Source organism: Ictalurus punctatus, chromosome 23, assembly GCF_001660625.3.
Source record: "Ictalurus punctatus breed USDA103 chromosome 23, Coco_2.0, whole genome shotgun sequence".
NCBI lineage: Eukaryota > Metazoa > Chordata > Actinopteri > Siluriformes > Ictaluridae > Ictalurus > Ictalurus punctatus.
The window spans coordinates 11,466,443-11,610,621 of record NC_030438.2 but is presented as its reverse complement, the minus strand read 5'-3'; the positions used below and the strand labels follow the sequence as shown (position 1 = coordinate 11,610,621).

Sequence of the window (144,179 nt, the reverse complement as noted above, 5' to 3'; positions counted from 1 at the left end):
ACTTCTGTGGATTGCCATCAGTCAGAACAGAGAATTTGTGGCCATAATGGTGGTCCTATAATTTCTTGGTAACAGCCCTCTTCAGAGTCTTGAACTTTAAGTTCAGTTTCAGGTGGACTCAGACTCCGACTTGCATAGACAATCATTCATTCAAAACAATCTTGAGTTTGGGCAAGGACAGCATCAGGACCCTCCCTGGACACATTAATTTGCAACATAAAAGGAATGCTGTAGTTGGGGTAGCCAAATATTCGAGCACTTATGAGGCTCTCTTTCAGGGTTTCAAATGTTGTCTCACATTCATCTAACTACACAAATGGTTTTGCAGGACCAGATGTTCCTTTTACTCCAATTTTTTTCCCCTAGTATCTCCAGAGGTTGGTCTGTACAGGGGTGCAGCCAATGTTGCATATCCTTCAAGGAATCATCAGTAGTACCAAAAGAAACCAAGAAACTTTAGCACCTTTGCATTTCATGGCCGTTTCCAGCCTTTGACTTTGCTTTTATTTTATCTGGATTGGTCTGGGTCTGTATACCCTCTGACAATACCACAGGGCCCAGGTATTGCAATTATTTTCTCAGTAGACTGCACTTTTGATGTTTTAGCTTCAAGTCATGTTGACGGAGTTGATCGAACACCAATTGCAGCTGCTCAAGGTGCTCATCAAAGGTCTCATAGAAGATAATTATGTCATCAAGGTAGATCAGGAGTGTCTCAAATTCAGGTCACCAAACCAACAGGTCATCAATCTTTGGCAGGTTGAGGGGGCATTTGTCAACTCAAAGGGCATCCTATTAGCCTCATATAGCTCCATTGGAGAGATGAAAGCAGTTTTATGCTTGTCTTGTTCAGCCATCTCAAATTCTATGGTCAAGTATCTTACTGTAAGGGAGGTGGATAGATCTAGGGCAGGGGTGGGCAGTCTTATCTGGAAAGGGCCAGTGTGGGTGCAGGTTCTCATTCCAACCAAGCAGAAGCCACACCTGAATCATAAAAAAAAAAAAAAAAAATTGCACTTACACCTCTACTCTGTGCACTTTGCTTCTCCTGGAACTCAGTTAATGGATCTTGTATGGTAGCACTACTTGTATTGTTCCCTGCTTGATATATCGCTTTGCTTGTATTTTTCTCATTTGTAAGTTGCTTTGGATAAAAGCGTCTGCTAAGTGAATAAATGTAATGTAATGTAAATGTAAACTATTGAAAGCCAAGATCAACTGATTAAACAGGTGGAATCAGGTGTGCCTTGGTTGGAATGAAAACCTGCACCCACACCAGCCCTTTCCGGATAATATTGCCCATCCTGATCTAGGGTATACCAGAGGTATCTCATGTAGCACAATGGTGGTATGTCCATAGTCCAGGGAGTACTGGAAGAAGATGTCAGCATTTCTCCTTATTAAATCCTTGAGTAGTGAAAGCTTCTCCTCACATTCCACTGTTGCAGCACTGTGATCCACTCCACATGTTATATCACTTTAAGCTGAAATGCTAGTAACATGTTAACTTTGGCATGATCCAGACACTGTGCTTTCTCCAAACTCCAAACACTGGGCAATTGGCATTCACCTCTCTTTATAACAACACTCTAGATTAGAAAAACATCAGTAAGGTAGGTTCTTGGCTTGACAACAACCTATTTTTCAGAGGAATTCAACAGATAAACAGGAAGACACCCCTTTTTCACATTAGCTAGCAACCACAAGGTCCTCTGGAATCCTTTTGAGGAATTGGATCTCCACAAGTACTGTACAAAGTGTTGGCTTTGGGCCTGCAGGTAGCATCCAGCTCTTTACCAGCTGGTACTCTTCTTCTTTGGCTAGCATATTGTACACGACCCACTTTGCCTGCAACCCCAACAGGTTCATTTTTGCTTATTTCCAGCAGAGCAAAGTTGCACTCTGGATTAGTCAGCTTAATTGTGGCAAGATATTGGAGGTGGTTTTTCAATGAACAGTGGAATACTGGAATAATACTCTTATAGGTACAATAAAGGCAGCAACATTTGTATACACCCCTCCCAAAAACTTGAGGTTGGTATAGAGCACACCAACTTGAGATACAGTTTGGCCAGTGCTACCTTCAATGGGCATGTCAGAAGGCTGTGGTTTCTGGGAGCATAGGACAGGGTCTCTGTGCCAGAAATCATCAGTAATTGTGGTTACATTAGTGTCAGAATCAAAGATGGCCTTACACACATCTCCATTTACTTTGAGCACACCTTCATTACAAGGACCTACCCGGGGTGTATCAGCTGGTTTGGACTTGTTTGTTTTGTGTTGCTGGGGATCCTGTTGTATGGGGCAACCACATGTCTCAAGCATTTAAAGATGGCCCTGTCTCTCCTCTACTTTCAGCGTTCGCAGCATCATCTGCCTGAACCCTGTCCTGCAGAGATGAGCAATATGCCCAGGCTTACCAAAGCAATAGCACACTACACCTCGGACAGCATTTTAAAAACATCAGTAGTTTGCTATCTCTGTCTGGAAAAGGTTTGCCTCCATACTGGGACTCTTCTTCTGAATGTAAAGTGGCTTCCAGAGCTATGTATATGAGCATGACTCACCAGGAGTCACTATGTTCACTATATTCAGATCACAGTTCCTCAAAAGCTCTTCCTGGATTCTGCTCATGAGAAGGTAGATAAATTCCCAGTTCTAATAATCTTTTCTCTCCCTCTCAACTTCTGCCGAGCCACACACAATTTTGTGAAGATACTAGAGATCCTGATCCTTTCTGATCTCTGGACCTGTCTGATCCATTTCGTATGTCCTGCCTCTAGATGGAGCTCTAATCAACTCCAATTCCGACTGCTGGGACTACCGCTGCTTCTAAGGCCATACAGACTTCATATAAGTCAATAATGAACTTTTTCACAATATCCGTTGTTACCCAGATGAGGATAGGTTCCCTTCTGAATCTGGTTCCTCTCAAGGTTTCTTCCTCTTAAAACATCTTAGGGAGTATTTCCTTGCTACTGTCACCACTCAGTGGCTTGCTCAGTTGGGATAAATTCGCACCTTTAATATCTGTATACTGTGTTGATATTTCTGTAAAGCTGCTTTGTGACAATATCTATTGTAAAAAGCGCTATACAAATAAAATTGAATTGAATTGAAGTACCAGCTTTCTGGCTTTACCACTCAAGTGTTGCAATACTGTTGCAAAACACAGATTTGTGTTCTTCCCACTAGCATCCAGGAGATACTGCATATCCCTTATCCAGTCACCAATAAGTACCTTACAGTCTGGACCACTATTGAAGACTTGTACATTTCTTCCTTGATGTGTCTGTGTAAAGCTGGTTTTCGGCATGTTTGGCCAAACAGCTGCATGCGAAGGTACAGATTGAGGGTGTTGCACAGGTGGAGGCCTGTTCAGCATACATATGTGGACCAGGCAGTGTTGGGGAGTAGATAACTAAAAGTAGTGATGTTACTAACTTCAGTACATTTTTCAGTAGCATGACAGTAGCTCTGGTACATTAAAAATAGTGTAGCTTTTCCAGTACCAACTTATTTTTTTAAGTGAGTAGCAATGTAGCATGACCAATCGCTACTTTTTTTGTCCAGTTATAACTGTGCACTTTGTTGCATATCTGTGGTGCCCGCTTGCTTAACAGGAATTAAGAGCCTCATTGTAGCTCAAATAGACAGGAAGAGACTGTCTGATAGTCATGTAAAATGACCAGCCATAGTTTTTATGTGATGTATGGGGCAAGTAAATAATTATACCATAATAAATTAATACTGGCATTTATTCTCTGATACAGAGAATATTACTGGCACTTTGTTGTTAGTAGGCAACAACAAAGGCACAATGTCACAATGTTTACATTTATTTATAAATAAAATAAAATAAAATAATTCAATAAGTGTATTAGTACATGTGTCACGAAATGGAGGCTGAGATGGAAGCAAGTGCAGGTATGGCAGTTTAATCAAACAAAGTCCAAAGAGTAGGCAGAAATCAATAGTCAAAGACATGCAGAGGTCAGGCAATCAGGCAAACAAGCAAAACTAGGTAGGGAAGAAGATCGAAGTCAACAGAGTAAACAAAGGTCAAAGATCAGATAAGCAAACATGAAACAAGGCTTGGAAATACAACAGGGACTAGGCAGCTGAACGTAATACTTCACAAAGTCCTGGTGTTTGAACGGTCTTTTATATACTGTGGTTGTGCGTGTGTGAGATTGGATGCAGGTGTGTGTGATTAGAACTCCAGAGAAGGCGAACAGGTGTGTGTATGGGAAGTGTAGTCGTCTTCGGCCATGTTTGTAGTTCGGGGTGCTTCCTGGGAAATGGAGTTGCTGGTTTGCTGTTAAATGACAGCATGCCAAGGGATTTATTTTATTTTCTGACTACAACAGTCAGATTGTATTGCTCAGTATCTTGTTTAAGGAAGCAGCAAGAGAAAAAGTTCCTATCTTAACTAAGTTAATATTTATTATTATTTATATAATTAATTAATTAATTAGTGGTTAAAAAATAACAATAATGTATTGCTACATGTATTATTATTGGCCCATCGGCAGCATTGATTATTGAAGTTCGACCCTCTCCTTCTTATTATCCATGATGGAGCGAGAAATGGCGACTGATTCCATTAATGAGAAAACCAAATACCTGTGGCCTTATTTGTTGAAGTTCATGTGCCTTAAGAAATCAAACATAAAATCTTACACCTTTATATTTAATCTTTGCAAACCAATGATTAAAATACTGCCAACGTCCAATAGTTCAAGTATAAATTTAAGGATGCATAGAGGTGAGTGCAATTGTCATTTTAAATTTATAAGTAGCTTATAATTTGCAACTTATTTAAAATTAGTAGTCAATATTTCTGGATTTAATTATATTATGTTGTTATTATTGTTATTTCTAGTAGTATTATTAATATTATTCATATTATTATTGTCACGAATCGTGACGGAGCAGAGATAGGACGGATGCAAGTGCAGGATGAACAGTTGTTTATTTAAAAGACAGACAGGCAGACAGATCCAAAACGTAATCCATAAACATGCAAGAGGTCAGGCGATTGGCAAACAGGCATACACGGGGCAAGGCAGGAATCTAGGTCGTGGTCACGGAAAACAGGGTCGATAAACAAAACAAGAAACGAACTATGACGAGGGACTGGAAGCGGATAATCCAGCGCGAACTAACTCTAAACCGGGATTATGATTATGATTATGATTATGATTCGCGCTAAACTAACTCTAAATATTTAATCTTCCGCGTTGTGTGCTGGGAGGCGCGCGGTATATATGCGGACATAATCAGCGTCTAAACCGCTAGCAGCTGAGAGCAATTCAGACCCACGTGAAATCCCAGCCAATGACAGAACAGGGAGGAGACAGAAACATAAACAAAACACACGTGTCCAGATGTCATTACAGTCAACAACGGAAAAGCAGGTGCTCGCGCATTCGCGCTTAGAGCACGCTGCTTAAAGGGGGAATCGTGACAATTATTATTATTATTATTATTATTATTATTATTATTATTATTGTCATGTTATTCACATAATGGAGGTTAGGACAGATGCAAGTGCAGATAAGAGCTTTTATTAAAGAGAGGCAGGCAGACAAATCCAAATCATGGGACAATAGTGTGGTCAAAAAACAGGCAATGGGTCAGGCGAATGGCAAACAGGCACAAACTAGGCAAAACAGGAATTGGGAACGAGGGCGAAAACAATAACACATGAACCGAGAAACAAACGCTTGGTATACGGAAACTCACGTAATACTTCGCAAGGTGCAAAGAGACACGAGGGGTTTAAATGACAAATGTAATCAGGGGTGAAACACAAGACAGCTGAGAACAATGTGCCATACATACGGAAAGCAACCAATGAAAATACAGGGGAGGAGAAAGGACATAAACCATGACAAATGCATGGGTAGACAGTAAACAAAGTCAGTGTCACTGAAAACCCAAAAGCATGCGCTCACACTTTTAACTTACCCTTCGACCTCATGCTTCGAACTCGTGCGTCGGTTTTCTGAGCAGACTGCGTGCTACTGTGCTAGCTTGAGGGGAAATCGTGACAATTATTAATATACAGTTTGAGTATTAATTGTATCTTTGAATGGTCTATAAATAAAACAAGACCCTATAAATTCATAATTGTTCTATATTATCTTTTGTGACTTGTTTGTTTATTTGTTTGTTTATTTGTTATTCTTTTTCTGTATTATGTGTACTTGCAGTAGCAAATAGATACTATGTAAGGTCATGCCATGTACATTAGCACAGAATGTTTCTCGTCTCTCTTCTGAGGGACAAACATGTTTTGTCTTGAGTGTCTGCACATCAGCTAAGACCTTGAAACCACCAAACTGGTTCAAACCACCCAGAACTCCCTTTTCGAGACTCGCAGATGTCCAGCACTCTTTATCTTAATCTTATATAGTGCATGTGAGAGACAAGTGCTTCAGGGAGCTCTCATCTTCTATTCTGTATTCATTGCTCTGTAATAGCTGGTCCACTGTCTTTATTTGTTGATGTCTCTGTTCTAGAGACTCAAAGTAAGATGAGGAACCTTGGAGTAATTTTTGATACCAGCCTTACATTTCATTCTTTTGTTCAGAGCACTGTTAAAGCATCCCTTTTTCACCTTAGAAATATAGCAAGACTGCACCCTATGCTAAAAATTCTCTGTAGCTGAAAAGCTGATTAACTCATTTGTTTTCACTCGGCTAGATTACTGTAACGCCATTTTAGCCGGAGTGTCTAAATCCACAATCAGTAACCTGCAATATGTGCAAAACTCTGCTGCCAGGATCCTGACTGGGACCAGGAAATACAATCATATCACTCCTGTTCTGGAGTCCTTGCACTGGCTCCCGGTCAGGTTCCGTGTTGATTTTAAAATTATGATGCTGACATACAAACCATTACATGGGTTGGCTCCTCATTACATACTGTATCTGCTTTATTAATTCCTTACACCCCAAATCGCAGACTGCGCTCCTCACAGTGTAATCTGTTAAATGTTCCACAAACCCACTTTAAATCTATGGGTGACAGGGCTTTTTCTGTCTATGCTCCTTCCCTTTGGAACTCTCTTCCCCTTGAACTTAGGGAAGCTCAGACCTTTGGCATTTTTAAAGCGCAACTCAAGACATACTTTTTTAAACTTGTATTTGACTGTTGATGTCTACTTTTTATTATTATTATTATTATTATTATTATTATTATTATTATTATTATTATTATTATTGTCACTATTATTAACTTTTATTTTAAAAAAATCTGTGTACTGCTTAATTTGTGTACAGTGCTTTGAGAAGCTGCTTTTAAAGGCACTTTATAAAATAAAGTTTATTATTATTATTATTATTGTTATTATAAACCTTCTTCACCTGAGAGGACGAGTCTACGAGTGTTGTTTAATTTTCATGACAACTTGGCGTCCCTTGGGTCGGCCTCACGCGCCTTCTAGTTTCTTCTGATCATCAAAGCAAATTGGAGGATGCCCATAAATTTATTTCACCCCAAGCACACCACTCACTGGTGGGAATCATCAAGAAACAGCCTTAATGCAAATTAGAATTTTATAAAGTCATTGTTTATTTCTGTCTTTATGGAAGGGAATCAATGAAATAAGAAATGCGTGTATTCCATTGAGCGATTTCTTATAAGAAGTTCCAGGAACTTCACCCCCTGCGACGGTCGAGGTATTGGTGTTGCTTAGTTGTATAGATAATAACAGTAGAGATATTTGCTGGTGGTGAAAAAAAAGTCAGTTATGAGCAGCAAACACAGAAAGTCTTTGTTACAGAGCGCACGAGGAGCAGTATCTTTGCGATGTGTTTTTATCAGAGAAAGTGGCATGTCTCATTGACTCAATCCATCATATAAGCAGTACATGATAAATTTGCCAAATTTAATCTACAAGTAAAGTTTGCTAGATAAATTGAAAAAGGGAAGCAAAACTGTAAGTCCTACCAAATTGCTGTATGTGGACTTGGCCTCACAGGTAAATTCCTCTCACATTCTTAAGATTTATTCTCTTGATTTTATATTTTGTATGATTGAATGTCTGGAGTACCTGAATTTTACCCATTCACAACCAGAGTGTTTTATTTTAATAAAGTTTTTTTTAAATGGTCATCATTCTGTCAATCATTTTGGGGAACTGTGTATGTTTGAATACAGGTGAGGGTGTGTGCATGAGAGCACATATTCATTGGTTTTTCCTAGTGTATTAAATTGATTAAAATTCTAAAGTTATAGAAAGTGTAAAAATGGGTAAAGCAAGTAGCAAGGAACATCCTGTACTGCATGCTATGGTATGTATGGGTTGTTCATATGTTAGTCCAAATATCACGTTTATGGGAGTAAAAAAGAATGTTAAAGAATGTAATTTTCCAGAAAAAGGGAGTTTCAGCCTCAGACAGTTAGAACAATTAAAACGTAACCTGGAACCAAAGGAGAGAGAGATCCCTAAAACAAAGAAAGAAGCTAAATTTTTTAGCAGACTGGAAGGCATTTGGCGAATGGCAGGCTGAGGCACACAAAAGAGAGAAAAAATGTCAGGCAAGACAAGACAGTTGCCTTCTCCTCACCGGTGGCATCACGCATGAGGTCCCACATGAAGGTGCCACTAATACTGCAGCCAGAGAGGTTCAGCCCAACAAAGGCAGATGGAAAAGGAACAGTGCACGCTGTGATAAGTGCCCCAATAGAAGTGGCTGGTGAGGGAGACTCAATGCTAGTACACAGACCGTGGACATTGGAGGACATTTGCAGCAGCATGACACATCTGCCAACGCTTCGCAATGTAGGAAGATGACAATTTGTGGATGAACTTCTACTCTTTTGCAGAGAGTTCAGACCCACCACTCATGAACTGCGCTGCCTGCTCATGTCAAAATTAGGGGTAGACTGGCCCAAGATTTCATGTGGGTTCCCTGAAGGTGATGTCCGCCTGGTTAACCCGCAGTGGGATGATGCAGTTAATGTGGGATACAGAGCAAAGATCGCGGTGTTCTAGCAGAGGCTGATGGACACTTTCCTTGTGCATATGGACATGACAAAAATAGCGATGTGTAAACAACAAGACTCAGAGACTGTGTCACAGTATCTGTCCAGACTCACCGAGCTCCATGATGCAAACTCAGGCCTGGTAGATGGACAGGCAGCCATCACAGCATGGAAAGCACACCTCAGAAACAGCTTTATGACCAGCTTTATCACTTGGGACACTGGAAATCTCACATAAGTCGAGAGGTATGCGATTCATGCAGAGAAGCTCCTATGAGCCACAAAAGACAGAAAGGCCAAGAAAAGGGGAAAAGACCTCCACACAGCCACTCTCACCATGATGCAAGCTGTCAATATGCAGCCTCAGCAGACACAACAACCAGGAGGCAGAGGAACCCGAGTGGCCTGGAGAGGAAAACCGAAAGGCCGTGGGCAAGGAAGACCTGGCAGTCAGGGCTGTGGACTTGGTTTCATATACTACAACTGTCGAAACCCTGGACATTTTGCAAGAAACTGTCCAGAGCAGAGCCACGATGCAGAAGCCAACTGACAGGTGAAGGACAGGGAAGTAGAGGTGTTTGAGAGCAGAGGAGGTAACACATGATACCCAAAGTATCAGTTAGCTCACAGAGAACAGGCATTCATACATACATCTACATCCAACATTAGTCAGACTGACGATTTACAAATGCCTGAGCCAGTCATAACTCTTAACCTCTTAGAGTATAATGCCTCCTCTTTTAAACAGTTACCATGCATATCTCTTATAATTAATGGGCAAAGTGTTACATTTCTAGTAGACTCTGGAGCAACATATTTGGTGATAAAGCATGAAGAATTAAAAGAGTCCCCAAAAATGAGTTTACGTCACTGTGCTCCATGGGTGTAATAGGGCATTCAGTACTAGAGCGGTTCGCTGAACCGCTAGCTTGTGAAAGTGAAAATGGGAAAAATGTAACCCATCAATTTTTAATCTTGTCTTCATGCCCAGTCAATCTACTGGGGCGAGACTTAATGTGTGCCTTATACCTAAATTTGTTCTCCTCACCCCAAGGCATGATAGTGACTGATGAATTATAAGTGGGAACTACGTTTATTAAGAATGAAGAATTCTGTGATTACCAAAGGTCCATGTGCAATGAAGCTAGTATCTGTGTCCGGATGTTGATGTCAGCTCAGGATAAAATGATGAATACAACTGCTGATTTTATGCTATTCTCTGACCTCCATGGCAAGGTGCATGTGCATGAAGGAAGAGACTTTGATTTTGAGAAGGAATGATTTATAGATGTCCCAGAAGGTGAAGAGCTGTACCTAAAAGAATTATATTGGTGTGACAAATTCTGTACTCAGTTAAATTAAGTAATTTGCAGTTGCGTGCATTCTCTGTCCCAGAATCAGTGCTCCCTAGCTAAGCCAAAGAACAAAAATTGGGAAGATATAGGTCCGTGGGTCAGATCATTTGGCAGTGGAAAAATCAGAATTTGGAATCAGAAACCCAACTCTAACATATGGCCCAATGCTAGGAGTCTATAAACAATTCTTTCACGAAACATGCAAGGTTATCCAGGAGGTGATGTGTCATGACAAAGGAATATTTCTGGGCCTTGGGACAAGCCCCACACCTCTGGAGACACACCCAAGACAGAGGGAAGTACCTCAGCTGTGGGCCCGAGGGAAACACGATGTAGGCTTAATTAAAAGCATGCAACCAGTTGTGATCACACCATAATCTGACTTTAGGCCCAAACAATCTCAATATCCTCTCAAACCTGAAGCAATTAAGGTCATTAGACCAGTAATCAATTCATTACTGAAGTCTGGGGTTATTGTCCCCTGCCCTTGCGCACCCCAATATTTCCGGTAAAAACGGCAAGAAAGCCCACACATCCTGATGATTGGAGATTTGTACAAGATTTGCAAGCAGTTAATGCAGCAGTAAAGCAAAGAGCTACAGATGTGCCAAATCCTTACACTATATTAATTCAACCTCCAGCAAATAGTGAATGGTTTTCAGTAGTAGATCTAGCCAGTGCATTCTTCAGTATTCTTCTGGACAAAGATAGCCAGTTTTGGTTTGCATTCATGTTTGACGGTCATCCTTACACCTTCACCTGTCTATGTCAAGGGTATTGTGAGTCACCAATGATTTAAAATCAAGTGTTGAAGGATAGATTATTACCTTTAGTGCTGTGGTAATAAATTTAAGACACAGGAAAACACAAGGGTAACAGAGTATGTAGTTTATTCAGAATCACTATCATACACATCATACACTGGGGAGGGAACAGGAATTGTTGGAGAATAATCAGTAGGTGATGGGTAATAATATGGTGTGTTTGTAGCAAAGTTACTATCATCATCAGAGGAAAGAATAAACGGGCCCTCCACAGAGGTTATGGGAAACAGTTGAGCCTCAGTTTGAGTAGAAGCATGTGCATAGGTCACTGATGGAATAATATGATAAGCAGGAGGGTGAAGAAACCCTAGAGGTACAGATGAAGAGCAGAGACATTCCAGAAGAGGTGTAACATCCACTGCCAAATGTGCCAGCTGATGACGTATATATTCACCCAGGCCTGTGAGATTGAGAAGTTGCGAGAGAGAAGGACCAGTTGAAGGAGAGTGTTGCTCAGCTGGACAGAGATCAGGGAGAATGGACAAAAATGAGATAAAACAGTAGTGGTAATACTTAAAATATATCCACATATATACATGTACAAACACATGCAAAGAATGTAGTGAGAGGCACACAGCTTGGTTACTGGAAGTGGGTATGCCAGTGAGGGACTTGGAATTTTTTTTAAATACCAGAAAGAAAAACATGGCGATAAGGGGATATCCAGTGACTGAAAATGGGCTTTAAAGGGACCCCAAAGTGAGAAAAGTTGATTCTAATGGTATTTAAAAATGAGAAGAGTAGAGTTTAAGGGGAAATCAAAAAAGACATTAAAGCATATTGGGTTTTCAAAAGAATGAGATAATTGGGTGTAACCTAAAGATAAGACTGTATAAATAGGGCATTGAGTCTGTGCTTAAATTCAGATCACTTTCGGACGTCTCACTGATTGGACCTCGTTGTTTTTTGAACAACAAACTGGATTTTTGCTTCTCTCATCCAACGTGTTCTAGATGTTTACTTTCAATTGTGTTTTTATGATCAAGGCATGATCACTTATGGAAAAAGGTAATTAGCACCACTAGTCATTTTTGACATGACAGTGCTTTCGCCAGGTTATGGCTTGCTTCAGTACGTTGATGATCTGATGATTTGCACCCCACCCCCCCACCCCGCCCTCCAGGGCACAGTGTGAAACTGACTCCATTAAATTACTGCAAAAAAAAGGGACACAAAGATAGTCTCTCAAAATTACCATTTGTACAGCGAAAAGTGAGATTCTTGGGTCATGACATTTCCGCAAAAAGAAAGAAACTCTCAGCTGACAGAGTATCTGCAATTCAGAAGATTCCCAAGTTCTGACAAAGAAACAGCTTATATCTTTTTTAGGCATGTGCTCCTACTGTAGAACTTTTATTCCAAATTACTCCATTCTTGAGGCACCCATCAGAGTTATTGTACACGCATCGGGGTTGATGGCTCACTCACAGGTAAGCTGGATGCCAGAAGCAGAGATAGCCTTTGTAGAACTAAAACAGGCTCTGCAAACAACTCCAACCTTGGGGCTTCCGGACCCCACCAAACCTTTTGTGCAGACTGTGTATGAGAAATCTGGCTGTATAACCTCAGTCTTGTTATAGAAACATGGAGATAAAATTCCTCTCCTTGTGTGTGAGCAGTTGCAGCGGCCGAGAAAGCTGTATTTGCATCCAGAGACCTGGTAGGTTACTCAGAATTAACCCTTCTGGTTGCACATGAAGTGTCATTACTCCTGCTTGAAGACAAAACCTCACACCTGTCCACCCAGTGGGGGCTGCGCTATAACACTTTACTACTAGATATGCCAAATGTCATAATAAAACAATGTACTGTCCTTAACTCTGCTATTCTTCTTCCAACAGAGGGAGACGGGGAACCACATGACTGTGTTGTACTGACAAACGAACTTTGCTCTCCTAGAGTTCACCTGAACGATGTTCCATTGGAGCCACTGTAGGAAAGTGCCAGAGCCGAGCACTGAGCTGGAGAAGATGGGACTTCGACAGGAGGACTAGAAAGTGATTCTCTATGAAGAGGCCTCTAGGAGGACCAACACTCATGAGCGATGACCTGCATACACACATCCACACACGACACACTGCACTTGGGTACATATTATCACACAAGTCCCACGAGACTATACAACTGAAAGTATCAGTTGGTATTTGGTAGCCTGCACTATCACTAATTTAAGTGGACAGTTAACAGGCCTCCCACTACCGCAGTGGTGGAGGGATATAAGGGAGACTAGCACGGGTTATGAGTGGGTGGTGAGGGTGTTAGAAATAACCCAGGACACCTAGTTTTTACGGAGGATGTTTATGACGGCAACATATGGTGGTTAAATAGATCAAATTTTGTCAGTGCATATTTTCTAGCGATGTGGCCAGGAGAGAGGGGGGAACTTAGACGACGAGAGTTTGTTACTTCACATAGCCAACCTGAGAGCTCCCTTACTGACTGTTGTTGTAGATTATACACAAATCAATAAACCTTGGCACATGCCCAGATATTGGCTGCCTCTTAAATAATTCTGCGTTGCCTTTGGTCATGAGAATCTTTCACAATGGTGTTTTCCTAATAACATGATGCACCCAAAATTGAACAAACCCATAATGGTTATTCTACACTGTCTAACCATCCTCGCACTGTTTCAGGTGGGCACGGGAATTCACCTATATTCTCATAACACCTTTTGGCGGTAAGCTAACCTCACTGCCTGGCAGCATAATGTCTCGAGACACTGTTATGTATGCATTATTCTACCGTCCTCAGTAGAGAACCCCTTCTCCCTTGGGCCTCTCAAACACGTGATTAATACGACCCTCACTCAGAGGGCACGTGTCCTTCCTTCACCCCAGAAGGCTGGGGACATGATTTATGCCTGACTGGTATTGGATATGTGGGTCACAAGCCTATTTCTACATTCCTTCTAATTGGAACCCCTCACCGTGGTGCATGCCACACAGGTGACGTGAAGCAGGTGCTCGTTGAAATCTGAGGAAAGTTTCCCACCCCCAGAACATCAGCTAAAAGACAAATGGGCTAAGTTCTGGGATGCGTTCTTTCCTCAGTATGGCATCATTCAACTTTGGAATCAAATTGAAGTGACCCGCTATAGCCTGGCTACATTCGCCAATGCCACTACATTGGCCATCAGCGGCATCAAGCAAGAACTAACAGCCATTTGTCTCGCTACTGTACAGAACCATATGGCTCTAGATATACTTCTAGCTAAAGAAGGAGGTGTTTGCACTATGGTAGGAGATCAGTGTTGCACCTACGTTCCACAAATGATGATGCTTTTGGTAATTTCTCTATGGCTCTAGACCAAATGAAATAGGTTATCCATCAGCTATACACCAATGAGCTTAGAAGAGGGTCATGGGGTCCACTATATAACCTGCTGGCCTTGTATGCGACCATGGTGGTGCTAGTGATAGTAGTCTTATTACTTCTGTTCATGTGTTCTTTCTCTGCTCCAACACTATCTTGCCCGATCGGTAAGAGCAGTGACTCATAACTAAATGCTGATGCTTGTAAACCGCTATGGTGCTGAAAAGACAGCTCTGCTACAGCACCACCAATGTTTAGGACAGCTGGAGAGCAAGTGGCTCCATTGTCTAGCAGCCGCCAGGAGAGTATAAAAGAGCCATCCTCCGCTAACCAAGGGAGAGAGGGTTCCCGAGGTATGTGTAATCGTTGTGTGTTTCTTTCAGAAGATTTGGACACGATGGAGGATTTCGCCCCCTGGCTGCACCCACGGAGGTCCCTGACTGCGGAACGGGATCTCAGCCACTCTGGAAGCCCCCAGCATGCCCTCTGCAGTCCTGCAGATGACACCAACGCATGAGCAATTCATGCACTGCACCTCCTTTGCACCCTCACACTCACAGAACTAAAAAATAAACTCTCCACGTTTGCCATGTAAACGGCCTCTTGAGTGTCTGTGCTCAGCTCACAGTTGTCTAAGCTAGCTACAAACCATAAAATGATTCTGAACTTCTGATATTTATGCAGCATGATAATTTCTTTCCTTATTTTGTTATCATTTTAATATGATGAAAGAGGGGAAATGTGAGAGAATTTGTTATTCTTTCTCTGTATTATGTGTAGTTGCAGTGGCAGATATATATTATGTAAGGTCATGCCATGTAGATTAGCACAGAATGTTTCTCGTCTCTCTTCTGTGGGAGACAAACATGTTTTTGTCTTTGAGTGTCTGCACATCGGCTAAGACCTTGAAACCACCAAACCGGTTCAAACGACCTAGAACCACCTTTTTGAGACTTGCAGATGTCCAGCACTCCTCATCTTAATCTGACATAATTCATGTGAGAGACAAGTGCTTCAGAGTGCTCTCATCTTCTATTCTGTATTCATCTCTCTGTAATAAACCTTCTTCACCAATTTCCATGACACTTTAAATTGTGTTTATTTTCTTTACACACAATTATGCACAATTATTCATAAGCTGATTTAAAATCATGACATGTTGCCTATTTAAGTAGCTTCAATGTTGTTTGTAGTAGCTTGTAGTAGCTAACTACTTTTTTAAAAGGGTAGCTTGAATGTAGCTTAACTACTTCAAATTATAAATAGCTTGTAGCTTGAAAAGCTACAGTTTCAAAGTAGCTTCCCCAACTCTGGGACCAGGATACATTGCCATATAAGCATATGCAGAAGTTGATAAAGAAACATGGTTTGAATAGTTGGGTGTTGTCAATTATTAATTGAGACAGGTGGAGCTTGGATTTGGTTTTGAGGGGGTCTGTGAGCAATTTTGGTATCAGATGACACAGTGGATAATGGAGGCAGGTGTGTGCCAGGTACAGTGGTGCACTAGGATAGCATAGGAGGAGGAGCTTGAATGGCTGCTGGATGATTAGGTAGGCTGTTATGAGGTGAAACAGCAGAAGGGTGGGGAGTAGATTGAGATGCATTCATGGCAGTTGGTAAGCCATCAAAGAAGGTTAGTAGTGGGGCACGAATTTGGGCTGAATAAACAGGTAGGTAGCTTTTGCAAGATACAGTGGCTGCCGATGGTGGGTGTGAGTCAGCGGGAGTGGCGTACATGTCAGTTGGCAGTCCATTGACAAAGGCTGGCAAAAGGCTGAGATGAAACTGTCGATACATTAGGTGGGTGTCGCTCGGCAGAGAGGGGTGTATGACAGTTGGTAGCCTGTAGGGGGGATTTATTAATGCTTGTCCATGGGGTGAGGGCTGATGTTACATGGGAGGGGTGGGGGTGGTGTCCATTTAGTGGCAACTCACTACTGAGTGTGGCACAGACTGTGTATCTGCCATTAGCTGGATGAACTTTGGCCAACAGACTGTTGTAGAGGTAGCTTGTGATCGGGCTGGGTCACAGATTCTTTATTCAGGTCAGCAGTAATGCTGGCATTATGTTTGGCATGGTCTGATGGTAACCATGGAGTGGCCTGGAAAGGCTGCCTTAGAAGGGATGGGGCAGAGGAGAGTTGGTTGATGAGGAGTGTCTTTATGAGAGCACTGTATTTTTCCACTTCTTTTATTCTTCTTCTTGCCTGTGCAACATACAATATTTCAGTAGTGTACTTTGTAATGGCTATGGTTGCTAGCTTGATTTTTCTTTTGCTACTGCAAACTGCTAAGTGGTGCTATAGAATTTCTATAGGTGGGAGCTGAACGCATCAAAGCCTATTCTGTAAGTGGCAGTTTGATTTAAAGAGGTTGTCTTACCTAAACAATGTCAGAAAATGCTCTCTGTAAGCAAGTACTGAATGTTCCACTGAAGTTAATATACCTCTCATTATACAGCACAACATAGCCCGTAACAACCAATGAATTGGCAATTAACTTATTTATTGTACAATTAAATAACTAATAAATAAACTGGGTGTATGGTGTTTGAAAGGTATTTATATTTGTGCATGTATTATTTATCTTAGAAATTATGCATTTTAATATTTATTAATATGAAATTTGTGTATGCAAATTAACCTCCTCTTAATGAATTATGTACACAGGATAGATTTATGCCATCTTTTGTGGTTATCTACACTCCCAACAATAATTGTTTTAATGAATGAGTATAACAAAATGAATCCAACATGATTCCTCAACTTCAATGACCAGCAGAGCATAACAAATATGTAACATAATGTAGACCTTTAATCCAACAAGTTGGTTGGAGTCAAACACTGAAAGTTAATAATTGTATTACAAGCTTTTATATAGGACACTCAATTATTGAAGGTTTTGTGTGGCTTCCTTGTTCTTTTGCAGGTTTGTGGTCTGCCAATCGCACCTTTACATGACGAACTAAACCATCACTTTCCTTTATCACCTCAACTACTCATCCTAGCTGCCATTAATTTATTGGAAGAGTGTCTTCCTTGACTATGACTATGTAATCTATCTTGCGTTTGTGTCTAGGTTTGTGCCATTTTTGCCTAATTACAATGTTTAGGAGATCTTCCCTTTTCCAGCGATCCCAAAACTGTTCAATAAGGTACTTTTTGTACCATATATATCTTCCCTTATGAACCTTTCTAAAAGTGGGAGCACTACCTTAGATTTCATCAAGATATGATGGTTTGGGGTCAAGGCTTCTACTGTATTGGGTTACTGATTCGATCCACTGTTAGTGGTCTGCTATTAACATTGGCCATGTCTTCATAAAACAATGTACAAAGGGAAGTATCATCAAGCCGGCTAGGGAACTGGGCTAGTGTGGCATTCAGCACATTACAAATGGTACATATTTGATGTTCCTACACACAAACCAGCATGGCTTGCAGAAGGGGCATTGAAGAGGAATTCACACTGGTTTTCAGCTTGAAAGACTTTAAAGGACTTGACAACATTGCTTGAACTCATTTCTGGCTCCCATAAAGGTTGAACATTTGTTGTAGTATAGCTGGTGAACAGTTCCTCTGATGCTGATGAAGCACCTCAAAGCATTGATGAATGTATCGGTAGATAAGTCTTTAAGCATATCAATATGGTCAGCTCTTGGAGAAAAGGCAGATTAGTAGGAGACCATATCTTTTGTATTCTTTGCTACCTGTTTTGATTAGGAAGGGACCAAAACTATCCATACTGCAATATGAAAATGGTGGTGAAACCTCAAGGTGTTCTTTAGGGAATTCAGCCATTTATTGCCTTTCTGCTGGCCATCTTTTGCATTTCACATAGATATGACTTAATTTAGCAACAGATTTTCTTCCTCCAATTATCCAGAACTCATTTGCTCTCAGCTCCATTTGAGTTTAACATTGGACTTGGTGGTGAATCTTTGCATGGTAGTGGGAATTTTTTTTGGCAGAATGACAGGATGTTTCACTTCTTGACTGAGAAAGGAGTTTCTCAGACTTCCACCAACATGAAGAAGACCATTCTTCAAAATGGGGTTCAAGATGAAGAGAGTACTTCAATTTGGGAGACAGTTTAATCTCTTCAGAAAAGATTTGCTGCTGAATAAGTTTAATTACAAGTTCAGTAGCTCTTTGGTATTCAATGATGGTTTTTGACCCTAGCCTTAAGCCCAAAGTATACTTCATTTTATGCGCCCAGTTGTACACATTGCCTTTCAGAGTATATTCCATTTGACATGCATGTGCACACAGGCGGTCAACGCATGCGCATTACGACAACTTGCACTACCCCTCCTGGTCTACAGGAGTCAGTACAGGGCAATAAAGTAGGTCTTCTGGGGTGAAGGACAACAACAAAGAAGAAACACAACAACATGAACAATGGAGGAGAAAGACATGCTCCTTCACTTGTTACTAAAGGAAGACTAAGTTTTTTAAAAAAGAGAAAGAGAATATGGTGTGTGACCACTCAACCAGAAAAGAGTGAGGAATGGCAAATTCAGTCTTAATTCAGTCTCCTGTTTATTCTGTTTTTTTTCTTCAACTACCTTGAGAATCAAGGCCCTGGGTCACTGTTGCCACCTTGTGTAACAACTAAATAGTGCAAAAGAATTAAATGCACATGTGCAACCTGCGCATACGTAGTACTTGTGGTTACAAAAATCTGGCGGCGCATGTATAGTACACGCGTACTCTGCTGATGACAAAATTTGCATCCCACGTACTGTATGCTGTTCCTAGCATATGCGTAAAAAATGAAGTATAAGCTGGGCTTTAAGATTCTTGCTATTACTGTGATAAACACTCTCTAGGAGGAAAATCTTTTCAAGCGATCAAGGATATCTGCAGGTCCACTTGTTCTAATAGTGAATACCTGGGATGATTTAACTTCAGCATCACCAATGAGCAACTTTGTTGTAAGATTAGGAATGGGACAAACTTCCTGCTGCTACAGAAATTTGGGTACTTTTAGCCAATTGGAACAAAGGATGTCCATTGGATGAAGGCCTCTTGAGGCATAGTAAGTGGGCTTATCTGCAGTGTAAATATAATCTCCTAATTGTCATCACTGTTAATTAGTTAAAATTACCAAATCTAATAAGAATAACCCATGAACTTTTATACAAAATATTTCTTGGATTGAAAATTGCATGAAGGCAAGAGCAACTGTGTGTGTGTTAATGAATGACGGGGCACTGTGTTTGTGTGTGTCCCTGTCTGTGCCTCTGTCTATGTTTGTGCATGCCTGTGTTTGTTTTTATTACATTGTGGGGACCATAATACAGCATTACCTTACACTCATGCTGGGGACCACAGTTTTGGCCCCCACATTTGAATTTGCTAATTTTGGCTCAGGAGACTAAGGAGATGAGGCCGAGCAATCATGTCACAGCCCAGCCATTTCACCCCAGCAAATTTGTTGCCTGTGTGGCGATATCCCAATATGAAGGGAAAACATCTACCCTGCCGACCACACCAGAATGTGGCAATATTCCCAATTGGAGGGAGACATTTATCCCAAATTCAGTGAATCCAACTACACAACCCTGGGAGAGAACCAGGGAAGTACTCCCAAACAAAAGGCACACAGATAAGTTTCACCAATTGGGGCAAGGAACATGAGTACAAATATAAAAAATTATATTTTATTATGACACTTCAGCATCATTTAAAACTTAACATGAAAATATAAAATTGCTCTCCCATGAAGCACAATAAGGGTTTTAAAACTAAGGACTTCTCCAGGCCCAGGCTTGGCAGGAACAAAGCAGGCCAGCTACAACTCGGGAGGTCATCCAAAACCACTGCAAGTCACACCAAAAGTCACACTACCTGCACCATAAGGAAGTTGTCTTAGCAAACTGAGCACGCTGTGAAGCACACCACTGACTAAATGCAGCTAGCCTCCCCTGTCCCACCAAGACTCACTGGCTCCTGGAGAGAAAGAAGACACCAGTTAACCCAAAATTATACAAACACTAAACAACAAGACACAGAAAAACAACTATTACAAACACTGTGGTATGGTAGCTATAACACACAGGCCCACTGATACCATCACAAGAAATGGAGGTAGTTGACAACACCCAAGCAGAACCAGAATTATTGCAAACAGTACAAATGACAATTATGGCCACTATAGCATGGAGACAGTAAGGCTCAACATACACCCTCTCAGTAGTAAAGTGGTTAGATGGAATAAACCCGAAACAGGTTTGAGACTAGGAAACATTAATTTTACCACTCTCAGACTGCTCACTCTTACTATGTGGTTACAAAACAAACCAGACATACATCCCAAACTAAAGTAAAACAAGATACATAAAACCATGAAGCAAAAACAATACATAAAGCAAAACAATAAATCAAACGGAGAATATGACTGTTAAACAAAAACCAAGTAAAGCAAAAAATTGCTGAAGCAAAACAACCCACTAAGCAAAACAGTTATTGAAGCAATAAAGCAAAACAGCAGCGACGTCACATGTAGCGTCTTCGGCTAGGGGTTTGTCTTAGAGAAGACTTAGCTCAACTTCCCACTCTCACCTTAACACAAAGATCAGAGTATCAACCTGAATCTACCAAGCCCCAATGTGAAAAAGGGAGAGGTACGATTACCCTTAGATTATACAAACACCAGACACGAAGTTGTATAATTACTCACAGGCACCGCGGCTTGACATACATACTCATCATTCAGCCACCGGCTAAATGTTGCGATCACTTTACGCGATCTCTGGCCCCAATTCGCCACAATGCACGCACCACCAGCGCCACTCTAAAACTATAAAAACAAACAAATTAGCCTTGAGATATTCACCTCATTACACCGTGAACGTGCCTGAACGTGCCTGAACGTGCCTGAACGTGCCTGAACGTGCCTGAACGTGCCTGAACGTGCCTGAACGTGCCTGAACGTGCCTGAACGGAAGTAGGAACCAGAAATGCCATAGGGAGCAAAGGGCTCAGAATCACCAAGACACCTATCTGCTTACCAAAATAAGGGTCCTTAAATAATCGGGTAGCTCTCATCCTATTGGTCTGCCGAAACCATATCCCAAGCAGAACCAATAGGATAGCTAAATCACTTACCCTGCTACACCTGCATTCAGCACGCATGAACTGCTCGAAGCGCGACAGCTTGCATGTCCAGGTTGTCAGTGACACTGTTTACCTTTGACAGTTGTGTTTTGGTTTCTGTCCAGTCTCTGCCCTTGTTACTTTATTGGTTATTTCCTAAACATCTCAGCTGTTTTTGTTTCCCACTTTGATTTTGTTTAGTATTTATACTCCTCGTGTATCTTTGTTCAACATGAAGTATTGAATGTTTCTGTGTTTTGCGTCAGTACTCTACTGAGCTGTTTTTATTGTTGTGACTATGTTTTTGCCTTCCGATATTTTGAGAAGGATTTATTTGTCTCAGATGAAGGTGATTTGTGAGAACCGGCATTTGCATTATATATTATTTAGCATCTATTTGATGGCAGTTACTCAAATCCGCAGATGAGCATTGTGGACCATGCCAGTGTAAAATATGTTATTGAAGAATTGGGTACAGGTAACACTGTACAATCACGAGTTCTTACTTACAGTCTAAGGTACCTTAGGGGTTATATATATATCAGTCAGGGTTTATTCAGGTTTAGTCAGGGTGAATTTCAACTGACACTTTCTCTTAAAAAAGACCTAATGTCAGGTCTTACTCAAACACATCTCTTGTAATACTGTGGGGACCACGCCTGGGTAATACTAATTACTAAATTAATGGGTACAGGTAGCAATGTACGATCACCTGAAGTGTTGTATTAGTCAGAGTTCAAGCTGACCCTTTCTCTTAAAAAGGTCATAACATACCCTACTTATACACACGTGTATTGTAACATTGTGGGTACCACACATGGATAATAATACTTAATAAAGTGTGGACATGGGTAACTGTGTAGAATATCCAGTTCGTAACAACAGCCTAAGATACCTTAGGGGTCATACCAGTCAAGATTTAATCTGAATTTCAACTGATATTTGCACTTTAAAAAATAAAATAAATAAAATAAAAAATAAAACATTGACAGGTTCATTGTGGCTACCATGTTGGGTAATATTGTACATTATCTTATTGTACAGTAATCTATTTTAGTGGATTCAACTTCTCAGTAATAGTGAAATCAGACAAGGACACATAAAGGTTGGATAGTACCTTAATTGCCTAGTTGGGTTCTAGACAGAAGGCAGTGAAAAACAAAACAAAACCCCTTTGAGTCATTTGAGCATCACTGGACACATGACTCTATTTTCCCCTAGTGTTATTCACTGTGACTTTCATTAATAAAAATATTGTGATTAAAATCATAATAGAAAATTACAATTACATTTGTTAAAGGATATTATTAGAAAATATGAATACAAACAATTTTATATTTGGCTTATACAATACATTTTTGCTCAGGTAATCATGGCATAGACCTTGTATGATTACATTTAGTTGCTGCTATACTTTACTGTACAACATTTTGTCAACGTTTTGTGTTGGGTTTAATCTTTGTATGATGTGTCCCTCAGTGTATTTCCCTTTATCTGCAATCTTACATCATCACTCCCCATGTAGTTTGATCTCACTAAACCACAAAACAAATGCACATATGAGGGAATGAAGTATAGATTAGTTTGGCTAGACAATTGATAATGCACCCCACTTAATACACTATATGTCCAGTACTGAGATTATTCTCCCTCCTTCATATTAAAGTGCACTATATTACACAGGGTAAAGACTCCTTTGTGCTGCGTAGTGCACTACACCACACCTATTAAATCATATTTTCTACACCTGCGTATGGACTGTATATATCTAATGTAGAAAAATAAAATTAGAGATTAAAGTGTAGTGAAATTATGCACCCTATACCCTAATTAGTGCACTATAATCTGAGGTATATATCACACACTGTGTACTGCACTAGATGTCTAAAAAGGAGTGTGTGTGTGTGTGTGTGTGTGTGTGTGTGTGTGTGTGTGTGTGTGTGTGTGTGTGTGAATAAGGAAAAGTGTTTGAGCTGTCAGTATTTATGTTTATATTTACATTTCCTCGTGCTACCATAAAAGTGTTGGTTTAACATGTTTATTTCTTTTAGCATAGTTTTGTGTTTAAACTGCATTATGATCAAATGACTTAATGTATTAATAAGAAACTGAAAATACTGTAGAATATGAGCAGAGGTAAATGATGTTTGTAAGTAAAAAAGGTAAAACAACAAAAAAAATACAGTCTGGAAACCAACTAAACCTCATCAGAGTGTATTTATTACACTGTACACCCGCTTTTATATTTTAAATCAATAAATTGGTCGCTCCATACACAAGTGGTGGTGCCCATATGGCGGAGGTTTGGCCAAGCGGGACTGCATGTGTTCACCTCCGAGGAGACAACACACTTCCCGCTGTGGTTCGCCCTCATTCCTCCTGCACAGTTAGGGCTGGACGCCATGGTGCACATGTGGCCGAGGTCACATCTGTATGCTTTCCCCCGATCGCTCTGCTCCCATAAGTTCCAGCGAGAGTTTGCCAAGACAGTCTATGTCTGCTGCTAGTAGCACCTTATTGGCCAGCTCGAATATGGTTCTCAGAGATAATATCCCTGCTAGATGGCACTCCTTGGGAGATTCCCATCCGCAGGGATCTACTGTCTCAAGCCGGAGGGCTGATTTATCACCCTTGGCTGGAAATATGGAAACTGTGGGTCTGGCCGTTGAGGGGCACCAGCTCAAAGATTCTGGTCTCACAACTAAGGTTGTAGAGACCATGTTAACCCTAGAGCACCATCCACGAGGAAATTTTACACGCTCAAATGGCAGCTTTTTGTCTTGTGGTGTGAGGTATGCCAGCTAGACCCAGTGTACTGCGCAATAGCTACAGTCCTCGAGTTCTTACAAGGATGTTTCTCAGTGGGGTGGGCTCATTCTACAATCAGGGTTTACGTGGCCGCCAATTCGGCCAGCCACACTCCTGTTGATGGAGCCTCTGTGGGGCAACATCCTCTAACTTCGAGGTGTATGCGTGATGTCAGGTGGCTGAGGCCCATCTGCAGGTCGCACATACCTTTCTGAGACCTTTCTGAGGTCTTGAAAGGTCTGTCAGGTGCCTGAACCACTCTCTCAATATCCTGATCCATACCAGGCCACCACATGTATGATCGGGCATTCTTGACATCCAGAATGGGAATGATGTAACTTTTCAATACAGAAGCTAGACCTTGTGATGGTATGACGATTCTCACTCCCCAAGTCACACATCCATCTTTGACACTCTGTCCAGTTGTGGCTCTACTTTCTTAGGCCAACCCTTTAATATGTACTCATGTACCTTGGAGAGTGTTATGTCATGTGATGTCCACTTCCACATTTGTGCTGTAGTTACAGGTGAGTATATCCATTAACTCCATCATCAGCACTTGATCATTAGTGTAATCAGGTTCTCCCTCACCATGCACTGGGAGTCTACTCAGCACATTTTGATGGTATTTTCCTGGCTTGTACACAATGTTGTACTGATACACTTGTAACATCACAGCCCACCTTTGCACTCTGGGTGATCCCATTTGAAGAACTGCCTTAGTTTTACTGAACAAATTGATCAAGGGCTTATGATCAGTGCAAATTGTGAATGCATGACCATACAAGTACTTGTGAAATCTTTTGATGCGAAAAATCACAGCTAAGCCTTCTTTGTGCAACTGTGAATAACGCTTCTCTGAAGGCGTTAGAGTTCTTGACATGAACCCAAGGGGTTTCTCCACACTCTCTCCTTTTCTGTGCTGCAAAAGCCAGAACCGGTTGTGAATCTGATTAATAATGCACTAGCACATATGCTGATCTTAGTAAGGCTTTAGATTCCCTAAAAGATTCTTCTTGTGGCTTTTTCCAAATCCACTGAACATCTTTTCTCAGCTGCAGATGTAGGGGGTTAGTAGTATTGCCTGGTTAGGAAGGAACTTATTATAATAGTTTAGCAACCCCAGGTATGCTTTAAGCTCTGTGACAATCCTTGATTAAGGTGCTTCTCCAACGGCCTTCAATTTAATTCCCGTAGGATGTAAACCCTGTGCATCTTCTATGTGGCCTAAATATTCCACCTCTTCTGCCAGGAACATGTATTTTCCTCGTTTCAGCCGCAAACCAGCTTCTTTCAATTTTGATAACACATCATCAAGTGTCTTCAAGTGACTTTCCTGGTTTACTCCAGTCAGTAATATATCATCCAATTAAACAACTACTCCGGGCATACCTTGCAACGATCCCGCCTTTGTTCTCTGGAAGTTGGCAGGGGCTGAAGCAACTCCAAAGGGCAGACTGTATTCAACATCAAGTATTTCTTGGAGTTCTCATCCATGATTATTTGTTGGTATGCGTGTCCAGTTTTGTGAACTGCTTTCCTCCATCCAAAAGAGCAAAATGATCTTCCACTCTTGGTATCGGATTCTGTTCCAATGTTGACACTCTGTTGACTGAATTTGTAGTCACTACATAATGTGATACTGCCATCTGGTTTCAAGATAGGAATAACAGGAGCTCCACCTTTGTTTTCAGGGCATACAGTGCATCCAGAAAGTATTCACAGCGCTTCACTTTTTCCACATTTTGTTATGTTACAGCCTTATTCCAATATGGATTAAACTCATTATTTTCCTCAAAATTCTACAAACAATATCCCATCATGACAACATGAAAGAAGTTTGTTTGAAATCTTTGCAAATTTAGTAAAAATAAAAAACAAAAAAAAGCACATGTACATAAGTATTCACAGCCTTTGCCATGACACACAAAATTGAGCTCAGGTGCATCCAGTTTTCACTGATCATCCTTGAGATGTTTCTACAACTTGATTGGAGTCCACCTGTGGTAAATGCAGTTGATTGGACATGATTTGGAATGGCACACACCTGTCTATATAAGGTCCCACAGTTAACAATGCATGTCAGAGCACAAACCAAGCCATGAATTCCAAGGAACTGTCTGTAGACCTCCGAGACAGGATTGTATAGAGGCACAGATCTGGGGAAGGGTACATAAACATTTTTGCAGCATTGAAGGTCCCAATGAGCACAGTGGCCTCCATCATCCGTAAATGGAAGAAGTTTGGAACCACAAGTATTCCTCCTAGAGCTGGCTGCCCAGCCAAACTGAGTGATCGGGGAGAAGGGTCTGTGTCAGGGAGGTGACCAAAAACCCAATGGTCACTCTGACAGAGCTCCAGCATGTCTCTGTGGCGAGAGGAGAACCTTCCAGAAGAACAACCACCTCTGCAGCACTCCACCAATCAGGCCTGTATGGTTGAGTGGCCAGACGGAAGCCACTCCTCAGTAAAAGTCACATGACAGCCCGCCTGGAGGACTCTCAGACCATGAGAAACAAAATTCTCTGGTCTGATGAAACAAAGATTGAACTCTTTGGCCTGAATGGCAAGCATCATGTCTGGAGGAAGCCAGGCACCAGTCATCACCTGGCCAATACCATTCCTGCAGTGAAGCATGATGGTGGCAGCATCATGCTGTGGGGATGTTTTTCAGCGGCAGGAACTGGGAGACTAGTCAGGATCGAGGGAAAGATGAATGCAGCAATGTACAGAGACATCCTTGATGAAAACCTGCTCCAGAGCGCTCTGGACCTCAGACTGGGGCAAAGGTTCATCTTCCAACAGGACAAGGACCCTAAGCACACAGCCAAGATAACAAAGGAGTGGCTACAGGACAACTCTGTGAATGTCCTTGAGTGGCCCAGCCAGAGCCCAGACTTGAACCCGATTGAACATCTCTGGAGAGATCTGAAAATGGCTGTGCACCGACGCTCCCCATCAAACCTGATGGAGCTTGAGAGGTCCTGCAAAGAAGAATGGGAGAAACTGCCCAAAAATAGGTGTGCCAAGCTTGTACCATCATACTCAAAAAGACTTGAGGCTGTAATTGGTGCCAAAGTATTGAGCAAAGGCTATGAATACTTATGTACATGTGCTTTTTTTTGTTTTTTATTTTTAATAAATTTGCAAAGATTTCAAACAAACTTCTTTCATGTTGTCATTATGGGGTATTGTTTGTAGAATTTTAAGAAAAATAATGAACTTAATCTATTTTGGAATAAGGCTGTAACATAACAAAATGTGGAAAAAGTGAAGCGCTGTGAATACTTTCCAGATGCACTGTATGGCATGGATCTATGTCTGAAAAATCTCGGTGTGGCATCAGTCGGCACATGAAGAGTAGCAGAAGTGCCCCTTAATGTCCCAAGCTCCTCTTTGAACACTTCCTCATGGTTGGATAGCACCTGTTGCAACGTCATCATCTACAACTGTACAGCTTCATCTCACTCCATTTCAGTTGGATTTCTTCCAGTCAGGCTCTGCCTAGTAAGCATGGTCCTGTTCCTCTATGACAAGTGGCAATTACTTTTCCTGCGGCTGGTATTTTACATGAACATCTGCCACACCCACTATCTCTAATGGTTCTCCTGTACAAGTTCTCAACTTGATTTTCATGGGCCTCAGCTTGGGTGCTTCTGAATCTTTCCAGATGTCATCGAACATTCCCTCATTCATAAGGCTGACACTACATCTTGTACCAATTTCAAAGTTCTGTCTGTCATCAAGATGTAACTCAACAGTGAGGGGTTTTACTTTCTTCAATGCATCAGTTTTTACACATGCCAGATTCATCATTATCACTATTTTCACTTACATTGAACGCTCGATGCAGATGCACTCCTGTACCTCTTTTTCCAGTCACAGATTTTCAACTCTGTTTGCTTTTGTTGCAAAAGGCCCTGGTGATATGGCCTATTTTCCCACACAAATAACATTTGCCCTTCTTAAATCTGCAGACATTGACTTTGTGTTTTTTTCCACTGCATCTGTAACATTCTGTGGTTGCTTTTTGTTCACCTGTTTCTCCCTTGTTCCCATGATCAGGTTTCCTCGCTTTGAACATGAGGCGGATATATATGCCTGTACGCTGGATTTATGTTGCAAATCAAGCACATTTTTGCTTGCAGATTCAGCGGCTACCACGATTTTTAAAGCAGACTCAAATGTCAGGTTCACCGCCAAAAGCAAACCGATCATCATCTATGCCACAAACAAGTTGATCCCTCAGCATTTAGTCTAAAGTTGCTCCGTAATTATAGTCTTGCACTAAGCAATGCAACTCCGCCACATGCTCTGTCGACTATGTCGACTTATTCATTCTTGAATCAAATTGAAATCTCTGCACAATGTCACTTGACTGAGGAATGAAATGATTTTTGAGCAATGTTACCAGCTGCTGATAAGTCTTTTCACTTGGTTTTACAGGGCTGAGAAGATTTCGCATCACACTGTGGTCCCACAACACTTATGAGAATAGCTCTTTGCTTACCCTAATCTTCGATACCATTAGCTATGAAAAATTAATCAAGTATTTCAGAATACTTTTCCCATGTTTGAGCTTTTTCATCAAATGCTGCTAATGAGCCAATAGTTCCTGTAGCCATGTTTCCTCTTTTTCTCTCTATCTTTCAGATTCGTCTGTTTCCCTCACAGACAATGTTGTGCCCAATTTTCCAAAAAGTTAAACACTGCCAAGTTTTAAAGTGTAATACTTACATCAGCTTGTGGAAAAACACAAAGAACCACGAGTGAGAAAAGTAAGGGTCCAAGTTTATTGTTCACCAACACGAGATCCACACAGTGAGACGTCCCAAAGTGATCTGAATTCCTATTAGTCCAGGCTTCCTTTATATACAGTTTGCTATCCCTTGGGTCTGCCCCCTAATTTGCCCTTTCCCAATATGTATGAGTTTTGGTTTCTTCCATTCCCAGTATGTTTACAATTAAAGATTTTTTTCCAGCCCAATATGTTTTCATTTCAGCCTTTCCGAAGCCCTTTATGTTTATGTTCCCATTTTTGTTTTTTTCCCATTCCCTTAAGTTCGGCTGTTTTCAATTTCCCTTTTTAAAAAACCTCATCAGCTCCCAAGGGCATTATTATTTTGGCCATCAACGTTGAGGACCTTGACCTTTTTCTTCAATCTCCCGAAGCTTTTCACTATGGGTGAGTGCATACATTTTACTTGTTTTCTGCAATCATCGCTATTGTCTTCTTATCATTATCATTACATGTCTAGTATGTAAGTGAGTGTTAGTAACTTATTCTTCTATTCCTTATATTTAATCCTGTGTGTGTGTGTGTGTGTGTGTGTGTGTGTGTGTGTGTGTTGTAGCACTTCATGTAATGCCTAAGCCAGAGTGGCTTCCTCTATGTGTGGGAGAGTGTAACCCTACTCTTTTTGTTTACTTTCTCAGCTGGGCAGCATCCTTTTCTCCCCCCTTTCTTCCAGGACACAAGCCTGGACCTAAACACACGCTATCAATTAGCGCACCTTTCAGCAGATCTGTCTATGTTAGTTGAAGCCCTTGCTGCTGACCATGGTGTATCTGGTCCCCCCCTTACGGTACTGGACAACACCTGCCACAGTTTCTGTGGAAGTTTCTACTCAAACAGAGACACCCTCATTTTTTTTTGCCTGGGAATCCTTCTGATGAAGACATGGCTATCTCTGGGGTTGACCTTGGCTTTAGCCCTGCTTCGGGTTCTCTCAGTCCCACCCCATATTTCCAGTATCATAGTCCCAGCAGCTCAGAGTATTCTCATGCCTCTTCCCCACGCTCTCCGTATCCTTCATTCCTGTATCCTCCTACGAATTATTCTCCCACGAGCCCTGTGACCTGACCTATGTTACCCTCCATCTGTAATAAAAACCCCATATTTTCCCATGCTTGTCTCCCTTGTGTTTTATTTCTATCGTAATTTTCATCCAACAGTCCTCCCTTTGAGGCTTTCCAAGCCCCACCTCTCTAATTTTCGGGTACCCATGAATAAACTGATTTTGACGCACACTTACTCCATCGCTGGCCATTTGTCTAATTGTGTCATTCACGTAACCACATTGCATAAGGCCATGTTCATCTCTAAGTACTGGATGTTGCTATTGCATATTGGGTCTTCTGCCAGGACTACTTCTACAATACTACAGTTGGGGTGATTCCCACCTGCTTGAATAGCAGGTCCCTAACTCTAACCATCCATGGGTGGGTAAAAAAACCTCTTCGAGGAAAAATTCCCACCCTGACAGCACTTTGTGCTCGACAGTGCTTTTTCAACCCCTTTCTGCACCTGGCTGCCCGTCAATCCTACCACACTTCACAGGTATAACAACAGTTTATCACATGTCAATGTCCACTTTTTTGTCTGAAATAATCCTAATGGCGGTGTCTTCCTTGAGCTGGTTGTCTTTGGCCCAGACATTTTGCGTATTGTAGAGGGCCACCCTTGGGGAGAGGTTTCACAAGGACTTACACCCAGGGTATGGCTCATCACCTCTTCTTCACCTCTTTTGGCACGTTATAGAAAAAACATGGAACACAACATACAGCATGCATCAATCAGGTCTATCTTAATATTTCACTTTTCACTATATGCTACTGATTAGGCGCATAACACTTTAATTGCGTGATAACATGTATCCCAATATATATCTTTTAAGAGTAGTGTTAGTCTTTATGGTTATGATAGGTATTTTCTTTTACCCCAAAACTATTCCAAATTTCGTATATACATTCTACTAGCTTCACAAAGCCCCTGTAGAGGAAAGAAAAAGGAAGTTGTTGCTAAGCTTTGGCCATATTCCCAGGGATAACGCAAATAGCCCAAAGGGATAACACAGCATATTGTGAGGGCCAAGGATGCTGAAGAGCGCTACACTAAGACGGGTCAAGGTGGCGGCCCAGTCCCTAGAAAGCAGCCAGGAGGGAAGGTGTGAGGAAAAAAAAAGAGTTACGTAGGGTCTCTTCTCCTAGGTTAGGCAAGAGGATGCGAGCTACGCTGGAGTTAATGCCCGAGTAGTCAGTTGTCAAGTTACATGTTGAACGCGTGGTTACACTCAAACTGTCTACGTATAAGGAAGCGTTTTAATGTCTATCACCTGCCCTTGTTCCATTTCTTCCCACATCTCGGTGAATTCTTGGTCTTCTCCCCTTTTGTCATACTTTAGGGTGCAGTGCAGAGGGGTGTCAGTCTCATGGCAGTAGGGACATTTATTTTTGACATTTATGTATTTTAGCCATGTCTCCATTCCACATCTTTTCCCCACAATTCTGACTGGTGCAGGTCAGAGAGTTCCAACTAGTAAACCGTGTGTATGGCAGGGAGCTTAGCTTTAGGTTCATGCAGGAGAAGGTATTGCGTTGCTATGGGTTTAGGGAATGTTACCCACAGTCCTGTTGTTTCTCATTGTATTTGTGCCCATAGTTTGCATTCTATCGTAATATTCATCCAACACCAGTTATCAGCACATCACTACTTTACATATTCTCAGTCCGTTGTCATCCGTTGTCATGGAGTTTCTGCAACAACCTTATCACCAAAAATGTAGTATCTTCAATAACAACCAGACTACTACATAAAGTTGAAGTTGACACTTTACTTTCTGCTTGCAGCAATCACAGCAACAGACATCAGCACAACATGGCTCCTGAATGGGACATCATCTTCAACTAACTTCCCAGGTAAGAAAACAACTCTTGAAATCCAACAACGGCACCTAGTGGTTCCTCCAGGATAGTACATAGTCAAACAAAGAGAGAGAGAGAGAGAGAGAGAGAGAGAGAGAGAGAGAGAGAGAGAGAGAGAGAGAGAGAGAGAGAGAGACTGACTCTGAATGTAAAGAAAAATCTCAGAAATAATCCAATTTTCAATCCAATAATACAAATCTCAGAGTTACACAGAAAAATCCAGCTGCTGGGTGAGTAAATAACCCCTCTCTCCCTCTCTCTCTCGCTCTCTCTCTTTCTCTCTCTCTCTCTCTCTCTCTCTCTCACACACACACACACACACTCACACACACACACAGAGATCTGGAGTTAAAATTATACAAACATTACATTTCTACACAAATCTCACTATAGAAATCATGAGATTATAAACACTAACAGTCCAAATGCTGAATGTAGAAATGGAACAAAGATCGATAGAATTAGAGACACAGCTTAGTGTTTTGATATTAATATTTATAATGTATAATGTATATAAAATGTCACATGTAATATATTTGTATTAAAGTATAAATAGCTGTTTAAAGTCTGTTAGATATAAATTATGCACTATATCAGAATCAGAATGAGCTTTATTGCCAAGTATGCTTACACACACAAGGAATTTGTCTTGTCAACAGGAGCTTCCAGGGCAGAAAAAAATGGATTATCACACAATATAAATATCAATATCACACAGAACCCTGCAGAACACCAAACTTTGCATCAGAATGCATAGAGAAGTCACCATTTACATCTACAAATTGATAACGATCAATCAAATAAGACCTGAGCCAGGAGAGGGCCATTCCCCTAATGCCAACAACATTTTGTACTCTACCAAGGAGAATAGTATGATCAATTGTATGTTATTCCTATGTAGATATGAGCATAGCTGCTGTGCTATAACATTTTCTAAGATCTTAGAGATAAAGGGGAGATTTGATATTGGCCTATAGCTGGACAATTGATAGGGGTCGAGGTCAGGTAATCAGGGGTTTGATAACTGCTAGTTTAAATGATTTGGGTACATAGCCAGTGCTAAGGGAAGAATTGATTATTTTTATAAGGGGTTTGATTACTTCTGGAATAATCTGTTTAAAGAAACATGCAGGTAAGGGATCTAGTATACAAGTATACAAGAGATTAATGAAATTAGTTTGGTCTCTGTTGGAGTTAAACATTCTAATCGTTGATCTGATATTACTACATTATTATCTACAGGGTTAGTTATAAGACTAATAAGACTAGATTAATAGTCTGAATTTTTTGTCAAATATTTTACATTTTGCCAATGAAAATATTCATGAAATCATCACTGCTATGTAATGATTGTATGCAAGTTTCTGTGGTGGTTTAATTCCTGGTTAATTTTGCTACATAAGAATAGTAAATAACAGTAAGAATCTGAATAAGAAGCTGAGGATTATTTTTGTTATCTTCAGTTAGGGTGGAGAGATATCCTTAGCTTCAGACTGATCTAGCAGAAGTAAGAGATTTTCTTTAGTTGAGGAGGAAAACGACAGCAAAGTGAAACAATTAAAGCAAGACAAAAGTGCAATGGCTAAATGACACAGTGAAACAGACACAGTCTCGATATTGTGGAACCTAGGTGACGACTCAGTGCAGCTAGCTGATGGTCACTTTGGCCTGCTTGTCTGCTCCCTAGCCTTGGCTCTGGATGGTCACTGATTAACTAGGCCTGTTCTGAGATTATGTGCTATGCTGTAAGAAATGAATGCAGCACCTTCCCAAGTGGGTTGGATACTGTCCCACCCTAACAGGACAGCCTTGCCCTCAAAACTACTCGAATTATCTGTAAAGCCCACATTGTTTTTGGAGCACCACCTTGACATCCATCAGTTCATTGACCATAAACTGCTGTAAGCTACATCGCCATGCTGTATTGGGATGGGGCCAGAGCATACTACTGCATCAGACATCGCCTTCGCTAATTTACACACCTCTACAAAGTTTCTCTTACTAACCTCTTACGAAGGCATATATTGTTAGCTCTTACATGACTAACTATCTTTGAAAACCTGTGCTTGCCTAACACCCTAAGATTACCTGCTATGTACGGTGCCCTGGCTCCTGGTATCCACCTAACTAAAGCTGATGGAGCCCCTAAAGCCTAAAGGCCACATGCCTTAAGATAGAGTGTCGTATAACCAGAGCTCTTTCAGGTTTTCTTTTGGGTGCTTCACTGAGAAGAGCAAACCTGTTAGACATGTGAAGCGGAGAGGAGTCGTGCTCCCCTGGGTGAGCCTTAGCATTAGCTTCGGCTTTAGAATTATGTGGCTGAGTCATCATCCATTCCTGGCGCTGTGAGGGCTCTAATGCCGGAGTTGAGGGATTGCCATCTCAGCCTGAGTTATCCAGAATTTCCCCTATAGAAATGACACTGCTCTCACTCTCACTAACCCTCTCTAGAGTATGGATGTGTACCTGCAATATTCTCCATCAGAGAGCTAACTAATATACACTTAGCAGAAATAAAGTTATTATTAACGATGGAGGAAGAATAATTAAACATCCTGCACTCAACACACTGAAGAAGCTGAATGTTTGCCATATTAAGTGTTTAATGTACCTTAGTCAAAGATAAGTTTGTCACGTATCGGGAAACTCTGGACTCCACTTCCCATCAGCCACTGCACTGTTCTAGTTGTCACATGACCACCTGCACCTGATTCATGTTTTGGTTAATGAGCACTCATGTCTCACGTCCCTGAGCTCCAGGTCCAGCCTCCAGTCCCTGAGCTCCAGGTCCAGCCTCCAGTCCCTGAGCTCCAGGTCCAGCCCCCAGTCAGGAAGGTCCAAGCCAAGCCTCGCGTCCCTGAGGTCCAAGTCAAGTCTCGCATCCCTGAGCTCATGTTCAGGCCTACTGACCCAAATGACCACGTTCTGCTCACACCCGAGTTTACTGATACGGCCGACCAAGTTCCGCTCACGCCCCAGTCTGCCGACACGCCCAGCCAAGTTCCGCTCACGCCCCAGTCTGCCGACACGCCCAGCCAAGTTCCGCTTACGCCCCAGTCTGCCGACACGCCCAGCCAAGTTCCGCTCACGCCCAGCCAAGTTCCGCTCACGCCCAGCCAAGTTCCACTCACGCCCCAGTCTGCCGACACGCCCAGCCAAGTTCCGCTCACGCCCCAGTCTGCCGACACGCCCAGCCAAGTTCCGCTCACGCCCCAGTCTGCCGACACGCCCAGCCAAGCTCCGCTCACGCCCCAGTCTGCCGAAACGTCCAGCCAAGCTCCGCTCACGCCCCAGTCTGCCGAAACGCCCAGCCAAGCTCCGCTCACGCCCCAGTCTGCCGACACGCACAGCCAAGCTCCGCCCATGCCCAAGGTTCACCTGGTGACCTCAGAGCCTCAGCCTCCCCGTTCAGCTGTGGACGTCGCTCAGCCTTCCCGTTCAGCTGTGGACGTCGCTCAGCCTCCCCGTTCAGCTGTGGACGTCGCTCAGCCTCCCCGTTCAGCTGTGGATGTCGCTCAGCCTCCCCGTTCAGCTGAGGTCGTCGCTCAGCCTCCCCGTTCATCTCAGGTCGTCGCTCAGCCCGCCCGTTCAGCTGAGGGCTTCGCTCAGCCCGCCCGTTCAGCTGAGGGCGTCGCTCAGCCCGCCCGTTCAGCTGAGGGCGTCGCTCAGCCCGCCCGTTCAGCTGAGGGCGTCGCTCAGCCCCCCTGCTCCATGGCAACTAGTGTTCCCCCCTTCTGCTTCAAGGAGACCCACGCCCCTCTCCCTGGCTGCACGGAGACCCACGCTCCTCTCCCTGGCCGCATGGGGGACTTCGCTCTGCCTTCCAGTTCAGCTGGGGACGTCGCCCCGCTTTCATGCTCTGCCGAGGAAATATCTCAGCCTCCCTGTGCCATTGTAGAAGACGCCCGGCCTCCTGGTTTTGCGGGGGACATTTTCTCCAGGGGGCCAGGACCACCAGATGGAGGACGTATAATTTTGGGCGCTCCGGGAGTAGCGCCCTTGGGGGAGGGTTCTGTCACGTATCGGGAAACTCTGGACTCCACTTCCCATCAGCCACTGCACTGCTCTAGTTGTCACATAACCACCTGCACCTGATTCATGTTTTGGTTAATGAGCACTCGTGTATATATAGTCCTTGTCTGCACTATTTGCTTGTCTTTTGTTGTCTTAGACCCCTGCGTTCTATGTTTCGTGATTTTGTTAGTTTATGTTTAGTGTTGCCACAGTAGTATGCCAAGTAGTCCTAGATTCATGTTGTTTATGACTCAGTGTTTTGTTTCATGCAACAGTGTTTTTTCAAGTTGTCTTAGAGTCTTTGTTTCTTAGTACGTTGCTTCAATAAAAGTCATTATCTGCACCTGCTTCTGGCTCGACCACAACTTGTGACAAAGTTGATATCATTTTAGATGGATCCAACATGGATGGCCTCTGCTTGCTGTCTTTAGTTAAAGAAACAAACACATTCTTAAAATGAAAATACAGCAGAAAGGAAAATAAAACTTCAACAAATGAGAATGATACCTCAGAATTATTAATGAAAAAGAAAGGAACAGTATAATTTAAATGCAGACACAAGCAAGATGCTCCCGGTAATCTATTCAAAAACAGGAACTATGTCATAGGAAGTTGGGTGCTGGAACCTCTCCTGCCATGGTGCTGTTCATGATGGTGAGTGGGGGGAGTGCAGGGAGGTTCCTTCTGAAATCTACCGTCATCTACACTGTTTTGAGAATGTTCAGTTCAAGGTTGTTGTGACCGCACCAGGCAGCCACGGATCAGGCTAATGACTGTGGTATCATCTGCAAACTTCAGGAGTTTAAAAGTAGGGTCCTTAGAAGTGCAGTTATTTGTATACAGGAAGAAGACAACATCACTCACCTGTGACAGTGATGCCTCCCTTCCAGATACACTGAACAACTTCTATGCTTGGTTTGAGGCACAGAATGACATAGCGGTGTGGAAGACCACCCCTCCTCCCAATGACCAGGTGCTGTGTCTAACCACGGTTGATGTGAGAAAAACTCTATGCAGAGTCATCCCATGGAAGGCTGCTGGACCAGACAACATTCCTGGCAGAGTGCTCAGAGGATGTGTAGACCAGCTGGCAGATATTCTCACTGAAATCTTCAACATCTCCCTGAACAGAACCATCATTACAACGTGCTTCAAGGCCACCACCATTGTCCCTGTGCTGAAGAAATATTCAGTGTCCTGCCTCAATGACTACCATCCCATTGCATTCACACCCATTATCATGAAGTGCTTCAAGATGCTCGTCATGAGGCACATCAAGACGTTGCTGCCCCTGGTTTGATTAGTTGGGTCTAATCAAAAAGAACGATGAGTCAGCATACAGAGAGGAGGTGCAGCATCTAACTTACTGGTGCAGAGCCAACATCCTGTCTCTGAATGTGGACAAAACAAAAGAGGTGGTTGTTGACTTCAGGACAGCATGGAGCTCTCTACTGAACATCGATGGCTCCTCCTGGCAGATCGTCAAAAGAGCACCAAAATCCTTGGTGTTTACCTGACAGAGAAACTCACCTAGTCCGTCAACACCAGCTCCATAGCCAAGAAAGCCCAGCATTGCCTCTACTTTCTGAGAAGGCTGAAAAAATCTCCCACCTCCCATCCTCACAACATTCTACAGAGGAACCATTGAGAGCATCCTGAGCAGCTGCATCACTGCCTGGTTTGGAAATTGCACCGTATAGGATTGCAAGACCCTGCAGTGAGGGTCAGTGAGGACAGCTGAGAAGATCACTGAGAAGAGCAATCTTCCCTCCATCATAGACATTTACACAATACGCTGCATTCACAAATCCACCAGCATTGTGGATGACCCCACACACCAACTCTTCACCCTCCTGCTGTCTGGAAAAAGGTTCCAAAGCATTCAGGCCCTCATGGGCAGACTGTGTAACAGCTTCTTCCCCCAAGCCAACAGACTCCTCAATACTCAGAGACTGGACTGACACACACACACACACACACACACACACACACACTGAACTGAACACCATCCCACTTTCATTGCAATATTTGCACATTTCTGTATTGACTATATTGCATTTTTTGATGCTACTGTACTTAGGGTTAGGGTTAGGGTTAATTTCTTGTCACTATTATACACTTTACCTGGCTGCTACTGAATTAAATTCTGCTAAATGAATTAATTTCTTGTCACTATTATACACTTTACCTGGCTGCTACTGAAATAACTGATATGCGCATATTTGGTATAAGCTTATCTGTTGAATACTAAGTCATAGTATATTATGTTTACATTTACACCATTTTAAAATTATATTATTACTCTTTGGCACCTATTTGTTGCTCTAGCTACTTGTTTTATTGGACACTTCCACACTAAATCTGTGTGCTGGTCAGTGATACACTGTCACTTACTGTGCCTATTGTCCTGTTTTAGCAGTACTGTACTATCTTGTGTTGTTAGTACACGTTTACATGTGCACTTTATGTAGAATGTGTAGGTCTTATTTAATTCTGTGTCGTCTCATGTGGTTAGTGTGTTGTTTTATGTAGCACCATTCTCCTGGAGGAATGTTGTTTCATTTCACTGTGTACTGTACCTGCTGTATATGGTTGAAATGACAATAAAGCCACTTGACACTTGATAAGAGCAAAGGAGACAGAACATATCCCTGAGGAGCACCAGTGCTGACAGTGAGGGTCCCAGATGTGAGACTCACTCGCTGTTGTCTGTCTGTGAGGAAGCTGGTGATCCACTGACAGATAGGGTTGGACACAGAGAGTTGGGTAAGTTTGGTTGAGAGCAGTTCAGGCATGATGGTGTTGAAAGCTGAACTGAAGTCCACAAATAGGATCCTTGAAAAGGTATTGTCGAGGTCTGTCGAGGTCTTGCAGGATAATGCAGTCCCATGTTGACTGTATCATCCACAGACCTGTTTGCTCTGTAATCAAACTGAAAGGGGTCAAGTGATGTCCTTCAGGTGGGCCCATACCTGTCTTTCAAATGATTTCATGACCACAGACATGAGGGAGACAGGTCTGTAGTCATTCAGACCAGTGATTTTTTATTTTTTTTGGAGGGGGGACCAGAATGATAGTGGAGCATTTGAAGCAATTGGGAACTTCACACTGCTCCAGAGATCTGCTGAAGATCTCTGTGAAAATAGGGGCCAGCTGATCAACACAGACTTTCAAACAGGTAGGTGAAACACCATCTGGGCCTGATGCTTCCCTAGTATTCTGTTTTTAAAAACAGCCCACATCTTCCTCACAGACGAGAAGTGCAGGTTGAATAGCAGGAGGGGGGAGGAGATGGGGCTGCAGGAGATGTTGATGGCTGCATGAAGTACAGATCAGAGTGGGGGAGGGGTCTGAGACCTGGCTTTCCAAATCTGGTGTAAAACACATTCAGTTTGTCAGCCAAATGCTGATTCTCAACAGAGTGGGAGGATGGTGTCTTGTACTTGGTGATTTTTGTCAGGCCTCTACACAGATGCAGGGTCGTTGGCCAAAAACTGGTTTCCCAGCTTTTATGGTAGCTCCTTTTAGCCACTCTGATCTCCTTTGTTAGTGTTTTCCTTGTCTTGTTCTACAAGACTTTATCCCCACTTCTGTAAACATCCTCTTTCTGAGTTTAGCTGTAAACCATGGTTTATCATTATTGTAAGATAAGAATATTTTAGAAGGGATGCACATATCCTCACAGAAACTGATATTTGTTGTTACAGTATCTGTGAGCTCATCCAGGTCTGTGGCTGCAGGTTCAAAAACACTCCAATTAGTGCAGTTGAAGCAGGCTTGTAGATCCTGCTCTGCTTTGTTAGTCCATCTTTTTACAGTCCTTATTACAGGTTTAGCTGATTTCAGTTTCTGCTTGTAGTTGGATATAAGATGAACTAGACAATGATTAGAGACCCCAAAGCCGTGCGTGGGACAGAGTGATATGCATCAGTAGTTATATCATACACTTTCTGTCAAACTGTCAATCAAAGTAGGGTGTTTGATAATTTATGACCCTCTGTGCTTCCCTGACTGGCAGGTCTGTAGGGGTGGTGAGGGGGGTAACCCTATGGAGTGTATCAGCTGGTCAATCTGGCTCCTTTGTGTCTGGGGGTGTTGTGGAGAGGTGTGGTGGTGGTGGTTGTGTGTGTGTGTGTGTGGGGGGATAGCGCTGTGTAATTTTAGGTGACTCGTCGATTCTCGTTTTAACTCACCGCTAAAGCTTTATATTTTATTTTGGAGAATACTTCAAAGAGGAGCCGTCTATCGTAACAGTAAGTGTTTTGGTTTATTATTATTATTATTATTATTATTATTATTATTATTATTATTATTACACATTGTTAAGAATGTTTTTATTTATAAACGAATTTATGGGTTTATTGTGGTGGATAAAACAGGTATCTAACGCTACAGGTGATGCTGACATTGTATCCCGGACATCGTAGACGAAATAAATTTTCTGAACAAGGCAAGCGGTACGTACGTTGTTATTCTTTATAAGTATGCGATCCTATGTATGATGTATTGTGTATGTGTTTAATGATTTTACTTTATTTTACTCAAAGGGTCGAACACAGAAGTCCCGAGAGTCAGGTTGGAAAACCCTGTGTTGGGTAAGATCTGTAATAATGAGATATTTAGCTGTTATGTTTAAAAGCGGTTTAAGATGTTTTCTTATGTATTGTGTTCGTTTGTTTACTGTTCAAGGCTTGTCAAATCTTGTAAACAAGATCGCTGCACCCGAGTTCAAAAATAGTGCTGCGGTTTCTACTGAACGCTGTATACCAACGAGCTCTGGAAAGGCCAAGTGTAAAACAGTCGCTCAGGTCCACAGCGTGGGTGTCGCGACGTCTAAACGTAAATGATCAAGATCTCCCCCATGATCGACAGACGGTATGTAGCATGTATTTATTATTATTATTATTATTATTATTATTATTATTTATTTTATTTATTTATTTATTTTTTTAAAGAGTGTTTCATCATCCAAATTCGTGCCGGTATCCGAAGCAATGTTTTGTGGGTTTTTTTTCCCAATAGAGTCAGCTTTGAATGAACCGCGCGCTATAGACTCTTGTTTGAACTGGAATCAGGAGCTGTTTGATTCGTGGGACGCTTGTGTATTTACCCCGGTTCCTGGAGACGATCTGCCTTCAAACCAAGAAGCATTTGGTCGCGATGCTACTGTTGTTATAGACAATAACAGAGACTCTGTGGAGGTGATACGAACCGGGTTATCGAGGATCGTATTGCTGGATTTGAAAAGACTTTTGCTAGTGTCACCGAGCGTCTGGACATTATAGAGAAGAATCAGCGTCTTTATAATCAAAGTGTTGTGGAAACATTACAAAACCATACCATCACACATAAACAAATCATAGCAACCCAGAAGCTTCTTGCTGGGGAGATTCATCGCGTTGATCACAATCAACACCTGACGACAGAATTGTTAAAACAGTTTGTACAGCTGGTTAAAAACAAGAATCTCGGGTAAGATGTACAATAAGTATTTTATACCCCTGTGTGTGTGTGTGTGTGTGTGTGTGTGTGTGTGTGTGTGAGTGTGTGTGTGTGTGTGTTTATTTGCTGGTTCGTATCTGTTTTACTGTGTGTGATTTTATTATATTTTTTACTAGTTTTTGTTTCAATTTAAAAAAAAAAAAATCTGTAAAAATGTCAAAGCGGGGTGGTGAAAACTCGTGTAATCTGGGAGCAGCAATGAAATTTAGAAGATGCGATGACGATGGTCTGTGTACTTTTGAACAGCGTGGTAACACAGAGACATTACAGGGTTTAATTCGGACAATGTAGGATCTGAATAGACAGCAGTCTACCACTGATACTTTGTTGGACTTATTAAACAGTGTTAGATCAATGGCTGAGGTTCAAACAGAACCAATGCCTAATTCGTTGTTAGACATCGGTTCAAATTCACAGAAGGTGGGGTGGGGGTCAGACAGTTTAATCCTTCGGAGCCAAATTTTGGGTTAACCGAAGCCGCTATTAAGTCTATCGTAAGAGATGGTGGGTCTGTTGGTGCTTATACGGTGGTACCGAGACTCAGATTATTGGTTTGGAGATACGGCGTTGTATAAACATGCGTGTGATAACCGCTCCAGACCTGACAGCGTATGCTATATTTCTGGATGTTATCATGTCTGAAATAGTGTCGTTTTCCAGAATGTTGGCCAGCGATGGGGGCTTAATCATTAACCTTGAGATGCCCTAGTCTACCTTCTGATGTTAACGCTGTCTTGTCACCTGACAACGATTACGATTTGCACATATTCACACAACAACTTGAGAACCTTATGCAGAGTAATTCTGACGTATGGGCTGATGAATGTCTAGATCTGAATGTGTCTATAGCTCGCGGTAAACACGGTGGTGCTTATCGAAAGATACGTGATTTAGCTCATAACGAGGTGATTGCCAGAAACAGAATAAATCTGTTCTGCCCCAACAACATGTCTAACAATCTGTGTTTTGCGATCTGTCTGTCCCATTTTCTTCAACTGCATACGCCATGTAGTGAACTTGAGTCGTTAGCCGCGTCTCTACAGAAAACTGCAGGGTATTCGGTACAACAAAAGATAGGGTTTAATGACATCACACGGTTTGAACGGTTGTTACATGTTAAAATATTGGTATTCCATAGAACATGTTCTGGTCTGTTGGAACACTTTCCGAACAATGACGAGCCTCATAATAAGACCGTGTTCTTGTATCTACACAACGAACATTATTTCTTGATTAAGAACCTAAAAGCATTCATTGGTACACCATACGTGTGCGAATACTGCTATCATGGTTTTACTAGCCGTAGAGACCACATGTGTAAATATGTTTGCGATGTATGTAATGCGCTTGATTGTTATAAATACGTTGGCAAAACGAGGCAATGTCATGATTGTTTGCGGTACTGCAGAGCAGCCTACTGTTACAACACGCATAAACAAACGCAAACAGGACAACAGTACGCTCAGTGTGATGTCACTAAATACTGTCAGAAATTTAATAGGCGATATCACGTCAACGGAGCCGCACCAAAAAAACACGTGTGCCCTGCAGAACACTGTATCCTTTGTAAAGCTGAATTGGTTAATGACTGAGTACACCGATGTTTCATACAACTGATAAAAATGGAACCACCTAGCGACAAATACATTTATTATGATTTTGAGACACAACACACAGACGGTAAACACGTAGCAAATTTCGTATGCGCCATTACATTTAAAGGGGAAGAGTTCACAGCCGCTGGTACAGACTGTATAGATCAACTTGTTAAAAAGTTTAGACAGCCTCATTATCAGAATTACACATGAGTAGTTATATCATACACTTTCTGTCAAACTGTCAATCAAAGTGTTGTGTGTGATAATTTATGACCCTCTGTGCTTCCCAGACTGACAGGTCTGTAGGGGTGGTGAGGGGGGTAACCCTATGGAGTTTATCAGATGATCAATCTGGCTCCTTTGTGTCTGGGGGTGTTGTGGAGAGGTGTGTGAGGTGTTTTGGTGGGGTGAAATACGTCTGAAAATAAATAATGTTTTTAATATGGGGATGTGTTTGTGTTACTTTGTGGCGTTATTTCGTTTGTGTAAACACATTGTTAGAAAAGCATGATGTTTGAATGTGTACATATATGAGTGGAATATATCTGTTTTGTGAAATAAATTAAAACAATTGTTGATTATGTTTTTTAGGGATAACGGTTTACCTTTGAATAAAAAGTTTAGGAGTTAAAGAGTCTTTAAAAAAAAAAAAAAAAAAAGGATCTGTTTAAAATAATTGTTTGTATTACATACATTCTAAACACAAACCTTTAGGATGTAAAAATGATCAAAAGAGCTGTTTAAAAAGAATCCGTATTACTAGGTTTCCAAAAAAACACATAAAAACTTTAGGAGGTAAAAATGGTTAAAAGAGCTGTTTAAAAAGAATAGCGCATATTACATGACTTCTAAACAAAGATCCTTACGAGGTAAAAATGTTAAAGTGCTGGTTAAAAGATGTTTAAACTAAGAGATAAGTTTTTTCCAGAGATGTTTTCTAGTCGCTGTGTTAAGCAGTAATGAAGTTAAACTGAGACACCTCACTCTCGCTAAACCCCGCCCACACACACGTGTTTTCAGACACGCCTCTCTCTCTCTCTCCCTCTCTCCCTCTCTCGCTCTTCAATTCAATTTTCAATTCAATTTTATTTGTATAGCGCTTTTTACAATAGACATTGTCTCAAAGCAGCTTTACAGAAATATCAACATGGTATACAGATATTAAAGGTGCGAATTTATCCCAACTGAGCAAGCCACTGAGTGGCGACGGTGGCAAGGAAAAACTCCCTAAGATGTTTTAAGTGGAAGAAACCTTGAGAGGAACCAGACTCAGAAGGGAACCCATCCTCATCTGGGTAACAACAGTTAGTGTGAAAAAGTTCATTATGGATTTATATGAAGTCTGTATGGCGTTAGGAGAAGCCGTAGTCCCAGCAGTCTGGAATTAAATAAGATTTGAGCTCCATCCAGAGGCAGAAAGGATCTGGATCTCTAGTATCTCCATAAATTCGTGTGGGGCTCGGCGAAAGGAGAGAGGGAGAAAAAAGATAATTATGACTGCGAAGTAGTAGAACAGAATCTAGTCAGGGTAGGCTTGAGTAAACAAATACATTTTAAGCTTAGACTTAAACACTGAGACTGTGTCTGAGTCCCGAACACTAATAGGAAGACTATTCCATAACTGTGGGGCTCTATAAGAGAAAGCTCTTCCCCCTGCTGTAGCTTTCACTATTCGAGGTACCGTCAGATAGCCTGCATCTATTGATCTAAGTAGGCGTGGCGGATCATATAAAACCAAAAGGTCGCTTAGATATTGTGGCGCGAGACCATTTAGTGCTTTATAGGTTAATAAAAGTATTTTATAATTAATGCGAGATTTTACTGGGAGCCAATGCAGTATTGATAATATCGGTGTGATATGGTCGTATCTTCTAGTTCTAGTTAGGACTCTAGCAGCTGCATTCTGGACTAACTGGAGCTTATTTATATTCCTACTGGAACATCCAGACAGTATGGCATTACAGTAATCTAATCTAGAGGTGACAAATGCATGAACTAGTATTTCCGCATCATGTAGTGACAATATGTTTCTTATTTTAGAAATATTTCTGAGAAGAAAGAAGGCTATCCTAGTAATATTATCTACATGAGCATCAAATGATAGGCTGGAGTCAATAATCACTCCAAGGTCTTTAACTGCTGTACATGATGAAACAGAAAGACCATCCAGAGTAACCATGTGATCAGAAAGAATACTTCTAGCTACACGTGGGCCTAATAAAAGTATTTCTGTTTTATCAGAATTAAGTAGAAGTAAGTTAATTAACATCCAATGTCTAATGTCCTTTACACAATCCTCAACTTTACTAAGCTTCTGTCTGTCCTCTGGCTTCGCTGAAACATACAACTGTGTATCATCAGCATAACAGTGGAAGCTAATTCCATGTTTACGAATAATTTGACCTAGGGGTAGCATATATAAAGTAAAGAGCAGTGGGCCTAAAACAGAACCCTGTGGAACTCCAAAAGTAACCTCAGTACGCATGGAGAAATCACCATTTACATCTACGAACTGATAACGATTGGTCAGATAAGACCTGAGCCAGGAGAGGACTGTTCCCTTAATACCAACAACATTTTCTAATCTATCAAGTAGAATAGTGTGATCTATAGTATCAAAAGCTGCACTAAGGTCGAGTAACACAAGCAGCGAGACACAACCCTGATCGTAAGTCAGTAGAAGGTCATTTACTACTTTAACTAACGCTGTCTCTGTGCTATGATGAGGTCTAAATCCTGACTGATACATTTCATGAATGTTATTCCTATCTAAGTACGAGCATAACTGCTTTGCTACAACCTTTTCTAAAATCTTAGAGATGAAGGGGAGATTTGATATTGGTCTATAGTTGGACAATTGAGACGGGTCAAGATCAGGTTTTTTAATCAAGGGTTTAATAACTGCTAATTTAAGTGATTTAGGTACATAGCCAGTGCTTAGGGAAGAATTGATTATATTTAGAAGTGGTTCAATTACTCCTGGACAAATCTGTTTAAACAAACATGTAGGTACGGGATCTAGTATGCAAGTTGATGAATTGGCTGAAGAAATTAATGTAGCTAGTTCGGTCTCTCTAAGCGGAGCAAAACACTCTAAGCATTGATCTGATATTGCTACATTGTCATGTAATGGGTTTGTTACAGTACTGTCCAGTTTTAATTTAATGGCCTGTATTTCACGTCTAATATTTTCAACCTTATCAATGAAAAATTTCATGAAATCTTCACTGCTATGTAATGATTGAGTGTTTCTCTCTGTAGTGGTTTTATTCCTAGTTAATTTTGCTACTGTGTTGAAAAGGAATCTAGAATTGTTTTTGTTGTCTCCTATTAAGGTGGAAAAATAGATTTTTCTAGCATCGCCAAGAGATTTCCTATATTTCAGTAGGCCCTCCTTCCATGCTGTTTGAAATATCACCAGTTTGGTTTGACGCCATTTACGTTCTAATTGTCGAGTTGTCTGTTTTAAGGTTCGCGTTTGATGATCCTGCACAAGGATATGCCTTTGTAACTGTAAGTGATTAGTCAACTTAATCCTTCACATGGTATTCATAAGGTGCCATAGGTTTCTGCTACTCTATGGATCACACTGAAGTTTGAACAAAATGGTTTGACTTAATACCCGCAGCAGTAGTGTACAAGTCATTTCTTCCTAATTTGTTTATTAACTTTTATTGCATGCCTAAATGGAATAAATGTTGTTTGCCAGATTCAGATGCTCCTAAACAAATTGTTATAAAGTATGAGTTGGTAACTTATCAACAAAGGCTGTACTATCATTTCTAATATGATGCCTTTAAAATGGAAAAATATTTTCACCGATATATTTCAGAGAATTTCTTTACCCTAGTTTACACTAAATGTCTAATATTCTGTTCTGTTGGAAATATGCCTCAACTGTTAAAATATTTTGAAACCTTTACAAATAACTCTCCTGTTTCTATACCTTTGGCTTATAGTGTATATGACTGCTCACTGTCATAAACCCATACAAGGAAATAAACAGTAATCAGTTTGACTCCAGATCAGGAGTGGGTAAAGACATACTGGTGATCTGATCTATATTATATATACGTACTTTAGATAATGCCTCTCTGAGGGCCATGTTGGAATGTTCCCAAGTCAAAGTACTGTAGAACTCCTCAGCATTAGATCACCTCATTATATTCTTTCCATACCATCATGCTCTTTGCCTGACAAAGCAATTCACATTCTATGTCAAAACATATTTGACAGTTGGGGTCTAATTCTAAAATCACCAGATACCAAATGTACAACAGTTTTGTCTTTCTGCTATCACAAAATAAAAATGTTTAAACCTTAACCAATGTAGTCACGGGGGTGTGTACATTTTTCACAATACATTAATGGTGGGGATCCGTATAGACTGTGGAACAGAAATGTACTCAGTATGTCTCCACCGATTTATTTCACATTGCCGTACAACCATTTTTTCTTTTTTTACCATTATGGACGAAACACCCATTTCTTTTAAAACATCATCTTTAAATGTCTTTCTACCTCCTAAAAAAACCCTCTGCCTTAAGACACGATCTTTGGAGTTGTTGACGCCCTGCTCAGGGTTAAACAACGTCTTTACAATATCTTCATGAATAAATTGCCAAACTCATATCTTGTTTTTTTTTTTTTTTTTTTCTTGGAGCAGAAGTCAGGTCCTCTCTCATTTCAACAGATCCTCTTGTTGGTGAATACACAGCATTCCTCTAGGGGTATTAGGATTTCTCAGAGCAGACATTGTAACAGAAAGTTGCAGAGATTCTTCTGTGTTTTAACTACAACTTTTTAACCATTATTTAAGCACTGAGACGCACGACTCTCTACTTAATTAGTTAACATGTACACATTTGTAAGCATTCTGGTCAGCAAAACCCCCAGAAATCACATGTATCTCTCACACACAGACAGACAACTGCCAGGAAAGATCACACATTCAGATCAAACAGTGTTACAGAGGGCCTAAATGTACACGACTTGACTGTCAGCCAGTGGGGACATGGGATGTCAAAGCATAGACAAAATCATATGTATTTAACGGAAGTTCTGTGTAAGTATCCTCGTTGGCGAGCCATTTTCCAAAATCTTGTTTATAGTTGAAACAAAACGCACGATTCTTTTAAACAGCACTTTTAAACGTTTTACCTCCTAAAGGTTTATGTTTAGAATATATGTAAAAACATTTTTTACATTTCTTTGGCCACATCGATGGTTTATCTGTTTCAGGGGTTTTTATTTCAGTAAATGTTTATTCAAAGTCACGCCGTTCTCCCAAACACGTAATCAACAGTTGTTTTCATATATTTCACAAGCAAACATTCTGCTCATATATATTCACATTCAACCATCATGCTTTTCTAACAATGTGTTTACACAAACAAAATAACCCACACAGTAACAAAAACACATGCCCATATTAAACATTGATATTCTTTCAGAGATATTTCACCTAAACCATCCTTAAGCTTCAAAATAAAACAATACCACAAAGTAAGTTCAGAAACAAACATTCTCTTATACCACAAAAAGGTATACATTTGTGTGTGATTAATTCAGGGAGAAACACGTTTCACAACAGTGTCATTAACATAAACACATTTGTTGGGGGAGATCCCCCACAATACACAAAACACACACCCCCAGGAATGGAAGGACACAACCCAGACATACAGGTGCCAAAATGACCCACTGATACAGTGGATAGGGTTACCCCCACCACCACCACCACCCCTACCACCCCCGGCCATAAATTAGGTGTACCTACAGAAAAACACAAACCATAAATTAGCCCTCTAGTTCTACCGCCGTGATTGACATTTTGACAGAACGTACTGGCTACGATGAAAACACGTGTATGGGTGTGTTTAGAGAGAGAGGGAGAGAGAGAGGGAGAGAGGGAGAGAGAGAGAGAGGCGTGTCTGAAAACACGCGTGTGTGGGCGTCTCAATTTAACTTCATTACTGCTTAACACAGCGACTGGAAAACATCTCTGGAAAAAACTTATCTCTTAGTTTAAACATCTTTTAACCAGCACTTTAACATTTTTACCTCGTAAGGATCTTTGTTTAGAAGTCATGTAATATGCGCTATTCTTTTTAAACAGCTCTTTTAACCATTTTTACCTCCTAAAGTTTTTATGTGTTTTTTTGGAAACCTAGTAATACGGATTCTTTTTAAACAGATTTTTTTTTTTTTTTTTTTTTTTTTTTTAAAGACTCTAACCCTAACCCTTTAACTCCTAAACTTTTTATTCAAAGGTAAACCGGATCCCTAAAAAACATAATCAACAATTGTTTTCATTTATTTCACAAAACAGATATATTCCACTCATATATGTACACATTCAAACATCATGCTTTTCTAACAATGTGTTTACACAAACGAAATAACGCTACAAAGTAACACAAACACATCCCCATATTAAAAACATTATTTCTTTTCAGACGTATTTCACCCCACCAAAACACCTCACACACCTCTCCACAACACCCCCAGACACAAAGGAGCCAGATTGATCATCTGATAAACTCCATAGGGTTACCCCCCTCACCACCCCTACAGACCTGTCAGTCAGGGAAGCACAGAGGGTCATAAATTATCACACACAACACTTTGATTGACAGTTTGACAGAAAGTGTATGATATAACCTCTCACATGGGTTGCACACAACGCTTCAGGGTTTGACAATTTTATACTATTGGAATATTTTGCAAAACCAGGGCTAACACTCCAAATTACTATGCAAGGCTGTCGGATCATTTTAATGTATGACAAGGCATCCAAGCAACATTTCATTGATAGCTACTCTTTCATCCCTATGCGTCTGTCCATGACATCCACCGCATTAAATCTAACCTGTGCTGAGAAAGGTCATTTTCCACACCTGTTCAATAGAATAGAAAATGAAGACTACGTAGGCCCATACCCTGACAAGCATTTCTACGGCTATGAGACAATGTCTGACAAAGAGAGGGCTCTGTTTGATGAGTGGTATGTTACGGTGTGGGTAAGGTTTTTGATTTAAAAAAAGAGCTCGCCATGTATGGCAAGAACGATGTCGTTTTGCTCTGTGAGGCATGCATGAAGTATCATGACGAATTCATACAATGTACCAAACTCGACCCATTCAGATACACCACTTTAACAGCGTGCTGCATGGCCGTGTATAAAATCCACTACCTACCAAAAGACACACTAGCTCTGACCCATAACAATGCAGACACAAATCAGAAAAAGACATACTCAGCCGTTTCCATTGAATGGCTTGAATATGTCAAAACAACACGCGGCGTGAACATTCAGCATGCTTTAAATCATGGAGAGATGGTGATTGGAAAATATCATCTCGATGGTTATTATGAAAAGGATGGTGTCAAATATGGTTTCGAATTCAACGGATGCATGTTTCATGGGCATGAATGTCGTTATAACCCAAACCATTTACATCCGTTATCAAAAGTGCCCTACGGTTTGCTCAGAAGACAGTTTGATGATAAGGTCGAAATTTTGGAGAAGGCGTATGGTCTCGATGTTGAGGTGATGTGGGAATGTGATTGGAATAACGCTAAACAGAACGATGTCGCTGTAATGGCTTTTATGTCTATACTATTTGGTGGTCGTACTAACGCGTACAAATTGTATCACAAAGCCGACAATAGTGAAAAAATATGATATGTCGACTTTACAAGTTTGTACCCCTTTTGCCAGGCCAAAAAATGTTACCCCATAGGACATCCACAAATAATTTTCAAGAATTTTGAACCTCTTGAAAATTATTATGGGTTTGTCAAGGCTACAGTACTACCACCATGAAAACTGATTGACCCCGTCCTTCCCTATAGGACCAGTGGTAAGCTTATGTTTCCAATTTGTCGTACATGCGCCGAACATCAGAATCAGACAGACCCGTGTGGTCATACTGATGAGGAAAGAGCTATTTCAGGGTGTTGGGTCAGCATAGAGCTGTTGAAAGGTGTGGAAAAGGGTTATATTGTGACGAACTTGGACGAGGTGTGGCATTTTCCACAACTTTCAGAAACTTTGTTTTGTGATTATGTTAAAACATTTTACAATATAAACAAGAGGCCAGCGGTTTCCCCGCACACGTTATGATAGATGCAGACAAGGAATCCTACATCTCAGACTACTTTGAGAAAGAGGGGATTAAGATGGATACCAGTAAGATAAGTCGCAACCCAGCACGGCGTTCTATTAACAAACTTCTGCTGAACTCACTTTGGGGTCGTTTCTCCATGTGTGAAAACTTGCCATGTACAGAGTTAATTTCGGACCTGGAACAATTTACACAGCACATATTCAGTGACGGTTATGATGTTAAACACTTTCCCTTCATTTCAGACAGCGTGGCTCTAATTCAGTGGTGTTATGCGGATGGGAAAGGGGGGCAGACTCGCGACATCAACATCTTTCTTGGGGCTTTCACAACAGCTCATGCCCATCTAGAACTTTACGAATTAATGGACAAATTGGGTGGCAGGCTGTTTTACAGTGACACAGACAGTGTGACCTTTACATCTAGAGAGGGCGACTGGGAACCTCCGTTGGGCCCCTATCTCGGTAATTTAACTGACGAGGTTGGAACTGGTGATCATATTGTAGAATTTTGTTCAGGCGTACCAAAAACATACGGCTACCGCACTGCGAAGGGTAAGGTATGCATGAAAGCCAAAGGTGTCACGCTCAATGAAGTAAATTCAAAAGCCATTAGATTAGACACCCTGATTGGACTTGCCGATCACTACGTCGTGGGGGCGGATAATAGTCGTCATATACTGGCATACACAGATACCATTGTACGTAATAAAAAACAATTCACACTACACAACAGGTCAGTTGTTAAAAAGTTTAAGGTTGTGTACAACAAACGTGTACTGCTCCCAGATTTCACAACGATCCCATATGGCTTCTGACAATCTTTTTGGACATAGGGTTGTGCGAGACACAGAAGGGTTTGATTTCAGATTACATCACCCTTTTTCATGTGTGATAAGCGGACCATCAAACTCGGGGAAGTCATATTTTGTAAAAATGTTGTTGCAAAATGCTGTACATTTGATTTCTAAAAAAAATTTAAAATATTGTGTATATTTATGATTGTTGGCAACCGTTGTATGATAAATTGTTGAAAATGTACAAAATAAAATTTGTTGAAGGATCACCACAGAGTCTGAATGATGATGCTCTGTTTCTGGCCAACACGGTTAATTTGTTAATCCTCGATGATCTGATGAAAGAGGCCAGCAGGAGCAACGAGATGGAGAAGGTCTTTACCCAATATGTACATCGTAGAAATCTTAGCGCTATTTATATTGTACTCAATTTATTTTGCCAAGGGAAAGCCAGTAGAACCATCAGCTTAAACACAAATTATCTAATGTTGTTTAAAAATCCCCGAGATGCTAATCAAGTCAGTGTTCTAGGAAGACAAATGTATCCCGGCAACACAAAATTTTTTATGGAATGTTATCAAGACGCAACCAGCAAGCCTTTCTTATGGTATCTGCTGATTGATTATAAAACAAAAACTCTCGAACACTATCGGCTCAGAACACTTTTACTTGCGCCACACCCTGTGGTATATCTCCAGAAAAGGAGATAGCGAAATGTCTGCCAGACTTTGTAGAAACCTGCCGCTTTTAAAAATATTATTAAAAGTATCACCCAAACAAAGACGGATTATTTTACAAACTGCCACAGACAAGCTCATTGCAACATTGTGTGAAATAGCTCTTAATGTTCTCTATGGCAATATACCTCTCACATCTCAACAATACCAGAAACTCAGAAAAAGGAAAAGCGTAATCAAATTTGTAGCGGATAAGACTGTTGGTGTTAAAAGAAAGAGGTGTAATAAATCAACAGGGTGGCTTTCTTCTACCGCTCTTAAGTGTGGCTATTCCTTTCATCTCCAGCCTGATTGCATCTAGATAACATATAAATGGAGTATGCAGAGAAAATGTTTTTAGTCCCGCAGCACCAGTTGGACAAACTAAAGACCGGGACAGCACGCGAATCTATTCAGCAAATTGTGGAGAATGTTTTGGACATAGCTATAAGAAATATCTTGCACCGCTCTGACTTGGACAGTTATGAAAAAGCAAAGCTGTTCACAAACGTTTTACAGCACTTTTTAACAGTCGCTAAACAAGGGGACTGTGAAAACAGCACATTAACACTGACACCTATGCAGACTGAGCATCCTGAAAAAAGAAAAGCCGTCTGCGCCGCCCGGCGTAAACAACCACAACGGTATTCCGCAGAGGAGTGTAAAAAACGCTCGCTACATTTTAGATAAAATGTCTAAAATGAAAGATGTCACATCTTGGGACAATTCAGGAGAGTTTGTGTTTAATGGTAGAACTATTCCTGGTTCACATATGCTCGATTTAGTTAAAGGCATCACGGCGCCGCAAAAGATTTCTGATGCCCGAAGACCTGTCGGCTGGCTCGAATTTCTGGAAGCTTTTGCTACTTTAAACATACCATACTCAACGGTGCCAAACCTTTATGTCAGACACGCAATTAACTCTTTCAAAACCAAATCGACTTCGCCTATAAACAACTCGTCTAAGAAGTGTAAAAAACAGAAAATACTTCCGAGCACACCATCAGCACAATCAAATTATTCAGATGGCCCTGTATTCAAATCACCCACTCTTGACACGAGTCAGTGGCTACGAGTTTTCTATTGTTTATGATCTTGTTATTATCTGTATTGCTGTATGTGGTGTATGTATAACAATAATAATATTAATGTTAATAATAATAAAGAGTCAAAAGAAGAAGAAATCTCTTTGTTTTTATTGAAAAAATCTAGTGTTAGACATAAACATTTCACCTGTCTGAACACAACGAATACATTTGAAAACATTTTCATTGCAAAGACCTTTTTTTAGTTTTAGTTTTTTCATAAATGCTGACACCATCTTGTCATTTTTAATAAAATCGCTGGTATACATCTTCAACACAAGGTCATAATCATGCTCCTTTACCATGTGAAAAAACACACAATGCTCCCCGCAGGTCTCTGCCGAAATATCTTGGACTTGCACTGCTGAATGTTGAATCACTCTAGAATTGCGGTTTAGAAAGTTTTTAATATTCTGTGGAAAATGATTGTCATCTGGTTTATTACCAAAGCTGTCAAAAAAACAACCCACGCCAACCTCGTTTATGTAGGTGGCTAGCCAGTGTTCACCCGGGAGTCCTGAAGGATGCGTGTTGATTATCACCACTGATGGTAATTTTCTTAAGGGGGCTTTTGGTAGGTAGTCACACAGTAGTACGCGGAGAAAATGGGTATTAAACGAGATCTTATCCATTATAGCCATAAGCTGGATGGTGTCCATTTTGCCTATTAATAGTAATCAACCAGGATCTGTCTGCGATTTGACACTTCGATGATGCTGTCAAATATGGCATAAACAATTAAGTTGATCGTTCGGGGTAGAGGTTGTCTAAAACGTGCTTCTAGCCTAATGTTCCTAGACTTGATAAGCGACATGTGTTGACTGAAGTCTTCGTCCGGCGTGAGATTAAACGCATAAAGGGTATACCCATGCAGAAAATCCTCCCTATCAAAAGCTAGAGGTTGATTTTTAAGATGCTTTCCAGAAGCCAGCGCTAACTGGTAAAATTCGCATACTGCAGAGCCACTTCCATATTCAGGCTGCAGAGGTTTAGCGGGGTGCTGTTGGCCGACCAGATAAACTGCCAAAAATTCTAGGTCATAGTTTTTAAACGGATTTTTATTATACGAGCCAGTAAACGTGTCATTATCAACCATAGCCAGAACAACAGATTTTGGTAGAGTTCCTAAGAAAAAGTTTTCTTGATTACAAACACGTGAGCCTACAGGGATTGAGAAGTTTTTCACACATACCCTGTCGATGAGGTATTTGGCTGGCGTCGAAAGCAATGCTTGTGCGTGCCCCAGTCTCACACCTGGTGATACCGACACTTTTTTCACAAACAGTGAAGCTGACATGATGTTTAGTTTATAGGTCACAGCGTCACTCCTCATCAAACAGAATTCGTCTTTTGCCCTCGTCATGCGAATTTTAATGTCCACATCGTTAAGCATTAGTTTTTCTTGAAAGAAAATGTCACTGTGAATGGGGACCAGTAATTCAACAACGTTGCTGGCGTTGGTAAATGCAGCTCGTTTGGTCAAACCTCTATTACCGCCAGGGGGTCCGTTACGTCCATGTGACCGGCAGTGTCTTTGTAAAAGAGCCCCGCTGAGAACAGCATTTCAAGCGCGTCTTTACCATATTTGGTGAGAGACACTATTATGCATCGATAAGGATATGTGTTGGAACTTTGTGATATGAGACGGTTTCCAAGCGACACGTCCACTTGTGAAAATATTGTAGATCCGGCATTGTTAATAAGTCCCATGGGGGCTCCGTCTGCTATGTCTGTGCCGTCTGCATTAGTGATTTTGAGATGCAAAAAAACAATGGTGTTGTTTAGGTCCACATAATCCTCTCCAGTCCCCGCTATAAAAAACTCCAGAGGTGATGTTTCTGATATTGCTGACAACGGTGGTACTTCTATATATGTATTTTTTTTCAATAACGGTTTGTGTTAATGGTACTGTGAATAGGTCCAGTTCGGTTTTTAAGCATTCTTCTGACATATTGTGTAGTAAAGACATGGTCTAAAATATTGTTTTAACACAGTTCTTTGGTCTTTTTGCTTTAGAGCTGGTTGGTGTCTTCTTGTGCTTGCGTTTTACAACTGACGATTTCTTGGTGTTATGTTTTCTTTTCTTCATCGTTTGGCCACTCCTCCGAGCCCCTGGCGGTTTAGATGCTCTTCTGCGAGCCATCACCATTAGTCCGGATCCATCTTGAGTGTTATCATTGTTGTTATTATTAAACGTATGCGATAATGTATTGCTAACAACATCGCTTAGTATGTTTTTTGCTGCTGATTTAAGATGTGGTTTGGCTATGCTAAAAGCAAAGGAATGGCCATTCTGAAAGAGACCTTTAAACACACCCCCTAACCCGGCTCCATACATAACTCCGCCCCCTGCATAACCAGGAAACCCATTCCCCGCTTGATTCTGGTAATATTGGACATAACGCAGAGGGTCTGTGTGGTGATTGTTGAAATATGACATTATTATTATTATTTTTTTAAACAAATTGTTTCACAGGCCTAAAATGCAGCTTGGCACACACCTTCCTGTAACTGAAGCGCACGTCTCGATTTTGATTGTCTGTCACCTGTATGGTTATCTCACTGACGGACGATTTATTAACCGATACGTAGTGTGGGGTGTCGTATCTAACTAACATTCTTGTGGTTCTCCCCCTCTATATGTACACATCTCAGTAGCGGCACGTAGAAATCCCCCACGGTCTGGTATTCTATGATATCGGTATAAATATACATACTGTAAAACCCCGCATTAATGTCAGCCTGAAAAGGCGCATAAGTCATGTCAGATCTTTCAAGAGCATAGTCCGTACTTTCAATAGCAACCCCCGGTTTTAATCCTAAAATATTGGCCACCTTTCCATAAAATGTCAGCGATGTCTTCTGAGGGCCTTTGAGAATTTTTTTCTTTTTAACATGGTCATAGCCGAGACTCGCACGTTGTGTCAGGGACGCGTTGATCTCCCTGATCAAAAAAACGACGTCGTCATAATATCCAGTCTTTAACCTGTAAGATGCGTTTGATATACTGCCTTCAATATTTTATTCGGTGACCCGATTCTCAGTCTTCGTTGTTTCACCATAGTTGAAAATGAACGTAGCATCTTCCTCATTAAATGTGTACCACGACAGCGGATATTCAAATTCGATTAACCCGACTTGCCATTCTCCTTTTAGATTGATAGTTTTCGATAATCGAGTTGTATAACACGAGATACTATTTTCCGGATAAACAGTCCTTGAGGCATTACAGGGAAGCGTTACATAAAAACCACCCGCAGTCATGGTTGGTTTTTTACATGAATGTGTGCCATCTACGAGGTTTCGTCTGTTTTTATGGGGTTCTGTACATCGACCAATTCTTTCTGGTCGATCCACGATACGAATTTTGAGGGCCGTCCGAGCCATCTAACCAAAACCATTGTTTTTCGACCTTGTTTCTTCTTGTCTAAAATTTTTTCCACTTTAAATGCTTTGTTTTTGTTCACAAATATTTTTTGTAATTCCTCTTCATAAAAAACACCATCGATAACATCGCCGTCCTAATCACACAATCTATAGAAGGGACGTTCGCGTGATATGCATTCTGTTATAGTGAAAAACTCGTGCGTATAGTTTTCTTTATAACCTTTTCTGAATGGACCTCTTTAGAAATTCTAACAATGTCGCCAGCTTTATATTTAAATTTAGGAGTTACGCCGGGGCCGTCTTTAGATCCATACAGGTTTTTATACACGGCAGATTCATTGTCTTTGGACACATCAATAGGTCTCATCTTAATGCTCCTGTCATAGCTGGCATTGTATCCATCCGTGATGTCTTGTAGAATATCGATATAGTGTTTGGAGTTTGTAGCAGTTAAATATCTCCACATCCGCCCTTTTAAGGTTCCATTAAACCGCTCGACGATGCATGCTTTTAAATCGATGGCTGTTGCAAAATGTTGTATGTTGTACTTTTTTGTCATGCTTTGAAAATGTTTATGAAAAAATTCTTTCCCATTATCTGTCTGTAGTTTACGGGGCACCCTGCCCTCATCCAGTATAGATTGGAACGCCTTCGACACCTCGACGCCGGATTTATTTTTTAAAAACCGAGTCCATGCGTATTTCCTAAACATGTCTATGCACGTCAACAGAAAATGAATGTTGTCGTTTTCCTTGGCGTATGCAGACATATTGACCAGATCTGCCTGAAACTGCATAGCAATACCATAAACAAAAACACGATTTCTTTTGTATTTTAACGGAGCAGTTCTGTGTAGCGTGTAAGCATCCTCACCGGCGAGCCAATCCGAAACTTGTTTATCTGTTAAACAAACCCCTGTTTCTTTTAAACGCCGTCTTTTAAACGGGTTTTTACCAACAAAAGACCCCGCATTTGAAGGTGTGTAATAGACTTTTTTCAGGTCTGCTGTCATGTCTCCTGACATGTCGACACTTTAACAATCACAAAAGAATAACACAGATGGTCTTAAACGTCTTGGTATTTATTTCAGTAAAAGATCATAAACATGATCATACATCATCATTGAGGGAGTGTAGGAATTTTATACACATCACAGTGTTTTTGTCAACCACATACGCTATAAATGCGTCGATTATTTCACAGACATCTGTCTGGTCATTTCTCGACAGCAGAATTTCACACACATCATACACATATGTACACATACATAAAATGTCTGCAATTCTAATACGTCTGCCACATCTAGTATTTTTGTGATAGAAACCAAAATCGGTTCGCATGCGTTAATACACATATGTACCAAAGCAGTCCAATCACACACTGTACCTCGCACAAGACACATCTGATTCACGAGATTTGTTAGACATCTCGGGTCAACATCATATCCATTTACAGCTACGGATACACCAACACAGTCCGTAAGGCATTTGTACAACAGGCTGGACATCTCGCACCTAATACGGCGTTTAAGCAGACTCTTAGCTAATCCTGTAGCGCTACACATATTCCCCAACTCAAACGGCTGGTGTGATCCCCTTCCAGCTGTCCACGGCGTCATAGACGATCTGCTCGCTGCTGACATCCACAAGTTTCTCTCTGACCTCGTTAAGCCTTTGCACGATGTACACTTCGTCCCGCAGCTCGTGTAGAACGGCATCCACCGATCCTTGAATTCTCTGAAGGTTAACCCTCAATCCAAACTGACTCAAGGTTTGAGCGATGAAATGTTTAAGCCCAGGTTTCAGCAGATCATGCGATAGCTCCTCAAAGTATTTGTTAAAGAAATACGCGACAGGTTCGAACAGACAGGAGTGTCTAAACTGACTCGGATGATCCACTTTGCAACCCAGAGATCTTTCAGTTTTTTATTGATAACATGCTCCAGAAGGACCACGACTGTCGCTTTTATAATCTTGAACGCATCAGATCGAATACAGCCGTCTGTGTCATCAACACCGATGTAGGCAGAGGCGCCAGTTAAAGAACCGCTGATTCTGTACGGAGCTGTGAGGATACTTAGGTTGTGATATCCTAATTCCTCGCAGAAATTATCCAACCACTCGTTGTCGTATGTTTGCAGCGGGGATTCTAGCTTTGTCGCGTCGTCGTCAGGCAGAGCCGGCGCTGTCTCCGGAGTGTTGCTGTAGCAGGCGTATACAGAATCTTGAGACATATTCATAATATGTGTTTCACTGTAACACAGGCCACCCTGTTTTTAAATCATCACAGCAGGAGGGCGGTCTTAAGAGAGGATCTCCGGAGTTGGTAACGCCCTGTTCGGGGTTAAACAACAGCTCCTTTACAAGCTCATCCCCCACACGAAGAATTTTTGACAAACTTATTCATTGTTGTTTTTTTCTTGGAGCAAAAGTTAACTCCTCAATCTTTTCATCAGAGCCTCTTATAGCCGTGATGCATAATCGTCTTCTAGAGATATTAGGAGTTCTCGGTGTAGCCATTGTAGCAGTTAGTTGCAGACTGTCTTCTGTGTTTAACCATAATGTTTTAACAAGCTATTTAGACTTCTGCGTAACTGACCCTACTTTTAAACATAAAGCATACCTATTGTAGGGTGTGTCGTAAAGCCATTAACACCCCCACAGACACTCATTATCATAAACAATCTGTAGGATCACACCATGACCCCCCTGGTCATAAAAACTCTTGGTCAGGAAGAAACAAAGGGTCATAAATTAAGCACTCCTAAAGAAACGCAGGCCTGACAAGGACGAGGCCATAAATTAGCCCTCTAATTCTACTGCCATGATTGACATTTTGACAGAACGTACTGGCTACGATGAAAACACGTGTATGGGTGTGTTTAGAGAAAGAGAGAGAGAGAGAGAGAGGCGTGTCTGAAAACATGTATGTGTGGGCGGGGTTTAGCGAGAGAGAGGTGCTTCAGTTTAACTTCATTAATGCTTAAGACAGCAAATGGAAAACATCACTGGAAAAAAACTTATCTCCTAGTTTAAACATTACGGAGATTCTTTTAACCAGCACTTTAACATTTTTACCTCATAAGGATATTTGTTTAGAAGTCATGAAATAGGCGTTATTCTTTTTAAACAGCTCTTTTAACCATTTTTACCTCCTAAAGTTTTTATGTGTTTTTTGGAAGCCTAGTAATACGGATTCTTTTTAAACAGCTCTTTTAATCATTTTACATCCTAAACGTTTGTGTTTATAATGTATGTAATACAAACGATTCTTTTAAACAGATAATTTTTTTTAAAAGACGCCTTGCCTCCTAAACTTTTTATTCAAAGGTAAACCGGGATCCCTAAAAACATAATCAACAACTGTTTTCATTTATTTCACAAAACAAATATTCTACTCATATATGTACACATTCAAACATCATGCTTTTCTAACAATGTGTTTACACAAACGAAATAACGCCACACAGTAACACAAACATATCCCCATATTAAAAACATTATTTCTTTTCAGACGTATTTCACCCCACCAAAAACCAAACTCATTAACATAAATTCCCCCCACACACACCTCTCCACAACACCCCCAGACACAAAGGAGCCAGAATGACCAGCTGATACACTCCATAGGGTTGCCAGTCAGGGAAGCACAGAGGGTCATAAATTATCAAACACACTACTTTGATTGACAGTTTGACAGAAAGTGTATGATATAACTACTTGCATCCTTTACTGTGGTGTAGCAGTCATCCAGTATATTTGTTACGATTCCTTGGCGGAGACAAACGCGGACTGGAAATCTGGAGTACGTGGGGCAGACGACAGACGGAACACGGAAGGAAATCAAGATCAAAGTAATCGGGCAATCGAGTAATACGGGGCGTAGGCAGAAGTGTAATCAAAAGACAAGCGGATATCGAAACCAGGTAAACGGATATGAAATTAAGGCTTGGTGCATGAACAGAGATGAGGCTGCTGAGCCCCCCTCCAAAGGGCTCACTCTGGGAGCCAAATCCCTCAGAGGCCTCCCTCTCCTCCAGGGACCTGATTTGTCTGGATGAGCCGCATGGAAGTCTCTACACAGATTTGTGTCCAGAATGTCTTGGGCTGGGACCCAGCACTGCTCCTCTGGTCCATACCCCTCCCAGTCTACCGGATACTCTAGTCTTCCTCTCCTACATATGGAGTTCAGAATGTCATGGACGCGGTAGGCTGGGCGGCCTTCAATCTCCAACGGTTCCGGTGGAGAGTCTTCCGGCACTGCTGTGGTATAGGGGCCCGGTATCACAGGTTTGAGGAGCGAGACATGGAAAGATGGGGTGATGTGACTGTGTTTTGGTAGGTCCAAGTGATACGTGACCTTGTTAATCTGTCTCAGGACTTGGAAGGGCCTGATATATTTAGGTTGAAGCTTTTTGCCTGGGCCGGGTGACCTTAAATCTCTTGTGGAGAGCCACACCCTGTCCCCGGGTCGATAATTGGGGTGATCCCTCCGACGCCAGTCGGCCTTTCGTTTGGTGGTGTGGGATGCCTGCACCAGCTGTTGATGGGCGGGTTCCCAGACCTGTTCGCTCCAGTGGAACCACTCATCTACTGCTGGTGAGTCAATGTGGGAGGCGTTCCAGGGGAACAATGGTGGCTGGTAACCCAAGACACACTGAAATGGGGTGAGCTGGTTGGCGGAATGCCGTAGTGAGTTCTGAGCATATTCTGCCCACAGTAGGAAGTGGCTCCAGTCCCCTGGGTTGGTGGAACAGAAGGTCTGAAGGAACCATATGACCTCTTGGTTGGCCCATTCTGCCTGTCCATTGGCCTGGGGGTGGTACCCGGAAGTGAGGTTAACGGTCACCCATCTTCTCCATGAAGTTGGCCCAAACACAAGAACTGTGAACTGTGGACCCCTGTCAGTCACAATCTCCTCGGGGATGGCGAAGTACTGAAACACATGTTGGAAAAGGAGTTCCGCCGTGGTAAAGGTGGATGGGATGGCCGGTAGAGGAATTAGGTGCAGAGATTTCGAAAACCGATCGACGACCACCAATATCACGGTATTTCCCTGCGACCTCGGCAAGTCCGTTATGAAATCTAGGGCCAGGTGGGACCATGGGCGTTCAGGTATGGGTAGAGGCACCAACCTCCCGGCAGGTAGAGCACGTGGTCCCTTCGACTGAGCGCAAGTGGAAAAGGATACGATGCGCTGAACCTCCCTAGGCATGTTGGGCCACCAGTATTTTTCGGCCAGCAGTTGGTACATAGGGCAGGCTCCAGAGTGACCCGTTGCCAATGTCGTGTGGGCCCAGGTGATGAGTTCTAGACGATACCGTTTCGGTACAAACTGTTTACCGGGAGGACAGTCTGCCTGGATTCGTGACCTGGGGATATGGACTAAGGTTTGGTCTAGGGTCCACTCCAAGGCACCCACTATGCAGGAGGGAGGCACGATATAACTTTCTTGGTCCGCCCGACCCTCTGGGAAGTGGATACGAGACAGTGCATCGGCTTTTGTGTTCTTTGAGTGGGGCCTATAGAACAGGGTGAATTGGAACCTGGAAAAGAATAGGGACTAGCGAGCCTGGCGAGGCTTGAGGCATTTGGCGGTTCTCAGATACTTCAAGTTCTTGTGGTCCGTGTAAATAACAAATGGGTGTGCGGCTCCTTCCAGCCAGTGGTCAAGACAAGACAAGCGAATATCGAAACCAGGTAAACGGATATGAAATTAAACCTTGGTGCATGAACAGAGATGAGGCTGCTGAGCGTAACAATATTACTGTCTCAAGTGGGACATGTAACATGCTGTCTGTATTTTGACAGCTCACAGGAGAGATTTGCTTCATTAAAATCTAAAATAATAATTATAACAGAATCCAGGTGTTGTTGCTCTGTGTCTGTGATCTGATCAACCAGCTGTTGCAGCATCATGTTCACACATGCATTGTAAACATTCACTAAAATGAATGGGGAAAACTCCCATGGCGAGTAGAAAGGCATACAGTTTATGAAGAGCACCTCTAAATTATGACAGCACATCTTCTTCAGGGTTGTTATTTCTGTACACCACCTTTTGTTTATGTAAAAGCATAATCCACCACCTTTCGTTTACCCCGTTAACTCTGTTATGGAGTCCGCTGTGAACAGCTGACAGCCTGGCAGATGTAATGCATTGGCTGGAATAGTTTCACTTAGCCAGGTTTCAGTGAAACACAATGCAGCAGAGTTTAAAAAGTCCTTGTTTGTGCAGGTGAGGAGAGGAAGTGTATCCATTTTGTTAGGAAGGTATCAGAGATTCGATAATGGAGATTTGCTAGATTTATACGATTTACCCTCTGTCCCAAATGGCACACTTCATGTGGACTTGCGGTCTTCTGAGCTCTTGCGAGTGCCCCCTATGCGCCCTCGCTGCAGTCTTCATCGAATCCTGCACTGCTGCAGGCTCACGACAGTCTGATACCCAACAGTCCTTCCGACAGACCAATCAGAAATCAGAGGAGGAGTTTCGATTGCAGGTTTTAGCCAACATGACAGAGAAAAGGATTTTTAAGTGTACATTTTTGTTTATATAAATAATGTGAACTCAGAGGATGGCCATTTGGAACAGGGGGTTTGAAGCCGGGCTCATTTAGCTTAACCAGTGTACCGGCTTCCCTCATTTGCGTCTGAGTGCGTATTTGAACAGCACCGCTGCTCCTCTGACTAGAATGTCTAACATTTTCAGAGTAGTCAAAATCGAAAAAATGTTGTCTGGTGTGTGTTCAGAAGTTCGTCTCTAGTAAAACACATAGGGAAAGAATTACTAAACACAGAACAACAAACAAAAACAGTAAAAGAATTGGAGTGCTACATACCAAGGCGGCCATCCCACAGCACCATCTTGTTTCTTATATACAACCTATATATAAGTATATATATAAGTATATAAGGTGTAAAATAAACTTCTGTGTATATTACACTGTAGGTCCATTAATGCTCACTACATCCCTCATAGTGCACTTTATCTCCATCCGCATCTGCATTCAAATAAGATAAAACTTTTATTAATCTCTCATGTGGAAAGCAGTGAGAATATAAGATGTGAAATGGTAGATAAATATAAATATAAAAATAAATAGCGTCAATGTGACAAGAATATATACTGTAGTGCAGTAAACAGCTCTAACACAACAGTGTACAAAATACCGAAGCATCGAAGAAGTGTATCACAGCAACACAATTACATAAAAACAGATCTGTGTGTGGGTGTGTGAGTGTGAGTGTGTGTGTGTGTGTAAGGTGCTGAAGCACCTTTTGTTCTGTTGAGAGAACAACACACACACACACACACACACACACACACACACACACACACACACACACACACACACATACGATGGTAATGTGTTCAGTAATGATGCTCCTCGTCCACAGAATGAAGGTCACTCATTTTGCCCTGCCCCCTGTCAATCATCACACCCCTTCATGCCCCGCCCCTATGTACTGTCATTATCTTGTCAGTAAAAATGCATTTGCTTGTTGGTGTGTATTTTTGGGGTGAATGTGGTATGTGTGTGTGTGTGTGTGTGTGTGTGTGTGTGTGTGTGTGTGTGTGTATGTGTGTGTGTGTGTGTGTGTGTGTGTGTGTTTGTGTGTTGAGCAGAACCTGTGTGTGTTGGAGAACCGGTTAGAAAAAGCACAAGTTAGATGAGTTAGAGAGTGAGATTATTTGACAGAAACAGGAGCTCAGAGATCTGCAGCTAAGGTACACACACACACACACACACACACACACACACACACACACACAAACACACACAGTGTATGTACTCTGCTGTTTTCAGGAATGTTGGTGTATAATGGGTGATTTAAACAGTGCCTCTTCCTAGTCATGGCTTATTGTGTGTGTGTGTGTGTGTGTGTGTGTGTGTGTGTGTGTGTGTTTGTGTGTGTGTGTGTGTGTGTGTGTGTGTGTGTGTGTGGGTGGGTGGGTGGGTGGGTGGAGCTACAGCATCAAGATTTGATTGTGTACAGTGAGAGGAGCGAGACCTCACTTGCCCTGAACCGCTACAAAAAACACAGAGAAGAACAAAAAGCACAAACTGACTGGGGGAACACAGAGTGAGTCACAACTACACACAACAAAACACAACAATGCACAACTAAAATACATACCAAAACTACATATAGCTTAGAATAAACAGAACGATACTGTGCGTTTGTGTGGACACTAATATAGTTATTGCTATAGTTATCTTTATAATTATCATTCTTGGTGTGAACGGGCCTTTACAAAGGCAGTGTTATTCATAAATTACTTACAGCCAAAGCCTAGTGCAAGTCAAGGTGCAAAAGAACAAGAACCAGATCATAGAGGAAGAAATCCACTGTTTTTATCAATTTCTTCTCTGCTGTATGGCCTGCAAAATATCCATCAACTCTGAAATTTTGGGAAGAAAAATGTGCTCAAACAGGAGACTTTAAGGCTTTCCTGCAGATAATTGCTCCTCTTCATTAGCAGAGACAAATGGAAGTTGATAACCTTGAGAACATAAGAGTAAAATATATACTTTTTTTATCTTTCATTTTATTTATTCATATTCATGTGATTCATATTCATGTGATTCATTTTCATGTGATTCATTTACTTATTTGCTTCTCTTTAAATCCAGTTTTAGACTGTGATATTACAAAGGTCATTCCAGATTATTACTTGTCACACTGTATGAGATAACCCCAGTAAAATTGCCTGAATTCTATAATATAATTTGTTTACCATATTAGGTTTAAATCCTCTAAAAACAGATTTGCAATTGATTAACATCACTCCATTCCAGTTCACATCCTTCAAAGCATTGGTATGTTTTGTTTACTCTCACAATCCCCCAAACACACACAGAGTAAAATATATACTTGATACATAATATATCCATGACAGCCAATATTAGAGCTTTTTAAAATGATCAGATTAATTATAGAGTATTATAGATATAATCATAGATTACTTATACAAATATTTAAAAGAAATCAGAGATTATTTTGTCCAATTCAGCTGTTCACAGTACATCAACTTAATTTTTACTGTACAGTGCATCCGGAAAGTATTCACAGCGCTTAATTTTTTCCACATTTTGTTATGTTACAGCCTTATTCCAATATGGATTAAATTCATTATTTTCCTCAAAATTCTACAAACAATACCCCATAATGACAACACGAAAGAAGTTTGTTTGAAATCTTTGCAAATTTATTAAAAATAAAAAACAAAAAAAGCACATGTACATAAGTATTCACAGCCTTTGCCATTACACTCAAAATTGAGCTCAGGTGCATCCTGTTTCCACTGATCATCCTTGAGATGTTTCTACAACTTGATTGGAGTCCACCTGTGGTAAATTCATTTGATTGGACATGATTTGGAAAGGCACACACCTGTCTATATAAGGTCCCACAGTTAATAATGCATGTCAGAGCACAAACCAAGCCATGAAGTCCAAGGAATCGTCAGCAGACCTCTGAGACAGGATTGTATTGAGGCACAGATCTGGGGAAGGTTACAGAAACATTTTTGCAGCATTGAAGGTTCCAATGAGCACATTGGCCTCCATCATCCGTAAATGGAAGAAGTTTGGAACAACCAGGACTCTTCCTAGAGCTGGCCACACGGCCAAACTGAGCGATGGGGGGAGAAGGGCCTTAGTCAGGGAGGTGACCAAAAACCTGATGGTCACCCTGATAGAGCTCCAGCATGTCTCTGTGGAGAGAGGAGAACCTTCCAGAAGAACAACCATCTCTGCAGCACTCCACCAATCAGGCCTGTATGTAATGTAAAAAATTTTTTAATACAGATCTCAGCTAATTGAGTTGACACAATTCAACATTAAGGTCAACAAGCAGGCAAGGGTCAGAAACACTGAACTAAGCCAAAGGATACTCCAAAGATTAAATCAAAATGATATATGGTAAGGCACTCAGAAATAATCAAGGCTTGGAACTTCACAATAAATAAAATGAGCAGCTAAAACAGAAGTGCTAACCACTGCTATCAATAGAAGTGATGGCAGAGGTTGGCAGGGAGCAGAAATATAGCTTTAATGAACTTATTTACAATGCCAACACATAGCATGACATATTGTGTTTACTTAATACTGCTGGTTGCTTGAGCCCATATTTCACTATAAATATTTGCTTAAGCCTAAGGTTTGAATCATGCATAATTGAGACTCTGCATTTTCAAATCCTGCATCTCTCTGAGTCTAAATTCTGAAACTTAGAATCCTCAGATCATTTATTAAAGTCTGGATATTATATGGCCAATTTTAAGTCCCACAAATAATATAGAATATTTTAAATAATCCATTTAGATAATTTGCTTGCAATGCTAATAAGAAATCAGCCTATTTTTTTTAACTTTCTTTTATTGTTTTATTGTCCTAAATGATAACATTGACTTTTTCCTGTATGTTAGTGCCCTCATCTGCATGTTTAGCCTGATTAAATGTTTTTTTTATTTATTTTATTTTTTTTAAGATGGCAGAAATATTAAATCAAAGGGCATGTTATAAAATCTGAAGAATAAAATGGAGTGTGCATTATAACAGTACTGTATGATAACGTCTACATGATTTTAGATGGATTTAAATACATGGATTATTAAAAAAAAAAAAAAACTTTCAATAAAATAAGTGAAGGGCAAAATGGCTCAAATTAATCAGGAAGAAAAAAAAAAAGAAAGACATAAAAGGAAAATCTATGCACATTAATACTGATTAACCAAGGATAGAGTTTCAAATAAGGAAGTATAATATGGGGAGGGCAAAGGTTGAAAACCTTGGATATTCCCAGCAGCATTAAAAAGAGAAGTGCCATGAAAACAAGATATGATAAGTCATTGAGTCCTGGGCGGGAGAGAAAGGGTGTGTGCCCACAAAAAGAAACCAACAACAAGCTTGGAAGTAGTTTTCTATTAATCAAGCACAATAACTGTTGTGCTAAAATTGAAGCAGAAGGTGACTGTTAGACTGTAGTGTTTCAGCAGAGAGTCCCATTAAGCTTTCTGCACTGTTTGAGGTGGTTTCACCATGGGACGAATTATGGTGCTGCTGTCTCTGTGTCACTTGGTGGCTCTTGTGTGGGTAAGTCAGTCTTGGTTTGCACTGGACAGAGATATAAAAATGTATGATTACGCACAAAGAAATTTAGATAACATTTACATCTCATATACTAGAGTATATGTTTTCGTTGTACAGTTTAAGAGGAAAAACAACTTTCATATCCTCTCAAGAGTAATGCCAGTGAACTGTTAGACTCAGTTAATTTTTTTTTTTGCTTCATCATAATCATCAAGGAAATTACCCTGAACTATAGACCTTTTTATGGCATATATTGTAGAAAACCATAAACAGCAGCTTGGCTGTTTACATAGTTTCAAACAATATATATATATATATATATATATATATATATATATATATATATATATATATATATATATATATATATATATACACTTTACTTTATATATATATATATATATATATATATATATATATATATATAAAGTAAAGTGTATATATATATATATATATATATATATATATATATATATATATATATATATATATATATATATATATATGCGCATGCAGAAAATCTAATTCAAAATGATATAATTCCATCACAATTCCAAGTTCTGTAGTGAATTGTGAGAGTGGAGTTCAGCCATTGTTTGGTGTTACGGTTTGCTTAGGCTTTGTAAACTAATTTTTTTTTTTTAAGAATATTTTTGTTTCAATAATGCTGAAATATAAATGTTTGTAGTGTTTAGTAATAATACATTTATGGATATTATATTGTTTAGTTCCTGAGGTGACAGCCATTTAGAGTGATCCACACTGAAAATACTAATATACACTAAATTCAGACCTAGCATATTAAATTATTATATCACATTAACATGAATCATTATCTATGATCTGATCTATGCCTAAATCATTTGCATGTTTCAGCATGCAGAATATGTAAAACCCGACTGCAGCCCTGGGTTTAAAGCCTATGGATTCTGAATGATATCAGTAGTGCAAAGATAGCCTGATCAAATGTGATTAGATGTTAAAAATAAAATCCCACTTCGATTAACTACATATACACTTAAATGTCAGAGATAATATAACAACCATTCTGGTAATTTTAACCATATAGCTCTTTAAATGTGTTAAGCCACTTTTCCTATGCAAATAAAGAATCAACTGATTTTATTTTCCAGTATGAATCATGTATTTGTGTCGCTTATATCCCCGAGAGTGTACACAAGATGCAGATATATACAGTGAATCATGAAACTTGGCCTATACAATGCAGGCAGACTAATAAGGAAACAGCAATATAAAGTTGGATTACTGGAAGATAATAGTATAATTTTATATATTTGCCATAATAAAAAGACAACCATTCTCTGCCAAACTGCAATGCTTGGTGGTCATTGTGTTTGTTGATGTTAATGATGATGCATGCACGTGCTCGAAGTGCGCATGGACACTAAGACTGTTTCATACGGACACGTGCCTTTTGTTTTGGTATGGTTCTCTTCCAGTTCAGGTATTGGTTGATATTCGAGGATGTGTCATGATTGGTCCCAGCTGTCTGTATTCAGGGGTAATTGTGACTGGTTATTTAAACCCCTCGCGTTGCTGCGTATGTGGTGCAGTATTAGAGCAGAGACCAACACATTTACATTTACATTTATTCACTTAGCAGACGCTTTTATCCAAAGTGACTTACAAATGAGAAAAATACAAGCAAAATGATATATCAAGCAGAGAACAATACAAGTAGTGCTACCATACAAGATCCATTAATTGAGTTCCAGAAGAAGCAAAGTGCACAGAGTAGAGGTGTAAGTGCAATTTTTTATTTATTTATTTATTTATTTATTTATTTATTTATTTTAATGAGTTGGTTAGGTCTTCACGGAAGAGGTGGGTCTTTAGCTGTTTTTTGAAGATGGTGAGAGATTCTGCGATCCGGATTGAGATTGGAAGTTCATTCCACCACTGAGGAACAGTTAGCATGAAGGTTCTGGAAAGGGACCTTGCGCCATGCTGAGTGGGAACTACTAAACGTCGGTTGCTAATCGATCATAGATTGCGAGAGGGAACGTAGGCCTTCAGGAGAGAGTTGAGGTAGGAGGGTGCTGTTCCTGACAAGCTCTTGTAGGTGAGTATCAAGGCCTTGAATTTGATGCGGGCAGCTACAGGAAGCCAGTGGAGGGAGATGAAGAGGGGTGTGACATGGGTTCTCTTGGGCTGGTTGAAGACGAGGTGCGCTGCAGCATTCTGAATCATCTGAAATGGTTTGATGGAGCTGGCTGGGAGGCCTGAAAGCAGTGAGTTGTAGTAGTCCAGTTTAAAGATAACAAGAGCCTGGACTAGTATCTGTGTAGCCTGTTCGGTGAGGTAGGGTCGGAATTTCTTGATGTTGTACAGGATGAACCTACAGGACCTTGCAGTTGCTGAGATATGGTCTGTAAAAGTCAAGCTGTCATCAAGAATCACCCCAAGGTTCCTGGCCATCCTGGTTGGCATGAGTGTGAGTGAGCTGAGCTGTACAGTGAGGTTGTGGTTGATTGAGGGACAGGCTGGGATGACGAGAAGCTCAGATTTTGCCAGGTTAAGCTTAAGATGGTGTTCCCTCATCCAGACCGAGATGTCTGACAGGCAAGCAAAGATCCGTGCAGAGAAGGATGGATCATCAGGCTGGAAGGACAAATAGAGCTGGGTGTCATCAGCATCTCATATGAGATTGAGTCTCATATGAGAAGCCATGAGACTCAATCACCTGCCCTAGAAATGTAGTGTAGAAAAGAGGAGTGGACCCAGAACTGACCCCTGTGGAACGCCAGTTGTGAGTTGCTGAGTTTCAGAAATACCTCCCCTCCATGATACCTTGAAGGATCTGTCAGACAGATAGGATTCCACCCAGCGCAGAACCGTTCCAGTGATGCCCAGGCTATAGAGAGTTGACAGGAGGATCTGATGGTTCACAGAGTCGAAAGCAGCAGAGAGGTCAAGTAGGATGAGGACAGATGATCTAGAGGTTGCTCTTGCTAGTTGTAAGGCTTCAGTGACGGAAAGCAGAGCAGTCTCCGTGGAGTGGTTGCTCTTGAAGCCAGACTGCTTGGTGTCCAGGAGGTTGTTCTGTGTGAGAAAATTGGAGAGTTGATTAAAAACGTCTCTTTCAAGAGTTTTGGAAAGAAAAAGGTAGGAGGGAAACAGATCTGTAGTTGTCAACTACAGCAGGGTTAAGTGATGTTTTTTTTAAGCAGTGGGGTAACCCGGGCTTGCTTAAATGAGGTAGGGTATGTGCCAGTAGAGAGGGATGTGTTAAAGATATGTGTGAGTGCAGGTAATAGTGTGGGAGAGATGGACTGAAGAAGGTGAGAAGGGATAGGGTCAAGAGGACAGGTTGTGGGATGGCTAGAGAGGAGGAGTTTACAGACATCAGTCTCTGAGAGGGGAGAGAAGGAAGTCAGTTGGGAGTTACATGGAGGAGGAGCTGGTCTATGCATGTCTGGGGTTGAGAACTGGTTCCAGATTGATGTAATCTTGTTGGAAAAGAAAGTGGTAAAGTCATCTGCAGTGAGAGAGGTAGGGGAAGGGGGAGGAGCGGGACAGAGAAGAGAGGAAAAGATTTTGAAGAGAATGCGGGTGTTGGGAGAACTACCAATCTTCTCTTGGTAGTATGTGGCTTTAGCAATGGAAATGCTATTGGAAAAAGAGGAGAGAAGTGTCTGGTAATTGGTTAGGTCATTTGGGTTGTTTGATTTGCGCCATTTCCTTTCAGATGCTCTTAGTTTGGCCCGGTTGTTACACAGAGCTTCTGAGAGCCAAGGGCTAGAGGGTGATGTGCGAGTGGGTCTGGAGGTTAGGGGGCATATGCTGTCAAAAGAAGATGTTAGGGTGGAACATAGCATATCTGTTGCAGTGTTTAAGTCAAGTGAGGAAAGGTGGCTATCGGAGGGAAGTAAGGTTGTGACAACGGAAGAGAAATGTGAGGGGGATAGGGAGCGAACATTGTGACAAAAAGAGATAGAGGGAGGAGACAGTGAAGGGGGTGAAGGGAGAGAAATAGAGAACTGGATAAAGAAATGGTCAGAGGTGTGGAGAGGAGTAATGAGAAGATTATGTGTGGTGCAATTACGTGTGAGGATGAGGTCAAGCTGTTTGCCGTCTTTCTGGGTTGCTGGTGTGGTGAACTGCTTGAGGTCAAATGTGGGAAGGAGAGTAAGAAAGTCAGCTGCATGTGGCTTGTCTAGATGAATGTTGAAATCACCAAGGACCAGAAGAGGAGTTCCATCATCTGGGATGGTGGACAGTAGCATGTCAAATTCATCGATGAACTTCCCCAGTTGACCTGGAGGACGGTAAACAACAAGAAAGTGCATTTTGGCAGGGTCAGTGACTGTAACAGCATGAAATTCAAACGAATTGTATGAGCAAGAGGGAGAAAGACAGGTAAATTTCCATGTTTTGGAGAGAAGCAAACCTGTACCACCCCCTCGTCTATTGGGGCGTGAGGTATGGGAGAAGTTGAAGTTGGAGGCCAGGGCAGCAGGTGTGGCAGGGTTAGCATGGATCCAGGTCTCAGTCAGAGCCAGCACACTGAGGTTGGAGTGGGTTGCAAAGGCAGGAATGAAAACTGCCTTGTTGACAGCAGATTGGCAGTTCCAAAGTCCGATTGAGAATGAGAGGGAACCTGCAGAGGCCACATTTAAAGAGCGTAGGTTGTCCAAGTTGTGTACGTTTCTGGGAGAATGCCATGGTCTGCGCCTGTGGCAAATAACAGGGATAAACTGATGACACATGTTAGTGTGTGTAAACAGGTAACAGCAAGAGGAATAAAGGGAGAAAAGCAGCACGTGTGGTGTCTTGTCGGTGTCCTTGCTTGGTGGACTCGCGCAGGTAGACTCGCAGGTCTTTACACGAGCTCGGTCTTCACACGACAAGGGCTGACGCTTCCGCCTCCGCCTCAGAATTTCTTAATTAATGAATACTGATGAGTTTCAGCTGAGCATACCTCTTTAATTAGCAAAACAAAGAGTAGTCGCATGAATGAGCGACTCCCAACCGAAACCGAATCTGAATTGCTTTAACCTCTGGGCCACTGTCTGAGGTCAATTTGGCGATCTCAGAGCTCCAGCTAGCGACCTGCGGGGAGGTCTCTGCCACCGAGAAAGCTGTCCCGCAGTCCAACCGCGATGAGGACGTCGCCCAGCGTTCCAGCCCCGCTGAGGACGTCGCCCTGTGTTATAGTTCCGCTGAGGACGTCGCCCAATGACCCAGCCCTGCTGGGGGCGGTGCTCCACCTGTCTGCTGCCCGGTGGAGACCGCCCTGTTTTCTGATACATCAATGGACAGATTACACAGGGGCCCAGGACCACCTTTGGAGGGGGGTTCTGTGACGATCTCGCCGGCAGAGGTCGCTGTGTAAACAATGTGCATGAGCACCGCAAAAGTGGGTACACGTGCTTGAAGTGCGCATGGACACTAAGACTGTTTCCTACGGACAAGTGCCTTTTGTTTTTGTATGGTTCTCTTCCGGTTCAGGTTTTGGTTGATATTCGAGGGTGTGTCATGATTGGTCCCAGCTGTCTGTATTCAGGCATAATTGTGACTGGTTATTGAAACCCCTCGCGTTGCTGCGCACGTGGCGCAGTATTAGAGCAGAGACCAATAGAGACTGATGGGTGTAATGGCGCCATGCGGTAATGTTCCATGTCCTGTCTTGTTCCTTAGTTCATGCCATGGTTAAATGAGAGATTGATGCCATAATTAAATGAGAGTTTAAGGCCATAGTTAGATGAGTGTTTCCTGCCATCGTTAGATGAGTGTTTCCTGCCCTAGTTAGATGAGTGTTTCCTGCCATCGTTAGATGAGTGTTTCCTGCCCTAGTTAGATGAGTGTTTCCTGCCATGTTTAGAGGAGTGTTTCCAGCCATAGTTAGAGGAGTGTTTCCTGCCTAAGTTAAATGAGTGTTCATGCCTGAGTTAAATGAATGTTTCATGCCTTAGTTGAACAAGTGTATGAAGTCATAGTCTGGTTCTAAGTTTTGTGCTTCATGCTTCAGTTCTAGTTTTATGTTTAGACCTTGTTTCCTGCCTCCTCAGGTGTTGCTTTAAGTCTAAATAAAGACATTACTCCTGCGCTTACTTCCTGTCCAAGTCTCGTTTCGTAACAGTTACAGAAGCAGCAATGCAAGCCCAAGCCATGACACTCCTTCCACCATGTTTCACAAATGAGCTTGTTTGTTTTGGATCATGAGCAGATCCTTTCTTTCTCAATGCTTTGGCCTTTCCATCACTTTGGTAGAGCATAATCTTGGTTCCAGGATTTTTGTGGCTCATCTTTATATTTCTTTGCAAATTCCAGTCTTGTTTTCCAATTCATAATGCTGATGAGAGGTTTGTGTCTTGGTGTATGGCCTCTATATTTCTGCTTTTTTTGAAGACTTCTTCAAATGGGGAACCTTCACCCTGCCTTGTGGAGGATTCTGGTGATGTCACTGACTGTTTTTCTGGGGGGGTTTTCTTCATAGCTCTCACAATGTTTCTGTCACCAGCCTTTGTTGTTTTCCTTGGGTGACCCATTCAGTGTTTGTTACTCAGTACACCAGTGATTTCTTTCTTTTTTGAGGACTTTCCAAATTGTTGTATTGGCCAATGCTTTGTAATGCCTCTGATTGATTTTCCCTCTTTTCTCAGCTTCAAAATGGCTTGCTTTTGAAGTACAATCCTCATTAGTGAAACTGAAGACTAAAGCCAATAGTAAATCTTCAGAGCTATTTATTGTTTGAACAATCTAACAGGAGACACCTGGGCAACAAGAAACACCTATCAGTCACATGTTCCAATATTTCTGCTTGCCTAAAAACTGGGTGGTCTGACACAAAATGTGCTATGCTTTATGACATTTAACACATCTACATATAAATACAGGAAATAAAAGCTGAAATTGTAAACTCTCTTCTCATATTCATCTTTTGATCTCCAACCCAAATATTTTCATTCTACAGCAAAAATAATAATAATTGGCCTTGCCATTCCAATACTTTCGCAGGGGACTGTAATTTTAAAACAACTGATTAGACTGTCAGGACGTAGAACAACTGTCATGATGTAGGTTTCAGGCATGAACATAACTTGGTTGGTCGTGACCTTGTTTTCAGGTATAAGAAGAACTTGGTTGGTCGTGTCAACTGACTCTGGCGTGAGCAGAACCTGGTTGGTCATGGTCAGTTTCAAGCATGAGCAGAACCTGGTTGGTCGTGACGTCGGTTTTAGGCATGTGGAGTACTTGGTTGGTCGTGTCAACAGACTCAGGCGTGAGCATAACTCATGATGTCGTGACGTCGGTTTCAGGCATTAGGAGAATTTGGTTGATTGTGTCAACCGACTCGGGTGTGAGCAGAACGTGGTTGTCCGTGTCAGCAGACTCGGGTGTGATCAGAACTTGGTTGTTCGTGACGTTGGCTTCAGGCGTGAGTAGAACCTGGTTGGTCGTGACGTTGACTTCAGGCATGAGCAGAACCTGGTTGCTCGTGATGTCGGCTTCAGGCGTGAGCAGAGTCTGGTTGGTCGTGACATTGGTTTCAGAGTGGAACTTGGCGTGGAAGGTCATATCGTCGATTTCAGACTGGATGTTTGAGTGGAAGGTCACATCATCGACCTTTAGCTGGAACTTGGTGTGGGAGGTCGCCTCGTTGACCTCGGACAGGAACATGGCTTGGGAGGTCGTCTCTTCAATCTCGTACAGAAACTTGGCTTGAGAGGCCCTCTTTTCGACCTCAGACAGGAACTTGGCTTGAGAGGTCACCTTATTGACCTCGTATGGGCATTTTTGTATATGTATAGCTAATAAACCAAAGTACTACATTTCAACAATTGTCACGTATATACATGTAATGAAGGTTAGGACGGATGCGTAAATAAAGAGTTTATTTAGAGAGAGACAGGCAAAGTATTCCAAAACAGGAGACAATGGCGAGGTCAAGAAATGCAATGGGTCAGGCAATTGTCAATCAGACATAAACTATGCAAGGCTAGAATCAAGAACGAGAAACGAGAAACAAGGTCAAAGAACATGAAACTAAACGAGGAACAGAGTACTAATGCTTGGTACGGTGAATAACACTCAATACTACACAAAGTCATGGTGTTCAAAACGTCTCTTTTATAGCGTGGAGTGAGGATTGGGTTTAGCAACAAAGAAATTATTTGTGTTTTTGAAGAGGATGAATCCTGCACCTTTTTAAGCGGATCTCCCCTTCCCCCCAGCTATTATCACCTCTCAGCAGCACTTCTCTTTGAGTAAAATTATATTTGCCTCCACTGCGATGTCATAGACTGCAAATACGTACAAATAACTTGACCTGGATAGAATTTATATGACTCTCCAAGTTTTATGCTTCTGCTCCTCCCATTCAATTTGATGATCAAAAGATGATAAGATTACTTGAAGATGACAATTGCTTATTAATCACCCTGGACATTTGCATGTGAATCCAAAGCTATTCAAGCTACAGTGAGCATATGCATTTTACTCCCTGGATTGCCTACAATACGATGCCACGTTAATTTAAATACTATAGTTATTGTACCTGGGACAAGAGATTCGATCATGCTCACTTTATATTTTACATAATCCTGTAATTAGAAATTTATTTAAATTAGGTTTATCATAAGTTTTGATGAGTAACGTAATATTTTTGCATAATATATGCATTTTATTGTACTGCGTTCAACTACAATACTTTGCTCCATGTACCACCTGGTGGTTATTGTGTGAAGCAAAACAAATTAATTTAAATTCTTAGAATTGTGCCTGCAGTATACATGTGACGAATTGCGTGATACAGTGTGAAAAAACACGCAGGCCACATCTGTATTTTAAAGATAATTTTGTAAAATCCAATTATTACACATGCACCTGTGGAACAGTCTTTAAGACACTAACAGTTTACATGCAATAGGCAATTATGGTCACAATTACAATAACTTAGGACACTAAAGAGACGTGATTGAAAACGTGATTTATGTGCAAATGCCTTGGTGGAAGAGTGGGGTATCATCTCACAGCAAGAACTGACAAATCTGGTGCAGTCAATGAGGATGAGATGTACTGTTATACTTAAAGCAGCTGGTGGACACACCAGATACTGACTGTTACTTTTGATATTGACCCCCCTTTTTTCATGGACTCATTATTCCATTTATGTTTGTCAAATGTCTGTGAAACTTGTTCAGTTTATTGTTCAGTTCAAGTTGTTGACTGTCTTTATGTTAATACAAATATTTACACTTTAAGAAATTTTCTGGAAATAAAAGCAGTTGAATGTGAGACGACGTTTCTTTTTTTTTTGCTGAGTATATATACATGATTTTGTGTTTATTGTTAATTTACTCATTTATATTTTATATTTATTTTAAAAATTTGAAATTGCATTAACATTGGATGAAAGGGTAGAGATAGTGCTTCCTGGAACTTCTTGGTACTTTCATTGGTTCCTGACTTTTCAGACACCCTGTAGATTCATACACCCACAAGGACGCTCCAATAGTGGTGTGTGTGCAGTATAATGTAGCAATTACTCTGGAAAACCCTAACAGGTTACAGATTGATTATTAAACGGATAACAGATTAACAAACACCAGTCCCTTAAGTCAGCTATCTGCTATTTAATATAAAAACTATGAAAATAAAAATAAACTACACAAACTCTATAATAATTGGAAAATTCCAACAGATTCTTTCTCCTCTAAAAAACAAACCGTAGCCATCCTTTCATGATATGAGCCCAGAGCTCTTTAGGAAATTAATAAAATGGTTTCTTGTTCTTGGTAAATTGTTTTAACTAACACACCACTTTCTTAATTTTAAGAAATATTTTTCATTTTAGCGTGTTTGGCTTCAGAGTTTAATTTTGCAAACTGCACACAACAGATAATTCAGCAAAATCTGATTCTGTATATATGACGTATTACAAAAGCCTTCATTTATTTGATTCTGGATTTGATTTGAGCAATTTTTTTCACACAGCCTTGTACCAGCTTTGACTAGTTTTCAGATTAGCATTTTAAACATATTGGAGCTTTTTGTAAACTTTGATTTAAGTCCAGTATGTTAGAGAAAGTAAAATACTAAATCATTGGGCGTTGTAGGGGCAATTTAGGGCCAGGATTGAGGCAGGACTACTGTTAAAGCCAGGGATCACTCTACTCGTTAGCTGGAAAACTCACTACTCACTAGCTCGTAGCCCTTCTAAGGTGTCATGGGCTCATATCAATGAAAAATCAGAGAGAAACGATGTCCATTTGAAAACCTGAAGAAGCCACAAAGGTCTGATGTGTAGATAGGTTTGTGTGCTGTTAGGAGAAATCCATACGGAACAAGTGTCATTAAGCATGCATTAATGGTGCCAGTGGGGCTTGCTACAGCCATAGTCACTCTGGAGGCTTGTATGGTTTTGCTTGTTTTGGATGGATATGTTTGTGATGGGCTTAAATTGGTGAAATACTGGTGAGAAGGGTGCAAATTGAAAATCAGAACAAGCCAAAGGCCAGATGTACAACGCTCCATGGAAGGGAATGCCAGGAGAGAGAAATTGGAGCAATCATAGTGCCAACTGGTTCACAGAACTTAGATCTTATTTACACTCTGAAATACAGCTGCAGTGAACATTAGAAATGCAATCTCTAGGTGATTTCATGTATAGAATAGAAAATGCACTTGTGGGGGGTCCTGTGATGCTCTCATGGTGAGTGGCACATTTTCGCAGAGCTCCCGCTACCATTCTTCAATTTTTTGAGTTTTACCAAACTAAGTGGACTTCTGACTTCTAACTCTAACCTTACCTGTAAACTCATGACAATGTCTGGTACCGAGCATGTGGCATCCCAGCAAAGAGGGGTCAGGCATTGGTGAAAGGACAATCAGCTGCTAATCAAGGTAGCAAAGACGGCTACACATAAACTGAGCAGGCTAGCATAGCACATATTAGCATAGCACAGATTGTCACTGATAATTTAAGTGCTTCATTAGAAATTTGCATATTTTGAGATGACCCTGGACTTCATTTCAACTAGACTTGAGAATATACAAAAACGTATCACTGAGATGGAGAACCTTGTTTCTAAGACAGAGGACAAAATGGTGGACCTCAATGACAGTATAATAATGCTCAAAATAATTGTGCTGTCCCTGACCAAGAGAGCTGAGGACATTAAAAACCGTAGCCATAGGGATAACATTTGGGTCCTCTGATGGCGTGGAGGGTCGCCAATCTGTTAAATTCTTTCAGACATGGCTGCATACTTCGCAGGGCTTGAAAACCAAACATGGCACAATAAAACTCGACTGAGCACACAGGATACTTGGCCTGCCCAGGGGCAATTGTCTGTAGTCTGTGTTAATCAAGCTCCATAACTGAGGAGAAAATCACAAAATCTTCAGGTGATCTGCTACAGAAAAGGTCCTTATCTACAAGGGATGTGCCATCTCCATCATGCAAGATCTCTTGGTCATGGTCAATTCCAATAAAGTCCCATTTTGCTTGTATTTCTACTTGCTAACATGTATTATAAGGTGTTTAGTCTATATATATTAACGTTATCTACCTAACAAGCTTGGATGTTAGCTAAGTCATGTCGGGTGTAACTGACTACATCAGGTTCTGTAAGGAGAGCATTGTCCCCACCAAGAAGGTCCGCTGCTTCCCCAACAACAAGCCTTGAATCAACAGGGACGTCAAAGCCCTACTAAACAGGAAGAAGAGAGCCTTCATGACAGGTGACAATGATGATACCAAGAAGGGAATACAGAAGGAGCTGAGGAGGGCTAATGACTGCTATAAGAACATTGCTCAGACCCATTTAATGCGAATGCCTGGATCCGCTGCAGTTTGTGTACCAGGCTGACATTGGTGTGGAGGATGCCATCATCTACCTGCTTCACAAAGCTTACACACCTGGAGAGGCCACAAAATACTCTGAGGATCGTGTTCTTTGATTTCTCTAGTGCTTTTAACATGGTCCAGCGACTCCAGCTGGCTGAGAAGCTCTCTGTGAAGCAGGTGGACCAGGACCTCATGGCTTGGATTACAGATTACCTCACTGACAGGCCGCAGTATGTCAGGCTGGAAGGATGCTTGTCAGACTTGTGACTAGTTTTGTGGAATCTTCTTCAAGTCTCTCGGTTTTGCTGCCAGAAAGTAGACTTTACTGCCAAAGCAATAGAGCCGAGATGTCTGCAGAGAATCTGACTCCAAGACTCCATCTTGATACATTATTTTATAAACTTTCAAAGACTTTCTATAGCTCACATCTCTGTTATGTGATAAGAGCATGCTAAGGAATAACAAAAACCAAGCTAGCAAAAAGATACAGAGGACAAGCTCAATTGTATTAAAAACTACAAACTAGGAGAAATGTGTGTTCAAGTGATTTCCGACAAGCTAGAGTTACAACCCCTATTCCAAAAAAGTTGGGATGCTGTGTAAAATGTAAATAAAACTAAATAAAAACAGAATGCAATCATTTGCAAATCTCATAAACTCATATGTTATTCACAATAGAACATAGAAAACATATCAAATGTTTAAACTGAGTAAATGAACCATTTTAAGAAAAAAAAAAAGGTAATTTTGAATTTGACGGCCGCAACATCTCAAAAAAAGTTAAAAGGCAATAAAAGGCTGGAAAATTAAGTGTTACTAAAAAGAAACAGCTGGAGGTTAATTGGCAACAGGTCAGTAACATGAGAATCTTGTATCTTAGGGAGGCAGAGCCTCTCAGAAGTAAAGATAGGCAGAGGTTCACCATGATTACGTTAACCTAATTTGTTGCATTAGTTAATTAGTTACAAAGTGTTCCTCCAGCTGTTTCTTTTTAGTAACACTCTCCTTTCCAGCCTATTGTTGCCCCATCCCAACTTTTTTGAGACAGGTTGTGACCATCAAATTCAAAATTAACCTTTTTCCCATTAAAATGTTACATTTCCTCATCTTAAATATTATTGATATGTTTTCTGTGTTCTATTGTGAATAGCATATGGGTTTATGATATTTGCAACTTTTTTGGTACATCAATTTCTCCTAGTTTCCTTGATCAACATGGATGAATACTCTCTCATATTTTATACATTGATTATAGATGATTATATTTTTATTGCTTAAGACTGATTAAAATATTCCATATTTTATCCCCTTGGAACTAAGTCCCACCAACGCCAAGAGAACAATCTCACAATTCAGTCCCTTCAGTTTATACTAGCTAGTGATCAATCCTGATCACTTAGTCTTTTTATCAATGACCAAATCCTGAAACCATGCTAGTAGTGACATGGAGTCTCTTTAACCTGTCACAATGATGTTATTCTTCAACCCAGACACTTTGCATATCGTACAGAGTCACTCCTGCGGAGAGGTTAGGCTCACACTTACAGCCAGGGCATGGCTCATCAAGCTTGTTCTTCATCCTCATTTGAGGAGCTGGTATCCTTTTCTTCTGATGAATCAGAGGCCCAGTTCAATCAGGAAAGCATATGGGTCCAGTTTAAGTTCAATCTGCAACACTGACTATGTTAACATGGACAGCAGTAATCTAATTATTGACCTTAATCTGAGTAAGATAATAATGTGATTAAGGTGTTTACATGAGTCACTTTTAGAATTCTCCTGTCATGTTCCTGTTTTATATGTTTTAGAACACAATTAGATTGACAGCCCGTGTCATTACGTCACCACGCCACGCCGTCCGACATCCTTCCAGAATTTCACGTATCAACATACAGTTGGTCTTCGTTATGGTACCGTACACAGTTTTGGGTGAATCTCAGGATGTCTTTATGAAGAGATATACTGAAAAAATGCATTAGCTAAATCTACGATTGAAAACCATTCGCTATTTGTTGGAACCTGGCTTAATATAGTGTAAGAATTTGGCACGTCTGGAGCTCTCTGTTTGACTGTTGCATTAACCGCTTGCAAATCTTGTACAAATCTCCATTCATCAGGTTGCAGGTTATTTTTTGTTTGTTTGTTTTTTTTTACTTCTCTCACTGGAACTATTGGAGTGCGCACTGACGAATCAGGACAGGGAACAATGACCCCTGCCTTCAATAATGAATTGAAATCTTGTCCAATGCTTTCAATAGCTTCTGATTTTAGAGGGTAAAACTGAGAGCTAACTGATAGTTTGGGTGTCTGATGTCACCTCTTCTGTTCCCAGGTGCCTCACCCTTCCCTTAGCTCCGCCCGTCAATTTACATCAGCTTTGGACAGTCACTTGCAAAATGTCCAACTTTTCCGCAGTTTAATCCTGGTCCACAGCCCTGATGGCCGGGTCTTCCTCATCTGTGTGCTTTTGGTCTTCCTCTCCTCTCCATCTTTCTTTCCTTTGCCTCTTGTAGGAGCTTCTCCGCATGGATTGCATAGCTTTCCACTTGTGTGAGGTTTCTGGGCGTCCCAGGTGATACATTGTTGTTTGACTATAGTGGCAATTTGTGGTTTAATGCCATTCATAAAGCTGTTTCTGAGATGTGCCTCCAATGCTGTGACGGCCGCCTGCCCATCTGCCAGAGCATTGGGTTTCTCCAAGGCTGATTTTGCGTCATGGATCTTAGTGAGCCTGGACAGGTACTGTGATGCAGTCTCTGAGTCTTGTTGTTTACACTTTTGATATTTTTGTCATGTCCAGTCGCACAAGAAAGATGTTCATCAGCCTCTGCTGGAGCGCCGCGATTTGTGCTGTGTACCTTGCTTTGACTTCATCATCCTACTGTGGGTTGATCAGGCAGACATCATCATCTGGAAATTCACGTGAAACCTTGACCCAGTCCGTGTCAAGTTTTGCCATGAGCAGTCGTCGTAGTTCATGAGTGGTGGGTCTGAATTCTCTGCAGAATATCTGAAATTCATCCCCAAACTTTCGTCCTCCTACTTCACGGAGAGCCGGCAGATGTTTTATGTTTCAGAGCTTTTATGTGCCTCACTCTGCCATTCAGCAAATGCCTTCCAGTCAGCCAAAAACTGCACTTCGCTCTTTGTTTTAGAGGTCTCTCTCCTTTGTCTCTAAATTAAGTTTCAGTTGTTCTAACTGTCTGAGGCTAAAACTACCTTTTTCAGGAAAAGCACATTCTTTAACCCATACATCATATTGATTCATACATCGTTCCCCATAATTCACACGTATAAATGTGATATTAGGATCAACATATGAGCACCCTGTACATACCATAGCAGGATGTGCTTTGCTACATGTTTTTCCCATATTTTTTATTTATATATATTTTTTTTCTTTTAGAGCTTCTATAACTTTTAAACATTTCATGAAAATCAAGTGAATATGCATTCTCGTGCACAGACAGAAAAGGTTCAAAATGTGTGCCAAATCTTTAGACAGTCAATTAATCATATACCCTATAGGTTCAATGGAGCAAACCTTAAGAATGTAAAAGAGTTTACCTGTGAGGGCGAGTCTACATACAGCAATTTGGTAGGACTTACAGTTTTCTCTTCCCTTCTTTTTTTTTTTAAATAATAATTTTTTTTTTAAATAATTTTTATTATTATTATTATTTTTTATCTCAGTAAAAATTACTTGTGCGTTAAATTTGCCAAATATTTCATGTACCGCTGATATGATGGAATGAGTCAATGGGGCATGCCATTTGATAATAATCCGCCGTAAAAAATACTGCGCCTCTTGCGCTTCTTAATAAGTACTCTCTTGTTTATTCCTTGAAACGGACTCTTTCTGTTTATTTTTACCATTATTATCTTTCTCTCTCTCTCTCTCTCTCTAAATATATATGTATATGTTTATATATACATATAAACTAAGATATATATCGACGGGTATATATATATATATATATATATATATATATATATATATATATATATATATATATATATATATATATATACCCGTCGATATATATCTTAGTTTTGAAGCTGTGATCTAAGTGTTGGGATTTTAGCCAGCGGTGGGTGGAGCACAGACACACAGGAGGCTATTTCAGTGTTATGGGAGATTTATTCAAGTCAATCGGTGAGCGGGGGTGCGTGTGTGCGTGTGTGTGTGTATGTGTGTGGGTTGAAGGGCGAACGGGCAGTGAGGGTCTCAGCCATCGGCGGTTACAGCCAAGGGGGCAGGGCGGAGCCGTCACTTGCGTCGGAGTCACCTGAAACCCGGAAAAAACACAGAACAGCGATTAGCAGACATGGACGCGTCGGCAAAACTGCATAAAACACGCCAGAGATTCGCGCACATGTTCGGAGATACTTCTATCTCTCTGCGAATGGAATATCGCCCTTTTATACTCTCCCCTCGCTTGCTGGATGGTGGAATTCTTCGCACGGTGCACCATTCACGAGCCGTGGGTGTGTCAGCGGCCCTGCCCCGCTGCCACCTGCTCTCTGACCGTCCAAAATATTTGGTGGCACTGAAGCGGAACTGTCTCTTCTGCACCACTGCGGCAGTCGCGGGAGGAGTGACCTTTGTTTTCTGTGTGCCGGCTACCGGCCTGTCACCACAGTCCCCCCCCCCTCAGCTCTGAGCCTACTGCCGCTGTGTGTCGGGCCCACAGGGTGTCTCGTCTTGAAAGGCCATCTGCATTTCCGTGTTGGGTCCCTGCCCGGTGCTGAACCTGGAATGAGAAATCTTGTAGGGAGAGGAACCACCGAGTCACCCGGGTGTTAGTGTCCTTGGCCTTGGGGCGTGGTCTGTGACCAGGACGAAGTTCCGCCCAGCCAGGTAGTACCGTAATTCCTCAATGGCCCACTTTATTGCTAGGGCCTCCCTCTCCACGGCCACATACTTCCGCTGGGGACAACTTTCAGCTAATGTAGAGGACAGGGTGCTCCTCCCCACCAAAGGTCTGTGAGAGGATCGCGCCCAGCCCAGTTTCTGACGCATCTGTGTGCACGGTGGACGGGAGGGTTAAGTCCGGGTTACGTAGTACAGTTGCGCTGATGAGGGCTTCCTTCAGGTCCTGGAATGCCAGCTCTGCGTCTGTAGACCATTTCACCCGGTCCGGCTGGCCCTTCTTTGTGAGATCTGAGAGGGGAGAGGCTAGAGAGGAGAAGTTAGGTACAAACCTACGGTAGTACCCCGCCAACACCAAGAAGGCTGGTACCTGTTTTTTTGTCGAAGGTCGAGGATAACCCTTTACTGCCTCAATTTTCTTCGCCTGTGGCTTGAGTAAGCCCCGGCCAATACGGTACCTGAGGTACCGTGCCTCGGTCAGCCCCAGGTGGCACTTTTTGGGGTTGGCTGTCAGCCCGGCCTTCAGGAACTCCTTCAGGACTTCCCCCAGGTGGAACAGGTGGTCCGACATGGTGGAGGAGTGAATGACCACATCGTCCAGGTAGGCAGCTGCGAAGGCACGATGGGGTTGCAGGGCAATGTCCATAAGCCTCTGGAACATCGCGGGAGCTCCATGTAGCCCAAAGGGGAGAACCCGGTATTGCCAGTGGCCATTTGCCGAGCCGAAGGCCATCTGCGGTCTCGGCTCTGGGGCCAGCTCCACTTGCGAGTACCCCTTTGTTAAGTCCAGGATGGAGATGAAACGAGCCCTCCCCAATCGCTCCACTAGGTCGTCCACCCAGGGAAGGGGATAGCTGTCAAACTCCGAGACCTGGTTTAGCTTCCGAAAGTCATTGCAGAGGCGCATACTTCCATCGGGCTTTGGTACAACTACGATAGGGCTGGACCAGGGGCTGTTGGACTCCTCTATGCAGCATCCGGCTGACCTCCTCCTCGATAGCCCTACAGCGGGCCTCTGGGACCCGATAGGGCCACTGCTTCCGGCTGAGTCTTGATTTCATACTGTATCAGCTACGTCATGCCTGGGGAGGTAGAAAAAACATCGGTATATTGCCCCACTAACTCTGTCAGCTCTTGCTTCTGGGCGGGAGTGAGTTCTTCGCCCAGTTGGACTAAGGTGCCCTGGTCGTGATCTGTGTCTAGGGCTGCAAACGCAGACTGTACCGGTTCTGGCTCTATCCACCTTTTCAGCAGGTTTATGTGGTATGTTTGTGTGTCTGCTCGCTTACCGGGCTGCTGCAGGCGATAGTTCACGGGACCTCTCCTCTCGAGGACCGTATATGGGCCCTGCCACCGAGCTAGGAATTTGCAGGAGTTGCTGGGCACTAGCAGGAGTACCCAATCACCAGGTTGGAACTCGCGGGGTTGTGCTGGGTGGTTGTACACTCGTTTCTGTGCCTCCTGGGTGGCTTTCATATGTTCCTGGACGATCGGGGCCACTCGGCCGATCTTCTCCTGCATCTCCTGTACATACTCGATGACCGAGCGGAACGGGGAAGGCTGTTCTTCCCAGGCTTCCCGTGCCACGTCCAGCAGTCCACGCGGCTGTCCTCTTTCTGCTCTCGGCCAAAGTTCCCCTACTGGTTTACCTGCTAGAACACAGATGAGAGAGGGTTAGAATGTGTGTGCAGCTTACCTTCTCAGCTACCTTGCACTCGTGCTTCCTTCGCTCGCTGGGGCGGTTTTTGGCAGATCCAGCATGGGGAGGACACACCCTGCCAGCCGGGTTTTCTGGGTCTTCTTCGGTGTCCCATGGTCTGGCTCAGTCGGGCTGGGCTCATCCTTGGGTGTCCAGTAGTCCAGCAATGTGTGGTGCTGACTGCTGGACAGACCACAGCCGACTGATATCCAAGATGAACCTTAGAATTCAACCTCCCAGACGCCCACAGGGAATTAGAGTCCCAAAACGCCTCAACGTCTCCAGGCTGAAAGACTGCAACATTGAGCAAGCTCTGTCTGACGCTCTGACAAGCAAGCTAGAAACTACATATTCTGATACCAATGACGTAGAGCAATGTTGGGCTGCCTTTAAACAGCTGGTGTATACTACTGCATCTGAAACTATTGGCGTCACTGCGCGAAAGCACCAAGACTGGTTTGATGAGAACTGTGAAGAAATACAGTCCATGCTAGAGGACAAGCACCATCTCCAGCGTGCAGTCAGCATCGACCCCAAGTCCGCAGCAAAGAAAGATGCTTTCAGCAGAGTCCGCGAAGCAGTGCAGAAAAAACTACGCGAGATGCAGGACACAGGTCTGAGCCGAAAGGCTGATGATATACAGTCTGCTGCCGACAGACACGATATGAAACATTTCTATAGTGCTCTTCGTGATGTCTATGGCCCAGTAACATCAGGCATTGCCGCAGTCTTGAGCTCTGATGGCAGCACTCTCATAACGGAGAAGGAGAAGATACTGGAGCGCTGGGCTGAACACTTTGTCGGTGTGCTAAACAGACCCTCTTCCATCAGTGATGAAGCTATCAATAGCCTACCCCATGTTGAGATAAACGAGAGATTGGCTGACCTTCCATCAGTGCTGGAAACTCACAAGGCCATTGAGCTCCTGTCTAGTGGGAAAGCTCCGGGAGCAGACTCCATTCCAGCAGAAATCTACAAGTGTGGTGGGCCTAAGCTAGTCGAAAGATTAACAGAGATGTTTTGTGGGATGTGGAAGCAGAAACGTATACCCCAGGAATTCAAAGATGCATCTATCATCCACATTTACAAATGCAAAGGAAATCACCAATCCTGCAACAACCATAGAGGAATCTCTCTATTATCGCAGGAAAGGTCCTTGCCAGGATTCTGCTGAATAGACTCACAGAGCACCTTGATCATGGCCTACTGCCAGAAAGTCAGTGTGGTTTTAGAAAGAAGAGAAGCACCATTGACATGATCTTTGCTGCCAGGCAGATGCAAGAAAAGTATCAGGAACAAAATGTTCAGCTATACATCACCTTCGTAGTCCTAACAAAGGCGTTCGACACCGTCAGCCGGGAAGGCCTTTGGAAAATCATGGCCAAACTTGGATGTCCAGAAGTCTTCATTGAAATGGTGAAACAATTTCATGATGGCATGCTTGCTAGAGTCCAGGACCAGGGTAACTATTCTGTACCCTTTGAGGTTACGAATGGTGTGAAACAAGGATGCGTCTTAGCCCCCACCGTCTTCAGCCTCATGTTCTCTGCCATGCTTATGGACGCTTTCAAGGACAGTGATGTGGGAGTCGGTCTCCGATACCATCTGGATGGGAAGTTGTTTAACCTGAGGAGGCTTCTAGCCAAGACCAAAGTCCAAGTTGAATACATGCGGCACTTTTTGTTTGCAGATGACTGTGCCCTCAACTCCAGTACAGCGGCAGGCATGCAATATAGCATGGACCTCTTTTCCACAGCGTGCACCAACTTCGGACCAACCATCTCCACCAACAAGACCGAGGTTCTGCATCAGCCAGCTCCGGGAAAAGACTATCTGGAACCATCCATCACTGTCAGTGGCCAAAAGCTCAAAAATGTGGACAGATTCACATACCTCGGCAGCACACTATCACAAGCCATCCACATAGACAATGAGGTCAACTCCAGGATTGCCAAAGCCAGTGTAGCATTTGGCAGACTCCGCTCAAATGTTTGGGATAGGAGAGACATTAAGCTTGCTACCAAACTCAAAGTCTACTCAGTGGTGGTTCTATCCACCCTCCTCTATGCTTATGAGACATGGACTGTGTATAGTCGCCATGTTAAAAAACTCAACCACTTCCACATGAGCTCCCTGAGAAAACTGCTGAAGATCAGTTGGCAGGACAAGGTACCGGCGCAAATTCAGGAATAGCAGTTACACATCTCCCAGTTAGCAACCTGCTTATCCTTGTCCTCACTGCAACAGACTCTTCCGGGCCCGGATTGGACTGATCAGCCATCTCCGGACCCACCTCCCAAGTGAATAGATGACATAAATGGTCCTCATCGACACCGATGGACGAACATCATCATTCCATTTCTCCTTTTACTTCCAAAAGTCCCTTTTACCACTGGGAACTGATCACCTGTGGTCACATAAGAAGGCAGATTGGCAAGCACCTTATTCATTTTTATCTTGGTTTTCTTATCATCATTCTTTAGTATATTCCTACTCTGTTTCATGCTTTTCCACAAATTATCTCCTTTCTTTTTAAACATTAACAGCAACTCTCATTCCTTTTCTCCTATTACTTCCCTCTTTTTCTCTTATCTTTGACTTTGTAGTTTTTTATTAGTGTTTCTATTTCTTCACACAATGCTACATCAAATTTCCCTCCTTCAGGCCATTTTGTGTTCATGTCTTTTGTATTGTTTTTTTTTCCCCAAAATTCTTTGAGAGCTTATCTATAAATTCTCTGAATAGTGGGTGTCTGGACTCCAACAGTTCTGCAGGAGTGGATGTCATGATTGCTACTTGTATTCAGGGATCCTTAAAGATGGCCTGAGCAACACCTGATACTCGTCTCTATTTGGTATAACAGTCAACACTAATCCTCTTAAGGTGGTGTGTTCCTCTACGGGCATTCATTTAATATGTTTCTCTTGTCCAAGGATAACACCTCTCATGAATGTGATTCTCAGATTACCAAAAGGAGCTCTAGGTTGATGTCCGCAAAAACATAACTTCAGGTGGAAAAGATACATTTCCCCCCCTTTCTGAATCACTTTTCTTAATCTCCTTGTTGCGAAAGGAAAAAATTCTTCTACTCTAGGATTATTTGTAGTGTACACTAACCTAATGGGACTAAATCCCAGCGGTACTAAATTGTGATAATTCCAGTAATGTGGAACTGAAAAATAGAGTATATGGGGTTGGAACCTAGACATACTGTATATTTACAATTCCTTATTCTCTTTCCTGAAATTACACTCAGTTAACTCTGCTTCCTGAAGTTACTTTCATCTGCCTGACATCAATTCAAAATGGCTTACCATACTTATGGTCTCATTGCTTGTCCAAATAATGTGGTCTCCCAAATGAAATTAAATTATTTTTAATTATTTGGTAACCAATTTCTGCTTTCAATCTTCTGCTATCACATGTGCTTTAGATCGAATCATTATTATTACGCATAGATGTGCAGACTCCCTATAAAAAGTTAAATGGAGGTGTATTTTAAAATCTGGACTAGGTATGAAAAAATATTATATAGAGACGTCAACTATTCTTTTCTAGTTGATCTACGTTTTTGTTTCATTTTATTTCATTTAAAACCCCAAAATCGAACTATTTGTGAACCCGTCTAGATCAGACACTCATTCAAGTGAAAGGATGATGAATATTTAATTTAGGGGATAAAACTGTGCACGTCATACTCCTTTTATTCTAATGCCTGTTAATAGTTTTTGATATGTTATGCAAATATGCCTGTATTCAGTATCTCTATGCCTGCTTGGAGTGACAGATACTGCAACACACCCAGGATGTCTTTTGAGCATTTTTGTCTTTCTCAGCATATGTATCGGTAAGTGATTCAATGAGTCCGGTCTCAATCATTATTGGGCGCTTAAAAACTGGTCCAAACAAACTTTTTTCCATTTACTACATACAATTTATTGGGCACTACAACAAGAGTTGTGTCTGTCTGTTTAGATCACAATGACTACAATTAGGAGAATGTCCAAAAAGTCTACAAAACCTATGTTTCAGGATGTTTGTAGTACCAACCATGGTATCTTGTCCCTTCATAGAGTTCTAAAAGCTCAAAGACCTATTCTATTCATACACTCATGCACACCTACACAATACACACACACACACACCAGCATCTCTCTCTCTCACACACACATACACAGACACACACACACAAGTAGGACCCTTTATTCACTCTCATACACTCACACAGTCGCTCATGTTTTCATGTAACATTCAAACAAACTCACAACAAGCACATCATAGTGACAAACGCAAGGCCTTTAATGCCGGCAATATGAATTCTGACCACTCAGCGAAACCCATATACAGCCTTTCCTGGAGCAAACTTCTACCTTCTAAAAAAAGAAAAGAGAACAAGAAAGTAAACAGTGCCCTCTACTGGGCCTGCTGTAACATCACTGAGCAGGAAATACAGAGCTCTGTTCACACCAGGATATTTTCTAAATGCTTCTCCTACCCGGCTTTCCACACAATGTTTAGTATAGGGTGCAATACTCTGCATCTCACCTAATATCAGGAGGGTAAAAATAGGTCTAAATGGGCATCCACTCCTATATACAGCATACAGGTTCATGGATTGCTCAACAAGGACTGGATATGACAATTAGAAGAATGACCAAACAATCTGCAAATCCAATATCTTGGAATGTTTTTAGTTCAAGTATGACTCACAGGAATAACACTTTTCCAACTTTCCATAAATAATTTTCACTTTTATCTAAAAGGCATGGACATATTTTAATTGCTCATTCATGCACATACACACAGATACACACACAGACATCTAGCCACAGGAATACACACATGTACATTATCACTGTCCCTTTATTGGCTGGAGAGACAACCGTGTGCCTCAATGTAATCCTAGGGCTCATATACCACACACTCACTTATTTTTCTTCATCACACACAAATTTTTCTTTAACACACACTTATTTTTCTTCTGTGAAAGTTAGTTATGTACCCCAATGTAGCGCTCCAGGCATGTTGCCCCACCCACATGGAACCTGTCAAGCAAGGACAACTCACCGGTGCACTCCCACTTACCCAACTGGGAAGACCCCAACCCACCATACACTGCAATACCAAGCATCACGAGAACGAAATCTTTAACACAAAAGGACAACGCTCAAGCCAGTGCCCAACGAGTGGCACACTGACCACGCAAATTGGAGAGTCCAATTTCTGGATCAATGTGGTGCTTTGATACACTGAGCTGGCGATAGGTACAGATACAGATACAGAGATACAGAGTACCTCAAAGCAGGCATCGTGAGCAATTTGGGGTCAGGTAGGCCAAGCCACCAGGAAAGAAACGACCATCCCACAGCCCCAAAACTAGGGACAACAGCAAGGAAATGAAGGGAAAATAATAAAGTAGAGACAATCTTTAAAGAAGCAAACAGAGTAGACTTATTTGAACACAGTCTCACAGACTTACACTCACACACCTTTGCTACAGTGCCAACCTTTTGTAAATACACAGACTTACACACAGTCACACTCCTTTGGCACAGTGCCAACTGCTCGCTTCTGTCTAGCTGAACCCCCTTTCCGCTAATACAGCAGGATGCAGGCTAACTGTTTACCAAAATACACAAACACTTATTTTTCTACTCTATTCTTCTTCTGAGTGAACTTGACAATTCAGCCGTTCCCCAACACGGTCAAAAGCTGTATCCACAGGATTTTCGTATACCCATTGAGCCCTCTGCTGATTCACATCCTAGACACAACAGAGCAGTACCCGCAGGACTTCTCACTTATTCCCTATCTTTTTTTTATCTGTATAATTTACTGCTATCCATCAAGGCCCACTTAACAGCAAAAACAGATCATTGTATGCTATTATTTCTTTACTGAGATCAAAACCCCTTCTTCTTAATTTGGAGAAAACTTTTAAAAGTGTTCTTACAGCCCCAGACTGACCTTTAGCGAACCATATAAACAAAATTGTTTACCTTTTTCAGTGGCCATGGTTTGTGCGGCTCGCTTCTGCCAGCCTGACACGACTTCTACTTTCCAATAATGTCGACTATGCCAGTTTGTATGTCATGGAATCTTCTTCAACAAAAATAAAAACTTATGAGTCTCTGGGTGTTGAAGACAGAAAGTAGATTTTACTGCCAAAGCAATAAAACTGAGATGTCTGCAGAGCATCTGACAGATTCAATCTTGATACACTCTTTTACAAAACATTACAAAAAACTCTTTTATAAAATATTACTCCTGTTTTGGAGTCCTTGCACTGGCTACTGGTCAAGTTCTGTGTCGATTTTAAAATTATGATGCTAACATACAAAGCATTACATGACTTGGCTCCTCATTACATATCTGCTTTATTAATTCCTTACACCCCAAATCACAGACTGCACTCCTCACAGTGTAATCTCTTAACTGTTCCACAAACATGCTTAAAATCTATGGGTGACAGGGCTTTTTCTGTCTATGGTCCTTCCCTTTGGAACTCTCTTCCTATCGAACTTCGGGAAGCTCAGACCTTTGGAATTATTAAAGCTCAACTCAAGACATATTTTTTTAAACTTGTATTTGACTGTTGATATCTACTTTTATTATTATTATTATTATTATTATTATTGTTGTTGTTGTTGTTGTTGTTGTTGTTGTTGTTGTTATTCTTATTAACTTTTATTTAAAAATTCTGTGTACAGCGCTTTGAGAAGCTGCTTTTAAAAGTGCTTAATAAAATAAAGTTTATTATTATTATTATTATTATTATTATTATTATTATTATTATTATTATTATTATAAACTTTCAAAACAAAGACTCTCTAAAGCTCATCTCTCTGTTATGTGACAAGAGTATAAAGGAAGTCTATTAGCAAGCTAACATACACACATGTCCTTGAACATTGGTGCTTCTCCTCTAATAAGCACCTTGCTGCACAGTTGGCCTTATCAGTCCTTTGTGTACATGCATATTTTGTGGGCTTTTTTTAGCTTCTGCAGTTCAAACAATAAAACACTCATAAGTCTTTTCAATAATAGTGGATACATGCTAAGGAATAACAGATACCAAGCTAGCAAAAAGATACAAACTAGGAGTAAGAAATGTGCTCAGTGATTTCCCCCAAGCTAGAGTGACATTAATTGTTTCCTTGATCAACAAGCATGAATACTCTCTCATATCTCATACATTGATTATACATGATTGGGTTATACTTTCATTGATTAAGACTGATTAACTGATTGATTAAAAATTTCCATACTAGCAACACTAGTGCACCCCAGGGAACTGTACTTTCTGCTTCAATTCGGGAACGTGCCACCTACAGAAGTTCTCGGATGACTCCTTCGAGAATTGTTGGCTGTAATAGAGATGATAAGGAGGAGGAGTACAGAGACCTTATCGAAAGCTTCCTTAGATGATGCAACAACAACTACCTCCAGCTCATCATCTGGAAAACCAAGGAGCTGATTGTGGACTTCCAGCATAGCAAGAGGCCCCCCACCCTTGTTCTTATAAGGGGGAGCAAATGGAGATAGTGGACAGGTACAAGTTTTTAGGTGCAGCTAAATAACACACTGGACTGGTCAGAAACACTGAGGCACTCTATAAAAAAGGACAGTGGAGGATGTACTTTCTTAGGAGGCTTTAATGTGTGCACTAGGCTGCTGCAGGTGTTTTACTAGTCTGTAGCGGCCAGTGCTATCGTCTTTGCTGTGGTGTGCTGGGGAGGTGGCATTGGGACTTGAGGGACCAACAAAATGAGCAAGCTAGTGAGGAAGGCCATCTCTCTTTTGGGGATGGAACTGGACAGTGTGGAGGAAGTGACTAAGAAGAGGGTGATAGAGAAGCTGAAAGCTATTATGAACAATCCCTCTAATCCTCTTTATGCTTAGCTGAGCCTGCTCAGGAGCTTATTCAGCCACAGATTCATTCAGCCTCGTACGTCAATATGTGTGTATGTGTGTGTGGGGGGGCTCCTTCATGCCATCAGCCATCAGACTCCACAATGCAATACCCAGTACCTCCTGCTCCACTGAGTCTCACAGGATCACACACTCTACGGTTAATTGTCATTCCACAGATATTGCACATGTACATATATAATATAGTTCTCTAACATATGTACATATACACAGATCTATTTCTTTTATTTCTATTGTATAGGTATTTATGGAAATTCTTTACTTTCTTTGATGTTACTCCTCCTACTTGTACCGCTGTGTCAATTTGAATTTCCCCTACAGGGGATTAATAAAGGTATATCTTATCTTATTGATTAAAAGTATATACCTCATTAGAGATTTTTGAAAATATAAAGTAAATTATGCATACCCAAATGGTTTCCTCAAAGTATGGACACTGCACACTGTCTGAGTCACTTCTTATGTTGTGTTTAATGCACTTTCTGTATTTTCTTTTTAGGTAGTCGATTCATTCTTGACATTTAGTCCAGTCACCAAATGCCACTTTGACAGAGGGACATTTATCAAAAACTTCCTGAAAATTCTCCTCCCAACCTGAATGATTATGCATTATTTGTTCAAATAGTGTTTGATAACGTCAGTCTCCCCAAACTGAAATTAAACATAAATTTTCAGCTCTAAGCCAGTTGTGGCCTTTCTTTTTCTTGTTCCATGTTACATTATCAAACAATGAGGTGTAGCACCATATTGCGTATGACACTGGTGCTATGATGGGCCATCAGCATGTAAATGATGAAGGCGTGCCCATTTCAGCAATTTCAACAGAATCCCATACGAATTAACCTATTAACATATGTCCTGAAAAATAATCCCATCCAAATAGGGCTTTATGCTGCTGACCACACTGCTGTTTGTAGCTGCCTCTCTCAGGATAAGTTTATTATCATTATTACCTATTTTATTTATTTATTTATTTGTTTATTTATTTATTTATCTATCCCTGCATTGAGTAAGGGAGTTTGCATTTAACACAGCTACATCATATGGTGTATCAATAAAATCGTAAAGTTTATAGTCATCTACTTTTTTTTTGTTTGTATTTAGCAAAGGTGTGCACATTGAACCAGTGGTGAAGTCCTAAAAAAAAGTGTTATTACCCAGTTAACCTCCCCCATCCCTCACACCCCCAAACAGCAGGAGAACATTGACAGAAGATAAGTCGGTGTTTGATTGGTCTAACTATGTATCATTAGCCTGACTAATCTCTTGAAAAGCATTTATGATATAATTTGTCATCTTTTTCATCTCTGTCAGTGCTTGAGGTTGGAAAAAAATAGGTGTCGCATGTTGCCAATGTAGAGCCTAAATATATTAGGGCCAGGTATTGTTGTCTACCTCATATACTGTATGTATTATGATACATCACATTATAGCACAAAACATCATATACTTTTCACATATTACATCAAGATTGTTATTGTTCATTACAAATTCTGAAAGTTTTACTTATGATGATGATGATGATGATGATGATGAAGAATATTATTATTTATTATTATTATTATTATTATTATTATTATTATTATTATTATTATTATTAAGTAATCAATTAATTAATTCTATTAACAGGGAAACTCAACTTCAATGAAATTGGTTTCAACATCTATCACTACCACAAAATCCACAGGACTACCCACTCCACGATGTAAGGTTTTTTCTTCTTCATCTACTTCTTCGTTTTCTTCATGTTCTTTTTATTATTATTATTATTATTATTATTATTATATGGGTTAGTAAAGGATGACCTCATATCTTTGGCCATGTAAGACACCTTGCTAAATAGCTGTCAGAGTAAAGTTAAAAAAGTTATACAGTTCGAAAGTATCGGCACAGCCACTTCTCTTATTTTTGCTATGCAGAAGACATTTGGATTTGAGATCAAAAGATGAATGTTATTCTATAGCGTACTAATATCATCAAACTTTAGCATTTTTCTTTTCCAGGTTTGCACTGCAGCTTCTTTCAGTTATTGTTTGCTTTGAGGGGTTTCTCAGTCTCTTCACCATGTGAAATACATGCTCAATTGGGTTAAGGTCTGGTAATTGACTTGGCCAGTCTAAAACCTTCCACTTCTTTCCCATGATGAAGTCCTTTATTGTGTTGACAGTATGTTTTGGGTCATTGCATGATGAAGTTCCTCCCAATTAAGTTTATTTATTTTACTTCATTCATATTTCTGGATTTGTTGCATTTAAGGATTAGAATGGGTGAGTGGTAAGTATAGGATGTAACAGAGAGGACAGTCAATGAGACAAAACAATAGACTAGACAAGAGAAGATAGCATGGACATGGGCATGGCAATTATTAGGATGGTAGGTTGGGGGGTATGGAGGAAGGTATGGGGGTGTGCAAACCGTAATAGTTGGAATGTGGATTGAGTTCATTAATAGGTATAACACCAATTTTGGTTGCATGTGTTTGTGAGCATTATGTTTGAGATGTGTGGTATGGCTTTGATTATGTGGTTTGTCTGTAGGTGCTGTATTGTCTGCTATTGTGAAGTGATTCCCTGGTTTATGTAAGTGTTGAGTGGTGTCCAAATATAGTTAAATTTGGTGGAAGTATGAGTGTAATTGATTGTTGTCTGTGTTGTGTTTTCTTTTAACCAAATAAATAGACGGATGGCAACTGGGTTGACTCTTCATTTACTCTCTGACAAAGACATAACACTCATTCATTGTGTCTTTTCATCCTCAACATTTCTCTCCCATGCAAACACAGTACGGAAAGGGGGAAGAGAGGAGGTGCAAAGGAATAAAATCAATAAAATAATGATTTAACATAAATGACAAAAAACATACCTGACAAAGCGATAACACAATCTCATACAGTATGTGCATTAACCCTCAACATTTCTATAAAATAAATTTCAAGTTCACTGCAATTAACACGTGCTTCAAGATCACGGATGATGCAAAAAAAACCTAATCATAACCTTAATTAAAGTGAAAACATGAAAATAATAAATCATACATGGGAAATAATATCATAAATACAATTTAGAAAAAGAATGCTAGTTTAAAAGTGATTTTTAAGGCAAAGATGAAATTGGATTAATCAGAACTTAAAATCCTAATTAAAATCCTACCTCTCCCATGCAAACACAGTGCGGAAAAGGAAGAGGAGGTGCAAAGACAGGAAGCTAACATTTACATGCTGCAGTCAGAAAATTAAAGGGGAGGATGCACACATACAGACAGTCACTTCAGGTATACATTTTTTTTTTTGTAATTCTATATATTAAATGTATAGAATACTTTCCATACCCATTACATTTGGGACACCATCCCATTTTTTTGCATGGTATGGTAATTGAGCTGGATTTGGATGGTATTTTATATATTTTGGCAAGGACTTTAGTTGGTTTTGCGTATAGTTCTGACACTAATAGGGTCTAATATGTTGTTGTTTAGGTTGAATTTCGAGCATATTATGTCTCTGAGTTGTAGAAATTCAAAGAAATGTTTATTTTCTAGTCCATGCTTCTCAACTAGATATAGTAGTGATGTAAAGGTGTTGTTTTGACATACTGTATGTGTTTAAGGTATGTAATGCCTTTTTCTACCCATGTGGAGATGTTTGTTATCTTCACTTTGTTTGTGAATTTGGGGTTGTGCCATATGGGAGTTTGTTTGGTTAGTTGGAGTGCTAAATTTATAGTTTCATCAAATTTGCATCAAACATCAAACTGTTAAAACCGCTGTAATTGTTGGGCTATTGAAGCAGGGGTGGCATTTGATAGCTGTGCTGATGAATGGTAGATTTAAGCTAAGATTCCGATTTCTTTGCTTAGTGCTTGTTCAGTATCTAGCCATATCTCATTTGTCTGACTGGGTTTTATTCATTTGATTATATATTGGAGTTAGTTAGTGAGGCAATATTGTTCAAAGTTTGGGACATTGATTCCTCCATGCTATGGGTCTGCGTAAGGTAGTTAATTTGATTTTGGGAGGTTTGTATTTTCAATAAAAATTTAGTGATGCAGGAATTGAGTGATTTGAACCAGGAAGGGGGAGGTTAAGCAGGGATCACTGAAAATAAGCAATTTATTTTTGGTAGTATCATCATTTTTATGGATGCTCTTCTACATCCATAAAAGATGCGAGAGAGGGGAAAGTTTATCCAGTATTGGAGATCATTATTTATGGTGTTCAGTAATAGGTTAAAATTGAGTTTATGCAAGTCTGACAACTTGGCACCAAAATACTGTAAGTAATATCATCTGTGCTTATGGGGATAAGTAGGGATTGTACTGTAGTATCGGGGTGTTTAATGTTGAGAGCAAGCATAGTGGACTTAGTCCACTTAATTGAGAAATTGGAAAGTTGGGAATATTCTTTTATTGTGTGGATAGTCTGGCCTTCTGATTCTTACTGCTGATGAGTGGTTTACATATTGTGGTATGGCCACTATATTTCTGCTTTGAAACAGCAGATTGTGATACCTTCACCCCTGCACTGTGGAGGTTATTGTTGATGTCACTGACTATTGTTTTTGGATTTTTCTTCACAGCTCTCACTATGTTTCTATCATCAATTGTGACTGTTTTCATTGGGCAACCTGGTTGTTAATACACTAGTGGCTTCTTTCTTTTTCAGGACATTCAAAATTGTTGCACTGGCTATGCCCAGTCCTTATGCAATGGCTCTGAATGATATTCATTCTTTTCTCAGCTTCAAAATGGCTTAGACAGATCTCTGACCTTCCTGTTGGCTTATACTTTTTAACAAATGCAGGCTTTACAGGCAAAACCCTGTGCTCAAACTAAGAGTAGACATTTATAGCTATTAATTGTTTAAACTATCAATGTAACAGGGCACACCTGGGTAACAAGAAACACCTGTCAGTTAAATGTTCCCATATTTTTGATCACTTGAAAAATGGGTGGGTTCAAACAAATAATATAGGGAAATGAAAGCTGAAATTCTGATCTATTTTCTCATGTTAATATTTTCATCTCAAACCCAAATGTATTCAGTGTACAGCAAAATGGCCTTGCCTTCCAATACTTTTGGAACGGGCTGCATTAGCTGCCTTGTATAGATGGAGTTGTTAACTACATTTAAAAAATGTTTTTATGAACACTTGACTGCATATATTACTTTCTTGCCTTCATCGTTACAGCATAGTTTCAAGGACTCAAATTGTGCCACATTTAGAATGCTCAATTGCACATTACATGGCAAAAGTATGTGGACATCTTACCATTACAGCCATATGTGTTTGTTGATTAAGCCGTTCCAAAAGCATGGGTATTATTATAGAGTTGATCCCCTCTTTCTTGCTATAACAACCTCCAATCTGCTGGGAAGGCTTACCACTACATTTTGAAACATGAGGATTAGTGTTCATTTAGCCACAAAAGCATTAGTGAGGTTTGGCACTTATGTCAGCTGAGAATGCCTGGCACAAAGCTAATGTTCCAATTCCTCCCAAAGGTGTTCAGTGGGGGTTGGCCTCTGTGCAGGCCACTCAGGTTCTTCCAATCCAACTTTGGCAAATCATGTCTTTATGCAGCTCATTATGTGCCGAGGACGGTGGCTTAGTGGTTAGTATGTTCGCCTCACACCTGGGGAAGGGTCTGGGGTTCGATTCCCGCCGGGGCCATGTGCTCGGAGTTTGCATGTTCTCCCCGTGCTGCAGGGGTTTCCTCCGGGTGCTCCGGTTTCCTCCCCCAGTCCAAAGACATGAATGGTAGGCTGATTGGTGTGTCTAAAGTGTCCGTAGTGTATGAATGGGTGTGTGAGTGTGTATGTGATGGACTGGCACCCTGTCCAAGGTGTACCCTGCCTTGTGCCTGATGCTTCCTGGGATAGGCTCCAGGTTCCCCTGCGACCCTGAAAAGGAGTAAGCGGTTGAAGATGGATGGATTATGTGCCCAGGGGCATTGTCATGGTGGAACAGGTTTGGACCCTTGGATCCCACGAAGGGAAAACTTATCACCATGTTCATGTTTTAATAAACAGTACTATGCAAAACTCTTATGTACTTGGGTACATAGTCTCATAGTCCAAACATTGCATGCTACCATACTTTTTTTGAATTAGGGCATCTACTTTGTCCAAAATCAGGGGTAATTATAAAACAATCAATTAAGAGAGATTTATTTCACTTTAATACACTATATCAGAATTCCACTGTGTCATATCACAGCAAATCAGTGACTACAATTCCCATCCTGCACTGCGGCCTACAAACATGGCATGGACCGCAATTCCCAGATCACTCACCTTCATTCTAATCATGCACACCTGCATCCAATTCACAGCACAATCACAAACACAGTTTAAAAGGACCTTCTATGCATTCACTCTTTATGAAGTAAATGCTCAGTTGCTTTCTGTTTCTGTCATTACAAGCCTTGAGACCATGTTCATTTATTCTGGTTTTGACCTTGTTCGTGTTTATGACCTTGTCTCTTTGACTTGCCCAGTTTGGACTGTTTGCCTGATCAATTGACCCTTGCCTGACTATGTACCTTGATTTCTGCCTGATCCATTTAACGTATTAGACTTGTTTTTGTTTCATTAAACTGCTATACCTGCATTTGATTCTGTCTGTGCCTCCATTATGCAACTGAATACTTTGCCAATAACATGGAAGCAGCAGGAAGGCAAAGGAGACCTCATGCCAAGGTAATAAGGAACACCCTACCGAGACTCAACTGTATCAAGCTTCCTCAATGGGTTGCCGTGGATCTCCCAGAGCCATACGATGGATTTTTCCGCTACCCTGAATATTTTTTGTTCAACTGCCAATTACATTTTTTGAGCCTGGCGGCACCCCAAGCCTGACCAGAGGACGCGGCTGGGTTCATACTGTCCTGGCTTGTGGGCCAAGCACACCAGTGGGTGGAGTGTCTGGCCTGTACAGAATCAAAGGGTCTTCATAATGTAACTCAGTTTGTGGGACAATTGATAATGGAGTTTGGAGGTCCAGAATACAGCCACAACCTGGATGAGTTTTTGGGGAGGGCCAGTCTCATGAATGAACCCCCGAGGCTGTTCACCACCTACTACAAGGTGCCCTCCTCCCCAGAGCTCCAACCTGGGACCCACAAGGTTGTCTCACCTTCCAAGCTCTAGCTGGATGTCAATATAGTGACCTCTTCCCCAGAGCTCCAACCTGGGACCCACAAGGTTGTCTCACCTGCCAAGCTCCAGCTGGAGGTCAACATGGCGACCTCCTCTCCAAAGCCCCAGCCCGAGGTCAACATGGCAACCTCTGCTCCAGAGCTATAGCCTGAGATCCATGAGGTTGTCTAATTTCCAGAGCTCCAGCATGAAGTCAAGTTCCTGCTAGAGGTGAACTAGGTGAACTCCCAAGCCACGTTCCTGTCCGAGGTCGAAGAGACGGCCTCCCAAGAGGCGTTCCGGTCCGAGGTTGACGAGGCGGACTCCCAAGCCGTGTTCCTGTCCGAGGTCGAAGAGCTGGCTTCCCACGATGCATTCCTGACCGAGGTCGACGAGGCGGCCTCCCAAGATGGGTTCGCGTTCCTGAGCGAGACTGACGACATGGCTAACGGAGTTCTGCTCAAGCCCGAGATTGACGACGCAGCCAACCGAGTTCTGCTTTGTGAAGTAAATGCTCAGTTGCCTTCCGTTTCTGTCATCACCACGCCTTGATACCATGTTTGTTTATTATGGTTTTGACCATGTTCATGTTTATGACCTTGTCTTGCCTAGTTTGGACTGTTTGCCTGAACAATTGACCCTTGCCTGCCTATGTACCTTGAGTTCTACCTGATCTTTTGAACTTATTGGATTTGTTGCTGTTTCATTAAACTGCCATACCTGCATTTGCTTCTGTCTGTGCCTCCATTACATGACACACTGGGTCAATTGTTTATATACACCAAGTTTACTGTCTCTGTATGAATACAGAAATTGATTTAATGACTTTTAGAAGCTTTTGATTGTCCAATTTTTATAATTAAGAGTTAATTGGGAGTGCACCAATGCTGTATTTGAGGGCCTACCTTTAGGTGCCTTTTGCCCTTGATACTACTGGAAAATACAAGCAACTCAGCCAAGACCTCAGAAGAATAACTATGGACTATCACAAGTTCTGTCCTCCTTAGAAGCAATTTCCAAATATCTGGTACCACGAGTATCTCTGTATGCAAATATAAAAATCTTGGGACCACACAAACACTGCATCATTCAGGGAGAAGGCACAAATGAACTCCCAGGGATGAGCAAACTTTGGTACAGAAGGTTCAGTTGAAGGACAAGTTTCTCTTGTCCACAAGACAAGAGCAAAGGAACCAAAGTATGGACAGCCACCATTAAGAGAACCCTACATCGCTGTGGCCTGAAAAGGCTGTCATGGGGAAAAAAAAGCCCATACTCCAACATCGACATAAAAAAGAAAGACTGAAGTTTGCCAGTGATCACCAAAACTGGCTTTTTTATATATATTGGAGTGACACTTTCAAAGCAGTTACCTGAATCCCACTGAAAATTGTGAAGTGATATAACATGTCTGAGAGAGGAGGCCCAGAAAATAGTTACAACAGTTCTGTCAGGAGGAATGGGCAAAAATACCAGCATAAGACTATGAGAAGCTTGGGGAAGGCTACCCACAGTATTTAATTCAAGTCAATGCCACCAAATATTGTTTGTAAACTTTTGACTGAAAATCTGATATCGTAAATAAAAGCTAAAATAAATCTGTCTCTTATCTATTAATTTAAAAAGTACTTCATATGTAAATAAAGTAGGTACCTTAATTGACTTGACACAGTCAATTGAGTGTCAGGTCCATGCAGGCCACAAACTCCACTTCCCAGAATACACTGCATCATACTGTTATGGCAGCTCCGAACTGCACTCCCCAGAAACCATGACAGCTAACCCCCTCCAAATCACCAGACTAATCACACACACACTTGTTCCCAATCACACAATAAAAAAGAAACTCTAACTCACTATGTTCTTTGTGAAGTAAACACTCAGTTCGTACATCGTCTGATCCAGGCCTGTGTTTTGACCTTGTTTTTTGCCTGATGTTTTGGATTACTCTGCTTTACCCTCATTAAAGTGTAATGAAATAAAATGCAATTGGATCCATCTCTACTCATCATTTGAGACAGTGGGTTGTGAAAATTGAGTTTGAATGACTTTAGCCTAGGTGTATGTAAGCTTTTGGCCTCAACTGTATTTGTGATAGTCATACTCAAATATACATAGTTTTTACCATTTTTTGACCATAATTCTTCAAATTCTTTCTCTCTGTTAGCTCTTAGTGATGTTGACAGCATCTCTGTAATAAATCGCACTGAGACAACGTTAACATTGCAATGGAATAAAGTAAACAACAACAGCAATTACAATTACACACTGAGTTACAATAGTCAGAACATCAGCATCAGTGGCTCAGAAGAAGGTTCTGCAGTGACATACACAGCCCGAGATCTTACTGCTGGAACTGAGTACAACTTCATTCTCTACACTGTATCTGAAGGAATTCAGAGCACTGGATTCAACTGTCATGCTGTCACTAGTAAGTGTGATCTCTCTTCAGTTAAACTTAAGTTTAAATAACTTTAAATTAAATGTTGCAGTACAAACAGGATAACGTTTTTTGTTGTTGTTGTTTTTTTTTATTTCTTTTAATATTTCCGAAAAAGAAGGAACAAAATTCTACATATTTTAAAAATAATTCATATATTTAAATAAAAATAAAAAAAACAATAATATGAAAGAATAGTTCATTGATGTAGCTACCGATTAGAAATGGGTTTTAAATTCCTTACCTGGTGCTTCCAAGTTCATTTCATCCTGTGCCATATCTGTAGACTTCTCTAACTAATCTATTCTGTTGTACTTTTACGTAACCATAATTCTCTTGTAAAATGTCTTTTCAAGAACAGTTTGACATTTGTCTATTTAAAATTGTTCTTAAGATATGCTTTCCTGAATTAAACAAATATCCAATTAGGTAGCAATATTTGTAAGGATAGTGAAATGTCTTATGCTGCAGTTTTGAATAGATGATTTATCTATAGTCCTTAATATTGTCTCGACTTTCTAAAAAAGAAACTGGGTCACTGCAGTGTGTCATGACATTTGTATTTCACAATACTTTTGATTTAATAGGATTTGAAAAATATTTTAACCTATTTTAGATTGTGAACTTTGTAGAAGCATGGAAAATGATTATACAGTTGTTGATTAATTATGCTGCTTTATTTTCTGTTTTTGACTATTTGCATTTCAGAATGATTGTCACATGCCAATAGCAATGACCAAGTTCTCATTCTGAATTTTACAACTCTTTGTTTCTCACAGCTCCCTATGGTGTTGCCAACATTACTATAAAGAATCGTAATGAGACTGCATTAATATTGGGATGGGATAAAGTAAACAACAACAGCAATTACAATTACACACTGAGCTACAATAGTCAGAACACCAGCATCAGTGGCTCAGAAGAAGGTTCTGCAGTGACATACACAGTCCAAGATCTTACTGCTGGGACTGAATACATCTTCATTCTCTACACTGTATTTAAAGGAGTTCAGAGTGTGGGGCACAGTTTAACCACTGTCACTAGTAAGTGTGAACTCTCTTCAGTAAAACTTACATTTAAATAACATTAAATGAAATTGTTGCAGTACAAACAGTTCTTTTAATAATTTCTTTTAATATTTCATGGAAAAAGGAACAAAATTCTTCATTTTTAAAAATATATCTCATATATTTAAATTAAAGATCAATAATAATAAAAAAAAAAACTAGTAGTTCATGTGTTTGTACAGTTGTTTATTAATTATGCTGGTTTATTTTCTGTTTTTTGAATATTTGGAGATCAGAATGATTAAGTGACACAGGACAATAGCAATGACCAAGTTCTCATTCTGAATTTTACAACTCTTTGTTTCTCACAGCTCCCTATGGTGTTGCCAACATTACTATAAAGAATCGTAATGAGACTGCATTAATATTGGGATGGGATAAAGTAAACAACAACAGCAATTACAATTACACACTGAGCTACAATAGTCAGAACACCAGCATCAGTGGCTCAGAAGAAGGTTCTGCAGTGACATACACAGTCCAAGATCTTACTGCTGGGACTGAGTACATCTTCATTCTCTACACTGTATTTAAAGGAGTTCAGAGTGTGGGGCACAGTTTAACCACTGTCACTAGTAAGTGTGAACTCTCTTCAGTAAAACTTACATTTAAATAACATTAAATGAAATTGTTGCAGTACAAACAGTTCTTTTAATAATTTCTTTTAATATTTCATGGAAAAAGGAACAAAATTCTTCATTTTTAAAAATATATCTCATATATTTAAATTAAAGATCAATAATAATAAAAAAAAAAACTAGTAGTTCATGTGTTTGTACAGTTGTTTATTAATTATGCTGGTTTATTTTCTGTTTTTTGAATATTTGGAGATCAGAATGATTAAGTGACACAGGACAATAGCAATGACCAAGTTCTCATTCTGAATTTTACAACTCTTTGTTTCTCACAGCTCCCTATGGTGTTGCCAACATTACTATAAAGAATCGTAATGAGACTGCATTAATATTGGGATGGGATAAAGTAAACAACAACAGCAATTACAATTACACACTGAGCTACAATAGTCAGAACACCAGCATCAGTGGCTCAGAAGAAGGTTCTGCAGTGACATACACAGTCCAAGATCTTACTGCTGGGACTGAATACATCTTCATTCTCTACACTGTATTTAAAGGAGTTCAGAGTGTGGGGCACAGTTTAACCACTGTCACTAGTAAGTGTGAACTCTCTTCAGTAAAACTTACATTTAAATAACATTAAATGAAATTGTTGCAGTACAAACAGTTCTTTTAATAATTTCTTTTAATATTTCATGGAAAAAGGAACAAAATTCTTCATTTTTAAAAATATATCTCATATATTTAAATTTAAGATCAATAATAATAAAAAAAAAACTAGTAGTTCATGTGTTTGTACAGTTGTTTATTAATTATGCTGGTTTATTTTCTGTTTTTTGAATATTTGGAGATCAGAATGATTAAGTGACACAGGACAATAGCAATGACCAAGTTCTCATTCTGAATTTTACAACTCTTTGTTTCTCACAGCTCCCTATGGCGTTGCCAACATTACTATAAAGAATCGCAATGAGACTACATTAAGATTGGAATGGGATAAAGTAAATAACAACAGCAATTACAATTACACACTGAGCTACAATAGTCAGAACACCAGCATCAGTGGCTCAGAAGAAGGTTCTGCTGTGACATACACAGTCCAAGATCTTACTGCTGGGACTGAATACATCTTCATTCTCTACACTGTATTTAAAGGAGTTCAGAGTGTGGGGCACAGTTTAACCACTGTCACTAGTAAGTGTGAACTCTCTTCAGTAAAATTTACATTTAAATAACATTAAATGAAACTGTTGCAGTACAAACAGTTCTTTTAATAATTTCTTTTAATATTTCATGGAAAAAGGAACAAAATTCTTCATTTTTAAAAATATATCTCATATATTTAAATTAAAGATCAATAAAAAAAAAAACCTAGTAGTTCATGTGTTTGTACAGTTGTTTATTAATTATGCTGGTTTATTTTCTGTTTTTTGAATATTTGGAGATCAGAATGATTAAGTGACACAGGGAAATAACCCTGACCAAGTTCTCATTCTGAATTTTACAACTCTTTGTTTCTCACAGCTCCCTATGGCGTTGCCAACATTACTATAAAGAATCGCAATGAATCTGCATTAATATTGGAATGGAATAAAGTAAATAACAACAGCAATTACAATTACACACTGAGCTACAATAGTCAGAACACCAGCATCAGCGGATCAGAAGAAGGTTCTGCAGTGACATACACAGTCCAAGATCTTACTGCTGGGACTGAATACATCTTCATTCTCTACACAGTTTTTAAAGGAGTTCAGAGTGTGGGGCACAGTTTAACCACTGTCACTAGTAAGTGTGAACTCTCTTCAGTAAAATGTACATTTAAATAACTGTAAATGAATCTTTTGCAGTACAAACGGTTCTTTTAATCATTTCTTTTAATATTTTAGGGAAAAAGGAACAAAATTCTTCATTTTTAAAAATATAACTCATATATTTAAATGAAAGATCAATCAAATGAACGAATAGGTCATGTAGTTAATGTATTTGTACAGTTGTTTATTGTTGAGATGCTGCTTTATTTTCTGTTTTTTGACTATTTGGAGATCAGGATGATTAAGTGACACAGGACAATAGCAATTACCAAGTTCACATTCTGAATTTTCAACTCTTTGTTTCTCACAGCTCCCTATGGCGTTGGCAACATTACTATAAAGAATGGCACTGAGACTACATTAATATTGGAATGGGATAAAGTAAATAACAATAGCAATTACAATTACACACTGAGCTACAATAGTCAGAACACCAGCATCAGTGGCTCAGAAGAAGGTTCTGCAGTGACGTACACAGTCCAAGATCTTACTGCTGGGACTGAATACATCTTCATTCTCTACACTGTATTTAAAGGAGTTCAGAGTGTGGGGCACAGTTTAACTACTGTCACTAGTAAGTGTGAACTCTCTTTGGTTTACTTCTCCTGTACAAATAGGGGAAAAAAACATGTTTTTAAAATGAAGCTTCTGTAAAATTTTATATATATATATATATATATATATATATATATATATATATATATATATATATATATATATATATATATATGTATAATATAAAATTTTACAGAAGCTTAATTTTCACAAGAATAGTTCATAGTGATACTACCAATTAGAAATATTTTGAAAACACATGGTGCTTCCAAGTTAATTTCATCATGTGCCCTGTTTGTAGGCTCCTCTAATTAATCTATTCTGTTGCACATTTACTTAACTGTGATTTTGATGTACCTGTTTTGTGGTGCTTGGCTGTGCAGAAGATGTTGGAGTGGTTGAGTGGGGATGAAGTTAAAGATAAATGAGGCTCACTGTCTTAAAATTACTTCTAAATGTAACTGTACAAATGGAGATGGAGTGTTGTGGACCTGTGGACTAAAAATGGTGCAGAGAAGTGGTCTGTGTAAAGAGGATGTACTATGAATTTTGATAATTGAGTTATTAGAGAAGATGATGTCAAGGGTGTGGTTTGCTTTGTGTGTTGGTGGTGAGTGCATTGATTCAGATTGAAGGATATTAGATTGTGCATAATGATTACCTGCTAGTTTGGAGATTTAATTTTCAAAGCAGGACCAAATGGGTGCCATCCTCTTGAAATACAGAAAGAAGAGAATTAATTTATTGCTAAGAGGTTGCCAAGAGGACCAGGAGGACAACAGACTTTAATGATATGAAGTTTGCAGTTTCCAAATAGTAACAATGTAAAATTCTGTGGGTTGATGTAGCAGCCATTTCACAATGTTGCAGTTATCCTTTTTATTATTAATTAATTGGTGTATATAAATTAACAATGTGGAAGAAATATGTTAATAATGAACATGATGAGTACTTATTACATAAAATATTAATTGGTAATTAACACTTCCGCATTGCCTTGCCCATTTTAAATTAATGACAAGAAGGGGCTTCATCGGGGCCGGACTTAGGGAGATGGGGGCCCCTAGTCTTTAGTCATTTTCGGGCCCTACCTCCTCTTCAAATGACTTTAACACAAACACATAGAACAACATGCATCTGTTGTCCCCCTACCTATATAGAGGAGAAATAAGCCACAAACATGACAGTCGGTATTACTTCCACGAGGACTTTAATCGAATGGAAAAAAAACCCCGCATTTTCCTCCAGGTATGTGGGCGGAGACTAAAGTAATCCCTCCCAGAATGCAGGGATGAGACCATCCTAATGGATGACTGATCAGCGTTATACTTGCTTGAATAAATGCATCAATACATCAAAATGGAACAACAGCAAAAAATAAATACTCTTAACTCTCTTTTTAACATTTAACTATTTAACTTGTTACACATCATGCATAAGCCCAGTCAAAAACGGAATCATTTATTTATATGACAACTGATTGAAGCTTGAAAAACCTTTTTCAATAAATTAATAAATGGAGGAATAAGTGAACAAATAAAAGTTCAAAGTGATCATGACTTTTGTGCATTGCAATAAACAACTGTTTATTGGGCAGAATAATGAAAAAAATAATTGACATGAAAAATATTGAAAGACACTAAGACCTTTTAGGTAAGGTTGCAGTCATAACAAAGAATTTCTATAACATATAAACAGCAAAGTCTATACGGAGTGCACGGATCTTTAAAAATAACTGTTCTTGATAAGTACTGACATTTTTTAGATTGTATACAAAGTGTTAGGCTGACTCACACCAATATATGACTACATCCCATCACTTGCAATTTTTGAGTATAATCTATAACAGAAAAGTAAATGACCACTTCCTCTCTCATTATCATGGCATTTTAAAGATCATTAGTGTTGGTACCTACAGCTGTTTGTTTACTCTAGCAAATGATTTTTTAAAAAAAATATGTAACATGCCTATCTTAGTTAACATTTTATGGTTAATATTAGATTATTTAGCTTATTAGAAATTATAATACAATATAATACAGGAAGTGCTCTCAGTTGCAAGAAGATATCAAAATAACACACTGAAAAAAAGTGCAAGATAAAGAATGAGACTGATTGGGTGTGTGTGTGTGTGTGTGTGTGTGTGTGTGTGTGTGTGTGTGTGTGTGTGTGTGTGTGTGTAAGGATCCAGAGGCTGATCATTTCAAACAACAAAATGCTAAAGAGAAATAGGTAATCAAGTTTTGACTTCATGTATGTACTGTCTGTCATCTCATCATGTGGCATTCTTGTTAGAAGTGGCGTTTTCTGGATTTCTTTGCAGGATGTCTTTGATAAAATCAGTAAAATTCACTTTTCATAGAATGTCACTCTGAATTGACATCAGAGTGAGATGATTTAATTTGTACTGCACTGTTACGGATCTCAGTTTATTTTTTACTAGTCCCATTTTGGAGAAACTGTGCTCCCTACTTGCATTCATGACTGGTAATGTCAGGTAAAGTCTGAGAGCAACATCCACATTTTGGAAGATGGTCTGTAGTTTTCTTTTTCTAATGCAAAATAAAAGTTCCCTTGTAGATGATGGCTCATCATATCAGATGAAGTCTTTAAACTAGATGATTTCTTCACAAAATTTCTTCACAGGTCAGTGTGGTATCTCCCTTGTAGATATGCATATTTTTTACACAGATGTTCTGCAGAGAGGATAGATATGTTGTTTAGGAAATTAAATGCTGAAAATGCTGTTGAGGTCATCATAGGACTGAAAATGGTAATCATCACAACCAGAAACACACCAGATGAGAACTTTTCTCTTCCTGACAAGTCAACATCAGGTGTTGCAGACTCACCCACATGAGTCTTGTGTTTTCTTTGTCATTGTGGGTCTTGTTTGTATGTCGCTGAAACTCTGGGAGACATTGTTTTTGGGCCTCAAACACATCAAATTAATCACTCAAACCAACAATATATTCCTGCAGTGACCTCACCAAATTGGCAGCATTGCACAGGTCCAGCTCCACAGCTTGTCGTGCAACACTTGTCCCCTGAAAGCAATTGAGAACTTGATTCCACATGCAGTGACCTTACATCATTTTGTGATGTCAGGTTCTGTTGTCTTCTGCAATGTTCATCATTGATTCTTGAATATTGTCATAATTTCTGCAGAGTGCCTTGGTGGCCTGTGCATGTGGCCCCGTACCTACATGTTTGTTTAAACAGATTTGTCCAGGAGTAATTGAACCACTTCTAAATATAATCAATTCTTCCCTAAGCACTGGTTATGTACCTAAATCACTTAAATTAGCAGTTATTAAACCCTTGATTAAAAAACCTGATCTTGACCCGTCTCAATTGTCCAGCTATAGACCAATATCAAATCTCCCAATCATCTCTAAGATTTTAGAAAAGGTTGTAGCAAAGCAGTTATGCTTGTACTTAGATAGGAATAACATTCATGAAATGTATCGGTCAGGATTTAGACCTCATCATAGCACAGAGACAGCGTTAGTTAAAGTAGTAAATGACCTTCTACTAACCTACGATCAGGGTTGTGTCTCGCTGCTTGTGTTACTCGACCTTAGTGCAGCTTTTGATACTATAGATCACACTATTCTCCTTGATAGATTAGAAAATATTGTTGGTATTAAGGGAACAGTCCTCTCCTGGCTCAGGTCTTATCTGACCGATCGTTATCAGTTCGTAGATGTAAATGGTGATTTCTCCATGCGTACTGAGGTTACTTTTGGAGTTCCACAGGGTTCTGTTTTAGGCCCACTGCTCTTTACTTTATATATGCTACCCCTAGGTCAAATTATTCGTAAACATGGAATTAGCTTCCACTGTTATGCTGATGATACACAGTTGTATGTTTCAGCGAAGCCAGAGGACAGACAGAAGCTTAGTAAAGTTGAGGATTGTGTAAAGGACATTAGGCATTGGATGTTAACTAACTTCAATTCAATTCAATTCAATTCAATTTTATTTGTATAGCGCTTTTTACAATAGACATTGTCTCAAAGCAGCTTTACAGAAATATCAACATGGTATACAGATATTAAAGGTGTGAATTTTTCCCAACTGAGCAAGCCACTGAGTGGCGACGGTGGCAAGGAAAAACTCCCTAAGATGTTTTAAGAGGAAGAAACCTTGAGAGGAACCCGACTCAGAAGGGAACCCATCCTCATCTGGGTAACAACAGATATTGTGAAAAAGTTCATTATGGATTTATATGAAGTCTGTATGGTGTTAAGAGCAGCCGTAGTCCCAGCAGTCTGGAATTAAAGAAGATTTGAGCTCCATCCAGAGGCAGAAAGGATCTGGATCTCTAGTATCTCCATAAATTCGTGTGGGGCTCGGCGAAAGGAGAGAGGGAGAAAAAAGATAATTAGATAATTATGACTAACTTCCTTCTACTTAATTCTGATAAAACAGAAATACTTTTATTAGGCCCACGTGTAGCTAGAAGTAATCTTTCTGATCACATGGTTACTCTATATGGTCTTTCTGTTTCATCATGTGCAGCAGTTAAAGACCTTGGAGTGATTATTGACTCCAGCCTATCATTTGATGCTCATGTAGATAATATTACTAGGATAGCCTTCTTTCATCTCAGAAATATTTCTAAAATAAGAAACATATTGTCACTACATGATGCGGAAATACTAGTTAATGCATTCGTCACCTCTAGATTAGATTACTGTAATGCCTTACTGTCTGGATGTTCCAGTAGGAATATAAATAAGCTCCAGTTAGTCCAGAATGCAGCTGCTAGAGTCCTAACAAGAACTAGAAGATACGACCATATCACACAGATATTATCAATACTGCATTGGCTCCCAGTAAAATCTCACATTAACTATAAAATATTTTTATTAACCTATAAAGCACTAAATGGTCTCGCGCCACAATATCTAAGCGACCTTTTGGTTTTATATGATCCGCCACGCCTACTTAGATCAAAAGATGCAGGCTATTTGACGGTACCTCGAATAGTGAAGGCTACAGCAGGGGGAAGAGCTTCCTCTTATAGAGCCCCACAGTTATGGAACAGTCTTCCTATTAGTGTTCGGGACTCAGACACAGTCTCAGTGTTTAAGTCTAGGCTTAAAACGTATTTGTTTACTCAAGCCTACCCTGACTAGATTCTGTTCTACTACTTCGCAGTCATAATTATCTTTTTTCTCCCTCTCTCCTTTCGCCGAGCCCCACACGAATTTATGGAGATACTAGAGATCCAGATCCTTTCTGCCTCTGGATGGAGCTCAAATCTTATTTAATTCCAGACTGCTGGGACTACGGCTGCTCCTAACGCCATACAGACTTCATATTTATCCATAATGAACTTTTTCACACTAACTGTTGTTACCCAGATGAGGATGGGCTCCCTTCTGAGTCTGGTTCCTCTCAACGGTTCTTCCTCTTAAAACATCTTAGGGAGTTTTTCCTTGCCACCGTCGCCACTCAGTGGCTTGCTCAGTTGGGATAAATTCGCACCTTTAATATCTGTATACCATGTTGATATTTCTGTAAAGCTGCTTTGAGACAATGTCTATTGTAAAAAGCGCTATACAAATAAAATTGAATTGAATTGAATGTGCAGCCCACCTGGTGTCAGAGAGAAATTTAAATCCGGTGGTTTTCATTAGACTGCAATCCTGCTGTTACCACCTTCCATCTAGCTGTGGATTTGGAGCAGAAGTTAAACAAAGTTTGTATGATGTAAAAAAAAATTCTGCAGTGTCTGCGCAGCAGTTTACACTATTAACTCCAACCAGATTCAGTGTGTGCATGGCACACAGCACCCATACTACTAATGGATTAATGTCTTTGATGTGAGCTTGCAGCCCGTTGTACGCTCCTGATATGTTTGCAGCTTTATCCTAGCACTATACAAGGCAGTTACTGATGCTTATGTCTATCTTATGTAAAACTGTGAGCACTGCATCACACAGTGCGTTCCCTGTGTGGATAGCTATAGGGAGGAATTTTAAGAATCGCTCTTCAACAAGGCCCTCGGGTGAAATATACCTTATGTTGAATGTAAGCTGGTCGATGTGCGTCATGTCGGGAGTTGAATCAACGATAATAGAAAAGTACTTTGCCACTTTCACTTCGGCAATGATTTCAGAAAGCACTCTATCACCCATTACCTTGATAAATTGTTGTAACTAACATTGCCTTTCGATGACTGTCACTATTCCTGTGCTTGGCAAAGCGTTTGATTCAGTCATTAAAAAGTGATTTACCATCACCCTCGGCGAAAAGGCAGCGAGCAAAACAAAATTCACAATCGGTGGAGGTGAGTATAGCAGCCATTCTCTGCCAAGTATTCACCATTCAAATGCTTGCGTTTGAAATGAGTTTGAGAAAACAATCTCTTCTGATGTTTGTAGTGATGTAATTCCAGACTGCTGGGACTACGGCTGCTCCTAAGGCCATACAGACTTCATATAAATCCATAATGAACTTTTTAACACTATCTGTTGTTACCCAGATGAGGATGGGTTCCCTTCTGAGTCAGGTTCTTCTCAAGGTTTCTTCCTCTTAAAACATCTTAGGGAGTTTTTCCTTGCCACCGTCGCCACTCAGTGGCTTGCTCAGTTGGGATAAATTCACACCTTTAATATCTGTATACCATGTTGATATTTCTGTAAAGCTGCTTTGAGACAATGTCTATTGTATAAAGCGCTATACAAATAAAATTGAAATTGAAATGTTCAGAGGCTTTGACATTCGCATCATTATTTTTACAGGACTCTGGATATTTCCGCGCCCAGTAAGCTCACACACTCATCAATTTTACCCCAGCAAGCTGGGTTGGTTGCTAAAGAATCTGTAGGAGTTGTAGGCCTATCTGGTTCAGTCACTGAAAAAGTTGTCATTTCTTCCAATGAACTAACGGCTTCTGACTGAAGAGATGATGATCCATAAATGGACTGTCCTTCTCGTGAAGTCAAATCAGCTCCAGCGGTTAATTCCAGCAGGTTGTTTTCTGCTTGCACATGAGGCTGTGGTGTCACAGGTGTGAAAAATCCAGTGATCATTTACATTTTACTGAGTGCTTCCTTTTCGCCTTTTTGTCTCTCATTTTTTAGATTTCTTTTAAGCGCGCCACTTTGATACCACTTGTCCGCTATTATAACAGTGACTAATACAGACAGATTTCAACAGCAATGCATTGTCGTCACCACAAATAACAAATCAGCACACATCAAGATGGCTGACATATAAGTTAACTAATTAAATGCCATCATTCCTTACACAGGCCAGGGCTCGCCAACCATGCTAAACCAGTCAACAAACTTTAAAAGTACGTTTACACGAAAACGATATACTAAAAACTCAAAAGTTTTTCCTTTGCATTTTTGAAAAGTTTTGCGTATAAATGAAAATTTTGTCAAAAAGATCCCCGTTCACACAGATTCTCAAAAAACAACAAAATATGCTACATGCCAGGCCAGTAGTTGGCGATGTCACTTTGTAAAGAAACACTATTTTTGAGAGATTTTCTATAACCTCTTTGCACAAGGGGTGTCTAGTCCCCAACAACGCTATAGGTGTGGATGTCATGATTGGCCCTTTTAATTCTAGGGCTTCCTTCTCCTAACTTTCTAGGAAGATGGCTCGTTATCACAATCAGGAATAAAAGTCACTAAAATCTTGTTCAATGTCAGTCCTATTATGTCTGGTCTTTTTGGTCTTTTCACCGAATGCCAATACCACTGAGACTTCAATTTTAGGATTATTTAACTGTTTTCCAGTTACTCCTTTACCAGTCTCAAATCCTTGTTGCGCTCCCAAATCTAGGTAAATATCTACCAATAAGCCCACTGGTACTACTACCCAATGCAATTGATCTTACTCTGCTAGTTCTACAATTGTCACCCAGAATGGATGCCTTCCAGTTTCTACCCACTATTCCTTCCCAGTTTATGTATGGCCACTCCTCTCTTACTTTCTCTAAATTTGTAAGCTGTGTTATGCTTCTTAACAGTGTATTTATCATTTCCTCAGTTAGGGAATGCCTTCTCCCTAATAAATCTTCATACCAGTTTTTCTTCCAGAAATGTGTTCCTATCCCTTTTGTTTCTTGTAATATGCATACTCGTCTTTGTTCCTGAATTTCCATTCAATTTTCAGGGTAAAAATGTATGCAACTCACACCCCTTAATTTATTCTCCCCGAATCCTAGGACTGCTTAATGCTGTCCAAAGCAACCCCTTATACTTGTCACTTTTTGGTATAATAGTTACTACTAGTCTTCTTATGGTGCTGTTGTCCTCCAATGTTATTTCTCCGTCTGCCGTTCTCTTTTGCCTTATCCTTACCTTTTTAATGCTGGAGATACTTCAATCTCAGGACTGCTTATAACTTTGCCTGTTTCTCCTCTTCCTTGCTCATAACCTCTTTCTTCACCTATTCTTAGATAAGGTGCGACCAGCCGATCAATAGGCAGACTAATAGGCAGACTAACTTTTACATATGACCACTTGTTTTCCACATCTCTTATGTTGAATATTCTGGTTAACCATACCAAATACTCTTTCTATTTCTGCTCTCTCAGTGGATGCTTTATTCTCCTTCTATCTATACAAGACCTCTCTTTCCAAAAATTGAAATATTACTTGATTCATTCTCTTATTCTTTAACTTTTGTTCTTAATTTAATGTGCTTCTGTAATCAAAGGAATTACACCTCATAGACTTGTTTTATTCTATACTCATATATGCTCAGTTATCCAAAATGGGCTCTAGCCTGATGTCTGCAAAAATAAAACTTCAGGCAGTAAAAATGAATCTTTCCTCCTTTCTGAATTGTTTTTCTTATTATCCTTGTTTTGAAAGAAGAGAAATCCTGTACTCTATGACTTTCTATAGTGTATGCTAATCTAAGCCCTTCAAATTCTAGCAGTATTACTGAATGATCCCAATAATGTGGAACTGAAAAATAGAGTATATGAGGTTAAGATCTAGACTAGACTTGTATTCATTCACAGATGTATTCATTCACAACAAGGATCGGGTCTCTTCATCAGGGTCACAATGACAGCAGTTAGGAGAATGTCCAAACAATCTACAAAAACAATTTCTAGATTTTTAGTTCTAATTACACACTAAGAATCAACAATCTCCTGAATATTTTGAGCCGTAGCAAAACTCACACACACATACACAAACTTGCACACTCCCAGGCTTACCCACAGACACAAGGCCACACACCCAATCATGCATACCTTTAGTAGGATAAGTCTAAAAAACAATTATTTAGAATGTCTCAATAGCACATAAAAATTAAGTCCATCTTTTTAAAAAGCTCTTTCTTATTCTCATTTAGTCTTTATTTTCTGTTTTCTTTTACTCTGTAGTCTTCACTGTGCCCTTTTTATATTTCACTGTTATACATCAAGGCCCTGTTAACAGCAAAATATATTCTGCATGCAGTTTACACTTTTTTGAGATTGAGACCCCTCTTCTCAATTTAGGTCTTTAATTTGGAGAAGCCTATGAATGTTCTTACCGCCCCAGGATGACCCACAGCAGATCACACAAACAACTTAATTAAAAGCAAAATTGCTTACCTTCTTCATCCGGCTTGTTTGTCTGGTCAGCCCAATGTGGCCTCCCCCTCCTCTTTGGCTCCATTCCAATCCAATTTTATATGGTGTATAATCTCCTTAAACAACCCCGTCCCCCCCCCCCCCCCCCCCCCCCATCCCGCCCAAAAAAAATTCTCAAAGTCAAGGAGATGCCAAAAATCAGACTGTATTGAAGAATAAAAAGCAGAGATGTCTGACAAATTCAATCAAGGCTCATGCTTTTATATAATACCAAAACAATGAACATATTAGGTGGGATTTTCCCATTTTATTATTTTAATCACACTTCTGACTTCTTTCCACAATTGTTACTTTCTTCATACCTTATCTATAATTGTGGTGTGAATTCAGCCAGCTTAAAAAAAAAAAAAAAAAAAGAAAAGTTTTTAATTTACTGATTAACCTAATAGATTTCAACAATACATCTTAAAAAATCACCAACATCAGATTGGCAAAAAGATACAGACTTAAAAAATATACAGAGAACAGACTCAATGTGCCACAACAGGTACAAGGGGTTTTTATAGAGGGTTTTTACAGAGTTTTTACTGAGTAATAACAGAGCAAGCCTAGAAGAAAAGGATATACTGCATAAGTAAGGAATGTATTTTCAGTGATTTTTCACAATTTAGAGTCACATTAGTTTGTCTTTCTTTGATTTTAGTTTCTTTATTTAATGTACTGATTACTCTCATATCTTATACAATGGTTATACATGATTGGATCTCACCTTGATTACTTTACCATTTACTTAAAAATGAAAACCTGCACCCACACTGGCCCTTTGCAGATAACATTGGACACCCCTGGCCTAGAACAAGGCACCTTTTGTCTGAACCCAACAATTTTTCAAGTTATCTACTGGAACAATAACTGACAGGAGTTTCTTGTTGTCCTGTTTCATTGACTGTTAAAAAATTAATAGCTCTGAATGTCTACTCTAGGTTTGTGCCTTGGGTTTCACCTGTGAATAATGTATTTGTTCTTAAAAAGGATAAACTAACATGGAGACCATAGATCTAGCTATGGGAGCAAAGCAAGTCGTTATGAAGCTGAGAAAAGAGGAAATATCAATCAGAGCCACTGCACAAGCATTGAGCAGAGCCAATTTGGAATGTCCTGAAAAAGAAACAGACCACTGGTGTACTAACAACCAGACATCATACAGGTCAGCCAAGGAAAACAACAGCAGTTGATGACATATTGTGAGAGCTGTGAAGAAAACCCCAAAAAGAAGTCAGTGCCATCACCAAGAGCCTCCATAGGGCAAGGCTGAAGGTATAACAATTGGAAGACAACTTCAAGAGCAGAAATACAGAGGCCATACCACAAGATGCAAACCATTCATCAACAGTAATAATCTGCTTCTGGAACAGGTTCACTAACTATTATTGATGATGTAATTCATGATGATAACAGCAGAAAGAATTCAGAAGTCTACTGAAACATTCTGTCTGCCAATTTACAGAAAAATGCATCCAATCTAATTGGGAAAAACTTCATCATGCAGCATGACAATGACCCAAAACACATTGCCAACAAAATGAAGGACTTCATCAGGAGAAAAAAGGGGAAGGTTTTAGACTGGACAAGTCAATCGCCATACCATAACCCAATTGTAAATGCATTTCACCTCCTGAAGAAGAGAGTGAAGGGAGAAACACCCTAAAATCAAACAACAACTGAAAGAAGCTGCAGTACAAGCCTGGAAAAGCATGATAAAAGAGAAATGCAACAGGTGATGTCAGTTATTGTAAGCAAGGGATATGGAACCAAATATTAAGATTAATTACATGGGTAGATGTTGAGCTGCTATGGCATTACTGCTTCTCACACCTCCACCAGTGCCCATAGGATTCCCGTTCTTCCTTCAGCCTTCTCAGCCTTTTGTAACCAAAACCATATAGGTCCCACTGGCATCAATAATGCATGCTCAGTACCACTGGTTCCATGTGGCACAGGTCAGCTGCAGGGTCGTCAGCCGGTACCACCACTCAACAACGTTTCGCTCCTTTAACCTGGAATGTCTCTTGGTGGAGAAGCAGTTGCATGGACTTCTCCCTGCCACCCCTGCAAGTAGACCTCTGGTTCTCCTTTCTCCTCACACAGAGCCAAAAGCTGCTATTCTCTGACTCTTCAGCCAGGTCTTTCAGGGCCTTCCACTGGTTTACTCCAGTTACTCGCATATCCCTCAGGAGGCAAACAGCTGATATTCTAACAAAGCCAAGATATCCCACTTATACTAGATGGTTCTCCAGCCAGCCTGCTTACACTCAACAGTAAGATCTTAGTAATTCCTCTCAAAGCAGCTTCTCTTCCTTCCTCCCATGGGACAGTTGGCTTGATGAGTGGTCTTGGCACCACTGTACCACATCTCTATATAAAGGCGGAGACTTGTGTTGGTGATCTCACTAGGAAGCTGGAGCTTCCTGCCAAGATCAACTCTCATTCTTTAGTCCTAGGTGAAATCCTTGATGGAACTCTTGGCATGACACCCGTGTTTCCCCCACCTTCTCTGACATATTGGATGTGCTGACACACTGGCGGACGATGACCTCTACTTATGACCTGTCTATGACCCTTCAAGCCCTTTGCCAATCTGCTCAGGACTTGATCATTTTACCACCTGTACCACTCTTGGGAGAGCTCAACCTTGTAACTTGACAAGATGTGCTGGAGACTTGCATTTGGACTGCTACAGAGGAGGCAGCATTCTTCCGGGCCAATCCTGATAAGGATCCTGTTATTATCTATTCTAATACTTTTGCTCACTTAAAAATTGGGTGGTCTGCCACCAAAGGTGCCATGCTCTAAGTCGTTTAACACTTCTAGATGTACATATGAAAATAAAATTAAAACTGAAATTTCTGTAAAGCTGCTTTGGGACAATGTCCATTGTTATGCGCTATAAAACACAACTGAATTGAATTGAAATTCTGCTCAATAGTCTCATTCATCTTTTGATCTCAAACCCAAATGTTGTCAGTGTATAGCAAAAACAAAAGTATTGGCTTCGCCTTGTTTTTTTACCTGATTTTTCGCTAAGTTTGTTTGTTTTGAATTGTACTTATTCTCTTATTTAAAAGAGTGGAAAGTAGAGGTTACAACATTCAAAGTGTCACTAGTCAGTATGTCTTCTGTTGCTTAAAAAAATGCTATACTATACTGTATATTGCAATCAGTTTGTGAAATACCCCATGGTAATCAGGGCATCCCTATGTGTGCTGAACACTTAAGTACAGTATTTCTCTGATATCTTGAAATATAAATGAACAGTTTTGGATACTACCAATTATGTATACATAACATACTGTTCTGTATGGGTACTAGACGAATTGCATCATGCACAAATAGGCTACACATCCTGAAAAAAAACAAAAAAAACAAACAACAACAAAAAAAACATGTACCCGTATACATCTGACCAGCAAAATTCCTAACAACTATTGTTCATGACACTTGCAATACAGTGTGCAATTTAATACTTATTTAACCCATTTGATTTTTTTTAAAAAATGTGAACCCAAAATGTCCTCAATGAGAGCTTTCATTTTTCCATTTTGGAAGAGGTGCTGAAGCCATGTGTAGCAAGAAAATTGTTATTCACTATAAACAATGGTAGAAAAAAACAGCATAATTGACCAATTCACTACAGTGCCACCCTGTGACAGAACAGTGCTGGGTTTTAAGGGTAATTTGGGCTAAAATACAACACCATAAGAACCTTTTTTAATTCACATTTTGACATTTATTATTATTATTGTTTACTAATATTTTCATGAATATTCATTAAAAAATTCATGAAAATTCATTGACTCCCTAGAAGGGACTCCCTTCTAAACCAATTTTTGATTTTCTGGGCTCAAACAGGTTAATTAGGCCAGTATTTTGCACACTGATTGCAATAATTATTTATTTTTTATTAATTTTGTATGGACTCTGTATTTATTGTGACTCTTTCTTACCTAGTTCCAAATAGTGTTACTGGGTTACACTGTCGATATTCATCCGGAGGCTATGGACTAACTCTTGTTTGGGATCGTCCAAATGGAGGTAGGACGGCTGTACAGGTCAACATGAGCAGCAAAACTTTTAGTCACACAGGGGAAAGACTGTATATCGATGGACTGCTGCCTGCCCAGTGGTACACCCTTACTGTGTCTGCACTCTCTGGGCCTATGCAGAGTGTCCCAGTTTCAATTACCTGTCAGACTGACCCAAGAGGTAAGAGAGACTGAGCATGTGGGTGTTTTATACAAAAATCCTAAAGAAACATAAAGACAGGTGACACATTAAAGGAAAAACAGTGGTTCTGTGCCTACACTACAATCATTAAAAGAACAATTTTGGGAATATATTTTGGAAGAATTGTGTACAGTTTGTAGCATTTATAGCTAACTGTAAACACATATTTTACAGGAGTCATAGCAGGTGTTCTAACATCCCTTCTGCTGGCCATTCTCATCCTCTGTATTGGTATCTTTATATGGCATCACAAGACAGAGCTATCCAGGTGGGTGTTACTACTGGTTTTAAGAGAGAATCTGTGGTCTCAATTGCCACACATGGTAACAATTAGTAGGTTTTCCAACATGATTAATTCCAGAGCATTTTCATTTACTGAACCAGCATTAATGGCATTTAAGTAAGGAATAAAACAAAATGGTGTTTGCTGTTATAGGAAAATAATCCCTGTTGAGATGTTGTGATATGGCCTGGGGCATGCTCTTTCCTATAACACACATGATCCAAAGTATACCACAGTGATTTACCAATGATTGCAGTGTTTCATTTATTGATTAACACACACACACACACACACACACACACACACACACACACACACACACACACACACACACACACACACACACACACACACACACACACACACACACACACACACACATAATTGTTCATGGTTCATTGAACAAGCATGAAAAACATCATTTAAATCCTTTCTGATATTTGGATTGCTAAATTATCTTTAAAATACAGTCTCCTGAAAAAGGTATATATATATATATATATATATATATATATATATATATGTATATATATATATATAATATATATAATGTTCAAAGTCACCTACATCACAACATGTTGTTGGCACACACAGACAGGAATCCATATGGAAAAGTACCTCATGTCCACGGTTAAATATGGTGGTGGCTCCTTAATCATTTGGAGCTGTTTTTTTCTGACAGAGGACCTGGACATTGTTAGGATTCATGGCATTATGGACTCAACAGATATCAACAGATATTAAATGAAAACCTTTTATCTCCCTCCACTGGCTTCCTGTAGCTGCCTGCATCAAATTCAAGGCCTTGATGCTCACATATATGACTTTGTCTGGAACAGCACCTCCCTACCTCACCACACTCCTTGAGGTTTATGTTCCCTTGGAACAAGGTCTTTTTCCAGAGCCTTCAAATTCACCGTCCCTCAATAGTGGAATGAACTTCCCACATCAATCCGGACACGATCTTCCAAAAAACGGCTAAAGACCCACCTCTTCTGTGAATACTAATCTAACTCCTAAGTTGCCCCCCCCCCCATATATATACATATATATATATATATATATAAAACATTCTGCACTTACACTGGCTCTTACACCTCTACTCTTCTTCTCTAGAACTAAATTAAAAACCTTGTAAAGGTAGCACTACTTGTATTGTTCTCCACTTCATATGTCGTTTTGCTTGTATTTCCTCCTTTGTAAGTTGCTTTGGATAAAAGTGTCTGCTAAATGAATGAATGTAAAATGTAAATGACTGCCTCTGCCAGATAGCTTAAAATGGACCATGGTTGGATCTTCTAGCAGGACAGTAATCCAAAACATACAGTAAAATCAACACAAAAATGTTTACTGCCCAGGCCATCCCAGTCCCCTGATTTGAAACCCATTGAAAACCTGTCGGGTGAACTGAAAAGTGTCCATCAGCGTGGACCTCAAAATTTAGAGGATCAGGAGAGATTCTATTCTGTATGGAGGAGTGGTCTCAGATCCCTTGCTATGTATTTTCCAACCTCATAAGGCATTATAGGACACGACTCAGAGCTGTTATCTTGGCAAAGTGAGGTAGCACAAAGTATTGACCAAAAGGTGTGCCACTAATTGTTACACACCTATATTTAAGAAAGATATTTTTTGATAAACCTGTGCTTTGTTTGCAATTGTTTGATATCCATGAGAGCAAAGTATTTTTGTGATTTTTTTTTTTTTATTTAACAGAAGATCAAAAGGTTAAACAATAAAGACAATTTTTCACAGAATTCTTTGCTCATACACACACACAATGCAATAATTGTTTATGGTTCACTGAACAAGCATGAAAAACATTCTTTAAACCCTTTCCAATAAAGATCTGTAAAACTTATTTGGATTTTACAAAATTGTCTGTAAAATACAGTCTCCTTAAAATGGGAAATTTCTTTTTTTGCTGATTGTGTGTGTGTATGTGTGTGTACGTACACACTGATCAGTCATAACATTAAAACCACTGACAAGTAAAATGAATGGCACCTTTCAAAGTGTGGGATATATTAGACAGCAAGTAAACAGTCAATTCTCTAATGATGTGTTCTTGAGTAAAAATTGCCAAGCGTAAGGATCTGAGCAACTTTGACAAGGGCCAAATTGTGATGGCTAGATGACTGGCTCAAAGCATATCTGTGACAGAGCTCTGTCACGATTGTGGCAGCAATACACTTACACACACATATAATCCACTATCCACCCGTTTTCCAGTTTTCCCTACCATCGGGTGCGCTCTAGGGCAGATTAACGCACCAGTTGCATACATAATGACACCATCTGTGACGAGGCATGATGGAAAAATGGTCCCACACAAGAAAATTGATGGCAAGGCCGCAATAGCACTTTTGTGCAAAGGAGTTTTATTGACAATGATCCTATTTACAGTCCACCAAATGTACATAATTTTGTGCACATTTGGTGGACTGTAAATAAGAGCACTGTCAATAAAACACCTATGCACAAAAGTGCCTCGTCACAATATCCCAATCATATACAGTATGCACACACACACCATCCACTTTAATAGCAACACCTGTACACCTGCACATTCATGTAGTTATCTAATCAGCCAATCATGTGGCAATGTAGCAGCACAATGCATAAAATTGTTGTGCATAATATCAAAAGAGCTTTAGTTAGTGTTCACAGCAAACATCAGAATGAAGAAGAGTGTGATCTCTGTGACTTTGATCGTGGCATAGATGTTGATATCAAAAGGACTGGTTTGAGTATTTCATAAACTGCTGGGATCTCCACATGCAGAGTTTACAAGAGTTTACACAAACTGGTGCAAAAAACAGGCTGAAACAACTTGTTGATGAGATATCAGAGGACAATGACCAGACTGGTCTGAGGTGACAGGAAGTCTATAAATAAATAAGCAATCTGAGGCTCATAAACCTGAGGTTATCATGGGTACAGACTGACCAAAACTGCACAGTTGAAGACTGGAAAAAGACAGGGTGTTTTTTCTTCTAATCTTCAACTGTCCAGTTTCTGTCAGCCTGTGCCCATGATAGCCTCAGATTCTTGTTCTTGGCTGACAGGAGTGGTGAAGCTGTGCGTATTTGGTCCTCTGCTTTTGTAGCCCGGACACCTCATGGTGTGATATTTTGTGCATGCTGAGATGCTTTTCTGCTCCCCACTGGTGTAAAGAGTGATTGGGTTACTATAACCTTCCTGGCAGCACAAACCAATCTGGCCATTTTCCTCTGACATCTTTTACTAACAAGGTGTTTACACCCACAGTCACTTACCTATGTTTTATTTTTTGTTTTTCACACCGTTCTGTGTAAGCTGTACAGATTGTTGTGTGTGAAAGTCCCAGGAGATCAGCAGTTTTTGAAATTCAGCCTGTCTGGCATCAACAACCATGCCATGATCAAAGTCACAGAGATCACACTTTATCGCCATTTTGATGTTTGTTGTGAATATTAAGTGAAGCTCTTGATCTGTACTGCATCTGCATGAATGTGTAGGTGTACAGGTCTTCCTTTTAAAGTGACTGGTAAGTGTATATTGCTAGTAAAATGATTCAATTAAAATAAATGCATTAGGATCACCTGTCCATTACACTGTTGGTAGACTTTCTATATACAATTTGTTCAACATTGCCTAAATCAGAATTTTCCCATTTGCTTTATTTGTGTTTTTAGCAAGTTTAAATCCTCTGAGACCAAACTATCCAGTAATAAGTACAAGTAAGTAGGATTCACTACATATTTTATATTTACACATATTATATTAATGTGGAAGGTCTGCTTACTGGGATTTTTAACACACCCCCCCCAGATCAATTCCCCTGAAGATGTTTCCAATGCACTTTAGCTCCATGAGTTGTGATCAGAACCGTGGTTTCTGTGAGGAATATGAGGTACAGAAACACAGCTTTTCTGTATATTCCTGTTCATTCTAAAGTGTCTCGGTTTAATGTGCTCATTAAGATCTGTAATTGTTAAGCACTAAATGAGCTTGGATAAATAATGTAATCTTTTTCACATGATGTTAACAGGATTTAAGTACAGTGGGTACAGATCAGAGTTGTACAGTTGCTACACTTCCTGAAAACAAGAGCAAGAACCGATATACCAATGTACTAGCCTGTGAGTATTAAGCACAAATAAACAGACTTGCAACATTTAGTGAAAACCTGTGTCTCATTGACTTTGTGTTTATTTTATGGTTTGTGGTTATCCAATTAAAGGTTGTTAAAATATTCATATTATTTTTACTCTCCAGATGATTCATCTCGTGTGACGCTTGCTGCACAGACTGGCTCTGATTCGGACTACATCAATGCTAATTACATTCATGTAAGTCTTTCAGCAACACACAGTGTAGGAAACATCCGGTAATATAGCCAGGCAATAAAAGAACTTATGCTAAAATGTAACTGACATATTAGCAGTACTGTTAAGGACATCATAGAAGTTAAATTATTAAATTGACTAAATCTTTATGGTGAGTGTCTGTCTGTTAGGGTTATGGCAAGAAGAACAAGCAGTACATTGCTGCTCAGGGTCCTCTCCCCTCCACTGTCAATGACTTCTGGAGAATGGTGTGGGAGCAGAAGTCCTCAGCCATTGTCATGCTGACCAACTGTACTGAGGGAGGAAGGGTATGCTTGTGAGAATGTTGAACAAAATTTCCACCTAAATACAATTTTTAAATGTTCCCCAGGGAATTAATAATACCTTTATATGGTAGTGATGAGACCTGTTTTTCAGGCTTTTGTCCATTCTGAAGTGATTATGACTATGAACTGCTTTTTATGAAGGCTTCCTACTACAGTCACAAACCTGAAATGTCTTCTTCTGTATGGGAACCATTTGGAACTTGCTAGAACTTGCTACATGAGTCAGATAATTTTTCAAACAGGAGCGAGTGCTCTATCATCACACAATTAGTTATAAATTTAGAGATGCAAATAAATACAAATACACAGCCTATGGGCTATTACTTTAGGTAGTGATAAAACATATCAAAAACATTAGTTGCCACGGCAAAACTTTCAGATGATTTGTTACTTTTAGTTAAAATTTCCTGTTGCTTAATGTAAAACAGTTTGAACCTTTGAAGTGCTCTATATAGGTTTCATCACTTCAGAATGGATTACACCGTCAGATTCACTGGCCCCTCATTTTTCTTTCTCTGCAGATTAAATGTGAGCATTATTGGCCAATGGACAACATGCCCTGCCTCTATGGAAACTTGCGGGTCTCTGTCCAGTCAGATCAGAAAGAGAGTAACTGGACTCGACGAGAATTTGTTGTCAAAAATGTGAGCCCTATGATCAAACTAAAAACACAGCATAAGCTTTTACGCTAAGGAGTATGAGACAGTCCCCTCTGGAACTATGGGAAATAGACATATTCCATTGCTAAACTCTTTAGATTTTAATAACCCTGTTATAGATCATGCTTCACTGTTGCCAATACAACTGTATGTCAATCATAACAATAATTACTGTAAAATACTGTTAATTTTTTTTTGTTATGCTTATATTATATATGATCATTTCTCAAAATGCATAAATAAAGTAGACTTTTCCCCAGATTTCTACTAATCCTAGCTCTGTAACCAGTGGAATCTCAAACACAATTTTTTTTTTACGGCAGAATGCTACTATAGAGGAGTTATTTCTGTGAAAAATTTCAGGTTTGTATCTGATACCCCACCAGAGATATTCAGCCTGAAAGGACTTTGACTTGGCCATTCCAAAACATAAATTTATTCTTCTTTAACCATTCTTTAGTAGAACAACTGCTTAATGTCGTTGTCTTGCATTTTCTCTTGAGATTCAGTTTACAGACAGATGTCCTGACATTTTACTTTAGAATTTGTTAGTATAATTCAGAATTAATTGTTCCATCAATGAAGGCAAGCCATCTTGGCCCAGATGCAGCAAAACAGGACCAACCCATGATACTAACACCACCATGTTTCACAGATGGGATAAGGTTCTTGTGCTGAAATGCTTTCCTTTCTCCAAACATAACGCTTCTCATTTAAACCAAAAATTCTATTTTAGTTTCAACCATAGCCTTCTGGCTTTTCCACATTATTGTTAGCAAACTGCATAGGGCAGCAATGTTCTTTTTGGAGAGTAGTGGCTTTCTCCTTGCAACCCTGCCATGCACACCATTTTTGTTCAGTGTTCTCCTAACGGTCTACTCATGAACTCATTATCTTAGAAGTTAACCTGAGTTCCTTTGTGACCTCGTGGACTATTGCCCTTGGAGTGATCTTTGTTGGTCGACCACTCCTGCCGAGGGTGACACTGGTCTTGAATTTCCTCCATGGCAGTGGTGGCATGACAGTTAAGGCTCTGGGTTACTGATCAGAAGGTCGGGTGTTCAAGCCTCAGCACTGCCAAGTTGCCACTGCTGGGCCCTTGAGCAAGGCCCTTAATGCTCTCTTGCAAGGCCCTTAATGCTCTCTTGCTCTCTTGGGTTACTGATCGGAAGGTCAGGTGTTCAAGCCTCAGCACTGCTCAAGTTGCCACTGTTGGGCCCTTGAGCAAGGCCCTTAATGATCTCTGCTCCAGGGGTGCTGTATCATGGCTGACCCCAGCTTCCTGACATGCTGGTGTATGTGAAGAAAAGAATTTCACTATGTATATGTGATCAGTAAAGACTCATTATCATTTATACATTTTTCTTATAATTGATTGGTGGAGTCCAAAATCTTTAGAGATAGTTTTGTGACCTTTTCCATGCTGATGAGCATCAACAACTTTTTTTCTGAGGTGCCATGATACACTTCCACAAACATGTGTTGTGAAGATCAGACTGATAGATCTCTGTTATTTAAATAAAAATACCTGAGTCTAATTTCACCTTCAAATTAACTGCTAATCCTAGAGGTTCACATACATTTGCAACTCACAGATATGTAATCTTTAATCATTTTAATAAATAAATGGCCAAGACTCATTTGAAAATCTGAAAGATTGAAAGTCATATTTATACACATAGATGGAAAATTCTAAAGGGCTCACAAACTTCCAAGCACTGTTAATTAACTTCCTGTTAATTTTATGTTCCCATCTTTTGATCTCAAACCTTTTGGTGTATAGCAGGAGGGGACTGTGTATATATGTGTGTGTGTGTGTGTGTGTGTGTGTGTTTATTTATATATATATATATATATATATATATATATATATATATATATATATACATACATACATACACACACACACACACACACACACACAGTGTGTGTGTGTTTATATATATATATATATATATATATATATATATATATATATATATATATATATATATACATACATACATACACACACACACACACACACACACACACACACACACACACACACACACACACACACACACACACACACACACACACACACACACACTCTCACACACACACACACACACACACAAAGAATACATTGTATATACTTTCTCTCTCTTTCTGGTATGTGTGTAGGACTCTGCCTCCGAGGAGCATGCAGTAACACACTTCCATTTCACAGCATGGCCTGATCATGGAGTTCCTCTAGGAACAGACGAGCTGATTCAATTTCGTTGGATTGTTCGTCAGCACATTGAGACCTTCCCATTTAGTGGACCTACAGTGGTACACTGCAGGTAAACAAATCACTTGATATGTACACTGCATGTATGCACTTCATCACCACAGTTCAATTCTGCTAAACACATCACAACTCCAGTCAGTCAGGAATAAAAACATGCATTTTTTTTTCTCCACAATCTACTAAAACACTTCCTAAAGTTTTACTTAGTTTTGTACATGTCTCTCTGCAGTGCTGGAGTGGGTAGGACAGGTACTCTAATCGCCCTTGATTTGTTACTACAACAAGTGGACAAAGAGGAAGTGGTCAGCATTGCTGATTGTGTACGTCGCATGAGGCTTAACCGGCCTCTCATGGTACAGACTCAGGTAGGGCTCATTATTACGACTGCACAATAAGGATAATTATCAGTATTCTCATGGGCCTGAGAAACTTTTAATACTGTTCAAGAAAGCTTAACTCCTGGTCAATTTATAATTGCCTGATGAATTTAATTAAGTGTGTTAGGTGTGTGTGTGAATTATGTGTAAGCAGAGAAACACAAACACTAAAGGGGCAGTGTTAATGGGTTGCTGTTATCACATCAGAACCCCATTCATGTTTGACTTGCCACATTATGAATTACACCAGATCAAAAACCACAGTGAGCTATCAGTTGTAGCACAATGCTATCATTATTCATTCAATATACTATTTGACGTTGTAAACAATATTATTTCACTAATAGACTTCATTGTTTTCTCCTTTATTTATTTATTGTGCACATATAAGGAGTTATATAATTAAAATTCTGTTGTAAAGGTGTTGTTAAAGATTCTTTATTTGTTAAAGATAAAGTTCAACATGTCACTTATATTGTAAATAAGACTTTTTCAAGGCTATATTAAAGAAATGTGCATATAGTGATGATACTAGTTAAACATTGCAAAACTCCATTTTTTGCTATGTCAAAAATTTGTAGTCCTGAAGCCAGAACATGACCTCTGCTCTAAAGATGAACTCCATCTGACAAATGATGTCACGGTGCATTAAACCAATGACTATAAATGTGGACATCATAACGGGTTCAAAAGTGAGACCATAACGTCGCTGAAACCCTCTAGTAGCTGGTTGCAGTACAATTTTTAACCCTGCCCATTCTCATGTTAGTGAATCGGAAATGACTCAAACTTACATTTTATTCACAAATTACTTTTGTGAATAGTGTTGTCATTCTGTCCTTTTTAAACAAACTCCACCAATAGAATGACCAAAGCATAAAAAATGTTTATAGTAATTTTTGATTAATTACTTTTATGCAGACAAAAATGCACACTGTTTAGCACTGTTTAGTTTATAATTCAGAAATAAAAAGGACTCTTTTCAAATTTTGTTCAAAATATTCAGAATAATGTATCTGCGATACACACGCCGCTCATCCAGAGTATTCCTGAACAGTCACTGCTCAATTCCTGGAACTATCCCATGCATCTGGTCTAACAACAGGGCCCAGCATAAGTCCAAGTCCCCATCTACTGACTGCAGCACGCGCCAATCGCTGATATCTTAACTGCGATGTACAGTGGTATAACTCACCGATAAACCCCAATGCTCTTCATAACTGCCGTTCCATTTCTGACAAATACCTCAACTAAATATTCACAGACAAAACCATCTGTTACTATTCGTTGAAGCCTGACAAGTATCCAGTGATTACTTGCAACTCAACCTACTTCCACAAGATGGATCTAGACACCTATCCAGACCATGGCTACATGGCAAAGGGGTTGAACTTGCTGTCATCTTTTGAAATGATTTGTGTCTTGCCCAACTTGATTTTCACAACACTAATACATTCAAAGATATGGTACTGAAGGCTGATTTTCTTTGTCCCCTCACAATTATTCTACTATATCATCCTCCTAAGGCTCCATCTGACTTTTTTCCAAACTCCGTGAACTGCTAACTCTACGCTTCGTCATCACATGTCCTCCTGCTTGGTGACTTTAATACTCATGTGGATACAGTGTGCTCTAACTCATCCTACTGTTGTCTGTGTTTGACTGTTTCAATCTGACTCAACATGTGACTTTTTCTACTCATACCCATGGGCATACTCTTGATGTAATCTGTACATCTGGGTTTCAGTCTCCTCTTTTGACACCGGCATCTCTGATCATAAAATCATTGAATTTAGTCTCAGTCTACCTGCTCAAAAGAAATCCAGTAACATAATGATATCCTATCGGGACCCTAAATCTGTTGATGCCACATTACTCTCTGCAGTAGTGGTGGCTTGGTGGTTAAGGTGCTAGGTTACTGATCAGAAGGTTGGGGGTTCAAGCCCCAGTACTGCTAAGCCCCCACTGTTGGGCCCTTGAGCAAGGCCCTTAACCCTCTCTCCTCCAGGCTGGAGCAGGTGCTGATCATGGCTGACCCTGTGCTCTGACACCAGCTTCCTAATAGGTTGGGGTATGTGAAAGAAAGAATTTCACTGTGCATATCTATATGTGATCAATAAAGACTTGTTATCACCTCAACACATACAAAACTGCTCTGAAATCTGGGAGACCTAATTATATCTGGGTGATCAATAAAGCAAGTAATAGGCTTAAGGTTTTGTTTGACACAATCAATAAGCTCACCCAACCCCCAGCTCATGATGTTCACACATCAGGAGAGTTCTGTTGCTCTTTTCTAAATTATTACTCTGAAAAGTTGAATGCTGTCTGCCAGTGCTTTATAGGCAAGGCCTCAGAATTTATTTTTCTGCCTGACCACTCTTATCAACAATTGTCTAGCTTTACTCCTACGAACCCCTGTTCCATCTTGCCACCTTGATCCTGCTCCAACATTTCTCCTCAAACACTGCCATTCTGCTCTCTCTGCACCTATTTCTCACTTAATAAACAGATCTTTAGCTTCTGTGTCTCTCCTGCTACCACTTAAAGCAGTGACTCCAGTTCTTAAAAAACCCAACTTGGACCATACTTTTCTTTCTAATTTTTGCCCTATCTCTAACTTACGATACTGGAAAGTACTGTTGCCTCCCAGCTCCAATCTTTCATTGCTCAAAATAATCTCTTTGACCCCTTTCAATCTGGCTTTTGTCCTCTTCATAGTACCAAAACTGCCCTCGTAAGGGTTGTCAATGACCTATTATTTTCTAGTGACTCCGCTTCTCTTTCTATTCTTCTATTACTCAACCTTAGTTCCACTTTTGATACTGTCTGTCATGACTTACTTCTCTCCGCTTCTCAGATATTGCGGTCACGGGTGCTGCTCTTTCCTGGCTTACTTCTTATCTCATAGACCGTTTTACATTTCCAAACAGGATTATAAGTCACCTACTGTACCTTTTAAAAATAGGTGTCCCTTAGGGATTGGTTCTTGGACCTCTACCTACTACACAGTATACAGTGGGGGAAATAAGTATTGAACACGTCTACATTTTTTCAGTAAATATATTTCCAATGAGGCTATATGAGGCTAATGAGGCTATCACTTCATGGTTTGGCACCGTTCTATCTTAGTGAACTGCTTCTCCCCTACAACCCGACCTGCTCTCTCAGGTCGTCTAGGCTCGGACTTCTCTTTTCTCTCTACCATGGGTGGCAGGTCTTTCAGTGTAACAGCACCCAGATTCTGGAATTCACTCCCTCTGACTCTTCGCAGCATCACATCCATCTCCGAGTTCAAATCCCTAATTAAAAACATATGTTTTCTCAATGTTATTTGTCTTAATCTGTTGCTATGCATTTGTCATGGAAATTAGACAACACTCGCAGACTCGTCCTCTTAAGGTAAAAAGGTTTATTACAGAAAGATGGTTAATACAGGATATAATAAAGCAGGATAAAATAATGAGAGCGCTCTGAAGCCCTTGTACTAAACCACTACTATATATATATGAAACGCAGAGCATGACATTATTCTGTGTACCGATAAGAAGCAGTTTGAGGCAGTTCAAACAGGCTTTGTTTTAGGAACCTGGAAGATGTTTAGATGAGCCTTGAACAGAAGAACATTTTTCTGTCTCTGTAAGCAGATAAACATTCTGTACTGATCTCAGTGACATGACATGGCCTTCTTAGGCGTTATCCTCTGATGAGAAAGAAAAGGAACAAGAACAAAACTATTACAAAGTAAAAATTAGTAATTTCCCCCACACATTTTTCTCAGTGATTGTAGTGTGTGTTTCATTTTCTGTGTTTGATTGCTCATTGCTTTTCACATTTTGTGTTTGTCCATGATTGTTCATTTACAATTAATATTGTAAAGGGTCCTTGAGCTCTGCAAAGGAGCTATATAAATAAAACGTTAATAATAATAATAATAATAATAATAATAATAATAATAATAATAATAATAATAATAATAATAATAATCTTATTATATAGCCTTTTCTATGCTCAATTCACTCTCAAACCTAGGTCGGCAGTCCTTGTACACGCCTTGTACACCTGTTTAACCATCACACTGTACTTACCTTGTGAATGCAAAAGAGTCTAGTGGTTTTCCTTATTTGAAGGCTGCCAGGTCAACCATTCAACCGGTCAGTGGGTGATATGACCTGAGGCACGAACCCCAGATTTGACCACAGGCATGTTCCCACATAATCTTTCTACCAGTGTATGCAGGGTGGACAGCGAAAAGATGCAGAACTGCTACTCTTCTTGCTGAAGTGACTGCCAACAAGAATGCAGTGTTCAATTAAACATTTCAGCTCAACATAGTATTAGATAATACATAGTGTAACATAATACATAGTATTACATAGTACTGCCATGTGTAGCAAAGCTGCTACATGCATATTAAGTGTAGATTGAGATCTACCCTTGTCTGGCAATTCCTGCAGAAATGTTTGGCACTTTCAGCACTGGACAGTGCAATGGATCTCTATGAAGGCATGCATACCATTTGCAGAACAGTTTCCACTTGATACCATGAAAGGTCTGGATGCTAGGGGATCTTGTGTTTACTAACTTTCTGCATTTCTGGATGACATCCTCATCTAGCAGACTGTCCTGCTCTGTCTCTGGAAAAAAAAAAAAACAATGAAAAATGACACTGCAGCACTGGCAAAGAGGTCTACGAGGGTGCTGCCAAACATCTGGGACACCAGCTCTGGATGTAGATACTCCCTCCCCTGGGCTTAATAGTGTATCTGCTACACTACTGTGCCTGCCTGCCAAATGGGTTACTCTCAATGAGACTAATCATGCATGAACCCCCTTGAGTAAATTTTTGTACCAAGGAAAGTGTGCCATTCGACCTTGTGCCACCCTAGAAGTTGAGACATATGACCATCACAACATTACCCAAATGGACTAGAATGTGATTGAAAACTGTTAAGACAAAATTGAGGACTGCACTCAGTTCCACATTATTGACGTGTTTCCTCCTCACATTGGAGTTCCATATGCCTTTTTGTGACACCATACTGCTCCCCAGCCAGTGTGCGAAGCATTCATGGTGATTAATTCTCTAACAGCAACCCTTCAGAATTTTTTATATTTCTGTATACATATGGTCTAAAACATCATCAGTTTTTCAGAGAACAATATTAAACAAATGAGACAAAAATATACTTGGTCATTTATTTATTGAGGAACATGATCCAATATTTTATAAATGAGAGTGGCAAAAGTAAGTGAACCTTTGCTTTCAGTATCTACTATGACCAATAACTGCAACTAAACGCTTCCGGTAACTGTTGATCAGTCCTGCATGTCAGCTTGGATGAATTTTAGCCCATTTCTCAGTATAGAACAGCTTCAACTCTGGGATATTGGTGGTTTTTCCTCACATGAACTGCTTGTTTCAGGTCCATCCACAACATTTCCATTGGATTAAGTTCAGGACTTTGACATGGCCATTCCAAAACATTAACTTCATTCTTCTTTAACCATTCTTTGGTAGAATGACTTGTGTGTTTGGGGTTGTTGACTTGCTACATGACCCATTTTCTCTTGAGATTCAGTTTACAGACAGATTGAAATTGTCTGAAATTGTCCCTTAGAATTGGCCAGTATAATTCAGAATTCATTTTTCCATCAATGATGGCAAGCCATACTGGGCCAGATGCAGCAAAACAGGTCCAAACCATGATACTACCACCAGCATGTTTCACAGATGGGATAGGGATCTTATGTTGGAATGCAGTGTTTTCCTTTCTCCAAACATAACCCTTCTCATTTAAACCAAAAATTCTATTTTGGTCTCATCTGTCCAAAAAACATTTTTTCCAATAGTCTTCTGGCTTGTCCATGCAATCTTTAGCAAAATGCAAATGGGTAGCAATGTTCTTTTTTTGGAGAGCAGTGGCTTTCTCCGTGCAACCTTGCCATGCACACCACTGTTGTTCAGTGTTCTTCTGATGGTGGACTCATGAACATTAACGTTAGTCAATGTGAAAGAAGCCTTTAGTTACTTAGAAGTTACCCTGGGTTCCTTTGTGAGCTCACAGACTATTACACATCTTGCTCTTGGACTGATCTTTGTTGGTTGACTACTCCTAGGGAGGGTAATAATGGTCTTGAACTTCCTCAATTTGTACACAATCTGTCTGACTGTGGATTAGTGGTTTCCAAACTCTTTAGAGATGGTTTTGTAACCTTTTACAGCCTGATGAGCTTGATCTTTTTCTGATCTTTTTTGATCCTCAGAAATCTTCTTTTGTTTGTCATGCAACACTTCCACAAACATGCTCTGAAGATCAAACTTTGATAGATCCCTGTTCTTTAAATAAAACAGGGTTCTCACTCACACCTGATTATCATCCCATTGATTGAAAACACCTCACTCTAATTTCACCTCCAAATTAACTACTAATCCTAGAGGTTCAGTTACTTTTGCCACTCACATATGTAATATTGGATCATTTCTCAATAAATAAATGCCCAAGTATAATATTTGTCAATTTTTATTAATTAGGTTCTCTTTGTGTTTTTTTTTTACAACTTGTGAAAATCTGATGATGTTTTAGGTCATATTTACGCAGATGTATAGAAAATTCAAACTTTCCAGCAACACTAAATTTATTTAAAGAAAACTACAATGATATAGTATGCAAATACGAAGTATGAATTATTAAACTGGCTGTAACTGCCATTATAAAGGACAATTTAATGAGCATGCAAGATCAGAATCTTTACTGGTTTACTCTCTCCCATCTTCTAACAGATTTAGTAACATAATGGGGGTCATTTGTAAATCAGTTAGTAAAGTTGTGTATAAATATTTGTACAAGCAAAAACTAACTAACTAAAATTTCAGAAATGCTGATTTTCTTCATACTCGCATATGTATGTTGGATCACTTGTAAAGTGCAAATTATGTTTCCCAAACAACTAATATGCATTTATTGATGCCCACAAAAGTCCATAGAAGTTCAAATGCCCAGACGGCTGGGGGCACAAAATAAAGGATGGGAGTAAAGGCTGAAATTCAGAAGGGGAGAATCTTTGACTTACATCTATACTAATAAAATTATTTTGTAATATATAGTATTAATAATAGTGATTAATAAATCTAACTAAATCTTCCATCAGCTAAGCCATTTGTTTATGACTTGTGGCTATGCATAAACAGAACAGCCTATCCTCTGCTTATTCAGTAGCATTTCTTTTGTCATAATTGAATGATTAGTTTTATTTCTCTTAATTTATGGGTTTGTGTTGGTTCACCTTCTTTTTTCATATTATTTAATTAATGCCAATAATAGAAAATTACAAAATATTCTCAGTGGTATTCTTTGTCCATGACTTAGTGAACTAGCATGAGGATGTGTTTTTGATAGACTACAAAGCACTTCTAAAAGTTGCAGTGGATAAGGGCATCTGCTGAATGCTGTAAATGTAATGGAAACAAGTTATTTAAACTTTTTAAGTTGATCAAGTCAAAGTTTACATGGGTTTTCTTATCCATACATTTATACCCTCTCAGGAACATGATTAGGATATGAATGTATTTCCAAAATTTCACTTTTGGTGTATGCTGACCTGATGTCTCTTTGATCAAGATATTTTTGTTAAGCTACTCACCATGACCATGTTAACTGCACAAACAAATGTATTGAACGCAAACTGCTAAAAATGCTAGTCCATGCCGTCTCAAGCATGGTCTCTCAGGCACAAAGAGTATAAGTGACCAGTCACTTCAGTTTCTGTTGCTGCATAAATATGGTAGCTGACATATTCCTAAATTAAAACAAATACATGGACCCCTATTTACTGAAGCAGAATTCTCTCTCTTTCTCTCCCACAGTCTCAGTATGTGTTCCTGCACCAGTGCATCATGAATTATCTGCAGCCCAAAGATGACTCCATTCCTGAGCCTATATATGAAAATTCTGATATGATCTACGCTAATGCACTGGTCCTAAGAGAGTATAAGGCAGCCAACCCAAGAGTCTGAACACACACATGCCCCCCCCCCCCCCCCCCCCCCCACACACACACACACACACACACTGTCTGCCAAAACTGTACAACAATACCACATCACTGCTCTTGTAATAATAACATTATAATATGATTGTAATCTGATCATCATAATCAAAAAAAGACACCCAAAGAAAATCGGGCCAAAACTACCCAGTTCTGCAACATATTTGTTGGGATTACAGCCCCAGTGCACACTGTAGTCTTGGGTTCTTTGCCAGTCCACTCCAAAAATACATATTGATCCTAATTTTTCTAAAATATTACTATATTTTCATTCAAATAAAAATGGATATTAAGTCACATATGCTGTATTTTCATTCAAATGTAATTTCACTTAATGGAGAATTATAGATTTTTAGTATGCATAATTAGGTTGGCTTGACTGAGCCAAGATACTGTTCTCCATGGTCATATTATTCTGTAAAAAAAATTGTACCACTGCAATTTTTGATGTAGAAACAAAATTCAGCACAGAATTAGATCACAAATAGGAACGGGGTGCTTGTGAGAAATATCGGAATTACAGTAGCTGCATAGCAATTGAAATAGATCGTTTGTCCATAGAGAAGACTTTGTGCAGGCCAAACCGTAGGAGCTACAGACATGAAACTTGATCATTAATGTAGCACATGGGAAAAATCAGGCAACACACCAAGAACCATGTGGAATATCATAGAAACACCAGAACAACCAACTGGAATATCAAAGTAACAACCTACAACACCCTTGCAACCACCTTTTATATCAAAGCAGACATAGCAACACTGTATGAAATAACTGGGATATCATAGCAACCACCTAGCATCACCCAAGTGAGTTAGCATAGCAATCACCTAGCAACATCCCAGCAACCACTGGGATATCTAGCAACCAAGGGTTGCTGGGCTAGCATAGCAATGTGTTAACAATTTAGCATTTTAAAATGTTAATGCTTTAATCTTTAAACATGTTTTGACCTTTTAATGTTTGAAATTTTAACCATGTTTCAAACTTCACTTTAAACATAATTTTGAAGATTTTAACTATTAACCATTGAGCTTTTAGCCTTAACCTTCACCTCGCTTAATTGTTAAAACTTTTTACAGTGACAAAACTGTAATGACATTTTACTCTTAGCATGTTTAGCAGGCTCTGTCAAGCTACAATAAGAGCTTTAACTTTAACTTTCAAGTTTCTGATTTATGCTTAATCTGAAATATATAGATCTGATTTACAGCTGAATAACTAGCATCACAATGTGGCATTAACAAGTAGAAGGATACATTTATCCAAATTTAGCAAGTCAAACTACGACTCCCTGGGGGAGAACCAGGGAAATACTCCCAAATAAAAAGGCACACAGAAGTTTTACCTATCGAGGCGAGTACAAATATATAGATTACATTTTATTATTACACTCCTGCAAACCCATTCAAATATAAAATCACTCTCCCATAAAGCACAATAAGGATTTTAAAAGTAAGCACTTCTCCAGGCCCAGGCTTGGCAGGAACAAGGCAGTCCAGCTACAGCTCGAGAGGTCATCCAAACCCACCTCAAGTCACACCAAAAATCAATCAAACACTACCTACACCATAAGGAAGTTATTGTGTTGGCACATTGAGCACACTGTGAAGCACACCACCGAGTAAATGCAGCTAGCCTCCCCTGTCCCACACCAAGACTCACTGGCACCTGGAGAGAAAGAAGACACCGGTTAACCCAAAATTACACAAGCACTAAACAAATATTATAGACATAATTGTGTTTTGGCTATAAGACTCAGGCCCACTGACACCACCACATAAAATAGAGGCAGTTAACAGCACCTAAGCAGAACTATGGTAAACAGTACAAATTGAAGATATAGCCACTATAGCATGGAGATAATAAAGCATAACATACACCCCATCAATGATAAGGTGGTTAGGTGGAAAAACAAACCTGAAAGAACAGGTTGGAGGCTGGAAAACAATAGTTTACCACTTAGCCTCTCACACTACATGTGGTTGCAGAACATAGTCCAAAACATACATCTGAAACTAAAGTTAGAAAGAAAAAAAAAACGAAAAATAATAGAAAAAGAAAGAACACCGAAAAACTGATTACAAAAATTCATTATAAAATTACACCAGCAGCAAAATAAAGCTGATATGCAGCACAGCGGAGGCAAGGCAAGCAAACAGACAGCCCAAGCATGCCGCTAAACACAGCAAAAGCAAAGCCCGTAAGCGAACCAGCCCAGCAAAATGCCCATAAGCACAGTAGTTAAGAAAAACTATACAGTAAAGTAAAACAAAAATTAAACAAAGAAAATGACCAAAATAATAAGTAAAACAAGGAAGAATAACGGTAGAGCAAAACAGCAGCGGCGTCACATGTAACGTCTTTGGCTAGGGATTTGTCTTAGAGAAGATTTAGATGGTCAATTCTCCACTCTTATCATTGGGTTGAACAAACACCAGATGCGAAGTTGTAGGATTATTCACAGGTACCGCGGCTCGACATACATATACATATCATTCAGCCACCGGCTAATGGTGCGATCTCCGCCACCAACTCGCCACAGTGCATACGCCACCAGCGCCACTCTAAGACTGAGCGGAAATGGAAACCTGAAAAACCAGGGCATGAGGAACTCACACACATAACACCTACCAAATTAAGGGTCCTTAAATAATTGGGTTGCTCACAAAACAATGCTTTATTAGTGCTGTTTGACTGGGAGAGCACAAGTAGCTTTGAAGTTGAAGAGAAGTGCTGCCTAGCAGACTATTTTCATTGCTCGCATGGGATATTTTGATCAACCAATAACCATCAAAGTATATTCACTCATGTATAACCAATGTATAAGATATTAAATAGTATTAATGTATGAATAATCAAAATAAACAAGCGATAATCAGTAGAAAAAGTAAAAATAAATGAATCCACTACAGCTTATGGTTAAAAGTATATTCAAGTTTAAAAGAGTTATATTCCAATGCTATTCAGTGCCTATGTTATTTTGTTATTCTATGTTAGTCTGTATCTGCCTGTGAGGAAATGTGAATGGAATGGAATTTATTTTAAAAAGAATAGACTGGTGGTACTAAGCCATCATTATACAGAAGTTGAAGTTCTGTAGGCTTTTTAATTAATGGTGGCATGAAGCCAAGGTATGGCCAACCAAAAAAAGGAAGGATCCGGTCAATGAGATCAGTGTTTATGTTGTGTCATGGCAAACCAGCGACTCTATTTCCCAGAATGCACCATGAACTATAAATATGCCCGAAGACAACTACAACTCCCAAGCACACTCATAGACACATTCACCATCTCCAGAGTTCCAATTAGACCTCTGCTACCAATTACACTCCTAATCACACAACACTACTTAAAAGACTCTCTCATCTCAAGTATATGGGGGCAGTAGTGGCTTGGCGGTTAAGGCTCTGGATTACTAATCGGAAGGTTGGGGGCTCAAGCCTTAGCACTGCCAAGCTGCCACTGTTGGGCAAGGGGCAGAGAGGAAACCCTTAAGGCTCTCTGCTCCAGGGGTGCTGTACCATGGCTGACCCTGTTCTCAGACCCCATGCTCTGACCCCATCCTCCTGACATACTGGGGTATGCAAAGAAAAGGATTTCACTGTGCTGTAATGTATATGTGACCAATAAAGGCTCATTAAAAATTTCTGTCATTACCAAGCCTTTATCTCGTGTTGTTACTCTTGTTTTTGACTTTGTTATTCCCTTGACTGTGATTCTCTGCCTTGGCTAGTTTGGATTGTTTGCATCATTGTTTGACCCTTGCCTGTCCATGTTTATTGATTCCGGTGGATTTGTCTTCTGATTAAATAACCATACCTGCACTTGCTTTCATCTGTGTCTCCATTATATGATAGTTTAGTGTTTAGCGGTAAAAGAGATCAGTGTTTGCTGGCCAATGAGATTAGTGTTTTAGAAATGTATATAGATTGAACCAAAGACTTGGCTTTGTTGATTAATGAAAATCTGCCTTTTGACAGTGGTTAGCACATTTGCCTCACACCTCCAGGGTCAGGGGTTCGAGTCCCACTGGGGCCATGTGCGTGCGGAGTTTGCATGTTCTCCCCGTGATGCGGGGGTTTCCTCCGGGTACTCTGGTTTCCTCCCCCAGTCCAAAGACATGCAAGGTAGGCTGATTGGCGTGTCTAAAAGTGTCTGTAGTATGTGAATGTGTATGTGATTGTGCCCTGCGATGGACTGGCACCCTGTCCAGGGTGTACCCCGCCTTGTGCCTGATGCTCCCTGGGATAGGATCCCCGTGACCCTGAAAAGGAATAAGCAGTAGAAGATGGATGGATGGATGGATAATTTAATTATATATATATATATATATATATATATATATATATATATATATATATATATATATATATATATCAGGAAACATACCCATTAACAATTAAATTCCCCCTGACTCATGACTACCATGATATTAAAACTGCTAAACCACGATAGTAAAAGTAATGATTTTCAAAAGACAAAAATTAAAACAAAACTATAATAACCCTGCTTCACAACATATGTTTGTGGAAGTGTATCATGGCACAAACGAAGGAGATTTCTGAGGATTTCAGAAAAAGGCTTGTTGATGCTCATCAGGCTGGAAAAGGTTGCAAAACCATCTCCATAGCCACTGTTACCCTAACCAGGATTGGCCAACCAACAAAGATCACTAAACAAGATGTGTAATAGTCTGTGAGGTTGCAAAGGAACCCAGGGTAACATCTAAACAACTAAAGGCCTCTCTCACATTGGCTAATGTTAATGTTCATGAGTCCACCATCAGAAAAACACAGAACAACAATGGTGTGCATGGCAGAGTTGCAAGGAGAAAGCCACTGCTCTCCACAAAGAACATTGCTGCCCATTTTCAGTATGCTAACAATCACACGGACAAGCCAGAAGGCTACTGGAAAAATGTTTTGTGGGCGGATGAGACCAAAATGGAAATTTTGGTTTAAATGAGAAACGTTATGTTTGGAGAAAGGAAAACCTTATCCCATCTGTGAAACATGGTGGTGGTTATGTCATGGTTTAGGCTTGTTTTGCTTCATCTGGGCCTGGGCAGCTTGCCATCATTGATGAAACAATGAATTCTGAATTATACCGTCGAATTCTAAAGGAAAATGTCAGGACATATATCTGTGATATGAAACTCAAGAGAAACTGGGTCATGCAGCAAGACAACTACACTAAGCACACAAAGTTAAGGTTGTGGAATGGCCAAGTCAAAGACCAGACCTTAATCCAATAGAAATGTTGTGGAAGTACCTGAAGCAAGCAGTTCATGTGAGGAAACCCTCCAACATCCCAGAGTTGAAGCTGTTCTGTACAGAGAAATGGGCTAAAATCCATCAAAGCTGATGAGCAGGACTGATCAACGCTGACTGGAAATGTTTAGTTGCAGTTATTGCTGCACAAGGGGGTCACACCAGATACTGAAAGAAAAGGTTCACATACTTTTGCAAATCACATATATGTAATATTGGTTCATTTTCCTCAATAAGTAAATTACCAAGTATAATATGTTTGTCACATTAGTTTATTGTGTTCTCTTTATCTACTTCTAGGGACTTGATGATGATGTTTTAGGTCATATTTATGCAAATATAGAAAATTCTAAACAGTTCACAAACTTTAAAGCATCACTGTAAATGTGTTCCACTAAAGCTAAGACTAGGCTAACACAAATAAG

General features: G+C 40.2%; 1 protein-coding gene across 1 annotated transcript; it reads left to right on the top strand.

Moving 5' to 3' along the window:
• Positions 1 to 68,175: 68,175 nt before the first annotated feature.
• Positions 68,176 to 138,465, top strand: LOC108256157 (receptor-type tyrosine-protein phosphatase H). Its single transcript, XM_053674955.1, has 20 exons — positions 68,176 to 68,434; positions 96,380 to 96,455; positions 104,052 to 104,315; positions 105,104 to 105,367; positions 105,703 to 105,966; positions 106,302 to 106,565; positions 106,900 to 107,163; positions 107,494 to 107,757; positions 108,094 to 108,357; positions 121,906 to 122,160; positions 122,356 to 122,449; positions 126,142 to 126,186; positions 126,278 to 126,359; positions 126,498 to 126,588; positions 126,725 to 126,798; positions 126,966 to 127,103; positions 127,643 to 127,765; positions 129,947 to 130,107; positions 130,285 to 130,420; positions 138,300 to 138,465. The coding sequence occupies exons 1-20, from the start codon at positions 68,381 to 68,383 to the stop codon at positions 138,447 to 138,449; spliced, it is 3,327 nt and encodes a 1,108-aa protein (XP_053530930.1). The 5' UTR covers positions 68,176 to 68,380; the 3' UTR covers positions 138,450 to 138,465.
• Positions 138,466 to 144,179: the final 5,714 nt, after the last annotated feature.

Excerpts from the sequence above, each read along its gene's own strand:
- LOC108256157 (XM_053674955.1), top strand. The coding sequence starts at position 68,381 with ATGGGACGAATTATGGTGCTGCTGTCTCTGTGTCACTTGGTGGCTCTT. Across the intron at positions 107,164-107,493 it reads CAGTTTAACCACTGTCACTA|CTCCCTATGGCGTTGCCAAC; the intron begins GTAAGTGTGAAC and ends TGTTTCTCACAG. Across the intron at positions 126,360-126,497 it reads GTTTCTGTGAGGAATATGAG|GATTTAAGTACAGTGGGTAC; the intron begins GTACAGAAACAC and ends TGATGTTAACAG.